This window comes from Mchenga conophoros, linkage group LG3 (assembly GCF_057382185.1).
Source record: "Mchenga conophoros isolate Kocher_MC1m ecotype Shallow Benthic linkage group LG3, M_conophoros_male_GT1.1, whole genome shotgun sequence".
NCBI lineage: Eukaryota > Metazoa > Chordata > Actinopteri > Cichliformes > Cichlidae > Mchenga > Mchenga conophoros.
This window is the reverse complement of record NC_140528.1, coordinates 48,127,115-48,249,010: the sequence shown is the minus strand read 5'-3', so window position 1 is coordinate 48,249,010 and position 121,896 is coordinate 48,127,115. Positions and strand designations below refer to the sequence as shown.

General features: G+C 39.9%; 3 protein-coding genes across 4 annotated transcripts; 1 reads left to right on the top strand and 2 right to left on the bottom strand.

Moving 5' to 3' along the window:
• Positions 1–446: 446 nt before the first annotated feature.
• On the bottom strand, positions 447–87,929 carry LOC146579117 (uncharacterized). 2 transcript variants are annotated; one of them, XM_085261220.1, is made up of 35 exons: positions 87,885–87,929; positions 81,841–81,878; positions 81,340–81,442; positions 80,342–80,683; positions 79,717–80,010; positions 79,494–79,625; positions 79,245–79,369; positions 73,759–73,848; positions 73,341–73,439; positions 72,381–72,479; positions 70,317–70,367; positions 64,860–64,928; positions 64,433–64,531; positions 63,514–63,582; positions 63,087–63,185; positions 60,057–60,152; positions 54,787–54,876; positions 54,326–54,400; positions 53,896–53,991; positions 48,045–48,119; positions 47,652–47,744; positions 39,221–39,295; positions 37,111–37,203; positions 35,039–35,131; positions 28,426–28,500; positions 28,005–28,091; positions 27,311–27,385; positions 26,361–26,459; positions 20,815–20,868; positions 20,607–20,660; positions 7,906–8,026; positions 7,156–7,244; positions 1,832–1,924; positions 1,504–1,608; positions 447–1,411 (listed from the first exon to the last, which is right to left on the bottom strand). In XM_085261220.1, exons 3-35 carry the CDS (start codon positions 81,431–81,433, stop codon positions 1,274–1,276), a joined length of 3,438 nt encoding a protein of 1,145 aa, XP_085117346.1. In that variant the 5' UTR covers positions 81,434–81,442; positions 81,841–81,878; positions 87,885–87,929; the 3' UTR covers positions 447–1,273. The 2 variants fall into 2 exon arrangements, with proteins under 2 accessions (XP_085117346.1, XP_085117353.1); XM_085261227.1 differs by lacking the exon at positions 27,311–27,385.
• A 7,196-nt stretch (positions 87,930–95,125) lies between these two features.
• On the bottom strand, positions 95,126–99,223 carry LOC146579116 (uncharacterized). The gene is made up of 4 exons (XM_085269482.1): positions 98,327–99,223; positions 98,089–98,244; positions 96,457–96,549; positions 95,126–95,458 (listed from the first exon to the last, which is right to left on the bottom strand). The coding sequence occupies exons 1-4, from the start codon at positions 99,206–99,208 to the stop codon at positions 95,141–95,143; spliced, it is 1,449 nt and encodes a 482-aa protein (XP_085125608.1). The 5' UTR covers positions 99,209–99,223; the 3' UTR covers positions 95,126–95,140.
• Positions 99,224–103,607: 4,384 nt separating this feature from the next.
• Positions 103,608–107,417, top strand: LOC146579115 (uncharacterized). The gene is made up of 8 exons (XM_085267919.1): positions 103,608–103,638; positions 104,003–104,272; positions 104,431–104,676; positions 104,869–105,006; positions 105,105–105,158; positions 105,647–105,733; positions 105,911–106,005; positions 107,382–107,417. Exons 1-8 carry the CDS (start codon positions 103,608–103,610, stop codon positions 107,415–107,417), a joined length of 957 nt encoding a protein of 318 aa, XP_085124045.1.
• Positions 107,418–121,896: the final 14,479 nt, after the last annotated feature.

The window sequence follows — 121,896 nt, the reverse complement described above, 5'->3', positions numbered from 1 at the left end:
AACTGTCTCGTTCCAGCGGTGGGCCTGTGCTAGACAGACCCAACAGCAAGAGTTGTGGCTCGGGTGTGAAATTGATGTTTCTCAGGGTTTTTATCGTTTTTAAACATTACCTTTTTAAATCGTTTTTATCGTTAACTCAGTTTTCTTGGGTATTTAACCGTGTGTCATGAATAAATCTTGTTTTTTGGTACCAGTACTGGTTTTATTTTGTTGTATTCATCTGCAACACCTTAAAGGCCGGTCCATGAAAATATTGTATTGACATAAACTGGTCCATGGCACAAAAAAGGTTGGGGACCGCTGCTCCATTGTGTTGGCCATAAGTTTAAAATGACTTGTCATGGATGAACTGAAATACCATGATTAATAGTGGGACTTCCCCCTGTCATGTAATTTGTCAGAAATGACTTTTTTTGATATTGGACAGTGGAAGTGCCTTATTGTTGGGTCTACTTTACATTATAAAACACCTTTAGTTGACTGTTATTGTGATTTGGTGCTGTATACATAGAATCGAATTCCACGGTTTATATGTGTATTTATTTATTCATTTAATTGCGGGTGATTTGTTAATTCAATTAAATAATCTTTAGTAGGACTGTGACCACACACACACACACACACAGTCTTATATACTGTTTATACTGTTTCGTTTCTGTACTACAGGCAGCAATAACATTTGACACTCATGATGAATGAAGCTGGCAGAGGAGAAGAGAAAACTCTTTGAAGCAATTAACCACTACAATGATCAGGTGCCAGGAGAAGAGAAGGTGGAAAACAGACTTGGTGCAGTGGGAGGGGCGTGTGGCACAGACAGTCTGATATGGCCATTGGAGGCAGCAGTAAGTTACTGTAAGTCTGCATCATTGAAGCAAACTTATAATATGCTTACAATGCTAATGTTTACAAATGCTACAAAGATCATTTTTTAAAATAATAAAAAAAAAAAAAACCAGCCTGATGATTTTCAATAACAATCCAGCTTTTTTTCATGTGAAGTTTTCACTCATGTAGCTTCAGCTTAAAAAAAAATGTGATCTTCATCCAGGTCATTGGAGTTGAACTACTTTTGTGTTGCACCTCAAAGAATAGAGCAAACTTTTTGAAGATTTTACTTTTTTAATACATTTTTAATTAAATGGCAAAAATGTTAAACTGATTTAAAATTATGTGAAAAATATAAAATATAACAACATTATGTTCTTTCATTCATCAAAAACAAAAATCATTCTAGTGAATTTGCATGACGTAATCTTTTTTGTAAAAAGCATCACATTAGTTGGTGCTCTTCTTTAGTGTTGCTGATGAGGATGATCTTCACCTTGTTTCCACTATTCCAGATGGCCATGTCCTTCCACAAGTGAGCGTTGTCAGGATACCGGGTTATGGTTCTATTGAATCGCTTTAACTGTAAATGTAACCAATAAAAATGTCACACATGTCCAAGTGAAAAGCAATAATAATGGAGACTGAGAGAAAAATCTAGTAAAAAAGACTCACAGTGAGTCCTTCTCCAGCTTTCAGTGTAAAGTTTTCTTGAAATTTGTATGTGAAGGGTTCTCTGTCTTTGATCAGTTTTAGCTCCCAACCTGTCATCAATTTATCCTGTAAAAGGGAATCAAGAGAATGAAAAAAGGAAAAAGAATGAGACAATAATAAAGTTCAGTCTGTGTGAAATCCAAAGTGTTTATAAATGAATGTTGCAGTTATGTCTTTCTTGTATCTACAAGTGAAAAGGACCTTGTTTCAGAAATATTTCTGAATACACAAAACATGTTGTTTGTGTTTAGGTAGTACTCATTGTTCATCAGCATGCAAGCAGCAGTACCTCACTGGAAGTGTTTCTCAGGCAGATATAGTTGTAAGTTCTGCTTTCCTCTTCCAAAATGATGTCACCTTTCTGTGGTTTGTTCATCTGTTGCTGAGAGTAACACAACAAATACAGATTAATGTGTGTGACAGATCAGAGATATAAAATATGTGGGGCTTATTAGAAACAGTGTTTTGCTAAATGCTGTTGAAAGATTTAACACACATTGAAAAAATAGATTAAAAAACCTATGTGTGTATTAAGACAGTGACATGACATAATGCTGAGAAACACAGCGTCTTAGCACTGAAGAAACTTCTCGGATGAGAGGTGAGACGTGTTCAAGAAACTTAAAGAAGTCCAGGTGTTTTTCTTTCCAAGCTCCTTAGACTTTATTATGTGTTGTTTGTCTTAATATGAATCAAAGAATTAGTTAAATATTTCTCCTCCTGCTGGTAATATTTTTTTTATCTTCCTCTTTCAACTTCTCGTCATCTTCCTGTGTTTTAATCAAACTAACAGACAAACAGATCAATACGAAGGTTCAGCCTAAACATAATAATCTGTAATGTTAAACATAACAGTCTGAACATGTTTTCAAAACTGTTCACACATTTTCTACATCTTTCACATCTCTCTTCCTTAAAGAGTTCAAACAGGGAATCTGATTTTTAACTGTGTCACAGCACTGGATCTGCAACCCAGTGTTTTAGTTTCATTCTTTCATCATTGTGTCTCTGTCATGGTGTTTAGTTTTCACTTCCAATGTGGCATTATGTTCATTCTAGTCAGTTGTTTCCACTTTCCCTGATCACCTCCTGTATGTATTTAAGTCCTCTGTCTTCCTTTTGAAGATATTTTAGCTTACTTTAGGATTTAGAAATGTTTTAGATAAAATGTATTGTAGAGACACTGACATTGCTCTGAATGTAATAAAGGCCTAAACGTGTCATAAAGTTAGGAGTAGACTTTTAGGAGACCCTCCCCCACCTTGGGCTGTGAAAGTAAAACAAAGATAAGCTATAGCTTAGTGGAAATTCTGCAAGGGATACCTGGGTGGAAGTCTCAGTGTTTGTAATCTGTTAACTATGCTTTGTCTAGGAGTCTGGTGTAGCTTGGGTAAGGGGAGATGGACTTTTATGACTGGCAGGAAGTCACATACGCAGAGACACATATACACATGCACACACACAGGGACACGCACACGCACTTACATGCTCGCACATATATACACAAACACAGAGTTTCAGTTTTATGGCACATCATATAGGGTTTACAATTGGGGGTCGATTCTATAAAACTGTGTGAAAAAGACAAAGGGTTGAGATTTGCAGAGGGACTGCCGGGCCATGTACATCTCCTTTCTAGAAGATGCATAAGTAATTGTGGATGAATAAAAGTTTGTGAAATAACAACTGAGTTCTGGTGTCGTCTCTGGAGGCCTGAGGAATCCCAGAACTGGGGTGAAACTGTTTTAAGGTGACACTTTGTTCAGTGTTAGGTTGACTGTTGTCCCTCCACATCTCACAATAGTTATCAGAGTTTAGTCTCACTTACCTTAGTTTATTCCAGGTTTAGGTGAATTTTTGTGAATATGTGTAAATATGACTGTGGATTTATTTATTATTACAGTATGCTAGCTGGAAAGACTTTGGGGAAAAAAAGCTTCTTATTTACATGAGAACTCTCAAGTCTCCTTCATGAGAAACAGCAGAGATGTAACAACATGCTTTACTAACAACAGACACCATTTTCATCATGGATTCAGCTTCATACTCAGCTTTCTTCATCCAACTTGTGTGTGTAAACATGTTTTGAAATTTGACTTAAGTTACGTATGAAAATTGCTGTTCAGTTTCCTACAGTGTGAGTGTTTGAGGTTAGGAACGGTCACACTGTGATATTTTTAATCCCTGCAACAAGAAACATTAATACAGATGTATATATTTAACAAAGCACGCAACTGATTACTAAACACAGTGATACATTTTTTTTGATCATAATAATAATAATAGCAGAGCATTTTGTTCCATGAAGAGTAATCAGTTGCTGAGTCCCTTATGGACTGGCCTCTGCCTCCTCAGCTTTTCAGAAAATGATGGCTGAAATCCTTAAAGACCTCCCAGGTGTCCAGAACTAAATGGGTGACCTTATTGTCTACAGTGCTTCTGAACATGAACATAAACTTAGTGTTGTTCTGCAGAAGCTCAGGGATGCTGGATTTGTGCTTAAAGAAAATAAATTTCATTTTATGAAGACATCCTTATGCTTCTTAGATCATGTTGTCACTGCTGAAGGCATTCTAGCTCATGATCTTCCTATGTTGATGCTGCTTTGAGATCTGGTACTTCACGTTTTTGCCAAACTTTGTGACTTTTGTAGCCCCTATGTGTGGCTGTGCCAGTGACAAGAACACTTTCACATGGACTTCAGATGCACAAGTGAGCTTTGAAGAGTTAAAAAAGTGGTTTCCACTCTCTCTAATTGCCTCCTGTGTGTATTTAGTCTGCGTGTTGTCATTCAGTCTTTTTCAGGATGTCTGTTCTTCTCACCCAGTCATGTACCTCTTGTCATATTTCTCATAGTTTCACAGTCTCGTCACAGCTTGTCAGTTTTTCCCAGTATATTTTTATTTTAGTTCCGACTGACGTTGATCTTGCCTTGTATTTATATTTCTTTTGTATCTGCCCAATAAAGGCTCGCCTTTTGTTCAAGCTCAAATTCTGTTCTCCCGTGTCTGCATTTGGGTCCTCCATTCACGCTCCATATGGTCTGCCGTGACAGTGACATTCCTACCACTAATGACTTTGCAAAAAGCGCATAAAAGCACACTCCAAAACAAAAACATTATACTCCAGAAACACTTTTGCAGATCTGATCAGCTGTTCATCACATTGGAATAAACTTCATAACACTGACAAAACAAACCATCACAGGTCCGTCATTAACTGCAGAAACCGGACGTGACGTCATTTTAAAGCTAGCAGTTTTTCAGCCCCTGTGGGGCCTTTGAAAATCTAGTGGTGCAATTGAAAGTCATGTTTGACTTTGTGCCTTTGTGTATAAACTTTTTTTTTCCTGGAACAGTTTATAAAAATTACTCTAAAAAATGAGATAATGGCGGCACTCGAAATAGCCTCTCCTCCACATTCTCCTCATGTCCTCAAGCGTTTTACAAACCCTGAAAAGTATGACTAACAAGTTAACTTTCCCATTTTAGTGACACCAACAACAAAGAACCCCTTACTGCTCAAGAGACAGAGAGTGAAAGTACAGTATAGATACGTTTTTTTTGTTTTGTATTGTTTTTTAAAACATAAAACTCATTCTTTGAGCCAGGGGCAGCGCAACAGTGACTCTCTTAGACTGCTTTTAAGTGTTAATATTTTTGTTTTCCTCTGAGATATCTGTTCTGTCACTAGTTAGCTAACAAAAACTAATGCAAGTTTATTAGCAGCAACCAACCACCTAACCAACCCAGCGATGTCACATTGTGTACTTGCAAAAGATATAAACATGCTCTAAAAACGTTAAACTCTTATTTTTTTTTAAATCCAGCATTAAATTTATGTAAAATACAGTTGTTAGAGTAGGGTGTAAATGGTATAATGGTGTAAATTTGCCTAGATACATAATTGAGTTAGATTTCATTTATAGTCCACCAAATCACAGCAAAAATCCCCTTGTGGTATTTTATAATTAAGGTAAAGACCCTACAATAACAGAGATAAAACAAGCAACAACAACGTTTGCTTAGAGAGTTTTTGATATTCATCGGTTCTCAAATGTATTTTTATATCAGAGTTATTTTTGTTTTGTTTTTTGTTTGTTTTAGGCTAGAATAATGCAGTGTCAGGGTTTTGCATGTGAGAAAAATGGCTCTGTTTTAGCCTGGCTAAATTATGCTGAACGCAAAATCTGAGCAGGAGCAGGTTATTCCCTGACTTTTGGTTTAAAATCAGTTTGGAGCATCTTATTTTCACTGATTTGTATTTATAGCATGTTTACTGCTGCATAAAACTGCAGTCATTTGAACACAGGAAACACATTAAGCATACATGTTCAATCAAATTAATTTCACTAAGAAATCAATACGAGGTAAAAAGAGTCATACTTGTTCAAACTTGTCTAATCTCAACCCCAACGGGTCACAGCACAGGCCTGCCCCTCCCAATGTGATTTGGCGCTAATAAAATATAATAAAATAATAATAAATAAATAAATAAATAAAATATAATTCAGCCTGTAAGACAATAAGCTTTAATATTTAACCCTTTGAAGCCGGTTGGAGCGAGCACGCTCTTTTTTGCGTAACTATTTTTAAATCCCGGTAGCACTGCAACCACGTAAGCTAGCGCAATAATTTTTTTTGCATATGAAACCGGAGGAGTTGTACTTACATCTTATACTATCAGCTTGTACTCGGTCACAGTTTCCTTCCACATATAGCTTTGCAAAAACTGCATAAAAAGCACTTGCAGCAACAAAAACATAATATTCCAGAAACACGCTTTGCCGATCCGATCAGCTGTTTGTAACACGTCCTACATTGAAACAGACATCAGCGCGAACGATCGCATGTCCACCATTTCCTGCCCGAAACCGGAAGTGACGTCATTTTCGCGGAAAATGTAGTTTTTTACTTGTAGGCCTTAAGAGCCTATACTGGTGTTTTTATAAGTCATGTTTGACTTTATGCTTTTCTGAATAGTTGCTGGGATGCTTAGAACTTGAATTGCACTGCTGGAAATAGTTTATTTTGATGCACCTGCTGTTTTCTCTGCAAATTTGCATCATAGGATTGTTTTTCGTTTTTCCTGCAGTATATAAAAATTGGTGTATCTCAAAAATAAAACTATGAAGACACTCAAAATAAATTTCCTGTTGTTGTAAACTATTTTTTGCAACTTTTTTGTATTTACAGTTTTGAGGGATAAGCCTCTTAAATTTCTCTAACTAGAAATATATGTTAAAAAAGCAAAAACGATTTTCAATTTTTTTGTAGTTTATTGCACTTTTTTGCAATTTATGTAATTACTATGCACTTAATGCATACATATTATTAAAGTATGGGCTATAACAGTTGTATTGATGTATAGCAACTTGAAATGCTCCCAAAAATGGCACTACAGCATGTAAAAATATAAAGTAAGCTCTGGCGGACTTGGTTCTATGGTAGGTCTTAAAGGGTTAATAGTTTAAATGACAAGTGCCAAAATAATGTAACCAGCGGCCAGGTCTCTCTTGGAAATGAGATTTAAATCTCAATGAGACTTTTCACTTGGATAAATAAAGGATAGTAATAATAATAAAAATTTTAGGCAGAAACTTTCTTACTATACCTGATTGGGGAGGAGGGCTCCGACTTGCCCATCGTTACTTGCTCTTCCCTTTGTTTTGCCAGTGGTGTGCAGATGTTGAGAGGGGAAACCTAAGAGAAAACACACCTGTTGGCAATTGGTTTTTAACAGTTTTGTTTGTTTTTGTTTTTTGTGGTTAACTGTCTTTCTTTAAGATGCCTTCACTGCACACCTGGAGTCACATAGGACTGATCTAGCCATTTGATTGAATTAAATAACATTTGGTCATTTCAAACTCCATTTTCTCTTTAGTCTCCCATCTTTGTCTGAGCTTTGGTCATATAATTATAACATAGACTAAATTATTTCCATTATTTTAATAATAGGCTCCTTAATATCAATATCAATTGGTGTACTGTACAATACATTATATTATAATTGCATCACGGAGATGAAGTAGGTACATGTTAATTATGGATTTGACATCAACTATAAAAATATTACCATAATATTATTATGTTATAGTATATAACGTTTTAAAAAATATAATTTGCACCTTCTCTTTCATTGTATAGAATAGTTTGATTTACTTTACATTAAACTCAAAAAGCTATTTAGAGATGCTGCTTTAGCTCACTTGTATGAGCAAGCGACCACTTGCACTATGGCTAAAAGCTTGCTGCGTGTTTCCTCTTCCTCCACTTTCCTGTCACTCTTCACTGTACCTATCCAATAAAAGCCAGAAAAATGACAAAAAAAGGAATTCAGAGGGTTTATAATAGTGAAATGAACCTCCTGATCCCCGTGCTGTTCTTTCTTCATAGTCTCCTGTCTGTTGGCTTCTTCTCTCATTATATCTTACTGGAGCTTTGTCCCCATTTTCCATATCCTCCTCCTTGCTGGTCTTTTCCAACTAGAAGACAGAAGTAAGATGAAGATTAAGATCATAAAAATATAAAAGGGAACTGAATGACTGGTTGGGGGTGTGGCTACAAATTAATAATAACTAATAAATAAATACAGATTGTTTTATGAACATAGAATGTGAAAAAAGGGGTGAGTGAAGAAGTAAGAATTGATTTGGGTGACATAGATTATTCTCTTTTAGCTTTTCCTCAGTTTTCTTCATCTCCTCGAGCTGCGTTAACAAGTCGAAGAAAGAAGAGAGAGAAAAAGAAAGATTTTACATTTTCATTAATGATTCAATTCTAAAAGCCCCATGGTTTAATATTTTGTGAGTGGTTTATGCCATTTTTCAGGTCTGCTTATAGAAGGAAAATGATTAAATCACCCCAGACCAATCATATCAGCTGCTGTGCTACCAGCCAATTCACTTTAAACAAAGTCACAGAGAGGTAAACACTGAGTGTGTGTAGGTGTAGCAAATGTATTAAATGCTTATGAATCACACCAAAACACCCTTTTTAAAAATTAAATATTTTATCTTGTGTTTTAATCTCCTGCCTATGTGTTTTGAGTCTGTGTGTGTTCGTGCGGTTGTGTACTAGGTGATCACGTAGGCACTGCATGTGTGCCCGGTCACAGCTCCTTCCAGCATGGCCGGAGGAGAGCCAGCCTAGCAGACGCACAACACAGTGGTTGACAGTAAAGAGCCAAGAGATCCAGTGCTGGTTTCTGGCTTTTACTTAAACACCAGAACACAACACATTGACAGGCGTAACACACACAAACTGGTTACACAGGTCTGTGATCAGTGTCAGTAAGACAGTGATTACATGTGCGTTAAATCCAGTTTCTAAACTTGAACCCCCCCAAAAATACATGAATTAATTAATTTAAAAAAATTGTGGCCCCACATAATCGGAAAACTGATTATCACTTATTATTGTTGTCAATGTTTATAGAATAATAATGAATTTAAACATAACATAAACATTGTACATCTTTTACAAGAACACTCTTGACTGTCTTGATGCATGCTCAATCATCCAGGTAAGTAAACCCCAAAAAGTTGATTCTGTTCATCTGGACGTATTGTTTTCAGTGGGAGAAACGTTTTGTCACACATCCAAGTGACTTCTTCAGTCTCAGCTGACTGCAGGTTTCCCCAACCTTATAAACAGTACATTTGCATAATGACTGAAACCAGCCCACATGTCAAAGTTTCTGGCTTTGATGCTCAACCCGTTGATAGGAAGCTTTGAACATCACATCCAGAACAACTTAGATTTTGTTGAGAAGGTGAGCGACGTCATTATGGAGGCAGATGAAACAATGGTCTCGTACAATGTTACATCTGTTTTCACTAGCGTTCCAGTCAATGAGGCGTTGGAGGTATTTTGTAAGAGATTACAGGATGACCCCAACCTCAGGACGACTCTCAGCACAGAGTGGTCCAATCCGCCCTCTGCTTCTCCTTCTGGAGATTCTGCCTTGACCCGCTGTTTTTCACTTTTATGTCTGTAGCCCGTGATCCCATCTGCGTAACTATTTTTAAAGCAATGGCTGCAGAATTGCAACCAGATAGGCAAGAGCAACAGTATTTTTGCATATGAAAACAGAGGAGTTTTCCCAACTTATCATGCATTCAACTTGTCCCAGGTCAACTAATGGCTTTGCAAAAATCCTGTTAAAAGCACACGCAAAAGCAAAAATATTATAGTCCATAAACACGCCTTAACGATCTTATCAGCTGTTTCTACTGTATCATAGCACCTCCTGCTTTGGAATAACGTTTTTTATCAGACTTGTCCAGACATGTCCACCATTACCTGCAAAAAGGGAATTGACATCTCAAAAATAAAATTATGACAATACTCAAATTTCCTGTGGTTGGAAACTATTTTATGCAACTATTTTGCATTTACTGATTTGACAGATCTATCTCTGAAATTTAAAGTTCAGTAGTCAAGCACTATATTTAAATAAAAGTAATGTTATTACAAATCCCGCTCCCCTCTGCCCCCCATGACTGCATATTTACAGCAGTGTAATTTCATGGCTGATATGATGATTGTACATTTCTCTGCTGCTATTATGTCTGTTCAATATATGTAAGATCCTGCACAGCTTTTTCTCACTAATAACAATATTTCATAATCCTAACAATATTTCTTTTTTATATTCTCACATATATATTCTTGTATTTTATACCTTTAGATTATGTTTTATTATTTTATTTATTTATATTGTACAGTCTGGTGACAGTAAATGCACCAGAATTTGATTATGATGTGCACTAGCTGTTCTGAATTACAATAAAGTGGTAATTCTATTCTATTTTGTTCTATTCTATATTCATAAAGATATCAAATAAAAGCTATTTTATGTAAATATCAGGGAGGTGATGTAACATGGTTTTAACAATGTTATGTGTTGTGTTTTTGTGATTAATGATACAGAAACTGCAACAATGGAAGGCAAAACACATCTGTGTGATTCCACAATGTAATCACACACTTTCATTCATAAAAAGTTAATAAATTAGGTTCTATGTAGAATTAAAAGCCGGATATGACATAAATTCCAAAAGGAAGATCCCAAGAAAACAACTGTGTTGTGGATAGGCGTAGCTTTGGGTCACGTGGTGTCGGTAATAGTAATAGTGATTGCTATATCACCTGTTCACGTTTATTGTACAACACTGCATGAGACAACTTCCTTCTTTCCATATGAACTCCTGCATGGCAGAAAGATGCATACTAAACTGGACATGCTCCGTTTGCCTTCTACTGTGTCTCCACTGGATGACTTTGCACCTCATTCAGTTAAGAAATATAAGCTGAAGAGGCAACGTTACACTGATGCTAAGCGTAATGTACAGAAGCATTAAAGGAGAGTAAGGATCATGAAAACACATCATGCTGTTAAAGGACACCTCAGATTTCCTCCGCCTGTAACAGTAACAAAAACCAAAGGCTTCTTGCTGAGTGATGGAAAGATCTAGAATGACACTCGTCTTGTATGCTGTTCCTCAGTGACTGTCCCCAAGACTGCCATGTGTCATGTAGCCTGCCTCGCTGTCACAAAGACCATATTGTGCCATAATATTGGTGGTTGTTGTACTTTAGTTTAACAGAATGGATTTACTGCCAACAGTGCACTAAAAACTACATTAAAAACATAAATGGGAATAATAATGTATTTTTCATTTTGCATAGCAGTGCAAATAATTATAGGCTTATTCAGCCTTACTGTTTGTATTCAGAAGACCCTATGAAAAAGACATCGAGGGAACAGTTTACCCTGCCCGGGATAGGGTTACCGGGGCCTCGCCCTGGAGCCAGGCCCGGGGAGGGTGCCCGAGGGCGAGTGTCTGGTGGCCGGGCCTTAGTCCATGGGGCCCGGCCGGGCACAGCCCGAAGAGGAGACATGGGCCCATCCTCCCGCAGGAGGCGCCATAGGGGTCGGGTGCATTGTGTGTCGGGTGGCGGCCAGGAGCGGAGGCCCTGGCGGACTGACCCCCGGCTGCCAAGACTGGCAATAGGGACATGGAATGTCACCTCTCTGGTGGGGAAGGAGCCTGAGTTAGTGCGTGAGGTTGAGAGGTACTGGCTAGATATAGTCGGGCTCACCTCTACGCATGGCTTGGGCTCTGGAACCAGTCTCCTGGAGAGGGGCTGGACTCTGTCTCAGTCTGGAGTTGCCCCTGGTGAGAGGCGGCGGGCTGGGGTGGGTATTCTAATATCCCCTCGGCTTGCTGCCGGTTCGTTGGGGTTTTTCCCGGTGGACGAGAGGGTTTGTTCCCTGCGCCTTAGGGTCGGGGAACGGGTCCTGACTGTCATCTGTGCTTATGCGCCGAGTGGCAGTTCAGAGTACCCAGCCTTCTTAGAGTCCCTGGGGGGGGGGGGGGGGGGGGGTGCTGGAAGGTGCTCCACCTGGAGACTCTGTTGTCCTGCTGGGAGACTTCAATGCTCACGTGGGTAACGACAGCGAGACCTGGAGGGGCGTGATTGGGAGGAACGGCCTCCCTGATCTGAACCCGAGCGGTGCTTTGTTATTGGACTTCTGTGCTAATCACAGTTTGGCCATAACGAACACCCTGTTCGAACATAAGAGTGTCCATAAGTGCACGTGGCACCAGGATGCTCTAGGCCGTAGGTCGATGATCGATTTTGTAATCGTATCACCAGACCTGCGACCATATGTTCTGGACACTCGGGTAAAGAGAGGGGCTGAGCTGTCAACTGATCACCACCTGGTGGTGAGTTGGATCAGGTGGCGGGGGAGGACACTGGACAGACCTGGTGCACCTAAACGCGTAGTGAGGGTGTGCTGGGAACGTCTAGCAGAGGCCCCAGTCCGCGAGATCTTCAACGCACACCTCCGGCAGAGCTTCGACAGCATTCCGAGGGAGACTGGGGACATCGAGTCCGAATGGACCATGTTCAGCGTCTCCATTGCCGAAGCTGCTGCATTGAGCTGCGGCCGCAGGGTGGTTGGTGCCTGCCGTGGTGGTAATCCCCGAACCAAATGGTGGACACCAGAGGTGAAGGGAGCCACCAGGCTGAAGAAGGAGTCCTATCAGGCTTGGTTAGCCTGTGGGACTCCGGAGGCAGCCGACAGGTATCGACAGGCCAAGCGGAATGCGGCTCGGGCAGTGGCTGAAGCAAAAACTCGGGTGTGGGAGGAGTTCGGAGAGGCCATGGAAAAAGACTTTCGGACTGCCTCGAAGAGATTCTGGCAAACCGTCAGGCGTCTCAGGAGGGGAAAGCGGTGCTCTACCTGCACTGTGTATAGTGCTGGCGGAGCGCTGTTGACGTCGACTGAGAAAATTGTCAGGCGGTGGAAGGAATACTTCGAGGACCTCCTTAATCCCACTGACACGTCTTCCGAGGAGGAAGCAGAGTCTGGGGATGAGGGGAATGACCCGCCAATTTCCGGGGGCGAGGTCACTGAGGCAGTTAAACAACTCCTTGGTGGCAGAGCCCCTGGTGTTGATGAGGTCCGCCCCGAGTTCCTGAAGGCTCTGGACGTTGTAGGGCTGTCCTGGTTGACACGCCTTTGCAATGTTGCGTGGAGATCAGGGGCAGTACCTGTGGACTGGCAGACCGGGGTGGTGGTCCCCATCTTTAAGAAGGGGGACCGGAGGGTGTGTTCCAACTACAGGGGGATCACACTCCTCAGCCTCCCTGGGAAAGTCTATGCCAGGGTGCTGGAAAGGAGAGTTCGTCCGCTAGTCGAACCTCGGATACAGGAGGAACAATGCGGTTTTCGTCCTGGTCGCGGAACACTGGACCAGCTCTTTATCCTCTCGAGGATACTTGAGGGTGCATGGGAGTTTGCCCAACCAGTCTACATGTGTTTTGTGGACTTGGAGAAGGCATTCGACCGTGTCCCTCGGGGTGTCCTGTGGGAGGTGCTGCGGGAGTATGGGGTGTCTGGCCCATTGCTACGGGCCATTCGATCCCTATACAACCGTTGCAAGAGCTTGGTTCGCATTGCCGGCAATAAGTCGGACTCGTTCCCGGTGGGTGATGGGCTCCGCCAGGGCTGCCCTTTGTCTCCGGTTCTGTTCATAATTTTTATGGACAGGATTTCTAGGCGCAGCCAAGGGGCGGAGGGCTTTCGCTTTGGTGGCCTCAGAATCTCATCTCTGATTTTTGCGGATGATGTGGTTCTGTTGGCTTCATCGGGTGAGGGCCTCCAGCTCGCACTGGAGCGGTTCGCAGCCGAGTGTGAAGCAGCGGGAATGAGGATCAGCACCTCCAAATCTGAGGCCATGGTTCTCAGCCGGAAAAGGGTGGAGTGCCCACTCCAGGTCGGGGATGAGTTCCTGCCCCAAGTGGAGGAGTTCAAGTATCTCGGGGTCTTGTTCGCGAGTGATGGGAGAAGGGAGCCGGAGATCGACAGACGGATTGGGGCTGCAGCTGCAGTAATGCGGACGCTGCACCGGTCCGTCGTGGTGAAGAGGGAGCTGAGTGTAAAAGCGAAGCTCTCAATTTACCGGTCGATCTACGTCCCTACCCTCACCTATGGCCACGAGCTGTGGGTAGTGACCGAAAGAACGAGATCGCGGATACAAGCGGCAGAAATGAGCTTCCTCCGAAGGGTGGCTGGCCTCTCCCTTAGAGATAGGGTGAGAAGTTCGGCCATCCGGGAGGGGCTCAGAGTAGAGCCGCTGCTGCTCCACATCGAAAGGAGTCAGCTGAGGTGGTTCGGGCATCTGACAAGAATGCCCCCTGGGCGCCTCCTGGGTGAGGTGTTCGAGGCATGTCCCACCGGGAGGAGGCCCCGGGGCAGACCCAGGACACGCTGGAGAGATTATATCTCTCGGCTGGCCTGGGAACGCCTTGGTATTCCCCCGGATAAGCTGGAGGAGGTGGCTGGGGAGAGGGAGGTCTGGGCCTCTTTGCTTAGGCTGCTGCCCCCGCGACCCGGCCTCGGATAAAGTGGATGAAAATGGATGGATGGATGGATGTTTGTATTATTCTGATCTTATGACTGTTGTTCATGATTTAAGTTACACGTGTATTGTTGGTTTGTTAAATGTTGAGTTTGCTACACTCTATTTTCTGATCATTTGTTTGCGATGAAGGCTCTTTCATAAAGAGGGAAGAGATTTTGTGTCCTGTAATGTTATACACCAAACTGCACCACTAGAGGGTGGTGTCATAAAAAAGTAGAAGACTAATGTCGTCCAGGAACATAGTTAAGATAGAGAATTGATAAACACACATGTAAGTTTATGTGTTGGTTTCTTAAAGGGAAAGGCAGTATCATTAGAAGACATAGCATACATTTTCACTGCTATGCAGACGACACCCAGCTCTATCTGTCCATGAAGCCAGATAACACACACCAATTAGTTAAACTGCAGGAATGTCTTAAAGACATAAAGACCTGGATGGCTGCTAACTTTCTGCTTCTTGATTCAGATAAAACTGAGGTTATTGTACTCGGCCCTGAAAATGTTAGAAATCTAACCAGATTCTTACTCTGGATGGCATTACCTTGGCCTCCAGTAACGCTGTGAGGAACCTTGGAGTCATTTTTGACCAGGATATGTCCTTCTGTCACGGATCCGGTTCCGGGGACTCGGGGTCCGTGAGCAGTGTGGACTACTATTGTCATTATTATCATTATTATTATTATTATTATTATTGTTATTATGGTTGTTTCTGCTGTCCTGTGTTCCGTGTTTGTGTACTGTCAGGTGTTTATGGGTGTGTGTGTGAGGGTGCGGTCGTGGCAGGCACTTTCAGGCCTGATGGGTGTGGCCCTGCCAGCTGACTGGTCACACCCAGGAATCCACACACACCTGGCACCGATCAAGCCTCGTCAGGGGAACTTCAAAACAGTGTGGCTGAGAGCTCCTCGACGCTGGATCGTTGAGTGAATTCCCGTCAGTCTTAGATTAATGTGCAAGGTTAGTGCAAGTCTGCCGTTAGGTTTTGTACTCACGGCTGCCTTTTGTATGCGTGTTTCCTCAGGAGGAATTGTGGCGACCAGGAGGCAGCACACGGATAGTACACAGGGAATGGAGACAGAGCACGGGATAAGGAAGAAGACACGGAACAGGAGTCGGGATCGCACTGGGGATTTATTGTTGTCTGGGTTTACACCACTGTAAATAAACGAACTGCCTTCATCAAGTCCTGCATTTTGGGTCCTCATTCCTCAAATCCCCATGGTCTGCCACACAGACCGTGACACCTTCAATGCATGTATTAAACAAATATGTAAGACTGCTTTCTTCTATTTGCGCAACATCTCTAAATTTAGAAATATCCTGTCTCAGAGTGACGCTGAAAAACTGGTTCATGCATTTATTACTTCCAGGCTGGACTACTGCAATTCATTATTATCAGGATGTCCAAAAAACTCGCTGAAAAGCCTTCAGCTGATCCAAAATGCTGCAGCAAGAGTCCTGACAGGGACTAGAAAGAGAGAGCATATTTCTCTTGTTTTGGCTTCCTGTTAAATCCAGAATTGAATTCAAAATCCTGCTCCTCACATACAAGGTCTTAAATAATCAGGCCCCATCTTATCTTAATGACCTTGTAGTACCATATCACCCTATTAGAGCACTTCGCTCTAGTCTTGGCTGCCGGAGGATTCCCATGATGCATTGAGTTTTTCCTTTTCAGTCACCTTTCTCACTCACTATATGTTAATAGACCTCTCTGCATTAAATCATATCTGTTATTAACCTCTGTCTCTCTTCCACAGCATGTCTTTATCCTGTCTTCCTTCTCTCACCCCAACCAATCACAGCAGATGGCCCCGCCCCTCCCTGAGCCTGGATCTGCTGGAGGTTTCTTCCTGTTAAAAGGGAGTTTTTCCTTCCCACTGTCGCCAAAGTGCTTGCTCATTTTTGTTTGCTCATAGGGGCATATGATTGTTGGGTTTTTCTCTGTACGTACTATTGCAGGGTCTACCGTACAAAAAAATTGAATGTCCACAATTACCTGCAAAAAGTAGGTCAGTCTTCGTACTGGCCAAACCGCTCCACAGAGCGATGTCCTCTGCTCGTTACCTGAGCTTTACGAGAAGAGTCACGTATGAATGCTGTTTGTTAGTTGATCATCCTCCGGGAGGTGGTGAAAAAACTGACCCCTCCCACAGGTATCAGCACCCCCATGTGTATCTGGCTGCTGGTCTTCCTCACTGACAGAAGTCACTCAGTGAGAGTAGGAAACAGGATCTTAAGCTCCACCTGTCTCTCCATTGGCTCCCATCACAGCTGTTTACTGAGCCAACTCCAGTTCATGCTGCTGACACATGACTGCAGCGCTGCATCTTCATCTAATCGCATGATTAGGAACGCAGATGACACAACGGTGATGGGTTTCATTATGGACAACACAGATCTGTCCTATAGATGATGTGAAACAACCGGTGCGGTGTCAACAATCTAATCCTGAATGTCAAGAAGATCAAAGAGTTGATCATCAACCTCAGGACAAAACAGTCCAGTCATTTTCCACTAATGATTGACAACAGTGACAACAGTGGAGGTAGTCAGCAGTGTCAACTTTCTAGGGCTACAGATAACTAAGAAGTTAGACTGGTCACCAAACACATGAGCACTGGTTAAACAGTCTCAGCCGTGTCTGCAGTTCCTGTGTCAGATTAGAAGAGCACACTTTTCTCCTCCATCATCTTCACTTTCTACTGAGGCAGCATCAAAAGTGTGCTGAGAAGCTGTGTCTCCATCTGGTTTGACAGCTTCAAGGCCTCACAGACAATCATCGGGACTTCTCCTCCATCCACCCAGGATGTCGAGCACAAATGCTGTTTCAGCAGAGTCACATTACATCATCACAGACTCCGCCCACCCCCACCATGCACTGTTCTACCTTCTGCCCTCTGGAAAGAGGTTTAGCAGCATCAGGACCAGGACAGCCAGATGTCACAATAGTTTCATTCTCCAACCACCAGCACACCAACCACCCACCCTGACTGCCTCCCCTTAATAAAATATTTCATAATCCTAATATTATATTTCATTCCCTATATTCTTACACATTTATTATAGACTCTTTTTTATATTTTAAACATTTAGACTTCTTTTTATTGATTTATTTATATTCTACAATCTGATGATGAGCAAATGCACCAGAAATTCATTCTGATGTGCACCAACTATTCTGAATGACGATAAATTTAGTATTTTTGAAATTTTGATGAATGAAAATAGGTTTTGCTTACTTCACTTAACTGAGTCTTCATAGAATAAAGTTTTACAAGTTGAACAACTGACTATTTAAACATGAATCATTGACATAACAGACATCAAGTTTCTCCATGATGAAGCGCTTTGACCTCAACCACTCCTCAGTTACATGTTGAGCAACTTCTGGATTAGTTTTGATTGGATCATCTCCGCATCCTAAACCCAAACATAATCCACAACTGCTCTCGGAATCCTGTTGTCAGAGATCAGTTTGTGTTCTTCCTTTTTGTAAATGGAATTCATCACAGCTGTAAAAACTACGGTCACTAAACCTGGAAGACAGATTTAAAGTTTTGGTCCTCTAATATTAGTATGATTTCTATAGAGCAAAATATAAAGTTCAGTGATTATAAGATTAAAGGTTTATCACAGGACTTCATCAGATGCTGTTAGAATGATGAGAAAATAAAAGAAATGCAGGAACACAGACTGGCTGCTCAGAAGTTTATTCTGAAAGGAAAAAGAACCAAGTCTGTGTGAACATTTGCATTTGAATAAAGCACCAAATCCACACTTTTAAGCTTAAATTTCAAAACTTACATTAACTACTGATTTTATCTACTGTTCTGATTTTATCTGTTTTGATTTTATATACTGTTTTGTTTGTTTGTTTGTTTGTTAAGTGGGTTTAGAGCTCTGGGTAGCTCCCCAGCTGGGTCTAGAGAGTATTTTAAATTCAGGGAATTTAAAATAGAAAGTAGCTCGTCCACAGAAGGACTGGTAGCTCCCCTTACGATAAGGGTTCAGATCGCGCGAACAGGTGTGAATGTGAATGTGTGTGTTTAGTTAGTTAGTTTGTTTGCTTGTTTTAATCAATTTTAAATCATGCTTTTTATCTGTTTTTGTTTCTAATGTCTCTGTAAAGCACTTTGAATCACCTTGTTGTTGAATTGTGCTATACAAATAAATTTGCCTTGCCTTGAACTCCGAGTCACTTGTTAAAATAACCCCAAAGTAAGAGGAAGTAACAACAGTAAGTATGGCGATAAGAAATAAACATAACAGAGCAGAATTCTTAAATCGTAGTATTTAAATAGTAGATGGGTAAGTTGCTATGGCTAAAGGAAAAGAAATTCAAAAATGTTGGAAAGAAAATTAACCTTTAGCAAACAAACCAAAGGACATCTAAGGTGAGTGTAAGATGATGAATGTAAGGATTCCCAATAAATAGACTTTAGCTATTATTCAGGCGAACCTCCAGTGCACCTGACTCAAACAGCTTCTTCTCCACATAGTCTTCATATACAGGGGCTTGCAAAAGTATTCGGCCCCCTTGAACTTCTGCACATTTTGTCACATTACAGCCACAAACATGAATCAATTTTATTGGAATTCCACGTAAAGACCAACACAAATTGGTGTACAAGTGAGAAGTGGAACAAAAATCATACATGATTCCAAACATTTTTTACAAATAAATAACTGCAAAGTGGAGTGTGCGTAATTATTCAGCCCCCTTTGGTCTGAGTGCAGTCAGTTGCCCATAGACATTGCCTGATGAGTGCTAATGACTAAATAGAGTGCACCTGTGTGTAATCTAATGTCAGTACAAATACAGCTGCTCTGTGACGGCCTCAGAGGTTGTCTAAGAAAATATTGGGAGCAACAACACCATGAAGTCCAAAGAACACACCAGACAGGTCAGGGATAAAGTTATTGAGAAATTTAAAGCAGGCTTAGGCTACAAAAAGATTCCCCAAGCCTTCAACATCCTACGGAGAACTGTTCAAGCGATCATTCAGAAATGGAAGGAGTATGGCACAAGTGTAAACCTACCAAGACAAGGCCGTCCACCTAAACTCACAGGCCGAACAAGGAGAGCGCTGATCAGAAATGCAGCCAAGAGGCCCATGGTGACTCTGGACGAGCTGCAGAGATCTACAGCTCAGGTGGGGGAAATCTGTCCATAGGACAACTATTAGTCGTGCACTGCACAAAGTTGGCCTTTATGGAAGAGTGGCAAGAAGAAAGCCATCATTAACAGAAAACCATAAGAAGTCCCGTTTGCAGTTTGCCACAAGCCATGTGGGGGACACAGCAAACATGTGGAAGAAGGTGCTCTGGTCAGATGAGACCAAAATGGAACTTTTTGGCCAAAATGCAAAACACTTTGTGTGGCGGAAAACTAACACTGCACATTACTCTGAACACACCATCCCCACTGTCAAATATGGTGGTGGCAGCATTATGCTCTGGGGGTGCTTCTCTTCAGCAGGGACAGGGAAGCTGGTCAGAGTTGATGGGAAGATGGATGGAGCCAAATACAGGGCAGTCTTGGAAGAAAACCTCTTGGAGTCTGCAAAAGACTTGAGACTGGGGCGGAGGTTCACCTTCCAGTAGGACAACGACCCTAAACATAAAGCCAGGGCAACAATGGAATGGTTTAAAACAAAACATATCCATGTGTTAGAATGGCCCAGTCAAAGTCCAGATCTAAATCCAATCGAGAATCGGTGGCAACATCTGAAAATTGCTGTTCACAAACGCTGTCCATCTAATCTGACTGAGCTGGAGCCGTTTTGCAAAGAAGAATGGGCAAGAATTTCAGTCTGTAGATGTGCGAAGCTGGTAGAGACAAACCCTAAAAGACTGGCAGCTGTAACTGCAGCAAAAGGTGGTTCTACAAAGTATTGACTCAGGGGGCTGAATAATTACGCACACTCCACTTTTCAGTTATTTGTAAAAAATGTTTGGAATCATGTATGATTTTCGTTCCACTTCTCACGTGTGCACCACTTTGTGTTGGTCTTTCACGTGGAATTCCAATAAAATTGATTCATATTTGTGGCTGTAATGTGACAAAATGTGGAACTGTGCCACTGTAATAGCAGATGATTGGGTGACAAAGATTTACCTCATTGACTGTTTCCTCAGTTTTCTTCTTCTTCTCCTCGAGCTGCTTTATCAACTAAAGGACAGAAGAGAGATGAAGAAAAAGATCACAGCTATGAACTGAAATATGTGGGAAATTTATTTTTGTAAAAACATTCTAAATTTGGATTGAATACAAAGAGATAAAAGACAGATGACAGTAGCTAAACGCTTTGGGTGAAAAGATTTACCTCTTTGAGTTTTCTGTCAGTTTCCTCATTTCTCATCTTCTCAGCCCAGAGCATCTTTTCCAAATAGCAGAGAGAAATTAAAACACAAGTATATTTTTAATGGAAATATTCTTCTAATTACTTTTTCAAATTCCTAATTTATTTAGATTATTTTATTTTTTAATGTAGTAAAATAGATGTCATTCTTAATATAGATCACCAGTCAAAGGTTTTAGAACACATCTCATTTTTAAGTGATTAACTGATATTTAATGAGCTCCTTGATTATTATTAACACATGCTCTTTTTTGTCCATTTTATTGATTTAGTTTTTGATGGATGGATATTTATGGGCTTGTTGGTCGGTTTATGCTGGAATTTAAAATCATCTGCGTCAGTAAATACAAATTCCTTATTTACAAAAATAATCATCCAAAAACAGATTCAATTCCAATTTCTTTTTTACATTACAGTAATAAACAAAGTTGAATAAACAAATTCAGGAAGCTGATAAAGGAAAGATGAACCTTATCAACTTTAACTGGTCCCTCAAATTCTATATTTTCCCTCTCAGCTTCTCTTCTGTGTCACGTTTCTGGGTCTATTGACCCAGCGTTTTGAGTTTTAGTTTATTTGGATGTTATGTTTAAGTTCTTTAGGTTCTGAGCTCATTTGTTTATTTCAATTCCCCTTGTGTCTTCTACAGCTGTGTTTTAGTCTCCCTTTGCCCTTTATGTGTTCAAGCTGTATGTCTTATGATGTCAAGTGTATATTGTCATGTCTGAGTCGCGTGTTTCCTGTTTTATTTTGAAAGTCTGTGTCCTATGTCAGTGTAGTCAGCTTTGCTTCCTTTGTCTTATCATGTCAGTCTAGTGTCAGCTGTTTCCCCATGTGTTTCCACTCCCCCTAATCAATGTTCCCTCTAATTTTCTAATTTTTCATGTGTCTGAGCGAACACACAAACTCCCTGACCGATCCCTTGGACCACTGTGAGCGACATCAGACGTGTGCACTGTGGTCACGCCAGCATCGAATCCATCCAAGTTACATGGTTTATTAAAATAATCAAATTACAGCGTTTACATTTATGTTAGACTACTTTTAATTAACTGCTTTAGCCCACTTCCAATGAAAATGTAAAACAAATCTAGTCATTGACCTGTGCAGTAACAATAACTTGAACTCCAATTTTGAAAACCCAACTTTCTTTTTTTATATATAAAGCTCTGACTTGTATTGTGAGTCTGTGGTCTCGGAGAGAGTCCTGTAACTCTCTCTCTGCAAAATATAGTATATAATGACCAATGTTTGGCAATTAATTATATAGTTACCTCTTCAAAAAAGTTACTGAGTTTTGCAAACAACAGTTTTTGCAGCTGTTTACCTAAAAATACAGCCAAATTAAAGAAACATTTCAAACTATTTACAGAACAATCAGCTGTTTTGCATCATATTTGATGCCACACAAATTATTTGTGCCACTCCAATAATAATTTCTGTCCACTGTGAGATAAAGAAGAACAACAGCCTGATACCTGCAGGTGTGACAACAGGAGATGTATCACTGCTGTAACACCTGTAACATTCAGTAGTCGCCTCATTGTTCTGACACACACAACAAAACTATTGACTACACTACACACTAATACCAATAGGAAAGGGTGGGATTTTTGGTTTTGTTTTTGCTCACAGGCGGAGAGTGCTTTCAAGCGTTTTCCTTATAAAATGCCATTCTTAGCGTTTCTTCCCGCAGTAAATATAAACAACGATAACATTCAGGAAGAAAATCAAACATTGCAGATATTTTATCATAACTCTGGTTTTACGTGGCCGATCAACACAATTTAAAAACTGGTATAAAGTCCACACGTTCTCCGTCAATTGTTCCGTCGGTCCTGCTCACATCTTCAATGGTTGTACACGTGGTCATTAAAGTGGCTTCACTCCACATCAGCCGCTTTGCTAGCTGAAACACCGGTGTCGGCACATAAGGACGCTGTCATAGCCTGTCAACGACGCTGATTAGCTGCGTATATACGAATGTGAATCGCATTATTGGCTGGACTATGGGATAAGGTGGCATCGTTCTGATCCCATACAGGAGCAGCCAGTCACTTACTGACTCACACTGCAAAACAGAATTGTTGACATATTTACTTTAATTTCAATTCAGGTTAGATTTTTTTTGCTCGCAACGCAGATTTTTTTTCTGCGCAGAGACCGTGCCAGCAGTGCGCAATTACTCACGTGCGCAGCTTAGAAGGAACATTGCCCCTAATCACCCTTGTGTGTATTTAGTCTGTGTGTTTCTGTTCATTCTTTGTCAGGTCGTCTGTTGTTCACGCCATGTTCTTTACACCATGTTTCTAGGTTTCATATCCAGGTTTTTTTCATATTGTTTGTTTAGATTTCCCAGTCTAGGTTTGTGTTAATTTTGCTTCAGTTTGCCTTTTGTTTGTACCTTTTACCTTTTAAATGGCTCGCTTTTTGTTAACATTCCAGTTTTGTTCCCTGTTCCTTGGAGTCTGCATTTTGGGTCTTTCTTGTCAATTCATACAGTCTGCCCTCGCCAGACTGTGACAGAACAATCTGGCCAGAATGGACCCAGCGGACATCTGTGAGGATTTTTGGGAGTTCAGCTCTCGTGTGACCATTCTCTATGGACAGTGGAAAATCTATTCTGCGCACAGACAGGAGAGTGAGAAGCAGTCGGTTAGAGTTCAGCTGGACCGGATTCTGTCTGCATACCCTGCTTACATGGAGGTATTGTCGGAGGATTTGCAGGTCTTCGACCACAACATGTTGCCAAAGCAGCAGCCCCCCAGCATGCAGACTGAATTACTCCAGCCCCTCTGTGATGCAGCTCTCACTATGCCAGCTACAGGAGTAAAATTTGGCGTGTTGAGTCACCTGTCTGTCTCCATGTCCATGTCACCGCAGCAGCAGACAAGTGCTGCATTTTCCTTGACACAACCAGTGGCTGCTTCTACCGCCAAATTCACCTCAGCCATAGCAGCGGCAGCCTCCACAACCACGGCTTCCAGGCGGAGGCGGCGTCCACGGCATCACCGCGGCTTACAACAGCATGAAGTGGGTGACTATATTCTGGATCCCTGTGTTTTTTCTAAGGCAAATAAAACAAACACTGCCTTGCTGGTTCCTGGACCTGGCTATGGAAAGCCTGTTCATGAAATGAGTAAGACTGGGAATTTGCTAGCCAAGTCTTCCACAGATCATCTTATTCTCTTGCAGAACTATCTAGCATCTCTGTGTGTCGATCATGCTACGAACTATGCTTCCAAGAAGTCAAATTATAAGAATGTTTGCACTGGAGATGCTATGCCATGAGGCACAGCTAAGCCCCTGTAGGACTGAGACCCAGGCCAGGTTGAATGCAGAGGCTGAGTTGGAGGACTCAGTTTGCTCTGGACCCCCCGAAGAGCCTGTTGCAGCTACCATGGGGGTCACTGGACAGTTGGTGCAGCCTTTTCCAGTGTCTGCTGGGGGTTCGGCCGAGCCCGTCCAGCATCCTGCCAAGTATTTGAAATTTTACTCATGGATTTGAATTTTAATAAAAATGATTTAATTAAAAACTTCCCATCTATCAATTTTCTTACACTAATCCAATTTACATAAATCATTTCATTAATCAATGACTTTATTTAAATATGAGTACTGGGGCTAACACTACGGTGCTATGGGGTATTTTTTAACTTGCGTTTCTTGTTTCTTGTGAAAAATTAGCAGGTTGGTCACATCAAAGAAATCATATCAGCATCATAATTTCCACTTTTTGTCTTAATGAAAAGCTGGAACAGAGCTTATCCTCTACATCAGACATCAGGTAGAACGGGTCTGGACCCAGTGTTGAGATTTCTCTGTAAAGTTGAGACTATTCAGTCGGGATTTAAACCGAAAAGGAACAATTCAAGCGTTTTATCTCTTTAATTTTTCTGAAGTTAAGCACTTAATCTAAATGTGGGCAGTTTTCATATTTGAATGGTGCGATTTTCAGCAGGCACACATACATATCTGTTCAGTTTTATGTTGTGTCACCAAAAACTGTTTTTGAATTATTTGTTAAAAGGTTTTGAAATAAACAATCGTATGAAAACATCTGGGAACATCTCTCCCTGCATAAAAATTCACTCTTCATTCAACAAAAAGATAACAGTGGCATGTATTTCATTTACTCCTCATTTCCTACATCTGAGTACTGGGGGTTTCACAAACATCTATTTTTAGTGAAGCAGTATTTAGACGTACAGAATGGAGTTAGTTGTAAAAACTGGCTGTGCAACAATTTGGGTATCGTTGTAATTTCACTGATTGTTCAATACTGATTACTTGCAAAACTAAATTAGGCATGTCCAATCATAAGAAAATCTATTTAAATTGGAAACTTTAAAGTTGTGCTTCTCTTTGACACTGAACACTGACAGAACTGGATTCTCAAAGTAATTCTCAAAAGATCTGAAAACAAAGATTGTCAGTACTGTGGTTCAGGGGAAGGCTGCAAAAAGATCTCTCAGAGGTTTGAACTCAGTTTCAACTATAAGGACAGTAATCAGGAAATAGAAGAGCACAGGCACAGCTGTGGTTGAACTCAGGTCAGGCCAAGAAAAGTACAGGAGCTGCATATGCAGCGGACTGTCAGAATGAATCACCTCCAAAACCCTGCAGAGCATCTTGCTGAAGATGTGTATTTGTACATATGTATGGGAGGGTAATGAAAAAAGGCCTTTCTGCACTCACACCACAAACAGAACCGCTCGTTGTATAAAAGCTCATTTAGATGAGACAGATTGAAACTGTGCTGTGGAAGAATAACACCACATTCCCCTGACTTGGATGTCATTGAAATTTTGTGGGATGATTTGAAGCAGGCTGTTGATGCTTTTCTGTTTTTTTGTATGGAAGAAGGATCAAACATGCCTTCATCTAGGATCCAGACACTCATCAAAGACAATCCGAGGTGTCTTGAGTTATATTTGCAAATGAAGCTCAATGAAGTGTTGATGTAATATCTCTGTTGGGGCTCCTAAATTTATGCACCGTCTAACTTTGTTATAATTGTTGAAATTTTGTTGTTGTAATTGTTGGGATTTTTTTATGACACATATTATCTGTTAATATAATAAACTGTCACTGTTGAAATGATACAGTTTCCATAATGACAGATCAGCCAACGATAAACCAAAATCCAAAAACTGAACAGAGGTTTCCTTTTATCTATGACTGTGTGTTTACACTAAATAATAATAATAATAATAAACTTTATTTATAAAAACACCTAAAGACCAAGGGTAAATAATGAGACATTATGATCATCTGGATCTTTGCATCAAGAAGTTCTCTCTAACTGGACTCAATAATAATAATAATAATAATAATAATAAATCAGTGTGTGGTGGGGTAATGTGTATTTATATTGTACAATTTGATGTAAATACTGACACTAACTGTATATGTTCTGAATGACAATAATGTGGCTATTCTGTTCTATTCTGTATTACCAAAGAGAGCCGAGTCAGCAAATTCTCATTGAGTATAAAGGAAACACAAACCTCCCAATTTTTGGACTCCAGCTGATTCTTCAGATTCTCTGCTGTGTCTTTCGCCCCCTGGAGCTGTTTGATGATTTTACTATCTGTCTCACCCTGGAGCTGAAATGTTACATGAGGAAAGAGCAGAAGAAAGAAACAATCATGTTTAAGACAATAATGATAACACAACCAGAGTCAAATAAAAGCTGTATTATGTAAATATTGTTCATCAGTGCTGCCGATTTAATGATTTAGTGTTTTATATTATAAAACTGTCAGGGCTCTGTGTGCGGGCAGGCGGAGAGGAGGATCCAAACGCAGGACTCAGACACTAACTTGAAACTCAAAGACCTCAGCTTTATTGCTGGTACGAAAGCAAAACATGAAGTGAACATGGAATATGGAGACCCGAAACACACAGGCATAATCTGATGGTACGACGCGACACCGAGCATGGGAAAACACAGGGCTTATATACACAGGGTATCGGCAACAGGAGGGAGACACAGCTGGGAGAGATCAGGGCTAACGAGACAGGGGAAACAAAGCTGCACACACTAACATAAGACAAAGACTTTCACAATAAAACAGGAAACATGAATCACCACTCAGAGACACGGACAAAACACAGAGACAGAAAATGACACATGGAACTGAACTATACATGAAACCACAATTCCTAAAACATGGATAACAGAAACTCTAATAATAATAATATTAATAATAACCACCACAAGAGAAAAAAGAGAAAACAATCCATGATGCAAAATTAAACCAAAACAAACTCAAAATACTGGGTCCAACGGACCCAGAACCGTGACAAAAACGCTGCGTCCAGATGATTTAAATCTAATATAAATTTATTCATTTATATTAAAGAGTCTAACGGTGAGTAAATATTGATATGTGCAGTTATTCCATTCATAAATAGAGTTCAGTAAATTCAGAATGTTTATAACAGAAAGACAAACCCGAAGCTGCTTCAGCTTCTCTGCTGTTTTTTTGTCCTGCGGGAGCTGTTTGATGATTTCACTATCTGTCTTACCCTGAAATGTTATATGAAGAAAGAGCAGATGGAAGAAATGTTCATGTTTAAGACACAATATTAATACCACAATAGGATTTAAATAAAGATGGAAATAAAAGCTGTATTATGTAAATATAAGCTGGAAAACGTCAATTAATATTTGTAAATAACACTAAGGAAATACCTTAGTTTCAATGTAGAGTCTCTAAAACTAAAACCAGCTTTTACTTTTTACTTACTAATAATATGCACGCACAGGCCATTGTTCATCAGTGCTGCTGAGTTTGTTTAAGTAATTATGTAAATCTACGGTTTATAAGGTTGGGGAAACCTGCAGTCAGCTGAAACTGACAGTGCTCTATTTGGATGAGTGACAAAACGTTTCTCCCACTGAAAACGTTACGTCCAGATGAACAGAATCAACCTTTTAGGATTATGCATGCACACTGTTTTTTCTTATATTCTTACATGTATATATCTGGGACTTTTTTTTCATAATTGAGATGCTAAGATTTTGATTTATTGATTCATTTATAATGTACAGTCTGATGGTGAGTAAATATTGATGTGTGCAATTATTCTATTCATAAAGAGAGTTGGGTCAGTAAATTCAAAATGTTTATAATGGAAACACAAACCTGATTCTTCTTCTCCAGCTGCTCCAGTTTCTCTGCTGTTTCTTTCACCTCCTGAAGCTGATAGATCATTTCAGTATTCTTCTTCCACTGCAGGAGAAATGTTACATGAAGAAAGAGCAGAAGGAAGAAATGTTCATGTTAAAGACACAATAATGAAACACAACCAGAGTCACATTAAAGCTGTATGATGTAAATATAAGGGAGCTGATGTAGCATGATGCTAACAACATTAAGTGTTGTGGGATGAAGTCAACAATCTTGCAGTGGTAGGATTTCAAAGTTGTGTTTGGTTAATGACACAGAAACTGCTGCTGGACAAAACTGCAGGAATATAAGTGCACAGGTCTGTGATCATTGGGAGGATGACAGCATCACATGTGTCCATGTTTACCTCTGTGTGCTGAGAGATGCTTTCACTGACCTTTGAGTCCAGTGTAGGAAATATTTCTATCAGCTTCTGAATGAATTCATCCTTCTCCCTCTCAGATTTGATCATCTGTCAGAAAAAAAGACAGACAGATGTTGATGTTTGTGGAGTGCTTTGTTTGTAAAAGTGATAACATTATTGAAGCTTCACACTGTGAGCAACATGTTTCCAACCGTACTCAGTCTGATTGGTGGTTTTCTATGTTTTTAATGATACACACTGTATAGAATAAAATTTCTCTACTTTGTCTAAGAGAAACCAAGATTGCGTCAGTGTGTACGGTGTTAAGGTTCAAAAATTGAGGAAGGAGAGTACAAACCACCATGGTCCAGAAGATCTTGGTCAAACAATGATTTTAATGAATACACACGTGTGGGAAGACAGGAATTGGTCTTCGACTTACTCAAAGCATACACAGATTTTTATAGCATCAGGGTTTGAATTACTGACGCCCCTTCATACGTCACAAACACATTTTATACATACGTCAAATCAAAACCACAATGACTTTTAACACAGTTTAAAAGAACATCGTCTTCTATCTTCATAACAGGTGCATCCTGTCACTGCCGGATGCTCGCTTGTCATCTTGACACCTCAGCAGCAGTTCTGAGACAAACTGCTCTTTTGCAACCCCAGCAAACTTTCCCCTCTAAATAATTCTCTCTAACTGAGTGTGTGTGTCTGTGTGCAAAACATAATTAAACTTTCCCCTCTAAATGATTCTGTGTGTGTGTGTGTGTGTGTCTGTGTGCTAACCACAATTGCACCCTGTTTCACCTCGCCGACTAGCTCCTGACCTCTAACCAGACAGAGAGACAGAAACCACTCTCGTATATGTAATAATCGAACTGAAACTATGGATATGACTTTTACTAAATAAATGTTTTAATCAAGAACCTCTACTAAAGCTTGATACAAGAATATAAAAGTATAACAGAATCTTTTGAATGACCTAGCAATTAAAATAGCCTCGTCTAGCCTGCTCCTCAAAATAACTTTCACTTCTGCAAACTCTCTGCAACTTCCTGTCAGCCTGCAACTTAGTCTTTCTGAAAGACACACACTGTTTAAACCTCTGAATGCAATATAAACTACAGATTATATTTATTAACGCAATGGTGATGATGATAATTATTTAACAATAGCAGTAAAATAATTTCCCTGCTCCACAACGGCCTGCCATCTGACTCTGTTTGTACTAGTGTTTTATTTTATTTATTTGTCTTAAAAATTCCAACTTCCTGCTTGTATATAATTGCCAAACACCCCTGGCTAAAATATCTTCTCATTTAAAACCTGTTTATTGCAGTCGTAGATATCAGGGAACCTTCTCCCCACAATTCCTGTCAGGAGTTCCAGCTGGTCTCTGTTGTACTTCAACTGAGAGGGCATCATAGACGCCGTGGGAAATGCATTGGCTTATTAGTGAGAATGAAGGCTTCCTTGGCATGATTTGCAAAAACGCCTCACGCTATCCTGACTGGATTTGACCGCGTCAACTACTGGTAGTATATGTATATGGCTTACACCTCTTGTTGGGTTTATTACAATAACCTCACGCCAAGCGCTCTCCCCATCTTCGCTCAGGTGAAGTAAACCCTCAGAACCTACGGCCGATAGGTCGAGCACCCACATTGGCCGTTGGTATTACTAAGGATTCTGTTTACATTATACATGCTTCCCTTAGGCAGTATCATTAGAAGACATAGCATACATTTTCACTGCTATGCTGATGACACCCAGCTCTATCTGTCCATGAAGCCAGATGACACACACCAATTAGTTAAACTGCAGGAATGTCTTAAAGACATAAAGACCTGGATGGCTGCTAACTTTCTGCTTCTTAATTCAGATAAAACTGAGGTTATTGTACTCGGCCCTGAAAATCTTAGAAATATGGTATCTAACCAGATTCTTACCCTGGATGGCATTACCTTGGCCTCCAGTAACGCTGTGAGGAACCTTGGAGTCATTTTTGACCAGGACATGTCCTTCAACGCACATATTAAACAAATATGTAAGACTGCTTTCTTCCATTTGCGCAACATCTCTAAAATTAGAAATATCCTGTCTCAGAGTGACGCTGAAAAACTAGTTCATGCATTTATTACTTCCAGGCTGGACTACTGTAATTCATTATTATCAGGAAGTCCAAAAAACTCACTGAAAAGCCTTCAGCTAATCCAAAATGCTGCAGCAAGAGTCCTGACAGGGACTAGAAAGAGAGAGCATATTTCTCCTGTTTTGGTTTCTCTTAATTGGCTTCCTGTTAAATCCAGAATTGAATTCAAAATCCTGCTCCTCACATACCAGGTCTTAAATAATCAGGCCCCATCTTATCTTAATGACCTTGTAGTACCATATCACCCTATTAGAGCGCTCCGCTCTCGCTCTGCAGGCCTACTTGTTGTTCCTAGAGTATTTAAAAGTAGAATGGGAGGGAGAGCCTTTAGTTTTCAGGCCCCTCTTCTGTGGAACCAGCTTTCAGTTTGGATTCGGGAGACAGACACTATCTCTACTTTTAAGATTAGGCTTAAAACTTTCCTTTTTACTAAAGCATATAGTTAGGGCTGGACCAGGTGACCCTGAATCCTCCCTTAGTTATGCTGCAATAGACATAGGCTGCCGGGGGATTCCCATGATGCATTGAGTTTTTCCTTTCCAGTCACCTTTCTCACTCACTATGTGTTAATAGACCTCTCTGCATTGAATCATATCTGTTATTAACCTCTGTCTCTCTTCCACAGCATGTCTTTATCCTGTCTTCCTTCTCTCACCCCAACCGGTCGCAGCAGATGACCGCCCCTGGTTCTGCCGGAGGTTTCTTCCTGTTAAAAGGGAGTTTTTCCTTCCCACTGTCACCAAAGTGTTTGCTCATAGGGGGTTAGGGATGGGTATCGAAAACCGGTTCTTGTTGAGAACCGGTTCCCACTGTTTCAATTCCTTGGAATTGTTTGCCATTTTTGCAAATGATTCCCATATGGAAAAGAAATAGTAACAAGTTATATGTGATTACTCATGACAGTGGCCACTTTCATGAGTAAATCACATAAGGCTTACATGATTTACTCATGAAAGTGGCCACTTTCTCATTACTTTCATATATTGTTTTAGTAAGTATCCAAAACATACAAGTTTCATTATATCATTTTTCAAGGGATCTTATATCTGTTTTCACTCTTATATGCTTTTCATACAAGTTTCACACAAGACAGATACAAACTTTATAAGATTTATATATATATCTTTTCCATATGGGTTGCAGAGCGTCATTTACCTGGCAGGAAACACGGCGCCTAAGCAGCTCAAACGCTCAAAAGTTTGATTATACTTTACGAGAACGGATGACAACAGGGCAACTTGCAATACTTGCAAAGTAGATATTTAATTTAAGGAAACACTACGAACATGCAAAAGCATTTGCTCACAAAACACGTGATAACCTTAAATGAATGTCGTGTTTTTAATTCCTCTCCGGACTCGTGAATCTCAACCCAGCAGCAGCGGTAACGTTTGCACGTCCTCTCCCGTTAATGCGGCAGGTAAATAATCAACTAACAGTGCATATTATGTTAGCGCGATCTGCCTTATTACAAAACCTGCCATTACTGTGCGTTTAGGTGACCATGATGAGAGAGACAGACAGAGTCTGGCTCAGTCGCTGGCAGTTCTCGCTGCAGTCTACCGGTAGCGTCTCCTTTCAAGCCAGGATAGACTAATGTTACCGAGCAGTGACTAAGTTTGTGGTCAAAGGCTTGCACCCATTTGCCACAGCAGATTTACGGTAAGTGAATGTGTTTAATTGTTGGCAGGGACATTACTGGATATTCTTGTGTAATTGCTACATAATAATTTATGTTATACTTTGTTATTGCTACAGAAGAATATTTATTTTATTATTTTACATTTACAATTTTTTTCCCCGGGGAGCTGTAGGCTGTGGATCTCTTAAGATCACTGCTGGGTTTGTAAGGCCATGTTACTCCTAAATTTCTATCTTGTTCAAAGAGAAGATATAAAACAAAGTTCTAAGCTAATCGACCTTAGTGTTCTCCTTTAAAAAAAGAAAAAAAAAGAATCGATAAAGAATCGAATCGTTAAACAGAATCGAAAATGGAATCGGAATCGTGAAAATCTTATCAATACCCATCCCTATAGGGGGTCATATGATTGTTGGGTTTTTCTCTGTATCTACTGTACAATATAAAGCGCCTTGAGGTGACTTTTGTTGTGATTTGGCGCTATATAAATAAAATTGAATTGAATTGGAGGATAAGTCTTTAGTGCTCGATCACTAACAAACAAAAGTTTCCTTCTTAAGGACTTCTTCACTAATCAGGAACTGCATTTAATCCTTGTGATAGAAGCCTGGCAGGGAGCTGGTGTGTCCAGCTGTTTTACGGAACCTTTACCTTCAGTCTTAATTTAAATATCTTTTTTTAAAAAACCTAATCTCGAGTCCCCTTCTCTCCCAAATTTCAGGCCTATTTCAAATCTTCCTTTTCTATCAAAAATTTTGGGAAAGATTGTATTTGTTCAGCTGCAATCTTTTGTAAATGGACACTATGTTCTTGAGAGGTTTCAGTCTGGTTTAAATCCTCTTCACAGCACTGAAACTACAATTTTAAAACTTCTTAGTGATCTTTTATTAGCCACTGACTCAGGAGACTCAGCTCTGTTTTTGCTTTTGGATCTGACCGCTGCCTTTGATACTGTTGACCACAGCATCTCCATCTCATGATTGGAGCATTGCAGCATCAAGGTCATTCCATCAGAGTGGTTCAGGTCTTACCTGTCTGACAGGACTTTCTCTGTGAGCTTTGGAGATTTTATCTCTTCCTCAGCTCCCCTTACTTGTGGTGGCCAATTTTATTATCTATTTATATGCTGCTTCCAGGTCTATTTTTTGGAAAATATAACATGTTTCCATTCATATGCCAATGACACTCAGATCTGTCTTCAACTGAACAGAAACTGTTCTGCCCTACCTGAACCCTTACTTCAGTGTCTTGGTGAAGTTAAAGCCTGGATGTCTTCTAACTTTAATAAGAACAAAACCAAAGTGATAACTTTTGGATCAAGTTGCAATCCCAGCACGTCTCTTGTTAACCTGCACAGTATTGAGCCTTTTATTAAATTGCATGCCAAAAATGTGGGGGTTATAATTGACAGAAAGTTCGCATTTGAAAAAAACAGATTAGCCCAGCGGTCTTTTTCCAACCTTATATCTATCTCTGAAATCATTTTTATCTTTTACAAACTTTGAAAAGGCGATCCATGCTTTTATTACATCCCAGCTGGACTATTGTAACTCCTTATATGTTGGAGTTGACCAGAGCTGCCTTGTAAAACTGCAGTTGGTCCAAAATGCTGCAGCTCGTCTTCTGACACGAACTACACATTGCTTGCCTCTCTTCACTGGCACACACACACACTTCAGAATTCATTTTAAAATTGTATTGTTAACTTACAAAGCCCTGAAGGGACAGGCTCTCAGGTATTTGTCTGACCACCTTCTAGGTTTCTAAGATCAAATGATCTTTTGCTTTTAGCCATACAAAGGTCAAAGCTGGTTCACAGAGGTGATTGAGCGTTTGGGGTCGTAGCTCCTAAACTGTGGAATAATCGACGCCTACACATCAGACAGACTCCTACTGTCAATCTTTTAAATCTTATCTTAAAACACATTTATATTCACTGGCTTTTAATAGAGTATGAGAGTTATTTGGTATTTGATGTTTGGAACTAATATTATAAGCTATTTTACCAGTTATTTTGTATTTTTGTAAAGCACTTTGATCAACATTGCTGTTGTAATGAAATGTGCTATAGAAATAAATAAATGATAAAATGTAAAGAATCTAAATTATGTAAAGTCACAAACTCATAAAAACTAAACTCAACCAAAACTGCTGAGGGTTGGTGCTACTCTGCTTCAGCTGTAATCAGAACAATAAATAAAAACATAGTGGAAAGAAATTTTATTATTGCTGCCGATATAAGGTTAAAAGAATAATGATGAATTTAAACATAACACAGCTCTTACAGGATACTGTATCTTTACTGAAATGAATGTGCAATATTCTCACTCTTTTCTTTGTCTCTTCACACACAGTTAATAACATCAAACGTAAAAATAAACAGAAGCTTTAAATCTCACCTCCACTTGGTGCTATTTGATCAGGTGTGTGATAACATCAATATTTAATGTAAAATAAACTCAAATTTCAACAACACAAAATGCTGTCAGTTCAAGAAAAATCTATATTAGACCAAATATTAAGCTCTGATAGATTCTTCATATCAAAGTTAGAAAACATTTTGAGAAAACAACTGAGGAGTTGATTGTACATTGTTTCATCCTCTTTCATCAACATCTAAAAATCCCTGAATAGGGAGGAAGGTGACTGTTTATTTACTGAGATCAACAGCAGCATGCATAGCTTCCAAATCCATATTTAAAATATATTTTAGACCTTTACATTTAGTTTTATTTATTTATCTAAATAGTCTGTTAGTGTGTAAATACTGATTTGGACTATTATTTTATTCATAAAGAGAGCTGAGTCAGCAAATTCAGAATATTTATGATGAAAAGACAAACCTGCTGATTTTTGGACTCCAGCTGAATCTTCAGGATCTCTGCTGCTTGTTCCAACTGCTGGAGCTGACGGATGGTTTCAGTTTTCTCCGTCCACTGCAGGTGAAATGTTACATGAAGAAAGAGCAGAAGGAAGAAATGCTCTCTACTGAGATCAACAGGAGACTTTCCAGATTGAAATCTAAACTGGAAAACTGAAAGTTGTTGCTTCTAACATGTGAATGACAATCAGATCAGGAACGATCCTTTTACACAGGAGTGAGTCTGCTCCTCTCCATCAGCCTACGACAGCAGCACCATCACACAAAGCCAACAAATCATGTATGTAAAGTGAAGCAGCAGCTTTAGTTTAATGAGAAGCTGAAACAGAACTGATCCTCTACATGATCACAAACACCAGAAGTGAAGTTTCTGCTTTGACTGTCATGGTCCTGAGTCAGTGACACAGTGGGTCCAGGTCTCTGGAATTTATAATGTTTGAATATTTTATGTTGGTTTCATTTATTTTATGCTTTAAGTGTGTTTAGGTTAGAATAATCCCTCCCTCTGTGTTCCCCATCCTCTTGTGTCTAGTTCTGTTTGTTATTTGTGTCTCAGTCTTGTCTCCATGCTTATTTGCCTTTCTGGTCCCCAGTCACGTCTCTCCGTCTCATTTGCACTCAGTGTGTCTCACTCATGTTTCCCATTTTCTTCTGACAGTCTCCTGTCCTGTGTGCATCATGTCCAGCTGTGTTCCCCGGGTGTCTCCTCTCTGCCCTGATGTCCTCTTGTGTATATAATGTCTGTGTCTCCATCTATTTGGTGTTGTGAGTTCGGTCTAGCTGTGTGTCTTGTCTGTTTAGAAAGTTTCTGTAGTAGTATTTCAAAGAGTTAGTTCCCAGTTCATGTTCACGTCACCTGTTTTCTGGGAATTTAGCAATAAAACTATTTCCAGCACAGTTTTGCCTGAGAGTCCACAACTCTGCCTCCCACAGAAAATTTACCATGACATTGACTAAGGTTTGGTTGTAGACTGCCTCAAGATCATGTATGGATGATATATTTAGACCCTTAGATTTAAATTTGTTTATTTTTCGTTTATACTGTAAAGTCTGCTGGTGAGTAAGTACTGATGGGCGTTCTTAAAGTCAGCAAAGAGGCACAGAAAAGAAGACCAGACACCAGCGAGGGAGGGTAAGAAGGACAGACGCAACAACATTGTCATCCCCTATGTAGCCGGTGTATCAGAAAAACTCAGGAGAGTTTTCTCCAAGCATGACATCCCGGTGCATTTCAGATCCAGCAACACACTCAGACAAAAACTGGTTCACCCGAAAGACAAAACGCCAAAACACAGACTTAACAATGTGGTGTATGCTGTACAGTGCAGCGAGGAATGCCCAGACCTCTACATTGGAGAGACCAAACAGCCACTTCACAAGCGCATGGCACAACACAGAAGAGCCACCTCCACAGGACAAGACTCAGCAGTCCATCTGCATCTTAAGGATAAAGGACACTCTTTCGAGGATGCCAATGTTCACATTTTGAACAGAGAGGACAGATGGTTTGAAAGAGGAGTGAAAGAAGCCATCTATGTCCACTGTGAGAGACCATCTTTGAACAGAGGCGGGGGTTTACGACACCAACTCTCTGCCATCTATAATCCAGTTTTGAGATCCCTTCCCAGACGCCTTAACGCCCACTCACATCCTGGGCCATCTGATCTCAGGAATTCGCATGATAAGGTGGGGCCAGGTTTCACAATGAACTCACCCGAAACTCTGGCTGATTGGGACCCACACCCAGTTTCACACCTTGTCTCAGGCGATTAGAGGATCATCAGGGGGTCCTTTTGTCCCTCTGTGGGGGGTTACTCCCACTAGGTTTATATCTGGGACTCTCCACCATTTGACCTTAGAACTGAAGAAGCTTCTCGGATGAGAGGTGAAACGTCTTCAAGTAACTTAAAGAAGTCCAGACGCTTTTCTTTGCAAGCTTCTTTGACTACGATGACCTGGATGACTGAGAACCTTCACAGACATACCGATGTGCACTTTTATTCTATTCAATTATAGAAAAATGGAAAGACAAACCTCATGAGTTTGGGGCTCCAGCTTCTTCTTCAGGTCTTCTGCTGTTTGTTTCACCTGCACGAGCTGTTTGATGATATCATCATTCTTCTTCCACTGCAGGTGAAATGTTACATGAAGAAAGAGCAGAAACTCTCATGTTTAGGAAACACTAATGAAACACAACTAGAGTCACATTAAAGCTGTATTGTGTAAATATAACGGAGCTGATGTAGCATGATGTTAACAACATTAAGTGTTTTTATTTATTTTTTACTTATATATAAGCTATAATATATAACCCATTAGCTTCCACAACAGTGATTGCTGGTCTCGTGCACAATGCATAAAAATCAAAAACCCTCTTACAATATTTACAATAATTAAAAACTGTGTAAATAGATTTTTTTTTAATTAGGAATAGTAGCTAGTTCTCTAATTGCATAAAACAGTTTATTCCTCTTAAAATATGCTCTCAATATAATAATTTTTTTAAAAATTGCTTTTGGATCAAAGAATTACTAAATTGCAGTTTGTTAAAAACTGTGTAGCATGATTGTGTATTTCATATGATACTGCAGCTGAGCAGAGTGTCACAGTCTGGCGAGGGCAGACTGTATGAATTGAAAAAGGACCCAAAACGCAGACGCCAAGGAACAGGGAACAGAACTTGAAATGTTAACAAAAGGCGAGCCGTTTAATATGGCTAGTAGAAAAGGTACAAACAAAGGGCAAGGCAACTGAAGCAAAATCAACACAAACCTAAACTGGGGAATCTAAACAAACAATAAGAAAAACCTAGACAAGAAACTTGGAAGCATGGCATGGCATGGCATGGCATGGCATGGCATGGCATGGCATGGCATGGCATGGCATGGCATGGCATGGCATGGCATGGGAAACATGGCGTGGACAACAGACGACCTGACAATGACACACTGAAAACAGAGGACTTAAATACACAGGAGGTGATTAGGGGAAGTGGGAACACATGGAGGAACAGCTGACTGACATGAGCCTAATGACAGGACAAGGGAAGTGAAACTAAATACAATGAACAAAGAACACACGACTCCTTCAAAATAAAACAGGACACATGAGACAGACATGATAATACAAACTTGATAACATAAGACACGCAGCATGAAACACGAAGGGTGAGGGGAAGCTTAAATACAGGGGACGAAAACACAAGGAGTCTAATAACCAAATGAACTTAGATAACCTAATGAACAAAATAAACTCAAACTTAAAACGCTGGGTCAAAAGACCCAGGATCATGACACAGAGAAAAAATGTGATGTGTTTAACAGTGTTGCTGTCTTTTTTCTGGACTAACTGAAGTCTGCTAAAGTGTTTTATTAACTGCTGACCAGATGATTGAACAATACTCAAGATGAGATAATACTAATGCATTATAACATCTTTCATGATCAGAGAAGTGATATAGAAATAGCATTTCCTAACCACAGCTATGGCTTGTCTCATTTTCTTAATACAGAGTCTCTATGTTGAGACCATGAGGTGGTGATTATAGTAACACCAATTAGTTTAATCTGGGTGACCTGTTCTTATACTGATTCAGCTATGAAGAATCAGTTATGGACTGTTGACTAAACACAGTCTACTTCCAATTAACATAGATTTAGGTTTAGATTAACTCATGTTATTTTTACTTATCCAGTAAAACACGTTCAGCAAATCTTCTTGTAATATGCTGGTCAATTCACTAGCTGAATAAAACATGGTGGAAACATCGAAGTACATTACAAGATGAGATTTGCCCAAGACATACGGCAGATCATTAATGGAAACTGAATAGAGAAGTGGACCGAGGCAGCTGCCTTGGGATGGACCACAGTTCATATCGCAGCTATCTGAGAAATAACCATTATAATAAACCTTTTTCCTTTTTCCAGACAAATAACTTTTCATCCAACACAGAGCAGCTGGTGACCAGTGTTGGGCAAGTTACTTTGAAAAATTAATTATAGTTACTAGTTACTTCTACAAAAAAGCTGCTGCTTGCCAAAACTGCAGGAATATAAGTGCACAAGTCTGTGATCATTGGGAGGATGACAGCATCACATATGTCCATGTTTACCTCTGTGTGCTGAGAGATGCTTTCACTGACCTTTGATTCCAGTGCAGGAAATGTTTCCATCAACTTCGTAACGATTTCATCCTTCTCCTTCTCAGAGTTGATCATCTGTCAGAAAGAAAGAAAGATGTTGATATTTCTGCAGTGCTTTGTTGATAAAAGTGACAAAATTACTGAAACGTCACACTGTGAGCAACATGTTTTGTGGTGATCAGTGACAGACATTAGACTAACTGTAAAAAACTGTATGCAGTTGTTCACACTAAACCAAAACAACCACCATCTTCCCTCATGCGGCTACCCCACTGGAGCCAGCTGGAGGCCTGCCAAGGTCACACAAATCTCCCCTGATAACAGCACTGCTGTTGGAACTCCTTGTCCTCATCCTTGAAAGCCACCTGGGTCGACTGAAGACTGTTGACTTTCTCTTAACCGGGTGAAGGGACACTTTCTTCACATGTGACAGCCTCTTTTTAAAAGGAACCAAAGGGAAGTGGACAAATGACTAAAAGGCTATTTGATGGATAGGTGTGGACAATTCCTCGGGTATGACATCATCAATTAAACAGATGAAAGGCCTGGACTTTATTTAAGGTGTCAATTTAACAGACCCCCCCCCCCCCCACCACCACCACCACCACCACCACCAGCACCAACCCCTAACTAAATATGCATCTATGTCATCATCTACTCTGATTTGATGCGGAGCGCACACATTCCCAGATCTCTGATGTTGAACTTCTACAACTGTGCCATTAGCAGCGTTCTGATGTATGGATTTCTAGTGTGGTTCCCCAGCTGCACCAAGGCCGATCAGCAAGCACTCCAGCGGGTGGTGAAAGAAGCTGGCAGAATTATTGGAACAAGTCTGCCAGAGATTAGTAATATCTTCCCCACTCGCTGTCTGAGGAGGGTGCACAGTATCCTGCGGGACCAACATCACCCTGCGCGCCACCTTTTCCATCTGCTGCCCTCAGGGAGAAGGTACAGGTCTATACAGGCCAGAACATCCAGACTGGCCAACAGCCTGTATCCACAGGCTGTGAGGCTCCTGAACTCTCTGCCCCCCTCTCACGGACAATAACCATATCCAACTTCTTAATAGCAATGAACTGGTCTGCATTGGTGCATCATATCTTTATTCTCTTCCCCCTCCTGCCCCCCCCCCCTCTTTCTTAAATAGATAACTATCATATCTGACATCATATCTCACAGTACAATAATATTGAATGGGTTGCATTGTTGTACTTTGTCATGTTTCTCAGGTCTTTGTCTGAATTTCTTATGAACATTACTTGTCATGTTCTTATGTTGTTGCTAAGGATTGTCTTATTGCACTGGAGTCACACTGGGTTAAATATTTACACTTGGGTTTTAAGGGGTATTTATTATTTTCTTCATTATTTTATTTACGGGTTGTATGGAGCCCCAAACGCAATTTCATTGTTCTCTGACAATGACAATAAATACTTAAATGACAAAAAATACAAAAAATGAGATACTTTTTCTATTTTTCAGCATTCAGTGTTTTATCCTCTTTTACAGTTACAGGAAATTTGTGTTTGATTTCATTTAACTTGAGTGTACTGTTGGTTTGTAGCTTTAAGTTTTTGAAAAAAAGAATGAGTGAAAATTTAAGAAAAAACATATAAACTGTTCATAATGAAGAGAAAAACTGTATCCATACAATTGCCATAAGGAGATGTTACTATTTATAAGTGCTTGTACCAACCCTGTTCATGCTGTACTCATCCCTTTGCAAAGGTTTGAACTTTCTTTTCATAAATCTCAGAAAATCAGTTTTAGGTTTAGAAGCTCAAATTATTTTCAACAGACAAATATTCTGTAAACACAGCTGGTTTGGGCTGATCGCCAGAGGGTAGATGCGTGTTAACAACATTGTGGGCTGCATAAGTGATGACTTAATGGGGATGAATTCACAGTAGACACTAGATGAGATTAAAGTGAACAATATGGGGAGCTTAAAGTCCAAAACAGAAGTATTATATTAACTAGTTCAAATGTCCAGTTTATGAAAACCAAACACGGTGAAATATTGCAGCAATAAAATGTGTGGATAAATTAACATTGGGTGATATCACAGAGCACTTGTGGGCAAATAGTAAATATGATGCGGGGGGAATAAGATGTGATAACATTTAAGCATCAGTATCCATTTAAGTTACAAGCAGTGAATGCAGCAATACATGCCATAGCACCTCAAGTTCCACCAGAAAGCAAAAACTTCTCTGTGAATGATCTGCCTGATCTGATCTGATCTGATCTGCCTATTTTTCAGTTTAAAAGTTGATCCTGCTCGTCACTTTTGTTTGCCTTCTATTTAAAAACTTTAAAAATGTAAAAAAATTTAAAAACTATATTCATTGTGCAATGAGCCCAAATCAGCCCCCACGTTTTTCAACACTTCGCTTAAAGAAAAGCTGTTAGCAGTCATTCCTCTGGAGGATTGACATTTTTGCATTTGTCAGTGATTTTGTGACCTGTTCTCCTTCTAAACAGGCCTTCAAGATTGAAACTAAAGCGATACGAAATACCTCACTGAGAACAGTCACAGGGAAAGCCTCTCCAAATTATAATGGGCTTTGAGAAAAATCACTTTTCAGTGACACAGGGTCACATTAGATGGTAAGTCCCTCTCTCTAACAACACAGAGAAAGCTTTGACTGACTTAAAACTGACACTACAGACTGCACCTACTTTAGGATGGCCCTATACTGATAAACCATTCACCCAGACAATGGACAAAAGGGTGGATTCTTTTTTTTTTCTTCTTTTTAAAAAAAATTGCAGTAGCATGGGTAGGGCTGCCACAATTAGTCGACTAGTCACGATTACATCGACTATCAAAATCGCCGACGACTGAATTAATAGTCGACGCGTCGTTTGAAGGAATAAGTAGCAGGATTTAAGAGTGTAATAACAGACTGAAACAGAAGATGGCAGCACTGCATGGATGCCAGCTGCCGTTAAACCCCGAAGAAGAAGAAGCTGTGTCCCAGAAGAATTCATAGGGCAGCCCAGCTCAGTTTCCAACAATGGCAGCAGCTAGTTAGTTTTAATATTACTCTTATTATTCTTTCTGGGTCACAAAATAAATGTTTAACATGTTTTCAGGTGAGAATGTAGCTGTGTAAACCTCAAATATCTGCTCAGTTTATCAAGACATCACATATTTTCAAAAGTGCTCCGAGACGTCTGTTACCCACTAACTCGATAGTTAGCCGGGGTTCAAGGCTCACTAGAGCCGTGAGAACACCGGACTCCCGGCAAATCGTTTTCAAACCCCCCGCCGTCTTTGGCTACTCAGGTTAAACATTTATTATAAATCACTTAGATAAGTTAAAAATGTTATTGTTTGGCTTTTTTCAGTATTTTATTTGTTCCTGGGTAAATTGGTTTTGCTGAGATTAAAGTTATAGTTTTTACACAGCCGAATAAACGTCAAGCAGACAACTGATTATCAGAAGTGTGAGATGCTCGAGAATATACTCCGGTGTCCTGTTATATTTTAGATAGCAAGGAGTTTATTAAACTTCACCGAAACAATCTGCAAATTTCATTAAAATTTAATAAACTATCATCTTATCTTTATTTTTAGTTAGCACATACCTTAAACACTTAAAGCTGTAAGCTAATGATAGTTATATAAGAGCAGATGCTGCTGGTGCAATAAACTGTACGTTTTACGTCCAATGGATGCATGATCTTATTAGTCGACTAATCGCAAAAATAATCGGTGACTAGTCGACTATCAAAATAATCATTTGTGGCAACCCTAAGCGTTGGGAATGGCAAAGACCAGCCATTACCAGCCAGCCTCTACCTGCAAGCAGCAGCAGCTAAAAAGGCAGTTCTATCTTCATATGAGCTTGTGGGCCATTCAGCTGATCCTTGTAGAGCAGGGGTGGGGAGGCTCCAGGCCTGAAGCTGGTGTCCTGCAGGCTTTAGATGTGTCCTTGACCTATCACAGCTAATTTAAATGGTTAGATTACCTCCTCAGTTGCTGTATCCCAATCCAGCGACCGCGCGCTCTGGAGTACGCATTTTTAGACCTATTACGTCACAGCGACTCGACGACGGCTGTCCCAATCCGAAGTGTACTCCAAATGCAGTCTCCAAATGTGTTGTCGATTTTCCCCAAATTTGAAGTGTGGTCCGGTGTGCACTTCGTGGTCCCATATATCCCATAATTCATAGCGCAGCGGTGGGTGTTGATAATTTTGCGGAAAAATATGTCTGTAGCGGAGCGGCCAAAGAGTAAACTTTCAAAAGTAAGTACTGAATATTATGTCACTTATTTATGTGCGAATGTTTAATAATGAAGAACATTAAAACATTACTGTTGGCCACATGTTGGTCACATGTTATGTGACATTAGTGATGTTAGTACTAACTTGGTTTTAAAGCCTTTGCTTTAAAATATACGCCGTTTGATAGTTGACTTTAATCTTGCAGAGAATCTGATGATTTTATGGATAATTAAAGTCAGTCATATATCCACAAAAACAACAAGCTGAAAGTCAGTGATGCTGCTCGGTTTGCAGTCCTGAATATCACAGCACAAGCAGGATTCACTGCACTGTTAATGTTAGCTATGTTATATTGCTGCCTCTGTTCGATGGTGTCGAGCCAAACGGACTTTAAAGTGTGTTTGAACGAGCTGACGGTTCACTCGTTAAGCTAAAAGAAAGATGCTTTAATCACAGGAGTCACACATGTATCCACTGTACCATCTGGGAACTCTTCTTGTTTAGCACTCGTAATAACATAAACACTAAATCCTCCTTCTCTTGTGCTGTTTTGTAGCAGTGTATACACCTGAGACCAATGTTCCCTCTAAGCTGCGCACGTGTGCAATTGCGCACTGCTAGCATGATCTCTGCGCACAGAAAATCTGCATTGTGCACAAAACAAATCTAACCTGAATTGAAATTAAAATTAATACTTTAACAATTCTGTTTTGCAGTGTTAGTCAGTAAGTGACTGGCTGCTCCCGTATGGGATTAGAACGATGCCACCTTATCCCATAGTCCAGCCAATAATGCGATTTACATTCGTATATACGCAGCTAATCAACGTCGTTGACAGGCTATGACAGCGTCCTTATGTGAGCAGGACCGAGGAACAATTGACGGAGAAAGTGTGGACTTTATAGCAGTTTTTAAATTGTGTTGATGGGCCATGTAAAACCAGAGTTATGATAAAAATATCTGCAATGTTTGGTTTCCTTGCTGAATACTATTGTTGTTTATATTTACTGCGGAAGAAACGGTAAAAACGGCGTTTTATAAGAAAAAAGGCTTGAAAGCGCTCTCCGCCTGTGAGCAAAAACAAACTCCACCCCCCTCTCCCTTTCCTATTCGTGCAAAAAAGTACTATGTCGACCAATCAAACAATGATATGGCAATGTGGCATCTAGTTGTTAAGAAACGGGGGGAAGTTTTAGGAGTGACGGCGGTGCTTTGAGATGTGAGAGATTTGAGACGTTTAGCGCAAATCTTGTGTAGATAGTGTGTAGTGTAGTCAGTAGATTTGTTGTGTGTGTCAGAGCAATGAGGCGACTGCTGAATGTTACAGGTGTTACAGGAGTGATACATCTCCTGTTGTCAGGCCTGCAGGTATCAGACTGTTGTTCTCCTTTATCTCATAGTAAGTAAGTAAGTAAGTAAAATTTTATTTATATAGCACATCTAGATAAAAGATCACAAAGTGCTTCACAAGGTATAAAAAAAAAAAGTGGACAGAAATTATTTTTTGGAGTGGCACAAATAATTTGTGTGGCATCAGATTTGACACAGAACAGCTGATTGTTCTGTAAATATTTTGAAATGTTTATTTAAAAACACCTTGGCTGCATTTAAAAAATATAGCTGCAAAAAACTTTGTTGTTTGCCAAACTGAGTTACTTTTTTTGAAGAAGTAACTATATAATTAATTGCCCAGCATTGGTCATTATATACTGTATTTTGCAGACAGGTCTCTCTCCCAGACCACAGACTTATACTCATAATACAAGTCAGAGCTTTATAAAAATAAAGAAAAAAAAAAAAAAGGAAGTTGTGTTTTCAAAATTGGAGTTCAAATTATTTTTACTTCCAATAGTGTTAACATACTACACAGGTCAATGACTAGATTTTTTTTTTTTTACATCTTCATTGTAAGTGGGTTAAAGCAGTTAATTAAAAGTATTTAAATGCTGTAATTTGATTATTTTAATAAACCATGTAACTTGGATGGATTAGATGCCGGCGTGACCACAGTGCACACGTCTGATGTCGCTTACAGTGGTCCAAGGGATCGGTCAGGGAATTAGAGGGAACATTGCCTGAGACTGTCACCTGTCTGTCTGTCTGTCCTGCACTCTCTCTCTGTTTCTTTCTCTCTGATTGTGTAATACAAGTATGAACATGTATTTATAAGTTACACTTGTGTTTGAATCCTGCAGCTTATCACACATTTGATTTCCATGTGTGAAAGTATGTATCATCAGCAGCTGATACATACTTTAGGTTTAGATTTTCGAACTGCACGTACTCCAAAGCGTGCAGTCGCTGGATTGGGACACAGCCAACATGTCTTGTTGTTCTCCAGCGTCCTGGTAAAGAAGTAATCATTTTATTCAGGTGTGTTGACCCAGGGTGAGATTTAAAATCTGCAGGACACCAGCTCTTGAGTTCTGCAGTTCCCCACCCCTATTGTAGAGCAAAAACTATGTATTTACTAGCTGCATGTTGGTTATGGTATAACACTGTATTATTGAAAAAAAGTCACAGTTAAAAGGTTAAAAGTACCATACCAAGAGCCAGCTTCAGTTTTCCCTGTGGAAGCAGATTTTGAACCATATGACTTTGTAGCCGCTTTTTCTGAAATCTGTTCAACCAAACTGACCTACAGGACACACTGCTGGCTGAGTGGTGTTTTTATTTTTATCTGGATGGTTCAGCATCACCTAGACACCTGTCAAAGTCCTGGATATACAGCGGTTACAGAACATCTTAGCATTAGGCTTATTATCATCTCACTGTCCAGGTCAAGTTGCTGAGCTGGTAGCACTCTAGATAAACACATGGGGTGATGCATGATTTTGCTGCATTATGGAAACAATCATTTTTAACCGATTCGGGGAAATCCACTTCACATCACAAACTTGTGGCTGCATACTCAATTATTACTCCCATAAACTACAGCTGATTGGAAAGGTGACGTTCATATTAACTCAATGATTCTGTTTCTTTAGTCAACTATAGCCTGGATGCAGTCGCAAAGTCTGCAGTTAAACAGAATGTGAAACAACAGCATCAACATCTAAACCACATTAGCTTCACCTCCTAGCACAGATTTGCTGGCTGCTCAGAGCAAAGCTGCCCCAGAGGAGAACTGTGTGTATCCCATCTTTAATATCCCATCTTTGAGGCTGACTCAAAGGTGTATATAGACACCATGGGTCTTTCTCAAGGGGTGACTGATAAGTATAAAGGAAACAATTAATTGCCTCAGATTTACATCATGGGAACTCTTTGGAGATGTGACAGACAAGCAACAAATTATAGATGATATAAGCAGCAAAGATTCTACCAGCCATCTGATGACCTGACAAAAATTGAACAGCACCAAAGTGTGTGTGTGTGTGTGTGTGTGTGTGTGTGTGTGTGTGTGTGTGTGTGGTGATACATGTTGAAACTTTAACCGTAACAATGGTGCTGCTGCTGACTGTTTTCCACATTAGAAACATTAGCTGATGGATTTAAAGATGAACTTTGATAAAGATGTCTCACACCAAATGTTTTCCTTAATTGAACAACAATCTCTCATGAGTGAACAGCTTCATTTAAATCAAGTTTTAAGTCTGTCGTTACAGTTAAACCGCTAATGGTAATATATATTTCCAGTTTATGATGTGTTCACGTAAACTCTGCAATCTGTGAACTTTCTATTTTAATTTTTTCTGTTATTAAAATTATTAAAAATACTCAAAAGGGTAGAAATGGGAAATTTGTGTTTCACCTGATTTAACCTCAGTTTGCCGTTGGTCTGTAGCTGTAACTTACTTGAACTAATGATCAGATTTAAAACAAACTAACTGTAAACTGTGTTCAAGGTCATGACTCACTCTGTGTAAATAAATCTCAAAAAATCTGTTTGATTTATTTTTTCACAACTCCCACATCAAAAAATGTCTTTGTCCAGAGAAGTTTCTGCTGTGACTGATGTTTGGCTGTAAACTGTCTCAACGCGTTTAAACTCAAAGATCCAAAGATTCTGTGATTTCCCTCACTAATAATATGCATAGAGACTTTTTTATGTTCTTAAATAAATATAGCCTAGAATTCTTTTTCTACACATATTGTACGGTGTGATGGTGACAAAATACTTGTGTGCACTTTTATTTTATTTATAAAGAGAGTTGAGTCAACAAATTCACAATGTTTATGGAAACACACACCTCACGACTTCTGAACTCCAGCTCAGCCTTCAGGTTCTCTGCTGCTTGTTTCACCCCCTGGAGTTTTTTGCTGCTGTCAGTATTCGTCTCCCACTGCAGGTGAAATGTTACATTTAAGACACAATAATGAAACAACCAGAGTCACATTAAAGCTGCATTATGTAAACATAAGGGAGCTGATGTAGCATGATGCTAACAACATTAGGTCTTGTGGGATGACGTCAACAATCTTGCAGTGGTAGGATTTCAAAGTTGTGTTTGGTTAATGACACAGAAGCTGCTGCTGGACAAAACTGCAGGAATATAAGTGCACAGGTCTGTGATCATTGGGAGGATGACAGCATCACATGTGTCCATGTTTACCTCTGTGTGCTGAGAGATGCTTTCACTGACCTTTGAGTCCAGGGTAGGAAATTTCTGCAGCACCTTCTGAATGAATTCATCCAGCTCCATCTCAGATTTGATCATCTGTCAGAAATAAAGACAGACAGATGTTGATGTTTCTGCGCTTTGTTGATAAAAGTGACAAAATTATTGAAGCTTCACACTGTGAGCAACATGTTTCCAACCATCGTATCCTCTTACTCAATCTGATTGGTGCAGTTATTTTAATGATTAATTTAATTACGGTCACAAACTCACTAAACTAAAGTCAATTTATTTCTTCAGCACTTTATTTAAATACAACAAATGAGGGTTTTTGCTACTCTGCTCCAGGTTATGACCTTGACAATAAATTGCAGACTCTGATGCCAGAAAAAAACCTTTATTATTTCTGTCAATGTGAACTTTATAGAATAATTAAGGATTTAAACAGAACCACAGCTTTTACAAGGATACTTTAGTACAAAGGTGAAACCAGATATTTACAAACACTTTATAAAAAACCTTTTCCCTTTATCGTCAAAGATCAAACTTTTTTGTTTTGTTTTAGATCAATAAATGTTAACATATTTTTTGTATTTGTGTAATGTCAGTATATAAAGACAAAGAACACACAGTTTTTTTAATTACTTTCATGCACTAAGTTTATTGTGTCTTTATCTAACAAGACATTAGGAAAACAACTGTGGACTTCCACATGTGCGGCTCATCTATTGGTGCAATTTCCATATAACTGAAGGTCCCACGTTCATCAGTTCAGACAATAATACACAAGTATGAATACATGGGAACGTACAACCATCATACTGCTCGTGTAGGAGACAGATTCTGAGTCCCAAAGAGGAACATTTTTGTGTGAAATGTGCAAAACAACCCAGGACATCAGGAAAAGACCAAACGACTGTTATCTCATGTTAGATGAATGTGTTTTATTTTATTATAATTCTTTCTTGTTTGTCTGTACAAATACGTGTGTGTGAGTATATCTACACATATATTCGTATCCGTAAATGAAAATACATAGATGAGTATATATTGTTTTTTTATTGTTTGTTTTATTATGTCTGAAATAAATAAAGATAAAAAATAAAAAAAAAGATCTTGTGAAGATGCTGACTGACACTAGTAAGACAGCATCACTATCAGTAAAACTAGTTCTGTACCAACACCAGCTGAAAGGTTACTCTGGGAGGAGAAAGTCATCACTGCAAAACCATCATAAAAAAGTCAGATTACAGTTTGCAACATGAGGACAAAAATCTTAATCTTTGGGGACATGTCCTGAGGTCTGACCAAACAAAAACTGAACTGTAATGATAAACTGTATATTTGAGGAAAAAGGAGGAAGCTTTGAAGCCTCAGAACATCATCCCAACTGTGAAGTGTGGGGGCGACAGCATCATGTTGTGGAGCTGTTTTGCTGCAGAAGGGACTGATGCACTTCACAAAATAGATGGCACGTACATGTTTAAGCAACATCTGAAGACATCAGCCACAACGTTGAAGCTTGGGTGTAAACTGGTCTTCCGAATGGACAATGACCCCAAACAAACCTGGAAATTAGTTACAAAGTGTTTTAAAGACAACAACTGATAGCCATTCGTTAATGGGAGACATGAGCCACAGCTGTTAAACCCTCCAAAATGAAACTTCTTTTACTTTTGTCAGAGTGGCCATCACAAAGTCCTGATCTCAGTCCCACAGAGAATTTGTGGGCAGCACTGAAAAGGTGAGTGCCAGCAAGAAGGCCTATAAACCCGACCCAGTTACACCAGTTCTGTCTCTCAGTGAGCCCAGATTCCAGAAAACTGTTGTAGAAAGTTTGTGGAAGTGTAGCCGGATGGGTTACTCGCCTTTCTTTTTCTCTCGGCTGCGCAACTGGGTTAATTGGGCACCTGCATATTGATTGCAGGGTGGCGCCATTCCATATAAAGTTAAGCCGGTGTTCCCCAGGTTTATTCCTCCCGTCCGTTTGGCAAAAAGCAGCAGTCAATGCTGGCACACCACAACGGATTGATCAGCAAGCGAGTAGATCATATAACAGCTACAGGTAGGCTCTCGCTTAACCTCCGATTCCCTACGAGTACTTGAATCTTTAGTAATATAGTTTTGCGGCCTGTTGTAGCGCGGCCGTTAGTGATGGTGAGATGAAGCGTCGTGATGAACTGAAGCTTCCATCCAACTGGTCAACTCATGGTTCGAAGCATTGTGATGATTCATTTGCTCTACTGCACCATGAAGTGGACAATTCAAGTGAAACGGGCTCTGTGATTATAATGATGTGATGTGAAACGCTCTAAACTGAATAAATAAATTACTTTCATCGTTATTTATCCCGAATATTGTCTCAGTATGTCTGATACAAAAGAGAAAGTGGAAACTATCAGGACAGAGTTTTGGTATGATTATGTAACTGTTAGAGCTGGGTATAGCTATCAAAGTATGCTTCTAGCTCAGATTAACAAAAGTAGGACGATTTGCCACTGAATTTCGTGTTGCGCGCATGTGCAGAAACAACGGGTAGGATGGTTTGCCAGGTAGGATGGATTCCCAGAACCGCATTGCAGAGAGAGGAGCTCGAGTTATCTCCACCAGTGAGAGTATAGCGCCTCCAGTCCTGGGGTAAGCCGTTAAAACTACTCTTATTAGCATTCACAATTACCGGAGGCTAAGGTTACATTTATTCTTTGTTTTAGGGTTTGATTGCTGCTTTCACATCTCCGTGGCAAACTGCCCGACCTTAATGGGAAGAGTGAAACGCCTTCCTAGCCGCTGTTGTGAGGGCTCCTCCTCGGTGGAGCCTGTTGTCTTGTCTTGTCTCCTTGGGAAACTGTTTTTATTAAGTAGGCTTACCTTTTTCTGGTTCGCCTGGTTTTATTTTATTTTATTATTATTTTATTCTGGATTGTTGCTTGTACCTCTGTGATCGGGCTGGAGCGATCCTCTGCCCGAGTGTCGTGCTGGGAACCTCAAACTGCCTCAGTTGCCGATCTGAGCCTGTGGGGAGCCAGACCGGCTTGTGATCGAGGCCTGGACAATTACTACCAGCACGAGTTGTAGTTGACTCATGGGGTGTAAGCCTTCCAGTGCTGTGTGTGTGCGTGCGCGCGTGTCTGATTTCTTTTATTAAAGTTGGTTTTAGTTTTTTATGATCTGTAGTGAGCTTGACGCTCAGTGTCCTTTTATTCTTTTAACGTATTGCTCTGTTTTACTTTAGTGAACGGAGGACGTGCCAGTGGCCCTTGGATCTCAGGTGGTGGGTTGTTTTCACACTTTCCTTTGTACAGCACCAGGTGGGCTGTAGTGATTTTCTTTCTGTGTGATTTTCTTTTGGGTCCACGGCTGCTGGTGAGTCCAAGTTCCATGATTGTTTTATTTTAACTTTAGGACACTGTCAACAAAGACGCTACATTTGGTTTTCTAATTTTATTTAGTTTTACTATAAATAAAAATGTTTTAATATTGGAGCCAACCTGCCTCGGTGTGCATCCTTGAATCTGTGTGGCCTCTTTTATTCCTTTTATCTATTTTTCTTAAATATATATTTCCTGGGGTGAAATTCCCCTAGGTGGCGTTGTCATTTTATTATTATTATTATTATTATTATTATTATTATGAAAACTGAAACGTTTGGCTGAAGTGAAACAGTTTGAGAGTAATTCTACTAAATACTAAGTGCATGTTTACTTCTGACTCTGATGAAAGTAATAAAAACCCATAACAAATATCTCTCTTTAATCTGACATTTCACAAATACAAATATATGTTAATATTTATTGATCAGAACAAAAAAGTTTACTCTGATTTGATGTTTGACAGTAAAGAAAAATGTTTTTGTCTTTTTCTGATGCGTCTGTAAATATCTGGTTTCAACTGTATCTTTAATAAAATGAACATGTGCAATATTCTCACTCTTGTCTTTGTCTCTTCGCACACAGTTAATCACATCAAACATTGCAATAAACAGAAGCTTTAAATCTCACTTCCACTTAGTGCTATTTAATCAGGTGTGATAATTTCAATAATTTCAATAATAATAATAATAATAATCAATGTCTAATAAGGAATAAGTTCAAATCTCAACGGCACAAAATGCTCTCAATTTTAAAAAAAATCCTTTACTGTGGAGCTGGTTTTACAGTGTTTCATCCTCTTTTACCCTCATTGTGCTTTTGGTATGTGGCTAAAGTTTGTTAAACAAAGAATGAGTGAAGGTTCTACATCCTGCTTCCTACAACTGAACAGATAAAGACTGTATCCACACGATGGCCATAAAAGAGCAACATGTTCTTATCCCAAAGCGCAACATATCGACACTGTGACAAATCGTTGGTACGTTACGCTTTCACCCACCCAACATGTCTGTTGGGTGGGTGAAATGCCTCGTTTGAAAACATGAGAACCGTTTGGAATGAATCTACACATGTACATTTATTTTACTTTCTCATCGCTTTGAAAAACACTGTCTGAGGGTCGCAGATGCCAACAGACTTAATAAACTAATCCGTAAGGCCAGCAGTGTTGTGGGGATGGAGCTGGACTCCCTCAAGGTGGTGTCGGAGAGGCGGATGCTGTCCAAGATAAAGACTATGTTGGATAACACCTCCCACCCACTCCATGACATGCTGGTCAGTCACAGGACCTCGTTCAGTGAGAGACTGAGATTACCAAAAAGCACCACTGAACGACACAGGAAATCATTCCTGCCTGTGGCCATCTCCCTGTACAACGCATCCACTTAACACACTGTTTGCTGCTACAACTAATGGTAAATGGTAAATGGCCTGTATTTATATAGCGCTTTACTACACATGTTTCTTTTCCAACTATTTATTTATGAGTGACTTATGTATGTGTGTATATATATATATGTATATATATGTATATATTGTACTATTCTTAGTTAGCGTATTGTCTGTCTTGTCTTAATGTTGGTTTAAAATGGAGCACTGTAACAAAAAATAATTTCCCCCAGGGATCAATAAAGTATTCTGATTCTGATTCTGACGTGATTCAGGCTGTGGTTAAGGCATAAACAGCTGGATTGTGTCTTACCACCAGGAGCGTATCATAGGATCAAAGAAGATTACATTTCGCATTACTATGATGCCTCAGGACGTGACAAAACGCTGGCATGTTACACGTTGGGAAAGAGAGCGGTCTCAAAGGAGTTGTTATTATTTTTGCTTCTTTGTCACTGCTTGTAAGAACCCTGTTCATGCTGTATTGATCCCTTTGCAAAGGCCTTAACTTTCTTTTAAAAAATCTCAGAAAATCACTCTGATTTATTTTTTCCACAACATCAAATCCAGAAAGTCTCTGTACAGAGAAATTTCTGCTGTGACTGATGTTTGGTATAGACTGACTCAACATGCAGATTTTAAACTGAGTGGGGAGGGTGTTGGGTCTGTGTTTCCAGAAGCCCCGCTAGTTTAGAAACTTGTTCATCATGAAGAAAACAAGACATGACAGAACATCTTAAACCCGCCAGCGAGGGAAATCTTTGGTCAAGAACCAGCTCTTGGAGTGTGGTCTAACCTCCTCCTAACCTGTCTCCAGCCCAAAGTCCTTCAAAGAGCAGATCGCTGGCAGCTATTTAATGACAAACTGTTACAATACACAATAAAACACAAGCACCTCCCACCGTAAAACCCCCCAATGGTTCTAAGACAAGGCACTATGTGTGTGTGTGTGTGTGTGTAAGCACCTGCTCACCAAAAGGGTCATAAAAGCAGGACGCTTACAACAGAAGAAACAGATCTTCCAGATAGGATGTATCTATATTGATATTGATGTGCTATTCTATTCATGAAGAGAGTTGAGTCAGTAAATTTTAAATGTTTACAACTGAAAAACAAACCTCAGGAGAATTCTTCTCCAACTGATCCTTCAGTGTTGCTGTTGTTTCTTTCAACTGCTGGAGCTGCTGTTTGATGTTTTCAGTAATCTTCTCTGACTGCAGGAGAAATGTTACATAAGGAAAGAGAAGAAGGAAGAAATGTTCATTTTTAAGACACAATAATGAAACAAAACCAGAGTCACATTAAAGCTGCATTATGTAAATGTAAGGGAGCTGATGTAGCATGATGCTAACAACATTAAGTGTTGTGGGATGATGTCAACAATCTTGCAGTGGTAGGATTTCAAAGTTGTGTTTGGTTAATGACACAGAAACTGCTGCTGGACAAAACTGCAGGAATATAAGTGCACAGGTCTGTGATCATTGGGAGGATGACAGCATCACATATGTTCATGTTTACCTCTGTGTGCTGAGAGATGCTTTCACTGACCTTTGATTCCAGTGTAGGACATGTTTCCATCAGCTTCTGAATGAATTCATCCAGCTCCATCTCAGATTTGATCATCTGTCAGAAATAAAGACAGACAGATGTTGATGTTTCTGCAGCACTTTGTTGATAAAAGTGCCAAAATTATTGAGGTTTCACACTGTGAGCAACATGTTTATGTACAGAAATACTTTGACAGACATCAAATAAACACAATTATTTTCCTTCCTTACTTTGCAACTGCAACAATGGAAGGCAAAACGCGTGTGTGTGATCACACAATGCAATCACACATTCATTCATAAAAAGTTAATAAATTAAGTTCTATATAGAAATAAGAGAATTTGAATGAATTAGACATTTGGTGTCAAATAAACAAAATAGCATCTAAAGTTTCCTTTACCTCTGTATTGTAAAGAGTTGTGAAGAAAATTTTGTCAGCATATTAAAATGTAAGAACAAACCTCGTGACATTTGGACTTGAACTGATTCTTCAGTTTCTCTGCTGCTTGTTTCTCCTGCAGGAGCTGGTTGATGGTTTCAGTATTAATCATCTGTGAAATGAAACACAACCAGAGTCACATTAAAGCTATATTATGTGAATTTAAGATGGTTCGTGTAAATAAGTAATGAAAAAAAAAGTATCTAAATGCCTTTTTTTTGGAATTATTTAAATAATTCAAATAAATGAAGATCCAAAAGGATATATTTCATTTTGAATGTAGTGTCTCCAAAAATAAAAGTTTTTTATTTTATTATATTTTATTTATTTATTTAAGTTATTTTACATAAACATACACACATTCTAAAACAAAAAACAAAACAACTATTCACGGTTTATTTATCTTTTACTTGACTACAGCTGGATTTCAGTGTCACTAAAAAGTTGTTGGTGTCTTGTGTTCATTGGTAAAGTTTAACAGCATCAGTGTCAGAATTACATGTAAAAACATAAAAAGCCTCTTTGACTTTTTTTGTTTGTTTCTTCATTCCTCTTTTCCTCATCCGTGATTTTATTTCCCAGCTGTAGGCAGGAGGAAGAAACATCACAGTTTTTAACAGAGACACATTAGTGTTTTAGTACTTTATACTTTTCTCTTATGCACAAATTACATATAGGATTTTTTTTTCTTTTTATTGGTCTGTAGGGCACAAACTTTGATCACAGCTTCATCCATGTTGTCCTGTAATGTTGCATACCACACTGCACCACTAGAGGGTGGTGTTTTTAAAATGTAGAACAATGATGGCGATCTGATAAACCTACATACTTGAATGTGGTGTTCATTGAAAGACACTCGTTCCTTGCTGGGGACTTGTTTCATTATCAGCCACCATTACATTTGGCAACGAGTGACTGCTTGTATTTTCCCCCTACGTTGAGTTCAGTCATCGTGGCTGAAAACGTACATCAATGCAACAGGTAATGTCTGAAGCACAAAGAGCTGCTTTACGTCACTGCTTAGAAACAGAGGGACAAAGAATTTTCTACTCACTTCCACATACAGGCGACACTTTTGCCTCTGCTGTTGCTGCCCTAAAACAACACTTGTGGAAACACAAGCTTTCACAAAGCAAACACAAGCTTCACATGAGACAGTTATTCAGTAAGTGGCCAGCTTGTGTCACCCTGCTTGTAAATGTGAATTTGATGACAGAACAGAAGAAACGATCAGCTGTTTGAACACGTGTTTAGCTCCAGCATAGGAGAAAGACTCTTGCTTGAACCTGATTGACTCTGGATAAAGCTGCTACACTGACAACACAAACGGAACTTGCAGTTCAAACTAAGTCCAGAGATAGAGCACTTCAGTGATACACCACTAAAACCACCTGGTTACAAACACAAAGCAAATAATTCCTGTGATAGGCTGAACATCACCCTTTTAGGCAACACTGTTCTACCCCCATGTGCTGCTCTTACTGCTTCTGTGATCTCTACAAACACATCACCTGCTTCTTGCATCCCTGCTGCCCCAGATACTGACTGTGTGCATAAAGTGAAAAAACTTTGACAAACATCTTTCATGCCTCTGAACGAGGCATGATTTTCTTGTAAACCAAAGTGGGCCTAGCAAAAAAGTTTGGGAACCACTGCCCTAGCCAAACACCAGGGTCCTCTCTGACGATGGCCGCCGCCCTCACATCTTATACATACACAGACAAAGACATTACACAACTCTTACATGTCGCCCCATCTCACAGGCCTATATCTTCCCTTCAAGGAGAGACATTTACGACTGTTTTTCACTGAGCCTTCTTCCACAGATGAGCAGGAGGGCCCCACTCTATCTATCAACAGAACAAAAGTTATCCACTGTTGAAAAAGAAGCTCTTGCTTGTGTGTAGACTGCAGAGAAATGGAGAACGTATTTGTGAGGCTGAAATTTCACTCTGTGGACAGACCACCAAGCTCTGGCAACGCTGCTGAGCACCAAAGGGATTCATAGGGCTAGAATGAGTATCACCCGCTGGTCTGTTGGTATTTACCGCCCAGGTTCTCTGAGTCATACAGCTGATTGTTTATCTTGTCTGCCTCTGCTTTTCTTCTCATCTCACTACGGACGCAGTTCTTGAAATGGAAGCTCACATTTTCTGTCACTTCCAGTTGCTGATTTTCACTCCTGCCTGTTTGACTTGACCTGAAGTGTTTGCTTTGCTCTCACAAATACAAAGTGTTTTGCCTGCTGCAATCACATCACTTGCACCTCATTACAACATCCATCTCAACTCTAAGTAATTATGTTATCAAAGGGTCAAGGCTCATTGCACTAGATTCAGTGGTACCTAAACTGATTGGTGACTTGTGCTACTGCAAAGGATTGTGAACACGAAACACAGATTAATAATAATAATAATGGATTGGATTTATATAGCGCTTTTCAAGGCACCCAAAGCGCTTTACAATGCCACTATTCATTCACTCTCACATTCACACACTGGTGGAGGCAGCTATGGTTGAAGCTACAGCTGCCCTGGGGCAGACTGACAGAAGCGAGGCTGCCATTTCGCACCATCGGCCCCTCTGGCCAACACCAGTAGGCGGTAGGGTAAAGTGTCTTGCCCAAGGACACCACGACCAGGACAGAGAGCCCGTGGATCGAACTGGCGGCCTTCCGGTTACAGATACGCTTCCCAACCCCCTGAGCCACGGTCGCCCTAATTAAGAGCCCTCTACAGGTGGCATTGACTAACTACTACTCCAAATGACCTGAGCTTATTCAGATCCTCTCGCCTGTCTTTAGTCGTCACCAGAGATGGGCAGTAACGCGTTACGATTACTTTTTTCAAGTAACGAGTAAAGTAAGGGATTACTATTGCAAAAACGGTAATTAGATTACTGTTACTTTCCCGTAGGAACGCTGCGTTACTAAAACTGTGTTTTTTTTGCCAGAATGTCTCATGACAGTGACGTAAACAAGTGCGACGTTTGTGACAACAGCTGTGTGCAGATCAACAATGGATCATATATCAAGTGTGGGAGAGAGTATGAGCGTGCAGCGTTTAAAGCGTGGAAGTACTGACCTTACTTTAAGTTTGATTCCATAAAAAGTGACAAAAACATTAGTGTCCGTTGTGCGTGGGAAGAAAACTTCTTTTTACAGCGAAAAAAAACCCCCTAAATTTCCAAGCAAGCACCGAGTGCGCTACGACGTAATGGGAAATTCACAGAGAAACTCGCGGATTCTTCCACTGACCGCTGCGGCACACCTGCACCAGGGTAAACCTCCGCCTACCCCACTCCTGCTTTACAGGTGAAAATAGAGCAAAAGGACCGCTAGTCTTTGACTTTATTTATTTTCTGCTGTGTTTTACTTGCATCTATTTGAAAGAGTGAGTGTAAACACACAAAAAAACAATTATTTTATGTGCTGGAATGTGCAGAAAATAGGTTTAAATATTAAACAAATTTCTTCCAGTCAGAGAATGTTGCATATAATTAAATTTTTGCTTGATGCATAAAGTTAAACGATTAAAACTAATAAAACAAGTTTTATAAAGAGACTTTTCCATTTGATTACATTTTGTATGATGGATTATGCAGAAAAAGTAGAATTGGGCTGAAAGATCTATCGCTTTATCACCTATTCAGGTTGTAAATCGTGTTTTTAAAAAGTAACTAAGTAACTAAGTAATTAATTACTTTTGAAAATAAGTAATCAGTAAAGTAACGGGATTACTTTTTTGAGGAAGTAATCAGTAATTAGTTACTGATTACTTTTTTCAAGTAACTTGACCAACACTGGTCGTCACGGCAACCCAGAGAACATTGTGGTACACAGTTTACCTCTGAAGCGTTCGCCTCATTCCTACATAATAGAGGCAACTCTCACAGCAGAACATGTCTTCTAACCAGCTGCAAATGGAGCAATTGAACAGTTTCATCATTACCTCTGCACCTGCATCCAGACAGCAATCCAGCAGTCACAGCCATGAAAGCAGACTGTGTTGGATTGGCTTCACGTTTACTGTACAATACTGCATCCAGACTACTTCCATCTCTCCCTATGAACTCCTGCATAGCAGAAAGATTCATACTAAACTGGACATACTCTCTTTGCCTTCTACTGTAAGAAATATCAGCTGAAGAGGCAACGTTACACTGATGCTATGCGTAATGTACAGAAGCATTAAAGGAGAGTGAGGATGATGAAAACACATCACGCTGTTAAAGGACACCTCAGATTTCCTCCTCCTGTAACAGTAACAAAGACCAAAGGCTTCTTGCTGAGTGATGGAAAGATCTAGAATGACACTCGTCTTGTATGCTGTTCCTCAGTGACTGTCCCCAAGACTGCCACGTGTCAAATACAAGCCTCACTGTCACAAAGACCATATTGTGACATAATAGTTGTGCTTGTTGTACTTTAGTTTAACAGAATGGATTTACTGCCAACAATGCACTAAGAACTACATTAAAAACATCATTAGGAATAATAATTTCTTTTTCATTTTCCTAAATAATTACAGGTTTACTCAGCCTTACTGTTTGTTATATTCAGATGTTACAACTATTGATAAGACTTAAGTTACAAGTGCATTGTTGATTTATTAAATAGTGAGTTACTTCACTTCTGTACTACACTTTATTTTCTCACCATTTGTTGTGATGTTATATACCAAACTGCACCACTAGAGGGTGGTGTCGAAAAAAAGTAGAAAAATAATGCCATAGTTAAGATTGAGAACTGATAAACACACACGTAAGTTTATGTGGTGGTTCGTTAAAAGGAAATTGTTCCTTTCTGAGGACTTGTTTCATTATCAGCCACCATTACAATCTGTCCTCTGCTGCTCCTTCTGGAGCTTCTGGCTTGACCTGCTCTTTGTCACTTTTATGTCTGTAGACCACAGGAGCGCCCGCGATCTCGTCTGCATGACTATTTTTAAATCCTACATCCTAAATGTCCTACAGCAACTACGACAAAATTTGTGGACACATTTCTGAATTTATGTTTTAAATCTATGAGGCATCGCCTGCAAAATAAAAAAAAATATTAAAAAATAAATAAAAAATAAAATAAATACCTTCAAGCATGGAGAATACAACATAATAATAATGATTGTTGCCAATACATGAAAGTTAATCAGAGTATTATTGCAAACAGCAGGTGAATTATATAAACTCTGAATATCAGAATTATTCTTCAGAGTTTTTCGATCACCAGAGGAAGAGATCAGATTAAACATGGCAGTCATGTAAATGCAGGAAGTTAGTGTATGAAAAATGAACCTGTTGTTTTGTGGAGTCTAGATCATTTTTCAGTCTCTTCATTTCACTCTCCATCTGCCGTTTCTCTTCCTGGGCTTGACGAATAGTTTCACAAAGCTGCAATTAAAAAGAAACAAATACAGAGAAACAAAGATATGTTTTTTTGTTTTTTTTTCTGTTATAGCATGCCGGCGATTACACAGAGTCAAAAGACTAATTACTATATTGAATTAATAGGTTATATGATATAACTTGAATAATCCCCTGGGCAAGGAACCGTCCCCACACACCGCTCCTTGGGCGCCTAATGGCTGCCCACTGAGTGAATGGGTTAAATGCAAAGAGGAATTTCCCCATGGGGATCAATAAAATATACATTAGTACAAGAATTTTATTATAAAAAATTAATTAAGAATTATCTTAAAATAAGTTTATGAGCTTTCATATAAATAAAGCAAGTATGTGTGACAACAACTAACACCGTCTCAATGAACTCAACAAATTTCTCTGTACATTTTCAACAAACAACAACACCCTGCAATAACAGACAGTCTTCACCCTGATGAGAAAACACTGAATCTCAGAGTGACTGATGTCTGTAAAACTCTGAGGAGAGTGAGTGTATGAAAGGCAGCAGGACAACATTCAAGGACAAGTACTCAGAGAGTGTGCTGACCAGAAATGGGCAGTAAGGTGTAATCTGATTACATTTTCAAGTAACAAGTAATGTAACAGGATTACATTTTTAGAGAAGTAATGAGTAGTTAGTAACTAGTTACTATTTCAAAGAAACTTGATCAACACTGGTGCTGATCAGCTAGCACACGTACTGAGATTTAAAGTGACTTTGAGGTGTGACCAACAGCTTTACAGTTTACAATGTGAAATAAAGTGACCAACATGAGCAGGTTTCCTGAGAGTAGAATTGTCCATAGAGCAGCATTCTGTTTTTACAAAGGCAGTGGTATGTGGAGTCCAATAGAGTTTGTTAGTGGTTTGTGTGGGTGTGTGTGGTGGGAGTGGGGGAGCTGGTAGTGAGTTCAGGAGTTTGATGGCTTGGGGGAAAAAGTTATCCCGCAGTCTGGAGGATTGGGCCCCAATGCTGAGATAGCGTCTGCCTGATGGGAGGAGGGAGAAGAGTCTGTGTGAGGGGTCACGCACGATGCAGGAGGCCTTACTGATGCAGCCCACGTGCGGGCGCACAGCTGCCTTGTAGGCGCCGCGCACATTGGTGTAAGCTTTATCCAAGCAGTTCTCCCCTCTGGTTGGGAAGTTCACATGTTGGTCGAATTTGGGGAGAACTGTCTTGAGATTCACGTGATTGAAGTCGCCAGCTACGACAAAGAAAGCTTCCGGGTGGGCAGTCTGGAGCTGGTTGATAGCATGAGACAGTTCTGCTAGTGCCAAGTTAGCATTAGAATTTGGTGGGAGATACACTGCTATGAAAAGTAGCATGGAAAACTCTCTTGGAAGGTAGAACGGGCGACACTAGCTAGCCATTTAGCCCATTTAGCTGGATAGCCGAGGTAGCAATGTCCGCGTTCAGCCATGTTTCCGTGAGGATGAAAACACAACAGACATTTTACAGACATCTTTAACACGTCGCTGGAGCAGGGTGTTGTTCCACCATGTTTCAAGTCTGCCACCATCACATGATTTAATGACAACTGCTCGGTTGCATTAACCCCCATAATAATAATGAAGTCGTTGTAGAAGTTATATTGCCCCTCCATTTGAGATTTAAAGATCTGAAGGAGAACACTTATGTATAAATACTGTTTGTTGGTTGATCATACCCCAGGAACAGGTGAGAAAACTGACAGCTGACAAACTGACAAACTGAAAGGTATTAGAACCTCCATGCTGCTTCCTTCCTCACTGACAGAACTCACTCAGTGGGAGTGGGAAACAACATCTTGAACCCCAACTGTCTGTTGATTGGCTCCCCTCAGGACAGTTTATTGAGTCCATGCTGTTCACGCTGCTGACACATGACTCCACCATCCCCACGTTCTACTGAAGCAGGATTAAAAGCATGCTGAGCAGCTGTGTCTCCATCTGGTTTGACAGCTTCAAGGCCTCAGAGAGGAAGTCACTGCAGAGAAGATCATCAGGACTTCTCCTCCATCCATCCAGGATGTCGAGCACAGATGCTGTCTCAGTCCATAGCATCATCACAGACTCCGCCCACCCCCACCATGCACTGTTGATGTTGATGTTTCTGCAGCACTTTGTTGATAAAAGTGACAAAATGATTGAAGCTCCACACTGTGAGCAACATGTTTCCAACCATCGTGTCCTCTTACTCAATCTGATTGGTGTGATTTTAATGATACAGACTGTACAGAGCAATATATAAAGAAAATACATTATTTTGATTGCAGTCACAAATCCATAAAAGCTAAAGTCACTTTATGTCTTCAGCACTTTATTTAAATACACCTTCCTATGGTTGGTGCTACTCTGCTCCACCTTATGACCCTCAACCACACAAACCCCGCCCCACAAAACATGGAGGTCTCAAATAAGTCTGACAGCACATTTATTTTACTGTCAGTTTAAGGTTTATAGAGTAATGATGAATTTAAACATGACCACAGCTTTTACAAGGATACACTAACGTATCTTTAATGTAATGAACATGTCAATATGTCTTTGTCTCTTCACACACAGTTAATCACATCAAACGTAGCAATAAACAGACACTTTAAATCTCACTTCACTCAGTGCTGTTTGATCAGCTGTGTGATAACATCAGTACTTAATAAGAAATAAACTCAAACAACAACATCATTAAATGCTGCTAGTTAAAAAAATAAACAAACATCCTTTTTTACCCACATCCAGAAAATCTCTGTAAAGGAGGCGACTCTGTTCATTTACTGAGATCAACATGTTTGCATATCAGAAATTCTTTTTCTCATATTTTAGACCTTTAGATTCATGTATTTACATAGTGCAGTGTGATAGTGAGTAAATGCTGATGTTCACGATTATACTATTCATAAGCTGAGTCAGCAAAATCACAAAGTTTATAACTGAAAGACAAACCTGCTGATTTTTGGACTCCAGCTGATTATTCAGTTTCTCTGCTGCTTCTTTCACCTCCTTGAGCTGATTGATGATTTTAGTATTCTTCTTCCCCTGCAGCTGAAATGGTACATGAAGAAAGAGCAGAAGGAAGAAATGTTCATGTTTAAGACACAATAATGAAACACAACCAGAGTCACATTAAAGCTGTATGATGTAAATATAAGGGAGCTGATGTAGCATGATGCTAACAACATTAAGTGTTGTGGGATGATGTCAACAATCTTGCAGTGGTAGGATTTCAAAGTTGTGTTTGGTTAATGACACACAAACTGCTGCTGAACAAAACTGCAGGAATATAAGTGCACAGGTCTGTGATCATTGGGAGGATGACAGCATCACATGTGTCCATGTTTACCTCTGTGTGCTGAGAGATGCTTTCACTGACCTTTGATTCCAGTGTAGGAAATATTTCCATCAGCTTCTGAATGAATTCATCCATCTCAGATTTGATGATCTGTCAGAAAGACAGACAGATGTTGATGTTTCTGCACTTTGTTGATAAAAGTGACAAAATGATTGAAGCTCCACACTGTGAGCAACATGTTTCCAACCATCGTGTCCTCTTACTCAATCTGATTGGTGTGATTTTAATGATGCAGACTTTATACAATAACATATAAAGAATATACATTACCGTCACAAATCCATAAAAGCTAAAGTCACTTTATGTCTTCAGCACTTTATTTAAATACACCTTCCTATGGTTGGTGCTACTCTGCTCCACCTTATGACCCTCAACCACACAAACCCCGCCCCACAAAACATGGAGGTCTCAAATAAGTCTGACAGCACATTTATTTTTACTGTCAGTTTAAGGTTTATAGAGTAATGATGAATTTAAACATGACCACAGCTTTTACAAGGATACACTAACGTATCTTTAATGTAATGAACATGTCAATATGTCTTTGTCTCTTCACACACAGTTAATCACATCAAACGTAGCAATAAACAGACACTTTAAATCTCACTTCACTCAGTGCTGTTTGATCAGCTGTGTGATAACATCAGTACTTAATAAGAAATAAACTCAAACAACAACATCATTAAATGCTGCTAGTTAAAAAAATAAACAAACATCCTTTTTTACCCACATCCAGAAAATCTCTGTAAAGGAGGCGACTCTGTTCATTTACTGAGATCAACATGTTTGCATATCAGAAATTCTTTTTCTCATATTTTAGACCTTTAGATTCATGTATTTACATAGTGCAGTGTGATAGTGAGTAAATGCTGATGTTCACGATTATACTATTCATAAGCTGAGTCAGCAAAATCACAAAGTTTATAACTGAAAGACAAACCTGCTGATTTTTGGACTCCAGCTGATTATTCAGTTTCTCTGCTGCTTCTTTCACCTCCTTGAGCTGATTGATGATTTTAGTATTCTTCTTCCCCTGCAGCTGAAATGGTACATGAAGAAAGAGCAGAAGGAAGAAATGTTCATGTTTAAGACACAATAATGAAACACAACCAGAGTCACATTAAAGCTGTATGATGTAAATATAAGGGAGCTGATGTAGCATGATGCTAACAACATTAAGTGTTGTGGGATGATGTCAACAATCTTGCAGTGGTAGGATTTCAAAGTTGTGTTTGGTTAATGACACACAAACTGCTGCTGAACAAAACTGCAGGAATATAAGTGCACAGGTCTGTGATCATTGGGAGGATGACAGCATCACATGTGTCCATGTTTACCTCTGTGTGCTGAGAGATGCTTTCACTGACCTTTGATTCCAGTGTAGGAAATATTTCCATCAGCTTCTGAATGAATTCAGCCGTCTCAGATTTGATGATCTGTCAGAAAGACAGACAGATGTTGATGTTTCTGCACTTTGTTGATAAAAGTGACAAAATGATTGAAGCTCCACACTGTGAGCAACATGTTTCCAACCATCGTGTCCTCTTACTCAATCTGATTGGTGTGATTTTAATGATGCAGACTTTATACAATAACATACAAAGAATATACATTACCGTCACAAATCCATAAAAGCTAAAGTCACTTTATGTCTTCAGCACTTTATTTAAATACACCTTCCTATGGTTGGTGCTACTCTGCTCCACCTTATGACCTTCAACCACACAAACCCCGCCCCACAAAACATGGAGGTCTCAAATAAGTCTGACAGCACATTTATTTTACTGTCAGTTTAAGGTTTATATACATTAATAGTGGCTGGTGCACAGATGTAACAGTGATTGCTCAGCACTGCTCTTCCTCTCTGGAATACCTTTTTATTCACTGCAAACCGTTTTATTCTCTGCGGGAGTTTGCTTCATTCATCCTGGCCGCTGTTTACATCCCGCCAGATGCGGATGCGCAGGCAGCTCAGTGCGCAGTCGCGGAGCAGATACTGCACATGGAGCGGACATTCCCGGACTCTCTCATCATTGCTCTTGGAGACTTTAACAAAGCCAATCTGAGCCATGAGCTTCCCAAATACAAGCAGTATATTAAATGCCCGACCAGAGAGGAGAGGACATTAGACCACTGTTACAGCACGATCAGCGGGGCCTATCGTGCGGTGCCCCGCGCTTCACTCGGACTTTCTGACCACGTCATGATCCACCTAATCCCCGCGTACAGACAAAGGCTGAAGCTCTCCAAACCTGTCGTGAGGACCAAAAAACTGTGGAGCAACGAGGCTGTGGAGGAGCTTCGCACGTGTTTGGAGTCTACACAGCAAATTCAAAAGTGGTAAATGTTTTGGTGTTAATAGTCTTCTTGCAAAAGTAGAGTTAATTTTACTCTAAGCAGAGTCACATTCTTTTAATGTAACTCTGAGGTGTAAAATGATAGTAGTTAAAATCGAGTGTTAAAATCGAGTGTTTCTATGTCAAATCTGGAGGTGTTACAATGGAAACATTAACTCTTGACCTCTTAACTCTGAACTCCTACAGGGGCTATGACACCAATAGAGTAAATTCACAGACTCCGCCCCCAGCACGGCTCCAATCGAAGCTGAAGTGAAGCCGTTTCAGAACATTTTGCTCTACATATTTGAGTTGTTTGCCATGCTTGGTAAGTCATTCTTTCAAAGATTGTTTCAATTATTATCATGAGCTTTTACTTCTGTGGCTCTTTGGAGTTGAGACAAAGCTGTGTGAAAGGCATTAGCCCTGTTGCTCGGTGATAGCATAACATTCTGTTTTAGCTAGCTGAAAGGTATTGTTTGTGGGCAAATATCACAGCCTTGAAAAAAAGCTTGCATGTGAATTTTCAGTCAAACTTTTGGTCAAATACACCTAAAACAATGTCTAGAATGTGAAATATTGGTATAATGGTGCTACTTGAAGCCTGAAAACGATCGCCCATAAAAAAAAAAAGAGCAAACAGCAGTAGCTGACGTCCTGACTGGGTTCTACGTTAGCATTTAGATCCCTCCAGAGTTTTGTGCACACGGTTTAGGTAAAAATGAAAAAGGTTGAGGTTTTACATTTAGTTCAGTATTACCTGTTGCCTGTGTCCTTGTCTTTTGGGAAAATACTTTACACAAGTAATGGCTCAAAGAGGATTCCTTTTTTTTTTACTGTGCTGCAATTGATTACTGGATTATTTGTGCCATTAATTAGTGTGAACTAATTTTTATTCAATCTCCACACAGGATATGCTTGTGAAGATGGAATATGGGGGAGAGCAGAAGTGCGTTGAAGTTCCACAAAGGGATGAATGAAGGACATGCATATTGTATTGAAGAAATAAGTGATGAGAATGCTGTTATTTGCATTTACCATGTCAGACCTTTTGATAAACAAAATTCTAATGAAAGTGAGAACATGTACACTGTTACATCTTTCAGAAAATGTTTTGAAATTGTGGTGCACAGTTCAGAATAAATGTTTTTCAAAAACCATTGAGTCTTTTTAGTAAATGTTTATTTCCAAAAGAAATTTCTAGAAGTTCAGAACAGTCACATTCCCGCTTTTTAGAAGGAATTAGAAGATAACTCTTAAGTAGTTAAACTAAAATACTCTTTGAGAGTTAATATATAAACTCTTAACACCAAGTGTTAAATTATCAACTCCAGACAGATTTGGTGTTTAACACTAAATCAGAGTTAACGTACCAACTCTCCAAAAAGAGTTAAATTAACACTCTCTGGTGTGGACCCATATAGACACTTTAATAGTGTTGAAATCAAATCCGACAGTGTTAATTTGGACATGCTGGATTTCCTGTGTACAGACTGGGACACAATGAAGGCTGCTTCTAACAGCTTGGACGAGTTTACGGACACTGTCACCTCCTATATCCACTTCTGTGAGGACAGCATTGTGCCATCACGCACCAGGGTGAGTTATAACAATGACAAATCCTGGTTTGCTCCTAAACTCAAAAAGCTGTGGCTGGAAAAGAGAAAGGCGTTCAGAAGCGGAGACAGGGACTGCTACAGAGAGGCCAAGTACAGGTTCACTAAAGAAGTGGACATTGCTAAACACCAGCACTCTGAGAAGATGCAGCAGCAGATCTCAGAGAATGACTCGGCCTCTGTGTGGAAAGGTTTTAGGAATATCACCAACTGCAAGCCTAAAACCCCCCACTCCACTGATGACTTGCTCTTGGCCAACACCCTCAACGACTTTTACTGCCGTTTTGACGAGCCATCAGGCAGCCTTCACACCTCCAACGGCCCCAACAATAGAGACACTTTGGACACTCATTCCCCCACCTCTCCCCCCTCCATAGAGCCATCACCACCTTCAAACACTTCACCTACAACACCCCCCTCCTCACCCCACACAAAAGAGGATTTCACACCACCTCCTCCCACCACAACTCTTCATATTCATGAAGCAGGTGTGAGAAAGCAGTTTAAGAGTCTGAATGCTCGAAAAGCTCCCGGCCCAGACGGTGTGTCTCCTGCCACCCTCAGACACTGTGCAAACGAGCTGGCCCCAGTGTTTTCTGGCATTTTCAACTCCTCACTGCAGGCATGTCATGTGCCTGCCTGCTTCAAGTCCTCTACCATAATCCCTGTCCCCAAGAAACCTAGGATCACTGGACTAAATGACTACAGACCCGTGGCTCTGACATCTGTGGTCATGAAGTCATTTGAGCGCCTGGTTCTCTCCTATCTCAAGACCCTCACGGCCCCCCTCCTGGACCCCCTGCAGTTTGCATATAGAGCCAACAGGTCTGTAGATGACGCCATCAACATGGCCCTACACTTCATCCTGCAGCATCTGGACTCCCCAGGAACCTACGCCAGGATCCTGTTTGTGGACTTCAGCTCTGCCTTCAACTCCATCCTTCCAGACCATCTCCGAGGTAAGCTTTCCCAGATGAATGTGCCTGATCCCATCTGCCGGTGGATCACTGACTTCCTGACGGACAGGAAGCAGCATGTGAGGCTAGGAAAGAATGTCTCGGACTCCCGGACCATCAGCACCGGCTCCCCTCAGGGCTGTGTTCTTTCTCCTCTGCTCTTCTCCCTATACACCAACTGCTGCACCTCCACCCACCAGTCTGTCAAGCTAATCAAGTTTGCAGATGACACCACCGTTATTGGACTCATCTCGGACGGGGATGAGTCTGCCTACAGGAGGGAGGTTGAACATCTGGTGTCTTGGTGCAGCCACAACAACCTGGTGCTGAATGCCCAGAAGACAGTGGAGATTATTGTGGACATCAGGAAGCACACAGCTCCACTCCCCCCCATCATCCTGTCTGACACCCCCATCACCTCTGTGGACTCATTCCGCTTCCTGGGTACCACCATCACCCAGGACCTGAAGTGGGAGCCCACCATCACTTCCGTCATTAAGAAAGCCCAGCAGAGGATGTACTTCCTGAGGCAGCTGAAGAAATTCAATCTGCCAACACGGACGATGATGCAATTCTACACTGCAATCATTGAGTCCATCCTCACCTCCTCCATCACCGTGTGGTACGCTGGAGCCACTATCAGGGACAAACAGAGACTGCAGCGTGTTGTGCGCTCTGCTGAGAAGGTGATTGGCTGCAGACTCCCATCTCTGCAGGACCTGTACACCTCCAGGACACTGGGGCATGCAGCTCGGATCTCAGCTGACCCTTCTCACCCTGGACACAGTCTGTTTGACCTGCTCCCCTCAGGCAGGAGGCTCCGGTCCATTCGCACCAGAACCTCTCGCCATAAGAACAGTTTCTTCCCCTCTGCTGTCGGACACATGAACAATAACCGTATGACTGTTCCCACCACTAACACATGACCCTACGCTGTGTTCACTGCATCATTCCATGTTTGGCACTGATCACCACCTGCACTCATGTATATATCATGTATATATCTATCTACTTAGCACTTTTAATTCTTATTCTTATTTTTATTTTCATGTCTATTTAAACGTAATTTATAACAGTATGTTTGCACTGAAGCACCGCAGCAATTTCCTAATGTTGTAAACCTGCTCAACATTTGGCAATAAAACCCTTTCTGATTCTGACAGAGTAATGATGAATTTAAACAAAACCACAGCTTTTACAAGGATACACTAACGTATCTTTAATGTAATGAACATGTGCAATATTCTCACTCTTTTCTTTGTCTTTTCACACACAGTTAATCACATCAAACGTAGCAATAAACAGAAGCTTTAAATCTCACGTCACTCAGTGCTGTTTGATCAGCTGTGTGATAACATCAGTACTTAATAAGAAATAAACTTAAACTTCAACAACATTAAATGCTGCTAGTTAAAAAATAAACATTATTCTAAATGTTTCTGCAGCTTTTCTGTTTTTTTGCCCTGCTGGAGCTGATCGATGATTTCAGCAATAATGTGAAATGTTACATGAAGAAAGAGCAGAAGGAAGAAATGTTCATGTCTAAGACAAAATAATAAAAAAACAGAGTCACATTAAAGCTGTATTATGTAAATATTTGCTTTTTGATGAAAATAAATAATATAGAAGTATTTGTAAATAAATGAAGGAAATATCTCAGTTTGAATGTAGTGCCTTCCAAAATAAAAGTATCTTTTACTTGAAAAATAAATGCACAAAATCAAACATTTATCAAGTTTGATTTTACACAATAAAGAAAATATTAAACGTTCACAGTTTATTTACTATTTTATTGAGTGGTGCTGGATTTCAGTGTCATTAACAGGTTTTCAGTGTCTTGTGTTTGTTTGAATAGTTTAACTTGATGGAATGAGTTTTAATTTTAAATGTAAAAAGATTTTTTATAAAAGGTATACCTCTTGGAGTTTTGCTTCTTGTTCTGTGTTCCTGTTCTTCTCATCCTGGAGCTTGTTTTTCAGTTGCAGACAGGAGGGAGAAACATCACAGCTTTTAATAGACACACATGACACATATATAACAAATGACAAATATGACTCTTTTCTTTAATGTTCTGCAGGTCACCAAGTTCCTTTCAATGTGCTCCCTCAGAGAGGAAGTCACTGCAGAGAAGATCATCAGGACTTCTCCTCCATCCATCCAGGATGTCGAGCACAGATGCTGTCTCAGTCCATCACATCATCACAGACTCTGCCCACCCCCACCATGCACTGTTCTACCTGCTGCCCTCTGGAAAGAGGTTTAGCAGCATCAGGACCAGGATAGCCAGATGTTACAATAGTTTACAATAGTTTGCTCAGCAGCTCACTGTGCAGCTGGATATTGGACTTCCTGAGCAACAGACCCCAGAACGTCAGAATGGGAGAGCACACCTCCTCCATCCTCATTCTGAATGTGGGTGTCCCACAGGTGTGTGTCCTCAGTCCCCTCTTATACTCACTTTTCACCCATGACTGTTCACCAATCCACACCAGTAACACCAATATAAAATTTGCTGTTTACACCACCATCATAGGACTGATCAAGTACAATGATTATTCAGCCTACAGACGTTCAGCATCTGAAGCAATGGTGTGACGACAACAACCTGCATCTGAACACAGCCACGACCAAGGAGATGGTAATCGACTTCAGAAGAACAAAGCGATCTGAGCACTCTACCCTCTACATTGATGGGGAGGAGGTAGAAAATGTAGAAAGAGTCCACATCTCGGGCAGCCTTACCTGGTCCACAAACATCTCCCACCAGGTAGGGAAAACCCAAGAAAGGATGTACTTCCTCAGGAAACTACGTCAGGCCCAATTACCCAAGAGACTGCTAGTAAACTTCTACCGCTCCACCATCGAGGGCCTTCTGACTTACTGCTGCACACTCTGGTCCAACTGCTGCACCGCAGAGGACAAGAGGAAACTGCAGCGGGTGGTGAGGGCAGCAGAGCGGGCAATCGGCACTTCACTAACCCCCCTCAGAGACATCTATCCTGGAAGACTTCAGCCGAAAGCCAGCATCATCATCAAAGACCCCTTGCACCCCCCCGGTCAAAGCCCTACCTCCACCTTGATTGGAGGATAACTGCACTGCCAACACTCATGGACATTACACCTTATTTATAAATCGTATTTCTATTTATACTTCAATGCAACCAACACCCCGACCTCTTTAAACTATTAATTATAACCTTATTTAGTGTATGTGCGTGTATGTAAAACTACATATCTTTCTTGTGTATAGCTCTGTGTAAATAATCATTCTGTACATTCAATAATCTTTAATCCTACAACTGTTTACAACTTGCATAGTTCCCATTTCTGTATAGCTGTATATCTCAAATTTCTGTAAAGTTATTTATTTCATATTCTGTATAGTTTTTCATATTTATATCCTGTTCATAGCCTGTACATAGCTTGTACTCACTACAGCCTGTACATACTTAGTTATAGAATATTCACAACATACTTCATACCGTGTACATTATAACATACCATAATAGACCCATTTCTCTAATATACTTACATATCTATACTATTGCTAATATATATTGTAATATATCTATATCACTAAAGCACTTCTGGATGGATGCAAACTGCATTTCGTTGCCCTGTACCTGTGCATGTGCAATGACAATAAAGTTGAATTCTAATTCTATTCTATTCTAAATGTAAATTTGTCTGTTATTGTGTAAATACTTAACGCTATTGTGTACTTCACACACATGGAGAAATGCCAAACTGACTTTCATTGTTCTTCTAACAGTGACAATAAAAAGCTATACTATTCTATTTCATTCTCCACCCATTAGCACACCAACCATCCACCCTGACTGCCTCCCCCTCCCCTCTGTTAAAAGTTGTGTTTGGTTGAATTGAGAACACAAACTGCTGCTCGACAAAACTGCAGGAATATAAGTGCACAGGTCTGTGATCATTGGGAAGATGACAGCATCACATGTTTCCATGTTTACCTTTGTCTGCAGAGAGATGCTTTCACTGAGCTTTGACTCCAGCGTAAGAAATGTTTCCATCAGCTTCTGAATGAATTCAGCCGTCTCAGAGTTGATTGTCTGTCAGAAATAAAGACAGATGTTGATGTTTCTGCAGCACTTTGTTGATAAAAGTGACAAAATGATTGAAGCTCCACACTGTGAGCAACATGTTTCCAACCATCGTGTCCTCTTACTCAATCTGATTGGTGTGATTTTAATGATACAGACTGTACAGAGCAATATATAAAGAAAATACATTATTTTGATTGCAGTCACAAATCCATAAAAGCTAAAGTCACTTTATGTCTTCAGCACTTTATTTAAATACACCTTCCTATGGTTGGTGCTACTCTGCTCCACCTTATGACCCTCAACCACACAAACCCCGCCCCACAAAACATGGAGGTCTCAAATAAGTCTGACAGCACATTTATTTTACTGTCAGTTTAAGGTTTATAGAGTAATGATGAATTTAAACATGACCACAGCTTTTACAAGGATACACTAACGTATCTTTAATGTAATGAACATGTCAATATGTCTTTGTCTCTTCACACACAGTTAATCACATCAAACGTAGCAATAAACAGACACTTTAAATCTCACTTCACTCAGTGCTGTTTGATCAGCTGTGTGATAACATCAGTACTTAATAAGAAATAAACTCAAACAACAACATCATTAAATGCTGCTAGTTAAAAAAATAAACAAACATCCTTTTTTACCCACATCCAGAAAATCTCTGTAAAGGAGGCGACTCTGTTCATTTACTGAGATCAACATGTTTGCATATCAGAAATTCTTTTTCTCATATTTTAGACCTTTAGATTCATGTATTTACATAGTGCAGTGTGATAGTGAGTAAATGCTGATGTTCACGATTATACTATTCATAAGCTGAGTCAGCAAAATCACAAAGTTTATAACTGAAAGACAAACCTGCTGATTTTTGGACTCCAGCTGATTATTCAGTTTCTCTGCTGCTTCTTTCACCTCCTTGAGCTGATTGATGATTTTAGTATTCTTCTTCCCCTGCAGCTGAAATGGTACATGAAGAAAGAGCAGAAGGAAGAAATGTTCATGTTTAAGACACAATAATGAAACACAACCAGAGTCACATTAAAGCTGTATGATGTAAATATAAGGGAGCTGATGTAGCATGATGCTAACAACATTAAGTGTTGTGGGATGATGTTAAATCTAACGCGGTGTTCTTTAATTATTTTTACTTCTTTTTTTCTCAATGTTGTGCTACAAAACAATTCACATTAAGCAGAAAGTCACAGAGAGTTACACGCTGAGTGCACAGGTCTGTGATCATTGGGAGGATGACAGCATCACATGTGTCCATGTTTACCTCTGTGTGCTGAGTGATGCTTTCACTGAGCTTTGTAAGAAATGTTTCCATCAGCTTCTGAATGAATTCATTCCTCTCAGGTTTGATCGTCTGTGAGAAAGAAAGACAGACAGATGTTGATGTTTCTGCAGCACTTTGTTGATAAAAGTGACAAAATGATTGAAGCTCCACACTGTGAACAACATGTTTCCAACCATCGTGTCCTCTTACTCAATCAGATTGGTGTGATTTTAATGATACAGACTGTACAGAGCAATATAAAGAAGAAAATACATTATTGTGATTACAGTCACAAACACATGAAAACTATCCGTACATTCTCTTCCACTTATCCCCAGCTGTGTAATGTGAGCGGTAATTTGCACCCTGGACAGGTTGCCAGTCTGTCACAGGGTTAACACACAGATACAGACAACCATTCACTCTCACACTGTGGTAGGAAGCCAGAGCACCCACACTTTACAATAGAGTGATATATAAAAACTAATACTTGATGAAGCATTTCTAAATAAATGGACAGGTCAGCAGTCTATCGCAGGGCTAACACAGAGACAGACAACCATTCACAGCTTTGAGCAATTTAGGATCATCTGTTAAACTGACCAAACTAACTGCTTGTCTTTGGACTGTGGGAGGAAGCCGGAGTGTACCCTTACAGACACAGGGAGAACATGCAAATCCCAGCCCGGTGTTGGAGTCAAACCCAAGACCTTCTTGCATCTTGGCAACGATGCTAACCACCACGTCACTGTGCTGCCCTGTTTGAACATGCTGGCTCCCAAATTAGTTCAAACCCAACTGCACAAAATCTAATATTTATTAAATCTAGTTTGACACGACGAAGAAAAGAATTTGACTTTGATGTGAATTAACTGTTCTGAATGACACATGACTTTGTAATTAGGTGTTTAGGCTCAAACTGCTTTGAGCCTAAAAACGTTGAAATGAAAGCTGTTATGCTGTTCGTTTATTTGGCAGATTTTGCATAAAAAGAGATGAAAGAGGCTAAACTGAGCACCATAGTGAGAAGTTAAAGTTGTTGTACTTTTTTGTTTTGTTTGGGGTTTTGTCCATATTGCAGTTGCGATACTTCAGCTAGTCCTACAAAAAGGACGAACATAAAGGGAGTGGTGTGTTTTAAGTGTCAGGTAACTTCAAATGGGACATTACAGCCAAATTTGGCCCGCAGCCTAATTACGTTTGGCCCGCGGGCCAGAGTTTGACACCTATGCTTTAAGACCTACCATAGAACCAAGTCTGCCAGAGCTTATATTATATTTTTACATGCTGTAGTGCCATTTTTTGGAGCTTTTCAAGTTGCTATAGATCAATACAACCATTACAGCCCAAATTTTAATAATATGCATGCATTAAGTGCATAGTAATTACATAAATTGCAAAAAAGTGCAATAAACTACAAAAAATTGAACATTGTTTTTGTTTTTTTAACATATATTTGTAGTTAGAGAAATTTAAGAGGCTTATCCCTCAAAACTGTAATTACAAAAAAGTTGCACAAACTAGTTTCCCACCACTGGAAATTTATTTTAAGTGTCTTCATAGTTTTATTTTTGAAATACACCAATTTTTATATACTGCAGGAAAAACGAAAATAAATATTATAGTGCAAATATGCAAAAAAGCAGCATATGCATCAAAATAAACTTTTTCCAGCAGTGCAATATGAGTCCTAAGCATCCCAGAAACGACACAGAAAGTCATAAAGTCAAACATAACTTTTAAAAACACCAGGATAAGCTCATGAGGCCTTGATGGTAAAAAAAACTACATTTCCGTGAAAATGACGTCACTTCCGGTTTCGGGCAGGTCATGGCGGACATGTGATAGTTCACGCTGATGGACGTAGGAAGTGTTACAAACAGCTGATCGGATCGGCAAAGCGTGTTTCTGGAATATTGTGTCTTTGTTGCTGCAAGTGCTTTTTATGCAGTTTTTGCAAAGCTTTATGTGGAAGGAAACCGTGACCGAGGACAAGCTGATGGCATAAGATGTAAGTACAACTCCTCCGGTTTCATATGCAAAAAACATTATTGCGCTAGCTTACGTGGTTGCAGTGCTACCTGGATTTAAAAATAGTTACGCAAAACGGAGCGTGCCCGCTCTGACCGGCTTTAAAGGGTTAAAAAGGAAAAGGCTGAAAATTTGAATAGTTAAAAGTTGTACTGTGACTAGTTGGTTTTTGTATTATATGATTTATTTATTACATTTTATGTGGAGTGAATAAATAAAAGTATATTTACAGTGGCCCCTAGAGACAAAGCACGTACAAACTCCGAAGCACGTACAAACTCCGAAGCACGTACAAAACACAACAGAAGTGCTCCAGGGGCCCGTTCTTCGTACGTCGCTCACTACATCCAAGATCAAATGACACATCCAAGACCAAACCATCGCGCTAACCGTGAGCTCGCTAATCCGGTTCCCCGAACACACCTGTTGTTGACGATTAGTACAGCTGGACGCAGTAATGTGACATCACTGGGTGTCGTAAAAGGGGCTACGCATCGATAGTAGAAACATTGATCGGCAACCCGCTGATTGGTCGGCGAAAATGTCGAAGGGGCGCGCTCGGTATTTTCCGGCAGCAGAGCAAGAACTCATGAGTGAGGGATTTCAGGAGTTTCAGAGTTTAATTAAAACGCAAGGGAACACTGCAAAGGCTGCAAAAGCAAGGAGAGAGGGCTGGCAGAAAGTTGCTGACTAATCAAACTCGTAGGTAATTTAATAATAATAATAATAATGGATTGGGTTTATATAGCGCTTTCCAAGGCACCCAAAGCGCTTTACGATACCACTATTCATTCACTCTCACATTCACACACTGGTGGAAGTAGCTACGGTTGTAGCCACAGCTGCCCTGGGACAGACTGACAGAAGTCAGGCTGCCATATCGCGCCATCGGCCCCTCTGGCCAACACCAGTAGGCGGTAGGGTAGATCTATCATATGACACTATATTGTCCAATATTATATTACATTATATTATATTATAATATGTTATATTATATCCCCTTTCACATTAGAGCCACAACAGGACCCACAAGAACATGGGAACAAGTAAAAGTGAAATACAGGAGTATTCTACAGAATGGTAATATTTATCTCTTATATTGCTTTGCGTCTCTTGGCAAGATAATGCTGGCCTGTAATAATCTGTTTGTTTGTTCATAACAGCAACCAAGAAAAGGGCAGAGCACAAAAAGACAGGTGGTGGTCCTGCACCCCCTCGTCAACAAGTTGGTTAAGTAAATAATACCCTCACGGGAATATCGATATATCTCAATGAGCACACTGTCGCGCTGAGCTAAAGGATCCTGTCTATCCCGCAATATACGCTGAATTCTGAGGACTCTCCTTATCAATCTTGCACCTTCCGCAATGGGTGGCTCGCGTAAACGGACAGGACATGGCTGCGACAGGCTTCCCAAATCCACCTTCGCTTTTATAGCCGTGGTCTCCCATCTTGATTACACAAAGTAATTTACAATTACTACTCTGAAATATGAATTACATCTGTAATAATCACATACATGTAATAGAATGTTAATAGTACATTTCCCTTTTTTAGGAAATGACCTGTATGTATCTGTGTGACATCAATACAAGGATTGATGTCACACAGATACATACTGCATTATCTTTAGTTACATTGATGTTATTTATTTATGGTGAAACAGTGGTGGAATATCGCTGTTGCTTTCGTATAAATGAAGCGGACATACCTGCGTGGCCGCGATCTAATCCGGTTTACATAAAGTAAACCTGCAACCGAGCAGGTTTAGGCTTACGGCTCTGTTGCTATGGCAGAAAGTCCCGGATGAGCTTCGGGGAACCGAACGATCCAAGATCACGCGAAATCGTCAACAATCTAATCCAGCTAACTTACTTAGCGAGGTACGAAGAACGGGCCCCAGGATGCTAGGCCCAGTGTTGAGCTTTTGTTACCTAGTGGCTACACAAGCCAGCAAGTACCAACGACCGGATTTGGTGTGTGGTAGTAACAGGTAAATAAACTTTTCTTTTTTAATTATTTGAATATATGTGACTGCTTGTGTATAAATACACAAACAATACACATATGCTTTCATGCTTTCAATCGTGTAATTTAAGTGATCTAGGTAGCTCTGTTTTGTGTTTTGAGTTTGTACGTGTTTTGTCTCTAGGGGCCACCGTATATATTTATATATAAAAATATATATAAATAAAACTAATTTTTACATTAGTAATTCCTTTTGTGCATAATTTTATATTATTGTTAATAATAAATTAATTAAAGCAACAAAACAACCTAAAGAGCCGGTTCAGAGCCAAAAGAGTCGACTCTTTTTAGTGAGCCGAGCTGAAAGAGCCGGTTCTCTAAAAAGAACCGGAAATCCCATCACTATATGTCAGTGTTTGAGGGCTCAGTGTGTATATTAGCCTTTATATGGGCAGCTTTCATGTCTTCTTAAAGGTCCAGCTGCCATAAGTCTGACCCTCTACAATGGAGGCAACAAAAACTTTTAAATTTTCTTTTTTTTGTCTGCTCAATCTCTACATAAGTGATTCAAACTAAATACACTTATTAGAACTAAAATTTACACTGAACTAATGTTTGTATTCCTATTTACTGATATTATTTTATTATTAGTTAGCTTTGGGGAAAAAATTGCTGTTAGAAACGTCTTTCAAAGAGCTACTTTTACTTTCTTACTTTGTGTAAATTTCAAAGTCTGTAGTTTTTCACTTTTACTGAAAGTAAATTGAATCAGTAGTTTAACTTTTACTGAGTATTTTTAACACTAGTATCTGTACATTAAATTAAGTACAGAATATCTCTACTTTTGTCAACTGTGTTGTCGTCATTAGGAGGAAGATTTGTGTCAGTTTGTGGGATTGTACTCCCTTACGTTATATGTAAGAGTATAATGTATATTACTTTAAGTGTAATGTGAATTACAGCATGAGCAACACTGGTTAAAGCCACAATCAATAAATCTGCATATATGACATAAAACACAATGATGAGGTAAAAAAAACCTTTTTTTTGTATTTTTTTTTATTTTTGTTATCTTTTTTGGGGTGGTATTTTTAAATCAATATGTTTCTTTTTTTTGTGTGTTTGTTGGTGATGTGTTGTCATCACACAAGGTCCAGTTCCCATCCAGGAAAGGTTTGATTATATTAAAAAAAAATAACAGAAACTGTGGTGACATTACTGGTGTCATAATCTAATAATGATAATGTGAAACACATTATTTCTGTTTCATTCCTTTAAATCAAAAGAGAATTCTTTCTACTCAACCTTAGTAAATGCCCAAAATGCAGCTAGTTTCTGTGTGGTAACTGTGTGCAGGTTTTTTTCTCCTTTTTTCTGTTGAGCTTTATTTCAGGTAATTTAATTGTGAATTACTTATTAGTGTTTCATCTAATTTCTGAAAACAATGTATATTTTGATATTTAACTTATTCATGTTTATCTACTCACGTATGAAGTCTGCTTCTTAGTTTTGGTAGATGAGCTGCTCGTATTTCGTTTCTCTGCCTCTGTTGTCATCAGAGGATCCTCAGCATCTCCCCCACCAGGGTGATCTCTTGTCCTTCTGGTGGTGTCTTTTTGAAATTAAAGTTAAATAAAAAGGAAATGCCCAAACTTGGATTAAAATATTAAACCTCTCATCAGAGTCTCAATGAAAACTTTGATTCCTACATAAACTATAATTAATCAGTGACTTACTCATCATGTGTTTCCTCTTTCTACGTAAAAGAACAACAGCTGATAAAATTAACAGCATGATGCAAAGAGCCAAACTAACAGCCAAAACGATGATGACAGCTGAAGAACTGGACGGGATCTCAAAGAAATCCTCTGAAATGGTAAAAAACAAAACACATTTCTAGAAATCTGGACTTCAGATGTTCAAAAAGTGTTTCTATAAATGTAATAATATAATTTGAACCTGGAACATGTATGTGTGTCTCTCTGCTCTTGCTTATTTGCTTCTGTTGGACTCTGCAGGTGATGTTGTTGCTGTGTCTCTTCTCCACAGTCACTCTGCTGCTGACAGTATAGAGGTCATCAGGACCTCTGAGGGTCTCTGTAGGTCCAGCAGAGAGGAGGTTTCCCTCACCGTCCAACCACAGCAGCTCAGGCTCTGGATACCAGCCTGCAGACTCACACTGTAACACCACTCCTGCTCTGTTTTTGTCAATCCCTGATAAACTGATGACAGGTGAGGTGGCAGCATCTGATGCTGAGCAAAAGAAAAAATGGAATTTAAAAGTCAAGGGGCATTAATGATATTATAAGATTAAAAAATATACTTGTGTACCTGTAAAGCTAATAGAGTTATGAATTTCTAAGTTTGGTTACTTACAAAGAAATGAACTGTCTCAAATTTTTATGTCATGCCTTAATTTTAAACAAGGAAAAAAGACCATCAACCAAAAGCCCAGAAAAAAGATGTTACAGAATCAATTTCTTCCAATTCAACCTCTCCATCACCATGGGCAAGGACAAAGAGCTTTCAAATGATCCCAGGGACAAGACTATACAATCAAGACCATCAACATGAAGCTACTTACCAACAACTAGCTTAACTAAAGCTTCTTTTTCCAAATCTGGAATATAGCATTTGTATGTCCCTGTATCGTTAAATTTCACTTTGGAGATTTTCAGTGAAATATTTCCGTACTTGAGTTCATCAACAAACAATGACGTCCTTCCTTTGAAAGAAGGGTTTTTTAATTTTTCAAGTTCCTGACTGGCACGTGAAACGTAGACAAATCTAGGGTCAAGTGAAGATCTTGTCCACTCCAGTGTCTTTGTAGAAACATCGTATGCAGGTTCCAGATGACATGGCAAAATTACATCATCACCAGCTCTTGCCACCAGTGCCTGAGATGGACCAATCAACTGAGGCTGACCTGAAAACAAGTAATCATAATTCTTAAATAAGAAATGGCCAGAAGGGATTGTTTTTAGCATTATCTCACAATATTTTTTTAAATTACTGAACCTAAAGGTGTGATGTGGAGACTAGATGCATGTAAACTGTAAACTTTTATGTTCACCCCAAGTTGTTATTTCCCTTTAAGAGACAATTCACCTCAAACTGTCATGTATTTATGTCTAGACTAAATTGGTGCTAGCAGAGGCCAACAGCATCACATGGCCTCTGCCAGTGGATCATGGCAGATGAGTGAAGAGCATGAATGGATTCTAAATATCACAATTACTATGAATTTGTAACGGGCTAAAATTGTTTCAGCAATTCTCTGCAAGATGTAGCTGTGCAGTCAGCCATGTTTCTAACAAGCATATTCTCTGATTCTAAAACTATTAAGATTATTGTTGGTGCCAGAGTACAGTGTATGTTGATGTATAATACTGTATACCTATCCTATTCAAATACCTCTGCTGACAGAAACTGAAAAGCTGTTTTGTATCCTGCCAGTGTTGCTTTGACTTATTAAACATGGATCTCAATGAAGGCATGTTTCAAGCACAAATATAAATAATTAAAATGTGTGCTTCAAATATGACAAAAAACCACAACAATATTTATTTATGCATGAATTACCATTACAGACATCCTTTAGGAGAATGTGGAAGATCAGAACACTGAAAGCTTTGAGCAGTGGTTGAGGAAACAGTCCATTCTGCTGATGAGTCATCCTGCAGCTCTGAAAACAGACAGATAACATTAACACAATAGAAACCACTGCTGACTGGAAAATTCTGTTTTGTGTTTCAGTAACATAAGTTGTACAATTAGGACTAAATGAATTCCTGGGCTCTGTCATCTAACTTGCATATCTACATAAATCATGCTTTTCTTTGTAGCAGTACTTCACTGAGTGTAGATCATCCTATCTGCCTTATGCAATTACAGTACTTTCACCTATTGTAAAGTTACAGATACATCTGGTTTATAGATGACCTGACCTACATGAAAGCTTCAGAACAACTCACACTTGGACTATATTCTTCAAACCAAGTTTGACTCTAACGGTTTTAACAGTTTTTTAGACAGAAATTACATGTCCCATTAATAAAACATTAAATTTAGAAGACAACGCACCTGTTGACTGTGCTCTCTCTCTGCAACTCACTGAATTACTGTGAAAGAAAAACAAGTACAAATGATCAGTGATAGTTTCACTTTCACTGTCTTTGTGTAGGTGAACTTTGAGGCTGTTACTAAGTAACACATAAATTTCAGAAACACTGCAGCGGCAATAAAAAAACAGTGTTAGTGAGGACTGTTTCTTTGTTATCTTATAAAGCTCATAAAGAGTTTGTAGTTGTTTGCTGTATTTTTGCTTTGGAGCAGATTTGCTGATAAATCTCTTACAATCTTATAGAAATGTGAAAGTAAGAGTTAAACTGTAAAAAACAAAGTAAAAGAAAGAAAGCTCGGACAGTGTTGTCCATTTGGTTTACCAAATGGACAACACTGTTTACCTCAGTACAGATTACTCAGAGAAAATCCTCTTTGTTCTCCCTGAGGGTTAGTCCATGGCCCCATGGTAGTTCTGCCCCTCAACACTTCCATTACACTTCATTACAACTTGGGGCCCGCTAGATATAAGTTTGCCCTCCCCACACATCTCCACAGTTCTCAGTGGAATATAGAGCAATGTTCTACTCCATACTACATACCAGTTAGTGGCAGTAATGTATTGTGGAGGTTTGGTCCCTGGCTCAGCTGCAGGGGAGGCGTGGGTCACGTCAATAAACGCTTCACAGTGATAAAAACATATCAGTGTGTCGGGTCAAATTTTATATGTACCATGGTTCATTGTACCATGTGTTCACATTTGCTGGGTATGAGCTTAAAAAAGCCTTTACTTTTGTTAATTTATTTATTTATTTCGACTAACAGTCAAAAAATAAATATTGAACAGAAAAAAATCCTGTAGAGAACTGCCAAATTAAAATGCTTTATTTTAGGATTATGCAGTTCTGTTATTCCAACTTAATGTAGCTGAGTTGGACCAACTTGGACTAATTGATGAATTACAGTTTTTCTGAATTGCTAAAATACATTTCCTAAAATCTCATCTCTTTGTCTCAAAACACTAAACACAAAGTGTAAAATTCAAGCTACACTCACATAACCTTTAACTTGTCTTGCAAAACCAAACATTTGACCCAAAACTATTTTAACTTTACTCAAAATCAACCACTAGTCCCAAAAGCCACACCAAACCAGCCAATGTGCAAACACAACTTAGCAACAATTACACACTACAAAAATAAATACAAAACACTGTGAGGTAGCTGGAAAATAATATTTATCTATTCATTTATTTATTCTTGTACTCACATTTTACCAAAAAACAGAATTGCAGTTAAAAAAAAAGTATTTTTACAACATTTTCAGATAATTTATCCTGCCTCAGCCTCTGTGGTGGGTCTGGCCACAGGACTTCATCCACATTACATGCTATGGTCTCCCTTGCAATGCAACGGAGAAGGAATCGTTTAGCATGCCCAATCCAGCTCTGGGAAGATTCCACTCCTATCTCACCACATGCTCCATTCACTGCTTGAAGTAGATTTGTGTGTAAGGGCTTTGGTCTTATAATTTACATCTTCATGCTGAGAAAAACTCCTCGATAGGGTTCAAAAAGGGAGAGTATGGTAAATGGCCTGCATTTGTATAGCGCTTTACTCATTCCATAAGGACCCCAAAGCGCTTTACACTACATTCAGTCATCCACCCATTCACACACTGGTGATGGCAAGCTACATTGTAGCCACAGCCACCCTGGGGTGCACTGACAGAGGCGAGGCTGCCGGACACTGGCGCCACCGGGCCCTCTGACCACCACCAGTAGGCAAACATGGGGTTAGTATCTTGCCCAAGGATGTTTGGCATGTAGCCAGGAGGCAGCCTGGGATTGAACCACCGACCTTCTGATTAGTGGCTGACCTGCTCTGTCACCTGAGCTACAGCCAGGAGGAAACACATTGATAAAATGCTGCTCATTGTGAAACCAGTTGCATATTCTTGGACCCCGGAGAAAAGGTATTATTGGCCCAAATGATATGGGATGCTCTGCCTGCTCGCGATCTCTCTACTCAAGCAAAGCATCAGAATCAGAATCAGAATCAGAAAGGGGTTTATTGCCAAATGTTGAGCAGGTTTACAACATTAGGAAATTGCTGCGGTGCTTCAGTGCAAACATACTGTCATAGAAAAATAAAAATAAGTATAAGAATTAAAAGTGCTATGTAGAAGATACGTGCATGAGATATACATGAGATATACATGAGATATATACATGAGAATAAGAATTAAAAGTGCTACGTAGACCATCCAGGAATGTTGCTAGAAGTTCGGTGTTGTATGGCTCAACAGTGACATGACTGTGGAGAACCCCATGCTGATGGCAGCACAGATAGTTAGATTTCCACCACGCTGACCAGGCAGTTCACTAATGGCACACTGACCTATGACATTGCGACCTTTTCTTCTCCTTTTTGCTAGATGTTGTCTTCTATAATCCACTGCTGTATTTCAATTCTAAACAAAATACCATTTAGTTATACAGTTTTTTCTGATTGCTTAAGCACATTTTTTGTAACTATTGGCTAATTTTGCAAAACTCTTCACACAAACAGTACACACAAGCCATCATCTACTAAGCACACAATGCGCCAACTGCACACTGATGGTATGAATACAAAACACATCTGGCTTTTGCTTTCTCTGTGCACAAGGTAGGCTATGTCAGTTTGAGCTCATACTTCTGCCATAGATCCATAAGCATAGAGGGATCCAAACTTCAAGTACTGGTGTTTATTCAAACACATCAAAACAAACACAAGTGTTTATTTCCAAGTATAGGATTATTTGCAATCGCCATAATGACTATATGGGTTTCTTGGTCTGCAGTGAACATGCTTCCTCTGCCCCAGCATCTGGTCATCTAGCAATTCTGTAAAGTAACAATTTCAGTATTTTTACATCAATGGTATTGGTGTGTTTCTCATTGGCATATGGCAGTGCTACAAATCTTTGTGCAAAGTGACTGTACTAACCGATTCTCATTTCAAAATGTCCTTATGATGCTTGCTACAGTGTAGCGGCTCGAGTTAGGCTGGACCCGTTGGCCAGCTTCCCTCAGGGTCATTCCACGGTTGATTACATGGTCCACTATTGTAGCTCTGATGTCATCAGCAATTCTATTTCTTACTCTTCTTACCCTTCCTCTCCCCCTCCTCGTCCTCTCCCCCCTCCTCGTCTTCCTCTTGCTCCTCCTTGTCCTTGTCGTCCTCTTCATCCTACTTCTTCACCTCCACGTCCTCTTCCTCGGCCTCCTCTAATTCTGACTCTTTCTGCTCCCTCCATTGTACTCCGCACACACAGCTTACCTGTATTATAGTGCTTAGGCTGATTGCAAAGTGAACTAATTATCTAAAAAAGTTTTCACATGTGACAGTGTGCCAGACAGTTGGCAAATTAGTGTTAATGATAGCCATACATGTGTATACTTTTGCTAGGAGTGTGTTGGAAATTTGGTAATTGAGTGTTGTGCAGTGAATTGTGCCTACAGTTTTGCAAAGTGTGTGTTACAAAATTGCAAACTGAGTGCAAAGCAGTTTTTGTGCTTTTAGTTTTGCAAACTAAATTCAAATTCATTCAAATGTTTCAACTGGCATTTAAAGGCTTAAAATCCTGAAAATAATTTAATGTTTGATCATTTTAAAAAGTGTTCAATTTGATTAAGTGATTTATGAAAAAAGCAGATTTTGGCAGATTTTGCACGTGTAGATTTTGGTACACAGAGGTGTTGAAATAGTGCCAAAATACATCAGCAGAGTGTGGATGACATGTAAGAGTAAAAGACACTGGATTAAAAAAGGTGACTAAAAAGAAGATTTCCAGCAAAATCCATGTCACAAGCTATAACACAGCCAACATGATCACAATGTTTTTTTATTAATAGGTCCTTAGGAGGGCATGTGGGTTTTAACAGTGGAGTCAATAACAGTCACTCCCCTGTGGTTCACTCACAACAGTAAGATTCCTGACATTGTGCTAATGCCTGACTTTCACACTCCCACAACTGATCATGGATGATATGCCACCTTCAGTATAACCGGTTTTGTTTGTTTTTACCAGCATGAACCACAAGTCTTTGAGCTAGTGCTCCCTTTCCTTGAGCTGCTACTATATTTTCCTTTGAAAGTAGAGAAGTGAGCTCTCTAGCTTTGATTGACAGAGTGCAGAACAAACCTGATGACTCTAAATCTTAAAATCAATCAAACACCTCCAGACTTTCAGGAGTTTTTCTGAGGAGGAAGCTGACTCTGCCCCCAAACAGCTGAAAAGTCGTGTTAACTGATGATCAGTGTTGGTCAAGTTACTTGAAAAAAGTAATCAGTAACTAATTACTGATTACTTCGCCCAAAAAGTAATCCTGTTACTTTACTGATTACTTATTTTCAAAAGTAATTAATTACTTAGTTACTTAGTTACTTTTTAAAAACACGATTTACAAGCTGAAGAGGTGATAAAGCGATAGATCTCTTAGCCCAATTCTACTTTTTCTACATAATCCATCATACAAAATGTAATCAAATGGAAAAGTCTCTTTTTAAAACTTGTTTTATTAGTTTTAATCTTTTAACTTTATGCATCAAGCAAAAATGTAATTATATGCAACATTCTCTGACTGGAAGAAATTTGTTTAATATTTAAACCTATTTTCTGCACATTCCAGCACATAAATTTATTTATTTTTTTGTGTTTACACTCAGTCTTTCAAATAGATGCAAGTAAAACACAGCAGAAAATAAATAAAGTCAAAGACTAGCGGTCCTTTTGCTCTATTTTCACCTGTAAAGCAGGAGCAGGGTAGGCGGAGGTTTACCCTGGTGCAGGTGTGCCACAGCGGTCAGTTGAAGGATATGGCAGTTTCTCTGTGAATTTCCCATTACGTCGTTGCGCACTTGGTGCTTGCTTGGAAGTTTAGGGGTTTTTTTCGCTGTAAAAAGAAGTTTTCTTCCCACGCACAATGGACACTAATGTTTTTTTCACTTTTTATGGAATCAAACTCATAGTAAGGTCAGTACTTCCACGCTTTAAACGCTGCACGCTCATACTCTCTCCAGTACTCGATATATGATCCACTGTTGATCTGCAAACAGCTGTTGTCACAAACGTTGCACGTGCTTACGTCACTGTCATGAGACATTCTCGCAAAAAAAATCACGGTTTTAGTAACGCAGTAACGCAGCGTTCCTACGGGAAAGTAACGGTAATCTAACTACCGTTTTTGCAATAGTAATCCCTTACTTTACTCGTTACAAGTAACGCGTTACTGCCCATCTCTGCTGATGATTGTCACAGTTCAACACAGATAAGTCAACACAGGTGCAAACTCAGTTTAATCTACGGAAATCCAGAAAATGTGCTTCATATTCAGTTGTTTCAGACAGCTAGGCTCCAGAGTTTGTATCAAACAGTCATTTTCAAAGAAGAAACCAAAACAATTCATGTGAGTTGACTCCACCCACTCAGCAGCAGTTTGTGGGTACGTGGCTGTCATGACAGTAAGAAAATCTGAGAAACCTGTTGCTGCAGTCAGTCAGCTCTGTGTTTTATCTCTATTTGGAAAATACGTTAAAGAAAAGCACAAAGACTCAGCCAAGGCTGGAGGTGACCCATCAAACACTCACCAGGAACACAGATCAGCTTAGACTATGATCTTTTAGTTTAAAATTAACTTGCCCAGTATCAGTGTAACTTAAGCACATGACTAAAACTGAAAGCTCAGAGTTTATTTTAAGTCACCTCGATAGACAAAGTCCTGCTTTGAGTGCAGGTCTCTGCACGACTCCAGGAACAGTTCTTTATAAACATAAACACAGCTTTTCTCACACTTTGCTGCTACATTTGGAGCTTTGTGGGAGCTTTTAACAACTGACAGACATTTTTTCATCTTGTATGTGCTCACAGTTTGACAAAGAAACAACAGTCTGACTTAATTCAGAGTTAATTCAGGAAGATGTAGAAGTAGGTTCTTTTTTGTTTGTTCTCTGACTAAAAACTAAAGAAAAACAAAACAAACAACAAAGAAATCAAAGAAACAAATAAAGGCAAAGACTTACCACAGGAAAAGACCTAGACTCTGACACTGATCCAAACTGTCAAAGTGAAACGAGTTGCTGGAGCCGAGCAGGAAACAAAAGCTGAGGCAATGATTAACGAGTCACTGCAAACCAGACACTCCGGTCAGATCAGTTTCTAACGTTCATTGCCTTACATTCCTCACACTTGGTATTTATCAGCTAAACACTGAGCATGATGAACACACGGACGGTTGACCTTGATTGCAAACTGCATCAGATCACATGTAAACCAAAGAGGAGTTCAAAATGGTTTCAGGAGTTTCTTATTACCTTCAACAAAAAGCTCATGTTTTTGGTAGGATTTGCATTTCATTCTGTCTGTAAACACAACAGCTCTAAAAGTTTGAATGTATTCTGATAAAACTTTGTAGGGTGTAGAGCAGGATCATGTTATAACAATCCATTAAAATCTAGCTTACATCTACCGAGGTCTTCAAGGTCAACTTTATAACTCGTTAGTGGAAAATTGACAAAAAGCCTTAAAAGTTTGACCTCTGACCTCTCCCTAAGTTCAACAGGTCAACCTGAAAGTTTGTGTCAGTGTACCTTGCCCCTGGATTCCCTCCCCAAATTCCCTGCCTTAGTGTGTGTCACTACCCGATCCATACCGGAAACCCGATCGGTACCCCGCAAGCGCAAATGTTACATCATTTCCTCTCTTTGCCAACATTGCGACATTCAATATATTTGAATGATACGGTTAGCGCCCAGTTAGCTCCTAGCATTTCTCAGCAGCTCTGCCTCCTTTTCGACTACCGTGACATTTAAGCTATGGATAATCCGTATTCAAACAAATTCATGCTTTTCTCCTCAACAGAGAGCGTCCCCCGATTGAACAACAGCGCCGTAAAATAATAAGAATGGCGCCTAATTCCAGAGTTAATAACACGTGTAATATCTCACGTGTAGATTCATCAGCCAGATGAAGTGTTTCCTGACAATTGACAGTGATAGTGGACATCATCATCACTATTCCAATCAATCCTCTCCAGACAGACAGTGGCAGTATCCTCGTACACTGGGGAGTAAACTGCCATTAGGAACAGAAGAAGAACAAAACCCCTACACATGCGCGGTAAGGATTGGGGAGTCCTGATCCATAACTATTTATCTTTTTATTTTTCGTTTTTGTCTACATTATATTGAAATGCTTCATTATTGGAAACATTTTAAGAGATACTTATTATTCTTAACATCTTAACAGATACTCTGACCCGTAACTATCGTAAAACGCTTCGACCGGAAGTAGACACCTTTCACGCATGCGGTGTACCAGTCGGGTTTCTGGTACGGGTAGTGACAACGTGTTCTTGTTCACTGTGTTTTGCCTTTATTCAGAGATCAAAGCCACAGAGCTTTTCACTGTATACTCTCCTTTGAACCTCGTCCCTGAATCATAGTCACATTACATCAAAGTGTAAATACCCACAATGTGTAATTTCTGTTTCGCTTTATTTACATAATCCTTTCATTTTGTCCTTGTATATAGCACAGTGGTATTCTAGTGTTGTATTTCACCACTTGTTGTATGTAGTCCTTCCCTCACTCGCACAAGCATTGTACTGAGATCTCACTTTCACTATTAAATCACTGTCACGGATTACGTTGAGTCTGTGTTGTGTAGTCTGTGTTGTGTCTGCTCCACGAGCCCAGCCTCTGTCTGAAGGCTTGCACCTTAACAGCCATATCATAACTGCTTTAAATTATACAGAATAGATATCAAAGCCTTAAACAGGCTGACTTCTGCTAAATAGGTCAAAAAAGGCATAAATAATACAAAAAAATAAGATCTTTATAAAATATGATATAAAAACTATAGATCAACTTACCTGAAAATAAATCATATAAACAATTACAGCAATATGATGCAACAAACACAGCAGTGCTACTAATCCAAAATACTCAAAGCTTCATAGAACTGAAACAAACATTTATTTTTAGCTCCATTCTGCTGCTGATACATACTTTAGGTTTCTGAATATTAAACTTGTTGCTGCCTTTCATAGTGTGTAACTTGAAGGCCCTGAGTACTTTCTCCCACACTGAAAACACTGGGAGGATCAAATTATTTGAACATTACCTAATAAGACTGATTCAGGACAGACAGTTAGTTATGTTAAACTTTTCTAGCAGTCCTTCACAAACAGGGAACAGTCTGTCTATTCTCTCCATCTGTCAGCTGCTGCTGGCTCTTCCTCCTCCTCTTCCTCACACACTGCTGAGTTTGTCCTGGTGGATCATCAGGGGTGCAAAGCCTCACAGATTATGTGCAGCAGTGGGTCCCTCAGTCTGTCCTTACTCTGGACACTTGCAGTTGTCACACATGGAAATCAAATGTGTGAGAAGCTGCAGGATTCAAACACAAGTGTAACTTATAAATACATGTTCATACTTTTATTCCACAATCAGAGAGAAAGAAACAGAGAGAGAGTGCAGGACAGACAGACAGGTGACAGTCTCAGGTGTATACACTGCTACAAACAGGAGGATTTAGTGTTTGTTTTAGTGTCTTCAAGTAACTTAAAGAAGTCCAGATGCTTTTCTTTGCAAGCTCCTTTGACTACGATGACCTGGATGACTGAGAACCTTCACAGACATTTAGTGTTTGTGTTATTACGAGTGCTAAACAAGAAGAGTTCCCAGATGGTACAGTGGCCACAAGTTCAACTTCTATAATTAAAGCACCTTTCTTGTAGTTTAACAAGTGAACCGCCAGCTCGACAAAACAAATGTTAAAGTTTGTTCGGCTCGACGCCACTGAACAGAGGCAGCAAAATAACAGAGATCAAATTAACAGTGCAGTGAATCCTGCTTGTGCCGTGATATTTGGGGCTGAAAACCAGGCAGCACTCAAAGCCTATAGTCATTTTAGCTTGTTCTGTTCGTGGATATATAACTAACTTTAATTATCCATAAAAAAGTTACAATCTCTGTAAGATTATAGGACTACAAATATGGCCTCCGAAGGATGCAACCTATGAATTGAGACGCAGCTATTTGTGTTCTAGAGAAAATGATGGGTCACTTTGCAGTTGAACCAGTTGAACATGTTTGCCAAGTCCTTAAATCGTTTGCTAGATTTGTCTTATCTACCTGTCAGATTATTAAAATCTAATCTGTGCCACGTTGTGTACAGCAGTGCTCCACACCTGTTTTCTGGCGTAAAATGTCTTCAGGTACACACTTCAGGAGTATGCAATGTTTTCTGAACCCAATAAGTTGAGTATCACAAACATTGCTTTAATGCTGAATAAGAAAACATTACTCATCCATCCATCCATCCATCCATCTTCATCCGCTTTATCCGAGGCCGGGTTGCGGGGGCAGCAGCCTAAGCAAACATTACTCATTAATGTTTAAATAAATAATAAAGATAAATAAAGATAAATCTCACTATAGTTTTCATGTCACTTAACAGTTTAACAACATTTACAAGTATATTATATGTGCATGTGTTTGAGTTATTTTTTCTCTTTATTTTTTGTTATTAGCTATTACTATAATGGATGACATATAAATAGGAGGATGATCCTCTTCCCAGGCAGCTAATCACCACAGTTATAAAATTCTGCAGCCAGGCACTAGTGAACTGCTTTATTAAACTCTGTCCTCATATAACCTGAAAACATGACAACGTTTACTGGTCAGAAGTAAAGACTGGTGCCTGACCAGGCACAGCCTGAAAAAGGGATATGGGCCCACCGTCATGTAGGCCCAGAGGTCAGGAAGTGGTTAGGTGCAATGTGTGCTGGACAGCGAGTGACTGGGAGATTGAATTTCACCTTTCTGGCTGTAAAGGAGACTAAGCAAGTGCGTGAAGCCAACACAGTTGATTTAAAAAGCTATAATTGTCTGTTTTTTATTTTTTTTATTTTTTTTAAATATATATTTATATATTTTTCATATATATATATACTCAGTGTTGAGAAGGCTACTTTTAAAATGTATTCCACTACAGATTACAGGATACATGTCCCAAAATGTATTTTGTAACGTATTTGGAATACTTTGGATTGCTTAATATATTATCATGTACAACTACATGAATGTACTATTGCTGTGTGAATTATTAATATTACTGAAGGCTACTCGTCATACCAATACCAACTAGATTTTTAAATCTTAATATAAAATGTGGACATTAGGTAAGGCTGCATTTTTTTTGCAGTGATCTCGTATATATTCTGCGCTTATATAAAACAGGTCCGCGGCTCCGAACCGTAGTAAAGGGACCTCTGGCTAATACGTTGGGTTCATGTTGGGCTTGTAACCGAAAACTAACTTTACTTTGTTGTCTCGGTCAACTTTGCTAGCAAGAGACAGAGAGAGGCGTTGAAAGTCTGCTCCAACGGAACTTATTGTATCGGAGGAAAATACGAACACAGTGTACAGTCAAGTATTAGTAGTTTACTTGACTTGGCAGTTCATTCTCCCTGCAGCACAGACTACACTGCCCATGAGGCTACATTCTTTAGGGCTATGCGTGTAACACTCTACATATTACCTTCATATTAAATTTTTTATTCTTTTTTAAATTATTCTCATCATCATGCGGGCCGCAGTAGAGGTGACATGGGTCCAAAGGCATGGAATTACCAAAAATAGAGAGGGCATAGCCTAACATATGAAACATATATTCTGGTCTTTAGGATGGGGTAAAATTAGATATCATGTTATTAGTTGACAAAAATAGGGTTCAAATCCAGAAAAAAATGTGTGAAAATCTAAGTACAACCCATTTGATAACTTAAAGGAGGACTTTTATCAGCAATAGATTGCTAAAAAATCATACAGAAAATTATTAGTTCAAATTACTTTCATGTCTTTCATGTTGTTGCGGAACAATTTGGCTCAGTCTTCTGTACTATATCGCCTCAGTTCATTGAAGTTTGTGGTAATTTGTGCACAGGTCTTGCAATGTCCCATTTCTGCATTTCCATCAGGATGAGATTTGGACTTTGACTGGACAATGGCAACTCTATAACCCTTCTCTTTTTTAGTCATTCTGGTGTAGATTTCCAGGTGTGCTTGGGTTAAATGTCCTGTTGCATTACTTTGAATTTGTTGAACAGAAGGCCATATATTTACCTCTAGAAAACTTTGGTATGAGGAGTTTATAACTTGAAGATTCCCAGGTCATGTGGCTGCAAAACAAGTCTAAATCATCACCATTCTTAAAAGCTAGTATGAGATGTTTTTGCTGTTATGCTATGTTTGGTTGGCACTGGGCATGTAATAACCTATTCACTTTGGTCTTTGTTGTCCAAAGGACATTGTTCCAGTAGTGTTTAGAGCAAAAGAGCAAAGGGGGAAAAAAAACTATCAAAACAGTGTCACATTTGGTAATATAGATACATTTTTTCAAATAAGCAGGTCAGGGCACTCCTAAAAATGAAAATTTAGTGTGTCCATGTTTAGTCAAATTTTAAAGCTTGTTGAATTAATTAGGTCCCTATCTAAGAGTTCATAGCCATTACTCTAACCACGCTTTCCCAGTAGCTGCTTGAGTTTGGAGAAGAGAGGAATAAGTGCATAATTGATAAAATTATGAAAAAAAGAAAAGAAAAAAGAAAAAGAAGGAATTATGAAATACAAATACATTTCACATTAACAATATTGCACACAAAAATGAGCATGCCGCAGACTGAATGAGAAACAAAGCAAGGAATTGTTAATTAATTTTGTTGATGCAGTGTTTTCCTTATTACTCCAAAAACAGCACTATATAACAGGTAACAACTGCTTACATGAGTAGTTACCACGTCTATTCAATAGCGTGCCACACCGTGTGTGCAAAAGAGGGTACACTCAAAAAAATAAAACATTAGATTTACTTAAAAAAGTTATGTCAAGTGGTTCCACACAACTGCTTTAAGTAACTTTTAAGAAATGTTGTTACTTAGTTTGAACTCAATACTGTTAAGTTAGATTTACGTAAGTGTATTGGCTAAATGTAACTTAATTGCAATGCTTAGCTGATACTTATCTTTGTTGCTTTAAGCCTACATAACTTGTTTAGGCAATATCTTTGTAATACTGTTACTTAGCTGGTACATAACTTTTCTGCTTTAGAAGGACATAACCTGGTTAGGTAGTATCTTTGTAAAACTGTTATGTAGCTGCTACATAACTTTGTTGCTTTTGAATTACATAAAAATGTTAAGTAATTTCTATTTAATACAATTACAAATAAATCATTTACACTGGTTACTTCCATACAAAATAGCAAAGTTTCTTAAAAGTTACTTAAAGCAGTTATGTGGAACCACTTGACATAACATTTTTAAGTAAATCTTAGGGAGATCTTTTAGGAAGAAATGAAGACAGCACCCAAATTATCAAACACAATCCTGCCTTTAATAAGCACATTCAGTGCATATAAAATACTTTTTTCCAAGCACAACAGCTTAACACAAAGTGCAATCAATGCAACTTGTTACAAATTCCAAGTGAATATTTTGTGCAGAAAATGTAGATCAGTATAAAGTGCTAACCAACTTGTCGTCAAACTAAAATGATTAAAAAAATGATCCAACAAAGTCCTGTCTTTACTAAGCACATTCAGTGCATATTAAATACTTGTTGACAGACTGAAAAGACTGTAGAGCCGTAGCTTAACACAAAGTGCAATCAATGCAGACAACTTGTTACAACTTTAACTAAATACTTTGTGCATAAAACAATATTTTACTTCAAAGATCAGTGAAGTGCTAACCAACTTGTCTTTCAACTGGTCCAGAAAGCATCCAAATTATCAAAAAAAATCCTACATTTTACAAGACGTTTCAGGAATTATTTTCAAACACTGATAAGCATGAAAGAGCAAACTAAACTCATTTAAAACAGTGAAAATTGGCTGTTTTGTTCAAAAACTGTACTGTAAAACAGTGCTACTCAGTTTTTCAAGTTATGGTTACATCCCAAGTTGCAGACAGCTGCCAAATGTCACATTCTTTGAAATATCAAATCACAGCGGCCTAACCGCTAAAACTTTTTAAAATGTCTGTCAGTTTCTGTATGTTGTCAAGTAGCAGTAGAAGAAGTGCAACACCAATTTTTTAAGTAACAGTATTTTGCTAAAATGCAAATGAACATTATTGTTCTCTAAAACTGGTGAATGTTCCCAAGAAACAGTACTGACAATGAAAAAAAACTGTTTATGAACAACTTAACTATACCTGAACGTAAAACATTCAAACTAAGTTAAGCAATAAGGGCCTCCCGCTTCCTCCTCTTTATTCAAGGAGTTTGTTTCTGAGCACTTGAACTTTGTTTGATAGCTTCTTAGCATCAAGTCCCATCAGTACTTTCTGAAAAAACTCAAAAGTGTACCTGAGGTTGGATGGGTAGCTTATGTTTAAAGTGTAGATCAGGCCGAACAAAAACACAACAGCAGTGGCAACATCAGGAAGATCTCTGAGCACAGCGACACCCTCAATTATGATACCAATGTCTTCTGCCGGGTCAAGGTCACGCTCTCCTTCTGGTTTGATGACGTAGATGCCAATGAGCGTCTTCTCCATTTCACTTTCGGCCTCATGGAAGTCCACATCCTAAAAAAATAAATAAACATAATAATACAAGTTGCAGGGTTTCTTATCAATTAAAGGAATATTCCACCCAAAGTGGAAATTTGTCTATTACCATATTGCCAAGAGTTAGATAAGTGAGAAAAAAGCATTTTGTAACCAGCACAGTACATTTCTGATCTTATACCCATTGTTCCTGGTGAGCTCAATAATCATGTCGACTGCAAATGAAAAGTAAAAAGTAACACGACGGATTTGCAGGAGGAGGCGATTTAGACTTGGGCCTACATTACGGTTACGCCAAAGCACCCTGTAACCCGCCATGGCATAGCACTTGGATACAACAACAGTGGCTGAAAAAGCCTCTGGTTTCCATAAATAAACACATATTCGAATATCCATGCACCATGCAGCGGCGGCTTACAGTGTTGTATGTGGTAACCATAATGTATTCCCAAGTCTAAATCTACTCTTCCAAATCCTTCAAGTTACTTATTACTTTTCATTTAAAGTCGACATGATTATTGAGCTCACCAGGAATAATTCGTACCATTAAAGAGTCATTTGCAACCAAAATGCTTATAGTTCCCATTCACTCCATTTTTTAAATGCTAGGCAAAAGCAAATAGACTGCTGCCGGATCAGGAGAATTATTGCACTGGTTACAAAATTATTTTTTCTCACTTATCTTACTCTGGGTAATATGGTAATAGACCAATTTTCACTTTGGGGTGGAATATCCCTTTAAGCTGTAAAACAGTAGACAGCTCAGAGCGAGATGAGAGGTGTTGGTCCATCATCTAGATTACACGGCAGATCAACAAAGCAGAAAGACAGTACACTCAGCCCACATTACACCCCAACTGTAATGGCAAGGGTCACTCCCGCATAAGCTTGTGCTTTTATATCTCCAATAATGTTCTAATTTTAACTTTTTGTTATAATCTAGTGAATGTGTGTGAGGAAAAATTACCGTCAGTTAAATTTTTATCACTGGAAATTGTTTCTATTTGATTACTTGCCTGATATTCTTTGATCAAGCTGTTCGGATCTTCATTGAGGTAGACTGCAAGTCCTTTCAGTGTACACACTCTTCTCATTGCAACTGTGTCGTTCTGTAAAACATAAAAGCAAATTTGACTTAGCTAAACTTTAAAGACATTTTCAGTTAACTTCAGCAAAATAAATGTATATAATGCTTTGAGAAAAAAAGTCCATGACACACTACAGAAGAACAACAAAATTTAAAATAAAAAAAAATTAAAGAAAAAAAGGAACATTATCATTTGAAAAAATGTGACGAGCAAAAAAAGGTAACCACAGGATCCCAAAAAAAACCAGAAACCCGACCAAAAACAGCAGCATGAAGAATCCAGTGAGGAAGAGGATGAACAAGAGGTCACACCAAAGCCAGCCTGAACAGAGGATTTTTTTTTTTAAAGTAAACCACTGAGTCCACTGATCTAAGGCTTAGGAGGAGAGTTCCAGAGTTTGGGGGCCACAGCAGCAATGATCTGTCACTTTTGGTCTTTAGACTGTTGTGCACTACGAGGCTTTGATCACTGGACCTCAGGGACCTGCTGGGGGTGTTGTGACTGAGAAGATCTCCATTGTATGATAGTGCTTGTCCATGTAAGGCCCTAAGGACCAGAACCAGGATCTTGAAATGAACCTTGAAGTTAACCAGCAGCCAGTGATGCTGGAAGAGAAGCGGGGTGACGTGGGTGTGTTTGGAGGACTTGAACAGGAGGTTTTGCAAGGACAAATGAAAAAAACAGTTGTAGTACTAAGCCAGGGTTTCCCATAACCCTGGTCCTCAGGGCCCACTGTTCTGCATGTTTTCCATGTCTCTTCTTGAGTTTGGGTCACTGAACTCGTGTGTTGCACAGTGTGTCACGTCTCTAGAGTCCTAAGAGTGTGGCATGGGCAGCCGTGTGCGACGGCCGAAAAAACGCACGGTGTGATCCCGGCACAAAACAACCAACAGCAGAGGACATCCAGGACCACAATCTGAATATTACAGACAACACCAACAAGTACCAGATTCAGTCAGACGCAGTGATACTACGTTCTTTTGGCCGTTAAGAAGACAGATCGCTCGTCTGTTTAGGGACAGTGAGAGACAGCCAGCGGTTCAATTGAGTGGTAAAAACACTCGCAGAGCGGAGCGTGGAGCGGGAGAGACAACAGGTGAGCTCCAAGCTAAAACTACTGTCTGTTTACCATGGTCGCTGCAATTGACGCTGAATGCGTGACCCTGTACGTCACATGCCGGGGGGGGGGGGGGGGGGGGGGGGGGAGGGCGCTCAGAGACCTCCCTTTATCCCGTCTTGGTTTGAAAGGTGCCTGATGGCAGTTTATTCTAGCTTCAGCTTTTCTACTGTAAATGCCAAAATTCTCCCCAGGGAGCCGCGGCAAATCCCGTTTTGGAAACGCTACGGTCCTGTAGAAACAGCTTTTAATTCTGGCAATTTTTTTTATGAAGTATCCAAATCAACTTAAAACTTTATTACTGTGACAACACTATCATGAAAAGGACAAAGAATAAACAATCCCATAATACCAACATTAAACTTTACCTTACAATAGAAGGAGACAACAAAATCATATGTATTAAAAGAGGGAATGAAGCATTCAAAAAATTAATTCCAAACCTCATCAATTGCAGCCATGATTTCTGTGATCTTGCGTCCAGATGTTCCTCCCTTGTTTCTGAAGACTTTGGTCAGTTTGGTTGTGTTGTTGTCCAGCTGTGCCATAAATGTGGATGTTAGCGGGACCGTGGTGATGCGCTGGAATTCAGCATTTATCTGTAAAATAAACAAATGTTTAGCGTGATGGGTTTAAAATATTGCATGTGGAGTGCATTTGCAGATCAACTGATTCAGTTACCTCACGTGGAGAAAAAAGAGCTGGCCATCGGCTTTTAAAGTCAGCTACGAAGGGCATGTCCTGAAGAATTTCTTGCCTCCGGTGAGGAAAGGTTTGGGCCATTTTTGCTTTGATGGTTTCATCGTTGTTCTTCTTCTTGAACTCTGAAAGCAGCACCAACCTTTCTTCTTCCTGACTCTCTCGGGTTTCTCCAGCTGGATAATCAGGGCAGAAATTCACCTCCGCTCTCCTGGGTTTCTTGACTTGGTTGGGATGCACATTACTGTTCCCTCTTCTTTTGAGAGAATTGATGACCAACTCACTACACCCTAAGTTCTTCAGTTTTCCACGATAGTTTGACATTTTATACTTCAAACTGATCTTCCATGCAGAAAATCCAGTTTCTGAACCCTTCTCTTTCAAGCATGGATGCTTTACAACCAAAGCTTGGCAAACATCACTAAGATTGCTGTCTGAAGGGTAAGCTTTGTACTTCATAATTTCTGAAGACAAGCTCTCTAAAATGTCAGACTTGAGCTTTGGTTTTAGGGTTAAAAGTGTTCCATTGGCTTGGAATTCCTGGTTGCCTTTTGTCAATTGCAGCTCTACATCGAAGCTAAACTCAGGTATGCGAAAGTCCAGTGGCCAGGCTTCTGATCGCAGCGTGGAGTTTGCTGAGCTCGAGGAGCTTGATGACCTGGATTCTGGCGATGACAGTATATCTGTGTCATAATCAGGGTTGTGGCCAGAGCAGGGGCTACCCAAGTTAAATGAGGACACACTGCTTTCATTACTACCAGTGGATGTTTCTGGTACACCTGTTTTAATCACTTTTATTTTGTCCATGTCTTTTAGATCAAATGTGGATGTCAAGTTAAGGAACTGATTAAAATCTGTGTCCATGTACTGCAATCTGAACTGTTCAGAAACTCCGCACTGATTTTCAATCTCCGCTTTGAGCTCATTAACATTCTTTGGTATCCCCAAAGGAAGGGTTAACTTGAGTGCGTTGTTCTCCCCCAGGATTATCAGAAGCTTTGTTGGGACTGTCATTTCTGATGTCCCAATCTCCAACTGTTACTCTAAAAAATAAGTGCAAGAACATGAGCAGGTGGTTCCCAAACTTCAGTACATGTTACAATGGTGAAGCAGGTATTTTTTTAGTGGTATTCAGAATTTTGCAGCACAATTTTTTCCTAGTATTTTTACAAGGCTTGAAACATAGAGAAGAACTGCTATACAGCACAAAAATTACATCGGCAACATGGACATTAAAATTACCTGAACAGTGTATGTATCTCTTTAATGTAACCATGCGAGAAGCTCCGACTTGGTAGTCACAAAGTGGATAACAATCCACCAGATCCTCATGTGCAACAAGAGAAATTTCCTTTGGAGATGGGTCAATTTTGAAGGATCCATAGTGTTCAGTGTACCACGAGCTCAGTTTTTTTACTATAAACACCAACGAATCTGCCAAAATACACATCTGCAGGATTTCAGCAAACTCTGGCAGACCCCCCAGTGATCCATGTACTATCAACATGCCCTTCCTGTAGTAGATGCCCGCAACAGACACACTCTGGGCAAGGCTAACTACAGCTGTGTCAGGGTACTTTTCAGCAAGACAATGTGCAATTTCACGTTTGAGAAGTTCTACTGGGACTGCCGAGACTCGTGAAACCTCAAAAGTGGCTTTGCTACAGCCTGATGAATGCATGTAATGGCCAATCATGAGCTGGTGTTTGGTTGACAAAGACAGGGTTATGTTTTTGAAGCAGTTTGTGTGTCTAGCAACTTTTTTAAAAAATGTGTGCTTTGCCTCAAATCTGATTGTCCATAATAAGGCAAGTGGACCAAAATGGCGAATTATTGAGGGATAATGAGCCAGAAAGTGATGTTTTGGCAATGGTCTTCTATCTGGGCATACTTCTTTGTACCTTTGATGGTGGTCTAAAATCTTACTCTCCAGGTATGCAACTGAGTCACTGTTATGAACGGGACACACAACAAGCTCAACAATATCCTTCAAATCTAGTAGAAGTCCCCAAGCTGGTTCGTTTTCAGGTATGTGTTGTCCAATAATAAGTGGCAGAAGTCTTAGTAAACACCAATTTTCATGTGCATTGCCACCAACAGTTTTTTTACTAAGAAAATTGTGAGGCAATTTCTGAGGGCGATTAGTCTGATCCCCTCCTTTGTAGGGAAATGACTGAACAAGTCTATTTAGATTTTCAAAAGTGATGTACTTCTTGCCTATTAGTATTCGAAGGCACTCAGCTATCTCAAAAGGCACAATACCTTCAAAAAGGTCATGTGCAAGATCAGGGGGGAATCCTGCAGTGACCTTGAAGAAAGACAGACTGTCTGCCAAGACACACGAGCTTTTCACACCACAACAAGCTACCCCTGTCTCACGTGCAGTTGCTATGTGTACACGATGGAGCTCCTCAGTTCTCAGAGAAAAGTCACTATTTGTAGCTTTTGATTCAATCTCTGAGCGTGTAGCGGTACAAAACCTGCAAAAGTAATCTCCAGAAAAACTTTCCACAAAACCGGCCAATCCATGAGCTCCGAGGTTGTCTGCCACTACATATTGGACAGTGCCTTTAAAGTTGACCCCTAAATTGTCAATGAACACTCCCTGCTGCTCTAAAATGACAAGGTCTTGCAAAAGTGGCTCAAATATTTTTGGATAGCCAAAGGTCCTAAGGTCCTCACTTTTGCACAACAGAGCCAAATAAATAGAAGAGAGGGATGAATGACTACCTGGTGGCAAGTTACCTAAAATCCAGTAAACTGAGCAAAGTTTATGCTTTTTCCGTGATGTCCCCAATGGATTGCAAATTTCGAAATCATCAACATAAAGACAAATAGAGATTCTTAGTTCACCGCCTGAGAAAAACTCATTATTTTGAAAATGTAGACCATCTTTATATGATGTATACTTTTCCTTATTTACAAAAGGATTCTGATTGTGGCTAGTGACAAATTTGTTCAGTATGTTTTCTTGTTTAAATATCTGCTGTAATGATTTTAGAATAGGAATATACTGAAAGGTCCTCTTGCTTTGGGAGTCGAGAATGTATTCAATTGGATCAATTACTTCAAAATGTTTTCTGTAATACTGTCTGCGTTTGAAGGCAGTGGCAAGTGTGCCGTCCTTTTCTATGGCTTTTAACAAAGGGTTAAAAGAAACTGCCTTTGTCAGTTCTTCAATAACAGGCTGGTCTAGACAAAGGTTATGATTCTTGAGTATGTCTACAATTACTTGATTTGTCAAAGGCACTGATGCACAGCTTATCAGGTAGTGCAATTCTGAAAGCAACTCGTCAATTGCTATGCTGGGAACATGAAAATAGTTTTCCAACTTAAGTAAAAGAGATGCAAAATTAAGTTCTATTACATTTGCCAAATCTTCAGTCTCACTTGTAGTTGTATCGTGATCAATATTTGCACTTATGTCCTCTTCTACAATAGTGTCTGTACTGTCATCAGCTGATGTTTGGCCTACAATAGTGTTAGCAATACCGATTTTAAAGTCTTTTAAGGTATAAGGATTGTGTTTCCTATTTCGATGAGACTTGAATGTACCATAGATATTTGTTTTGAAAGAACAACCCTCAAACATGCAATGCACAGTCTCGTTACATTTTAGATGGTTGTTAATGTGAGAAAAATACTCCTGCTCTGAAGCTATGTTGCAGCAGGAACACAAATGGCAGTTAAATGTTGCCAAACTCACAGACTTGTCTAGAGTTCTTTGGGTATGTGATCTGCTTAAGTGGCTATGTAGAGCATTCCATGTTTTGAAAACACAGACACAATCAGAATAGGCACATGGATACTGCTGTCTACTATGAACTAACCTGTAGTGTTTTAATAACAGAGCTCGTGATGACACCACTTTTTTGCACAATTTGCACTGCCACATCAACGTATCTGGGGGAGAAGCACAAAAGACATTTTCATTACACTGTCCCTGAAAAAACTAAATAATTTGCACATTGTTAATGTTTCATATTAATCAGTTTGATAATGACTAAAAGCCGCAGGGTTCAAAGCTTGTGCAAAAAGTAGCGGCTTATAGCCCGACAATTAAAAAAAAAGTATTTGAATGAGCATTAAACAATCATGGATAGGATTGCCAAATGATTAATTGCCCTATCTTAGCATTATGCAGTTCTATTATTCCATCTCAGTGTACTTGAGTTGGAACACCTTAATTAACTGAGGAATTAACTTATTTACTGCAGCTGAGTCCAATTTGATTTGATTGAGTTCATCCAACCGATGCAAAAGTTAATTTATACAGCTCTTTTATGGAGTTTTGAGAACCCTTCCCAGACATCTTAACACCCACTCATTTCCTGGGCAATCTGACCTCAGGAAATCTATTCCCTCTTTTGGTAATTGCACGCTGGTGGAAACCCAAACAAAACACACAATAAGAGGCTCTCATTCCTGTGTTTCAATCTTGCAGCCCATGTCACCTCTACTTGTTGCCCGCACAATGATGTGAAAAAATATTTTTAAAAAGTATTATTGAAAAAATTATTTAATATGAAGGCAAGAGGCAAAGTTTTACAGGGATACCATGTATGAAGCATGTAAATATAATAATAACCACTGCAGCCAAAAAGAGTGCCTGACGAGTCCAGTTGTAAGTAAGCTATTAAGACTCGACTGTACACCGTGTTCGTGTTTTCCTCCGAAACAATAAGTTCCGTTGGAGCAGTCTTTCAACGCCTCTCTCTGTCTCTCGCTAGCAAAGTTGACCCAGACAACAAAGTAAAGGTAGTTTTTGGTTACGAGCCCGACACAGAACCCAACGTATTAGCCAGAAGTCCCTTTACTACGGTTTGGAGCCATGGCCCTGTTTTCTATACGAAATCGCTGCAAAGCATGCAGCCTTACCTAATGTCCACCCTACTGTTACTCATTTTATATTAAGATTTAAAAATCTAGTTGGTATTGGTATGGCGAGTAACCTTCAGTAATAGTAATAAAATCACACAGCAATGGTACATTCATGTAGTTGTAAAAAGCATGATAATATATTAAGTAATCCAAAGTATTCCGAATACATTACTCTCATTGAGTAACGTAACGGAATACGTTACAGAATACATTTTTGGGCATGCATTCTGTAATCTGTAGTGGAATATATTTTAAAAGTAGCCTTCCCAAACCTCACATTACGACAAAACAAACTGCACAGGAACAGGAAACCTGCCCTCCCCCAGTGATATTCTTCAGTTGTATTTTAGTCTGTTACTCAGTCAGTCAGCAGCAAGACAACATGGTGATTACAACTCCCTGTTTCAGACTATGTGAGTAATTGTTGTTAGGTTTATTTTTATATTTTATATTTACTGTATATATGTCTGTACATGAAATAATTTATGGCTTTCCTGTGCTGATCTAGTAATACTTGAAGTTATTCTGCTGGGGACACATGTTCGAAATAGCTTGACCCAAAAAAGGGGTGAGTACGTTAGAGACGTTAATAAAATAAATAATCTTTTTTTTTACTTTTTTGGGGGTGAGTAAGTTCGGATTGACTTAAACATTTTATAAGTCTGTTGATGATGTTTATTAAAATCCTTTTAAGTTTAATCATCTTTTACTAACACATTTTATAAGAATTTTGATTATTCTGTTTACTATTAATCTTGTGATGTTTCTAATTTTTAGGTGCAGCTACTCTTCGTGTGACTCCTAACAGACTCCAGCACTTTCAGTATGAGCCTTTATCTTTTGTTTGTGAGAGCCCTGATGGTTCTGCTGAACTGAGAGGAGTCAGAACCACTGAGGAACTGTTAGAACATTTTAGTCCAGCGTGTAACAGTAAAACAACTTCCTCTTCATGCACAATTACTCAAACGTATGTAACAGACAGTGCAGAGTACTGGTGTGAGGTTAAAGGGGGTCAGAGAAGCAACAGTGTCAACATTACCATAACTGGTAAGTTCATCATATTTGTGAAATTAGTAAAGAGTTTTGTTTTAAAATTAGGTGAGATTTATTATCCACTTTGTCTCGTATGGTACAGAATGTATTTGTCATTTACCTTTTTAAAAAGTTAAAAAAAAAAAAAAAAATCCATTTTGCATTTTCTTCAGATGGTTCTGTGATCCTACAGAGTCCAGTTTTCCCTGTTTTTGAGGGAAACAATGTGACTCTGCGCTGCATAAGCAAGACAACTCACACCAACCAAAGTGCAAATTTCTACAAAGACGATGGCCTCATAGACCGGAGCCCTTCTGATAACATGGAAATTAACAGTGTTTCGAGGTCTGATGAAGGACGATACAAGTGCAGCATTTCTGGTGTTGGAACATCTCCAGAAAGCTGGCTTCATGTCAGATGTAAGACTAAAACTATATTTACTTATTTCTATATCTGGGCTTCATAGAGAGAGAAATGTGACTCTAACAACTAGATTTCTGCTTTTTGGTCTTTATGAAAATGTTTATGTTATAAAAATCACATTGAAACTTTTTGTTTTAAGTAGAAAAAAATGCACATGCAATTATATTTATAAAGTTGTGCCATTGCAGCATATTCTTCAGCAGAGACCCCGTCAGATGACTCCAGTTACAATCCTGCCCTAATCCTGCTGTGGACTGTGTTGCCTATTTTAGTGATAATATTGATGCTGCTGGTAGTCGGATTTCTTAATACTCGCAAACATCAAGGTAATTCAGTTTTTTCAGTTTGATTAATTTCTAAGAATAGTCTTCTATTCCCTGTTCATTTTTTTTTCTAATGCTGGGTTTTTCTTTCTATTCATTAGTTTCCTCAAAGACATCAACAGTAGCATCAAACTCAGATGAAGACCATCCAGGAGGTGAGAGAGAAAAATAATTATGACAATTGTATTACTCTATTTCATGCTTGTCACCAATTTTATGGCTTTCTATCTTTTTATGAATCAAATTTGTTAACCAGTCCAAGTCAAGGTCACAGTGGGACTGGATGACTTTTGTCTTAATCAGTATAAATCGATTAAAAGTGTATCGCATGTTTGAGAGACTGAATGATACAATTTCCAGTAAGTTGAGATATAACAAAATTAAAATGAAAGCTAAAAGTGAAGTGTGGTATTTTTATGTGACATATGCTGCACAGAACGATTATTTTTGTGTCTGCTCAGTATGTCGTATGTGGGTTTTTTGTTTTAGACACTGCTGATGCTTTGATGATTTAAAACTGTCTTAGGTCAAACCACAGCACAAAGCCAGAAAAAGAAAAGCGTGAGGGCTACCAACAACAGCTTTATTGTATAAATATATATATTCTAATACATACATGCATAATAACCTCTCTTGCCTACAGATGATTCTTCCCCTTCAGACGATATCTCAGAACAACCTGTTTACACCACTGTGATCATAAACAAGACAGAACAAACTCAAGAATGTGGTTCGTATGTTATGAACATTTGGACATTTTATTGCATTTCTTTCTTTATTTCCTGCCTTTTATAAACTTATGCCAGCACAGTTAAAGCACATTGCACAAATATTTACAGTGATCTTATATTAAAAAAAATTAATGCTTGCTTCCTAAAAGAAAACATATTCTCAATTTCAATGGCAGATTCAGGATTATCACGCTCCACACTGCCCCCGATTCCACCAGCAGTTGAAGAGTCGAGTTCTCCAGAGACGGTCATTTATTCACCCATCCAGAAAGTAAGACTATTTTTGCCTACAGTGAGCTACATTTTAGAATTTACAAAATAATATTTTTAATGTAAATAAATATTTAATTTTATTACTGTAAACCATATTTTATGGTCCCGTTTAGTTTATGTGATTTGCTCTGGTATTATCATTAGACCCAAGTTATATACCTTTTTTTATTCCACCTAACACTTAAGGAAAAAATTTAACTTAATGTGATGAAGTGATCAAAGAAGTTAAAATAAAAAATTAAATAAAAGATTACACAGGTTCAAAGATGCATGACTGAGGAAGATGGCCTCCAATACTAATATATCTTTAATTGCATTTGTTAAAATAAAAACTAAAAGAATAAAACAACAAAAACTGACTGTGGCACAGCCTATTCTGTAACAGTGTCCTAAATTAAATAAAGCCACCATATATTGAACTGGACTTACCAGTAGCTGAGGACCACAAAAGAAGAAAATCACACATAAAAACCAAATCTACACCCTGTGCTGTAAAACACAGGAGGTGTGGAAAACGACCCATCACCGAAGGTCCCACAGCTACTGTTGTGTCCTCAGTTCACTGCAAGAAAAACAAAACAACAACAACAACGACAAAAAAACACATTAAAAGTCATAAAAACCTAAAAGAACACTGATATATATTTCAACATTTAATACAAACACACAGACACGCACACACACACACACACACACACACACACACACACACACACACACACATTTAAAAACAAAATTAAAACATACACAGGCCTAGTAACTGGCACCACACGAGTGAACTGTGGCCTGTACCGGTTATAGTTGTTGTGATATTTGATCGTAGCATACCCCAAAAAGGAATTCCGCGCAACTCCCTGTGGCATGTGAACTACTCTTTCAATGACTTCAGAATGCTCTTAAAAAGAAAATCGTGTTACCACAGGATAGTTGCAGTTCATATCGAATGTATACAACCTGACAGGCATACCATGTCAATATCAAGTCCGTTCGATTTATTTTGTCTTCCAAAATAAAAGCCCTTTGAAATTGCCCATATGCAACCTACTCTCTCAATGACTTCGGAATGCTCTTAAAAGGAAAATTCATCTTTCCAGAGACTAACTGCAGTTTATGTTGACAGTATACAACCTCACAGGGATTCCATGTCAATTTTAAGCTGCTCTGATGTTACCTTTTAAAGTAATGGCCCTTCAATTAAAGTGCAACATGAATAATCTGACTAGCAGCGCTACAGAAAGTGAGAGCATGAGAGAGCAATGGACAGTATAGCCCGTCTGGCTACATTAAGTTAAAAAAAAAAAAGAGCCTGAACATCAGGGCAACATCCTGTAAAAATTAAGTATTATATAATAGTGTTTTTTTCCTGTCTTACAGGCCACAATGAGCAAACTTCAAACACCTGAACAGTAGACTACAAAAAGGAGGCAAACCTGTCATGGTTCCTGGGTCGTTGACTGAGTGCTTTGAATTTATTTCTCTTCATTCCCACTTAAGAGTTTTCTTAATTATTTCCAGTGTTCTTGAAATTCTAGTTCTAAGTTTATGGTAATGATGTAGTCCTTGAGTTTTAGTTAATATTTGTTTGTGCCTTGCGGTCCCTGTTGTTGGGATCTTGCGCTTTATAAATAAATTGAATTAAATTAAATTTCTTTCTTTTAGTATAACGATTTTGGTGATTTGTTTTTGTCTTTTGTTATTTTTTCCCAGACTCTTTCGTGTTTCCTGTGTACCGCTAAATTAGGTGTTCTCAAGTTATGATATGTCATGTCTTATTTTGCCAGTATCTCTGCTTCCCCAGCTGTGTCTCTCTCCCTGATTACCACGTGTGTATATTTAAGCACTCAGTTTTCCTCAGTTCCCTGTTGTGTTCTCCCACATATTATATTTTTTGTTATTATTATCTATTGCTCTATTTTGTGATTTTGTTTTTGCACTTTTGGCTCAAGCCTAGCTTTGTTTTATATTCTCCTGTGAGTTCCAATAATAAAACTGTCTTCTCGAGTTTACCCTTTGTCTCTGCAGTCCTGCATATTGGGTTTAAAATCTGCCTGTCACACAGTGTATCCTGACAAAACCCACTTGAAGCCTTACTTGATATGTGCAGGAAATTAAGAAAATTTGCTTTGTTAAAAAATTAAGAAATTATCATTAGGTCTGAAACAGTATTGACAGTAACGGAACTTTCACATTTTGTATCTGTAGCTATCAAGGTGGTGGGAAATAAAAAGCTGTATTTTAGGCTTGTTTATGTTAATATTCAATAGTTAAGCGTACTTCAATTTTAACAATAACCTGCAACACACCCAGTGAGTGTTTTGGAGTGTGTTTAATAAACACATTGCAATGTGGAGAGAAACATCCCAACCAAACACTCGGATCATCCCTGGCCATGGCCACTGCCCCTCATCTTTTATACACACACAGACAAACGTCTTGATACATTCTCAATCATTCAGGTATTTTTTAGCGTTTTTAGCTGTTGTTTCGTCTCTCATCCAAGTGACTTCTTCAGTCTCAGCTGGAGGAATATTTAGATTTATTTCATAAATATGAAATAGTTTAATTAATGATTCAGAAAAAAAAAAAAAAACCACACTTACTGTACATAAAATTTAAAGTTTTACACACACACACACACACAAGCTTTTGGCAGACCCTGGAGATGATGGGTGTGTGTTGTTGTTGGTCCGTTACACATACGGAGAACAACAAATTTATAACATACGAAGACCTGAAGTGACACTGAGGGTTAAAAACAATGAAAAGTGTCCACTGAAGCCACTGTCTGCGCTTTACATATCTAGTCATCCACCCATTCACACACTGGTGATGGCAAGCTACATTGTAGCCACAGCCACCCTGGGGCGCACTGACAGAGGCGAGGCTGCCAGACACTGGCGCCACCGGGCCCTCTGACCACCACCAGTAGGCAACGGGTGAAGTGTCTTGCCCAAGGACACAACGACCGAGACTGTCCAAGCCGGGGCTCGAACCGGCAACCTTCCGATTACAAGGCGAACTCCCAACTCTTGAGCCACGATCGCCCCTCTTTTGTCCATTAGCTGTTATTATCCACCGCCGTCCTTTATACTGCTGTTAAATTGTGTGTAGATTTACTTTCCTTCGTCCAAACTTTAAACAAACTCTTTTTAGTTTGTTTTTGCTTTCTTTCTTTATCACAGTAGAGCAGGGGTGGGCAACTCCAGGCCTCGAGGGCCGGTGTCCCTGCAGGTTTTAGATGTGTCCTTGAACCAACACAGCTGATTTAAATGGCTAATTTAAATCTAACTCCTCAACATGTCCTGAAGTTCTCCAGAGGCCTGGTAATGAACTAATCATGTGATTCAGGTGCAGTGTTGGTCAAGTTACTTGAAAAAAGTAATCAGTAACTACTTACTGATTACTTCCCCAAAAAAGTAATCCCGTTACTTTACTGATTACTTATTTTCAAAAGTAATTAATTACTTAGTTACTTATAAAAAAAAAAGATTTACAACCTGAAGAGGTGATAAAGCGATAGATCTTTCAGCCCAATTCTACTTTTTCTGCATAATCCATCATACAAAATGTAATCAAATGGAAAAGTCTCCTTTTTAAACTTGTTTTATCAGTTTTAATCTCTTAACTTTATGCATCAAGCAAAAATTATATGCAACATTCTCTGACTTGAATAAATTAGTTTAACATTTAAACCTATTTTCTGCACATTCCAGCACATAAACTAAAATATTTTTTGTGTTTACACTCACTCTTTCAAATAGATGCAAGTAAAACACAGCAGAAAATAAATAAAGTCAAAGACTCAGCGTTCCTGTTGCTCTATTTTCACCTGTAAAGCAGGACTGCGGTAGGCGGAGGTTTACCCTGGTGCAGGTGTGCCGCGGTCAGTTGAAGAATCCGCGAGTTTCTCTGTGAGTTTCCCATTACGTCGTTGCGCACTCGGTGCTTGCTTGGAAGTTTAGGGGTTTTTTTCGCTGTAAAAAGAAGTTTTCTTCCCACCCACAACGGACGCTAATGTTTTTGTCACTTTTTATGGAATCAAACTCAAAGTAAGGTCAGTGCTTCCATGCTTTCATCATCATCATCATCATCGTTTATTTGTATAGCACTTTACGAACACACCAGGCAGACCAAAGTGCTGAACAACACAGATCAAAACAACAACCAAATTAAAAATACCTTAAAATCAGCAGCTGCTCAGCTGAATGTGGCTTCAGCAAATCAGATAAATAGACAGGAGCCAGACCATTTAAAGATTTAAAAACCAATAAAAGGACTTTAAAACAAATCCTAAATTCAATGGGAAGCCAATGCAAGGAAGCCAGAACCGGAGTGATGTGATCGAATTTCCTACTACCGGTTAAAAATCACGCCGCCGCATTTTACACTAACTGCAGGCGTGACAAGGTGCCCGACCCGACCCCTATTAAAAGGGAATTACAATAGTCCAGACGTGAGGTGATAAAAGCATGAATAAGAGTTTCCAAATTGGGTTTGGAAAGGAAAGGCTTAACCTTCGACAGGCGTCTGAGGTGATAAAAAGCTGATTTCACCACCCCATTTACATGACCTTCAAAAGTAAGCGCAGAATCAAGTTTAACACCAAGATTAGTGATTGAACTTTTCAGATGAGAGGTCAAATCACCAAAATCAACATTTGGAGAATCAGTAGAACGATGCGGGCCATATAAAATTGCTTCCGTTTTGCGACCATTAAAATTCAAAAAATTATTTGCCATCCATAATTTAATATCGCAACACTATGCACTCCACACTGTATATAAATGCCACTTGTTTTGCACATATTCAACTCTGTATACTTTTATATATTTTATTTATTATTATTATTATTTATTTTTTTACTATTTAATTTGTAAAATGTGTATACACACACACACACACACACACACACACACACACGTAGGATAATATTTAGTATACACATCCAGAAATGCATACACTATTATATATTGTACATATATTTATTAGTTTCAGATTAGCCATTCTTGTATTTGCTGGTTTGTGTTGTTGTGTTTGCACATCTCTGTTGCTTGTGGGGCTCGCACACAAGAATTTCACTCGCATGTGCTGTGCCAGTGTGCCTGCACATGCGATGTGACAATAAAAGTGATTTGATTTGATTTGATTTGATATCGCTAAGACAGTCAAGCAGTGATTGACATGGGGAGGTATCCAAATGACTAAAAGGTAAGTAAAGCTGACAGTCATCGGCATACAAATGAAATGACACTCCGTGTTTACGAAAAATCGCACCAAGGGGGAGTAAATACAGCGAGAAAAATAATGGCCCAAGGATAGATCCCTGGGGCACACCCCAAAGCAGAGGGGCCACAGAGGAAGCGGCCAGCCCCAGCTTGACACAAAAACTCCTTTCGGAAAGATATGATTTTATCCATGACAATGCCAGATCAGAAATTCCCACACAGTGATGTAAGCGGGAGATCAGCAGGTCGTGGTCCACTGTGTCAAATGCAGCTGTCATATCCAATAACACAAGCACAGCATATTTACCACGATCAGTAGCAACAAGAATGTCATTCATAACTTTAACAAGAGCTGTCTCCGTAATGTGAAAGGGCGTAAAACCAGATTGGAAGATTTCAGACAATTGCGAGTCGCTCAAATAATCCAACAGTTGGGTATGTACAATCCTCTCCAAGATCTTGCTTAAAAAGGGAAGTTTGGAGATAGGTCTAAAATTTGACATAGTAGAACTATCAAGGCCAGGTTTCTTAAGTAAGGGGTGTATGACTGCACGTTTAAACCCATTAGGAACTTGACCGGTTAACAGACTAGTATTGATAATTTTCAGGATATAAGGTCCAATGATGGGAAATACTTTTTGGAGAAAGCGGGAATAACAACATCATTCGGGGAGCTACAGGGCTTAGCATGTAGCACCAACTCCTCTAAGTCACGCAGAGAAATTGGTGCAAAAGCAGGGAATAGGCTTGAGCAAGGAGCATGCATGGCCGGATCAACAATAGGTGGAATCAGAGGCCTCAGGCTAGCAATCTTGTCCACAAAAAAGGTAATAAACTTATTGCACATAGCCTCAGAGGACGGCAAAAGGTTGTAACCCTCCAAGTTAAGTACAGAATTAATCTTATTGTATAAAACACAAGGGTTGTGAGAGTTGGCCGAAATAAGTTGAGAAAAGTAGGAGTGTTTATCGGCCTTAACTGCCCTCTGATAAGTTTTCCAACTAATCTTTAGGGCTTCCAGGGAGACATGCTGTCTTTTTTCCACTGTCTTTCACATTTCCTACATTGTCTTCTAATAGCTCGGGTATGATCTGTTAACCAAGGATTAGTCTTAGATTTACATTTTCTTAGTCTCAAAGGGGCAACAACATCAAGCACACACAGCAAAATCTCCAGTGTTAAATTAACACTAGAGAGTGTCTATATGGGTCCACACCTCTGAGTGTTAAATACAACACTGTTGAGTGTTAAATTAACACTTTTGACAGTGTTATACGTTTAAAAGTAACCTAGTCAGTTTTGAAGATTAACAATGGCTAACACTGAGCAGTACTGATTTTCTAACACTGGAATATTTCTACCATTTCGAGTTATTTTCCAGTGTTAGAAAATCAGCACTTTTCAGCTGCTTCAAGTCCAAGTGAGCCTTAAAAACAACAGCAAGCCCTCCTCCGCGACCAGAAGCTCTCGGAACATTAAAAAAGGTACAGTCAGTGGGTACAAGTTCAATGAAAGCGCTTAACTAACTGGGAGAAATCCAGGTTTCAGTCAGGAAGAGTAAATCCAGAACACGAGAGAGAAAAAAATCTTCCAATATGAAGGTCTTGTTGGCCACCGACCTGGTATTTATTAGACCCAGCCTGAGAGGGACTGGGTCTAAAACTTCCGAGGTATTAGCAACCAGATCCACCGGTCGAAGATTTTTCTTGTCAACTCCGCGCCAGCGCATATGCCGTAGAGGAGAGAGTTTTGCTGGACCATTTTCGAAAGACCCAACAACAGGAACCAGCCAGGAGTCCACCGGATCCAAGGCACACAATGGCACCAATAGTCGCGGACAAAAGCGGCGGATGCAGCGGAGCTCATGGGGAAAATGAGAAATCCAGGATTTCAGCTTCACAAGACGACCTCCACGGTTACCCCGTCTCCTGCGTCGCTTCCGCAGATCCGGTGACGGTGGTAGGGAACGCCAGTACGGTGGTATTGGTTCCAGATAGGGAGGAAAAAAGCCTTGGCTGTTGTAACCCAGTGAGTTTACACGACTCAGTAATGCACTACAACATGTTATTGTTAATTGGGATTTATCATTACTCTGTTAATCACTGAGTTGAGCTAAAGTAAATCAATAGTAAAAGATAAATACTATAAATATAAGAATAAAACCCAAAGAGTGTATTTAACACCCCTACTGGTTAGGAAGGAACAAGCCCCGCCTTCCCCTGCTCTGTACCATCACGTGCTCAGACACAGAGAGAGACGGAGGTGCACGAGACCATCGCTGATTTTCACCGCCAATCTTTTCGCTGGAAAATAACTATAAACTTGATAAATTGAGCAAATATCCATACCGGAGATCTGCATGGACCTTGGAGAAACGGACCTGATTTATTGTGAACATTTCGGACCTTGAAACCATCGCGATCTGCGCGGGAGCGGATGAAGTGGACAAGATCCTCTCTGAGAGTTGAACATTAGAAGTGTGCTGGCTAGGTTTTCTTTGGGATCGTGAGACCTGGATCTCTTCTTGACGAGGAAGATGGCGAGCCTTTCCCTTTGAACCGAACCACAGCCATTCTGAGTTGGCCCAGAAGGGCAGGTTGCTCTTCTCTCACGAACAATTGCAACAGTGCGGTAGGACGAAATCGCACCAATCACAAACTTTTGACCTATTGGATTTGACTTGACTGAACACTGACTATTAAGCCGGCAAGACTGACATATCTGAGCTCAGATAGGATTCTGATTGTTATTATTATTGCTGTCACTGTATTTTATTTTTTCATTCCTGTTCATGAAATGCTGTTAAATTGTTGCTAAATAGTTTAATACAATTCATAGCAACTTTACCTGTGGCTCCAGTCATTCTTTTCCGCGCAACTCACTTTATCCCTCCTACGAATCTAGCTATTGGCCCATTCTCTCCATCTTACTTTAATTTCCCCTAACCTATCCTGTACTAGGCTACACTGTCATATTCAGGCCAGTCAGACATCCGGATGGATAAACCTATTTCCAATAATGTCTGGCGATCATAGGAAAAAGTACAACACACATGTAACACAAAGTTAACTAAAAACAATAAAACAAAATAAATAAAGGAGAGCGATAGACGGCGTGCCTAACACACAGGCGCCATCTTATCCAGCTTTAAATGCTGCACGCTCACACTCTCTCCCACAATCCATATGTGATCCATTGTTGATCTGCGCACAGCTGTTGTCACTAATGGCGCACTCGGTTACGTCACTGTCGTGAGACATTCTCGTTTTTGCAATAGTAATCCCTTACTTTACTCGTTACTTGAAAAAAGTAATCAGATTACAGTAATGCGTTACTGCCCATCTCTGTTCAGGTGTGTTGACCCAAGGTGAGATCTAAAACCTGCAGGACACTGGCCCTCGGGGCCTGCAACTGCCCACCCCTGCAGTAGAGAGAGGATTTTCTCACTATTGGAATCTGACATGCTGTTTCATCATTTATAGTTTGTGTTTTGTTTTTGTTTTCTTTAATGCTGGTATCATTCTTTGCTTCTTGTCCTTGTTTAGGCTGATGTTCTTGTCCACTATCATCCATTAGACTGATTTGGGATTTCACCCTTTCTTCTGTCAGTGTTATTATCAAATTCTTCAGGTTGTGCTTGTCTCCCATTACCTGATTGGGTCTCTTCATTTCTGCACAGACCATTTGCTGTCTCTCTTGCTGGTTGGTTATTACTTTTGTTGTGTGCCACTTTGTGTTGTGTGAGGAAAACTTTTGTTGGAAATATCAAACTCATTTTCCACTTTGTTTTGACACGAAGATCCAGGTTCTATACCAACATGTGCAGTGTCATTCACTTCTACAATTTCTTTCTTCATCATAGATTCATTTTCTGGCTCTTCAGCAAAAGAGAATATTTTATCCATGCTTCCACTCTGTGATTCTCCATCATTAGGGAAAATTTCGATCTCTGTGTGTAGAAACAGATGGTAGTAGTTACAATGTTATGCCCTTGAGTCAAAAGTCAGCGGTTGGTGTGTGTGCTGATTGAGCCACATAAGCAGAGTGATAAATAAGCTCAGAGTGAGACATCATTGCCACAAGAGATCTTTGTATCCTATGTGCGGAAATGGAGCGAGGGAGCGCTCTGTTCACTAACCTATCTTTGATGTACCCTTTCGTTTATGATGTCGTGAAAAAGTGCTCCGGCAGTTATTAAATAGGGACTAGTTCATGTTCACGCTAAGAGTGCTCTACACGTTCGCACCTCGGAAAACGTTCGTCTTTGTGAGTATTGACATGTGTAGAGACAGTCGTTATATGTGTTTACATGGAGCGAACTGTATGCTGATGTAATGTACATGTTAAGCTAGGCTAATCGGGAAGTTGTTATTAAGATGTGTGTTAACCAGCGATTCATTTTCATTTTTTCTCATATTCTAGTTACATAAAAACAAGAAAGTCAAGCCTTGTGTGGAAGACCTCTTCTATTTGTTCGCTAGCTGTCTAACCTCACAGGGTCACGTGTCGTGAGGGCAGCATAGTAAAAAGACGAAGGAAAAGACGCCTACTCAGCGGGTTCAAACATACAGAGCTACTTTAAGCAACATGAGTCTACGCTCAGGAAGAAATTACCTAAAAGACTACGCTGCTGAAGAGCTAGACGAAGCAGCCGGTGGTGAACAGCAACCAGACGTTGCCACTCAACCAGCTACAACGCAGCAACGGTCTCAACCATTCGACACCAAGTCGCAGCAATCCAGAACCTCGACAAGGCGTTCTCAACGGACATCCTCATCAACAGCTTCTGCAGCTGCAAGGGCCTACGCCAAAGCTCAAGCAGCACGAGCTCAACTGGCCTTCGCTGAAAAGGAAGCTAATGCAATGAAACAGAGAGCTGAACTGGATGCTCATCTACATGTCCTCCAGTGCCAAAAAGCAATAGCCGCAGCTGAAGCAGAGGCCTCAGCCTATGAAGAAGCAGAGATTCAGAGCGGGGAGCTCTACGGAGAACTTTGTGAGGAAGCTGAGCCCATCAGTACAGTGCACCGCACTAACGAATATGTTCAACAACAATGTGAGTTACTCTACCCAGACACTCAGCACGACTCAGCACAGCCTCCTAAAGGAAATTGCAATGAAGTAGATGCACAAGACAGTACACAAATAACTAATCCTTTTATAACCAACACTCAGACGAAAACACCACCTGTAAATAGAGAAAGGAAACAGGAGCAAACAGTGAACACTGGTGTAGTCGACACGTACTGGTCCAACTCCACAAAGCACACCCCCAACCTTAACAACTGTGTACCTGAATCAAGTGAAATGCAACAGTTTGCAAAATACCTAATTCGCAAAGAACTAGTCAGCACAGGTCTTTTGCAATTTGATGACAAACCTGAAAACTATTGGGCATGGAAAACCTCATTCATCAGCGCAACCAAAGACCTAAATTTGTCTCCAAGAGAGGAATTAGACTTGCTAACAAAATGGTTGGGTCCAACATCATCCGAACAGGCTAAGCGCATTCGTGCTGTACACACCCTCAATCCTGCTGCAGGTGCGAAGATGGTCTGGCAACGCCTTGAAGAGTGCTACGGCTCACCTGAGGCTATTGAGGACGCACTCTTAAAAAAGGTAGAGGACTTTCCCAAACTCACAAACAAAGACAATGTTAAGCTGCAGGAACTTAGTGACATCTTATTGGAGCTTCAGTGTGCTAAACAAGATGGCGCGCTCCCAGGACTTGCTTACCTGGACACAGCTAGAGGAGTCAGGCAAATAGTGGAAAAACTTCCCTTCAACCTACAGGAAAGGTGGACAACTGTAGGAACACAGTACAAGGAGACTCATAGTGTGTCATTTCCTCCTTTCTCAGTTTTCACACAATTTGTCCAGCGGCAAGCGAAAATGAGGAATGACCCAAGCTTTGCTATGTCCAAGGCCAACACCCATGTCCCTTCTCCCACAGAAAAACTGAGGTCATATAGTCGCAAACCTACTGTGTCAGCACACAAAATGGACATTACGGCAGAGCCGGACCAGAATAATCTCAGTCCAAAGAAAATGGAGGAACCGGATCGCCAGTGCCCAATCCACAAAAAACCACATCCACTCAAAAAGTGTAAGCTCTTTAGAGACAAACCTATTGAAGAAAGACAAGCCTATCTCAAAGAGCACCACATATGTTACAGATGCTGTGGGTCTGTCCAACACATTGCGAAAAACTGTAAAGCAACGGTGAAGTGTATTGAATGTGACAGCCTCAAACACTTATCTGCAATGCATCCTGGTCCTACTCTTGCCCCTAAGAGTACTACACCAGGAAACAACGACAATGAAGAGCAAATCGAGAGCTCACCTTCAGTCGAGTCGAAGTGCACAGAGGTATGTGGCCAAGGTGATAGCCCACGTTCATGTTCTAAGATCAGTCTGGTCAAAGTGTATCCCGCAGGCCAAAAAGAGAGAGCTGTAAAAATGTACGCGGTAATAGATGATCAGTCCAACAGGTCACTGGTTAAGTCGGAGTTTTTCAGCCTTTTCAAAATCAATGCCAAACCCACTCCATACACCTTAAAGACTTGCTCTGGCAGAGAACAAACCTCAGGTAGGAGAGCTGTAAACTTCTTCCTCGAGTCTTTGGATGGAGAAGTCAACATCCAGCTACCCCCTTTAATTGAATGTGACTCTGTGCCGGACAATAGATCTGAAATACCCTCTCCAGAGATTGCCCAGCATCACCCACATCTTCTTCCAGTGACAGATAACATCCCACCTGTCGACCACCATGCCCCAATCCTTTTACTCCTTGGAAGGGACGTCATCAGGGTCCATAAGGTACGTGAGCAAATCAACGGACCCAATGATGCACCATACGCCCAAAGGCTAGACCTGGGTTGGGTTATTGTGGGGGAGGTGTGTCTAGGAAAAGTGCACAGTCAGTCAGAGGTCAATGTCTATAAAACACACACCTTAGATAATGGACGTGCATCCTATTTTGAGCCTTGCCCAAACACAATTCACGTTAAAGAGAATTATGGGGTCACTATGAATGCAACCTGCATCACAGACGATTTGGGACACTCTGTGTTTGTTAGATCTGAGGGTGATAACAAACAAGCCATGTCTATCGACGACAGAGCATTCCTGACAATAATGGACAGTGAAGTTTATCAAAACCAAGAGAACAGCTGGGTTGCACCTTTACCCTTTCGCTCACAGAGAAGGAGGCTCCCTGACAACAGAGAACAAGCCCTAAAACGCCTCTGCTCTCTCCGAAAGACTTTGGAAAAGAGACCAGAAATGAAAGATCACTACATCCAATTCATGCAGAAAATGTTGGATAACGACCAAGCCGAGCCTGCCCCTCCTCTGCCACTAAGTAAAGAACATTGGTATCTGCCCACGTTTGGGGTATACCACCCACAGAAGCCACAACAAATACGAGTCGTGTTTGATTCAAGTGCAGAATGTGGTGGAATTTCGCTCAATCAAGTGCTTCTTGGCGGACCTGATTTGAACAACTCCCTATTGGGAGTGCTGTTGCGCTTCCGCAAAGAGCCCATAGCCCTGACAGCCGATGTGCAGCAAATGTTTTACTGCTTTGTTGTGCGCGAAGACCACAGAGATTATTTGCGTTATCTGTGGTATGAGGACAATGACATTACAAAGAGCATAGTTGAGTTTAGAATGAAGGCCCACGTGTTTGGAAACAGCCCGTCACCCGCTGTTGCCATCTACTGCATGAGACAGGCAGCACAGCAGGGAGAACGAGAACACGGATCTGATGCAAGACAGTTTGTTGAGCGTCAGTTTTATGTTGACGATGGTCTCACATCAGTCGCCACGCCAGAGGAAGCAATCAACCTGCTCACAAGAACGCAAAACATGTTGGCAGAGTCTAACTTGCGCCTTCACAAAGTGGCATCAAACTGCAGCCAAGTCATGGAAGCTTTCCCTGTTGAGGATCGTGCAAAGGACCTGAAAGATTTAGACCTAGGAGTAGACCCTCTTCCAGTTCAGAGAAGCTTGGGACTCTGTTGGAACCTACAATCTGACAGCTTCACTTACCAGGTGTCAAATGAGAGCAAACCATTCACACGGAGGGGAGTATTGTCGACAGTTAATAGCCTCTATGACCCTTTGGGATTTGCTGCTCCCATAATAATGCAGGGCAAAGCATTACTCAGGGAACTGTCATCTGATGGAAAAGACTGGGACACACTCTTACCCCCTGAGAAACAGGAGAGGTGGGACTTATGGAAAGACTCTTTGCAAGCCCTTGAGAACCTCCAAATACCAAGGTGCTACAGCCCAGGTACGTTAAGCACAACGAAAGTGAAAGAACTTTGCATTTTCTGTGATGCCTCCACTGTCGCTATAGGTGCAGTAGTCTATCTGCGTACAGTTGACAGTGAAGGACAGTGTCATACTGGGTTTGTGATGGGGAAGTCTAAACTCGCACCCCGCCCCGCACACACTGTACCACGCCTGGAACTATGTGCTGCTGTGCTCGCGGTGGAAATGTTTGAGCTCATCAGAGACGAGTTAGACATTAAAGTAGACAATGTGACTTTTTACACAGACAGTAGGATTGTGTTGGGGTACATACACAACACCTCCAGACGATTCTACATGTATGTATGTACCCATCCGAGTCAATGGCATTATGTACCAAGTGAGTTAAATCCAGCTGACCAGGCCACTCGGTTCATTCCAGCAGCAGACCTGCAGAACAGTACCTGGTTCTCAGGTCCACCCTTTCTGTACTCTGACCCACACACAGAACCACACACTGGTCCTTTCACGCTCATCGAACCTGAAAAAGACAGAGAGATACATCCGGAAATAAAAGTAATGAAAACTACTGTAGCAGAGCCACAGTTGGGTTCTGACCATTTCAAAAAGTACTCAAACTGGATCACTCTTTGCAGAGTCATAGCCAGACTCATTCATGTAGTTACATCCTTTGCACAAAAGACAAGTGGACAAAGGGGATGGAAAGGTTTCAGTGAGACACCGAGCGTCCAAGAACTCACCCGAGCCCAAGCAGTCATTATTCGAGCCATCCAACAAGAAGCTTACAAAGGGACGCTTGAAAACATTAAAGAAGGAAGGAAGGTCAGTGGCATATTTGATGCACTCAAAAAGCTCAATCCTGTAGTGGACAAAGACAGTCTCTTACGAGTCGGTGGACGTCTTTCCGCTGCTGATCTCACAGAGAATGAAAAGCACCCTCTGATTATCCCATCTACCAGCCACATCGCCATGCTAATTGTAACTCACTATCATGAACGAGTGGCTCATCAAGGAAGACACATAACTGAAGGAGCTATCCGTGGTGCTGGGTACTGGATAATTGGAGGGAAGCGGCTTGTGTCATCTGTCATTCATCGGTGTGTCACATGTCGCAAGTTGCGAGGCAAAATGCAGATCCAGAAAATGGCAGACTTGCCTGCAGACCGAGTCACCCCTGAACCACCCTTTACCACTGTAGGCCTAGATGTATTTGGGCCATGGACTATTGTGACGCGTCGTACAAGAGGTGGTTGTTCCCAGAACAAACGTTGGGCTGTGTTATTCACATGCATGTCAACTAGGGCTGTGCATATCGAACTGATAGAGACTATGTCTGCTGATAGTTTTATCAATGCATTAAGAAGGCTCTTCTCTATTCGGGGCCCGGCCAAGTTTCTGCGCTCGGACAGAGGCACGAATTTTGTGGGCGCTTGTAAGGAATTAGACCTAAACTCAGGAAACAAAGCAGTAGGAAAGTACCTGCAAGAGAGAGGGTGCGTTTGGACTTTCAATCCCCCTCATGCGTCTCATATGGGAGGCTCGTGGGAGCGCCTTATAGGCGTTGCCAGGCGCATTCTGGATGCAATGTTGTTACGAACTGAACAAACACGTCTTACTCATGAAGTGTTGTGCACCTTCATGGCCGAGGTGATGGCAATTATTAATGCAAGGCCTCTTGTTCCCATATCCACCGACCCTGACAGTCCTGCAGTACTCACTCCAGCAGTGCTACTAACGCAGAAGATGAGTGCTGTGTCCGCCCCACTTGGGAACTTCTCATCAGGGCAGCTGTTTGGGAAACAATGGAAACATGTTCAACTCCTCGCTGACACTTTTTGGAAAAGGTGGAAGGGAGAGTATTTATCCACCTTACAAGGTCGTGCAAAATGGACAGAGACTAGACCTAATGTCAAAATAGGAGATGTGGTCCTGCTAAAGGACCTCCAAGCCAGCAGGAACGAATGGCCCATGGGACTAATAGTAAAAACATTCCCCAGCAGCGACAAGAAGGTCCGAAAAGTGGAAGTGCGGACTGTAAAAGATGGGACTGTTAAAATGTTTCTCAGACCAGTTTCAGAGATTGTTGTTTTGCTTGCAGAGACTGAATGAATATTCTTCAATGCTAGATGATGTTTGAATATGTTGTATTAATGTTTATTGTGATATAATGTGTGTATATCAAGCGGGGAGTGTTATGCCCTTGAGTCAAAAGTCAGCGGTTGGTGTGTGTGCTGATTGAGCCACATAAGCAGAGTGATAAATAAGCTCAGAGTGAGACATCATTGCCACAAGAGATCTTTGTATCCTATGTGCGGAAATGGAGCGAGGGAGCGCTCTGTTCACTAACCTATCTTTGATGTACCCTTTCGTTTATGATGTCGTGA

Excerpts from the sequence above, each read along its gene's own strand:
- LOC146579117 (XM_085261220.1), bottom strand. The coding sequence starts at position 81,433 with ATGACTCATCAGCAGAATGGACTGTTTCCTCAACCACTGCTCAAAGCT. Across the intron at positions 60,153-63,086 it reads TGGAGTCCAAAAATCAGCAG|CTTTGTGAAACTATTCGTCA; the intron begins GTTTGTCTTTCA and ends TTTTAATTGCAG. Across the intron at positions 1,609-1,831 it reads TGAGAAACACTTCCAGTGAG|GATAAATTGATGACAGGTTG; the intron begins GTACTGCTGCTT and ends TCCCTTTTACAG.
- LOC146579116 (XM_085269482.1), bottom strand. The coding sequence starts at position 99,208 with ATGGACACAGATTTTAATCAGTTCCTTAACTTGACATCCACATTTGAT. Across the intron at positions 96,550-98,088 it reads TCATGGCTGCAATTGATGAG|AACGACACAGTTGCAATGAG; the intron begins GTTTGGAATTAA and ends TATGTTTTACAG. Across the intron at positions 95,459-96,456 it reads GCTTGATCAAAGAATATCAG|GATGTGGACTTCCATGAGGC; the intron begins GCAAGTAATCAA and ends TTATTTTTTTAG.
- LOC146579115 (XM_085267919.1), top strand. The coding sequence starts at position 103,608 with ATGGTGATTACAACTCCCTGTTTCAGACTAT. Across the intron at positions 103,639-104,002 it reads AACTCCCTGTTTCAGACTAT|GTGCAGCTACTCTTCGTGTG; the intron begins GTGAGTAATTGT and ends TCTAATTTTTAG. Across the intron at positions 105,007-105,104 it reads TAATACTCGCAAACATCAAG|TTTCCTCAAAGACATCAACA; the intron begins GTAATTCAGTTT and ends TCTATTCATTAG.